This window comes from Ochotona princeps, chromosome 2 (assembly GCF_030435755.1).
Source record: "Ochotona princeps isolate mOchPri1 chromosome 2, mOchPri1.hap1, whole genome shotgun sequence".
NCBI lineage: Eukaryota > Metazoa > Chordata > Mammalia > Lagomorpha > Ochotonidae > Ochotona > Ochotona princeps.
The window spans coordinates 123064410-123186305 of record NC_080833.1 but is presented as its reverse complement, the minus strand read 5'-3'; the positions used below and the strand labels follow the sequence as shown (position 1 = coordinate 123186305).

The window sequence follows — 121896 nt, the reverse complement described above, 5'->3', positions numbered from 1 at the left end:
GATGCAGGCATCTTAGCTTCTAGGCTAAACACCTATGCCAAAGAATGCTTTTAACTTTGCAAAGGAGAAACACGCTACAGGATCCACACAGCTGCAGACCCCAGAATATTCAGAGAAATACTTCAGAAAGGGCAGCAGAGCCTTGCAAACATTTCTCCTTGAAAATAGTAAGGCTGGCCACTTTGATTTTACATGCATTTTACAGCAATTTCTCATGCTGTCTTTGTAACTATACCCAGTTAGACTTCATTTTCCTCAAGCCTGACATTATGTATTTAATTATTTTCTTGAGAAACGTACAAAGAGCTGGAGAAGTACTTCCACCTGTTGATTCACTCCCCATAATGCCCACAGGGACCTAGGGGGGTGAAGCCAGGTACCTGGCACCCAACTCATGTGTACCATGACACTGTGGCAGGAAAACATGTGTCCAGTCTGAGCTGCCTGTTACAGTCTCCGTTAGCAAGAAGCTCCAAGTGGGAAGCTGACTCAGAAATGTACGCGAGCTGTTCCCAAGTGGGATGCCAGGGCTTCACTGAAGGCCAAACACCCTGCATGAGCACCTGTCCATACACTCTTGAGTCATGACATTTCTTATTGAGAATAATTCACATGCCATGAAATAGACTTTTTAAAGATTTATTTCCCCAAAGCCTATGAAACTGTCATATAATGCTAAATATTAATTAAAAATAAAAAAAATCAGCTAAAAAAAAAAAAAAGATTTATTTCATTTTTATTGGAAAGCCGGATATACAGAGAGGAGGAGAGACAGAGAGGAAGATCTTCCATCCACTGATTCAATCTCCTCCAAGTGGCTGCAATAGCCGGAGCTAAGCTGATACAAAAGCAAGAGTCCAGAGCCTCTTCCCGGTCTCCCACGCGGGTGCAGGGTCCCAAGGCTTTGGGGCCGTCCTTAACTGCCTTTCTAGGCCACAAGCAGGGCACTGGATGGGAAGCGGGGCCGCCGGGAGCGGCACCCATATGGGATCCTGGTGCGTGCAAGGCAAGGACTTTAGCCACTAGGCTACAGTGCCAGGCCCAAAAGTAGATTTTTAAAGATTTATTTATTGAAAGAGTAACAGAGAAAGAGGGGAGGAACCGGGAGACAGAAAAAGTGAGAGAGAGAAAATATCTTCCATCTGCTGCTTCAACAGCCAGCAGCCAGGAGCCAGGAGCTTCTTCCGGGTCTCCCACATATGTGACGGGACCCTAGGCATCTGGTCCATCTTCTGTTGTTTTTCCTGGGCCATTAGCTGAGAGCTGGATTGGAAGTGGAGTAGCCAGAACTCTGACCAGTGCCCACGTTGGATGCTGGCATCACAGGCAGCGGTTTTATCCACTAAGCCACCACACAGGTCCCAATTCATGACTTCAAGTGCCCATTTCACTGGGTGTTGGCATATTCTTTAGGCTGCACAACCATGACCGGTAATTCCTGAATTCTTGTACCAACTCCAAAAGTAACGCCACAGCCATTCGCAGTCATTCCTCATTCCTTTCTATTTCCAACCCCTAGGACACCTCCTTAACATGTGGATCTTCCTATTCTGGATGCAAATGCAATTGTGTAATGAGCGGCCCTTTATTTTTGTCCTGTTTCATTGAGCATGTTTTCATAGCTCATTTATGTTGTAGTACATATGTAGACGTCATTACTTTCTATGGCTAAAAAACATCTTGTTGTATGGAGAGGGCACAGCCTTTGCTTTCATTCATCAATCCAGCCATAGTTGTCAAAATGAAGACAAATGAAGACCGGCTCACCTTCCCACAGCGCGCATCCCACTGCGCGGGCAGCCGAGGAGACATCGCCGCGTGCTCGCCACCAGGGGGAGCAGACGAGCTTCAGCGAACTGAGCTGCTCTGGCACCTGATCCAGGCGCACCACAGTCCAGCCTTTGTTCTCATGGCCTTACAGCGTTCCCTTCCGTGTGATTTTTTTTTTTTAAATATTTATTCATCTTTATTGGAAAGTCAGATTTACAGAGTGGAGAGAGAGAAAGCTCTTTCGCCTGCTTCACTCTCCAAGTGGCTGTAACCACCAGAACTGAGCCAATCTGAAGCCAGGAGCTTCTTCCAGGTCTCCCATGCGACTGCAGGATCCCAAGGCTTTGGGCCGTCCTCCACTGCTTTCCCAGGCCACAAGCAGGGAGCTGGGTGGGCATGGAGCAGCCAGGACATGAACCAGCATCCATACGGGATGCCAGCACTTACAGGCAGAGGATTAGCCACTTGAGTCGTCATGCCGTTCCCGGTCTTTGTGATTTTCTTGATTATTTACTTATTTTTTAAAAAAGATTTATTTATTTTTATTGGAAAAACGGAGAGACAGAGAGGAGGAGAGACAGAGAGGAAGATCTTCCATTTGATGGTTCACTCCCCAAGCGGCCGCAACGGCTGGAGCTGAGCCAATCCGAAGGCAGGAGCCAGGAACCAGGAGCCTCTTCTGGGTCTCCCACGTGGGTGCAGGGTCCCAAGGCCTTGGACCATCCTCGACTGCTTTTCCAGGCCACAAGCAGGGAGCTGGATGGGAAGCGGGGCCACCGGGATTAGAACCGGTGACCATATGGGATCCCGGCGCGTGCAAGGTGAGGACTTTAACCATTACACTATCGCACCAGGCCCTGTTTATTTATTTTTAATGTTTACTGGCCAAGAAGCAGATTCTTCACTGCGGATGTTTCACAATCCTCTTTTCACACAGCGCTATTGACTAATCTAGCTCTTTCTCAATTAGAACTTGGGTTGGAGCAGGCATTGTGGCATAGCGGGTTAATGCACCACTTGGGATAACTGCTTCAGTCCCAGACATGGTGCACTTAGGACCCAGCTGCCTGCTAATCTGTCTGCAAGGCAGCAGATGATGGTCCAGCCACTTGGGGTCTAGCCACACATGTAAGAGGATGAGGACAGAACAAATCAATCAACTACCCCAGCCAAGTATCAGCAGTGAATACCTGGGCAAACAGAGACTCTAAGGAGGGCTGTCAACCTGTGGATTCTGGAGAGATTTCACCATGCTTGGAATGGTGAGATCAGCAGTACTTTGAAAATGTTGAACTACCAAAACCTCATGAGCAGGACCCTCAGAGCATGCCCCACATTGGGGACTCTGGGATAATGTCAGGTGGCTGTTCTCCATCCCAGGGTACAGAGGAGTTTGGGATTCTTTGTGTGGCTTTTCTCCTTGTCTCCGCCCCTTCTCCCAGATGCAGGAATGAAAACAAGAGGATGTGGAAATGGTCTCACCCACCTTCCTGTAACCCTTGACCCCAATCACCCTAATCAACCATGTGAAAATCATCAAAAATAAAAATTAATAATAATTTAAAAGAAAGTGAATCTTCCATCTGTTGGTCCATTCCATAGACAGCTAGAAATACTACAGTGAAGGGAGAGAGAGAGAGAGAGAGATGCCTTTTTCAACAAGCCAGTGTTCTCGCTAGTACAGAGATGCTAACAAATAAATAAATCTGTGCATTTGTGAGAACCGTTCAGAAGAAAAAGCAGGTAGAATCAAGGACAGAAAAAGCACCAGAAACCGTGCTGGTTTGAATAGTGAGGTTTGAGAACTGCCTCTGTTAAACTGGGTTCTAATGGAATTTTCAAAAATTAATCATGATTTTCACACCAATATAAAAGCAATACATTATTTAATGAGAAAACTGAAAAGATACTAAAACTAGTTCAAAGAGCATTTAAGGAGATATAAATTTATAAGGTAATTCAAGAGCCCTAAACATTGCGATTATCTTTTTTTTTTAAGATTTATTTATTTTTTATTACAAAGTCAGATATACTGAGAGGAGGAGAGACAGAGAGGAAGATCTTCCGTGCGATGATTCACTCCCCAAGTGAGCGCAACGGCCGGTGCTGCACCAATTCAAAGCCGGGAACCAGGAACGTCTTCCAGGTCTCCCACGCAGGGGTGCAGGGTCCCAAAGCATTGGGCTGTCCTCGACTGCTTTCCCAGGCCACAGGCAGGGAGCTGGATGGGAAGTGGAGCTGCTGGGATTAGAACTGGTGCCCATATGGGATCCCAGGGCGTTCAAGACGAGGACTTGAGCCGCTAGGCCACACTGCCGGGCCCTATCGTTTTTTTTTTTTTTTTTTTTACTGGATAGAATTATGTTCATCCCTTTCGGATGAATTAAGTACATGTAAATCTGTGACTTCAATAAATATGGGACTTTAATCAAGAGTCTAAACAGGGCACAGCTGTTCAGGGACTTGAGTGACAGAAGCAGCAAATAAATGAGCTGAGGTATAATGAGGAGGGATTACTCAGCATGTCAAGCCTCTGCTTCTCTCTCCAATAATCAAGTATAAAATATTCTCTCGTTAGCATTGGGGAGAATGGGTATATCTTGAGGACGCCCAAAGAAGTGCAGAGTTCTGACCGCTAGGCTCCTCCCAGGAGCTCAGCCATATCTGCACAGTAGATTTTGGACCAAGCAAAGGGATGCTGCAAGAACTCAGAACTGAGTTAGCATGCTGCGTAGACTGCAGGCCAGGTGGGTGACAAGGTTGACTGTGGAAACTTTCAAGCTCTCATCTCTACTCCTTTTGTGAAGGGAAGAAAAAAAAAAACTATAAATGCTCCAGGAATAAAATCGGAAATGCATCGAGAGACTTTGCCTGCTTGCGTCCTTCAGCTTGACCCCTCAGCACTTCTGCTTGTTGTCTCAGGGTGCTGGCAGAGCTGCCACTGCCCTGGCTCCCACCCATCCATTTCCTTTACCATGTAGGCAAATAGTTTCCCTAATGTGCTTGCTACCTGTTCTCTCCCAGCGTCTCCATGACTTCTGCTGTGTCTCACTGGCCAAGATTAGGACCCACCAGCTGAAAAGCAGGCTCAGAAAGTGGTCATTTTGGGCCCGGCGGCGTGGCCTAGCGGCTAAAGTCCTCGCCTTGAATGCGCCCCAGGATCCCATATGGGCGCTGGTTCTAATCCTGGCAGCTCCACTTCCCATCCAGCTCCCTGCTTGTGGCCTGGGAAAGCAGTCGAGGACGGCCCAATGCTTTGGAACCCTGCAGCCGCGTGGGAGACCTGGAAGAGGTTCCTGGTTCCCGGCTTCGGATTGGCGCAGCCCCGGCCCGTTGCGGCTCACTTGGGGAGTGAAATCATTGGACGGAAGATCTTCCTCTCTGTATATCTGACTTTGTAATAAAAATAAAATATATCTTTTAAAAAAGAAAGAAAGTGGTTATTTTGCTGCCTTCACCTCCATAATGAAGGTAAAAAGGGAGGTAGGGGGAGAAGGGCGAGGGTGGTGCGTTAGCTCTACAGTGCCTGTGTGGCTGCTCTTATCGTAATTCTGATCCCTGATGGCGGGCACAAACTCTAGCCCTGCCCTAAGGCGACTCCAGGGGGCTTGCCCAGGGAAGTTCACATTGCCTGTTTTACACATCTTCTTCCCCCTTGCTTTCTTCTTCCTCCTCCTCTAAGAAGCTCCTCGCTGCTGGCTTTTGGTTGGCTCAGCTCTGGCCATTGTGGTCACTTGGGGAGTGAACTAGCAGACAGAAGATCTTTCTCTCTGTCTCTGCTTCTCTCTGTGAATCTGACTTTCCAATAAAAATAAATAAATCTTTAAAAAAAAATTGACAGATTAAATGCAATAGCACTCAAGATACTCGGGATATTCTTCTCAGATATAGAAAGAACGCTGCTAAAATTCATACGGGAACACAAAAGCCCCAGAAAAGCTAAAATAATCTTCAACAACAAAACCAAAACTGGAGGTATCATAATAGCCGACTTCAAGATGTACTATAGGGAAGTTGTAATCAAAAGAGCTTGGCACAAAAACAGACATGCAAACCATTGGGACAGAACAGAAATCTCAGGAAGAAACCCACACGTCTACAGCCAACTAATTTTTTGACAAGTGAAGCAAAACCAATCTGTAGAGAAAGGACATTCTTTTAAACAAGTGGTTCTGGGAAAATTGGATATATGCTTGCCGAAGGAAGAAACAAGGCCCCTAGCTTTCACTTTATACAGAAGTTACTTGAGGGAAATGTTAGGGAACTCTGCAAGACATAAGCATAACCTTTGTGGAAGACTCCGGAAGCACAGGAACCACAGCTAAACTAAACAGATGGGATTATATCAAGCTAAGAAGCTTCCGCACTGCAAAAGAAACCATCAGCAGAGTGAAGTGGCAGCCAACAAAATGGGAGAACACATTTGCAAAATGTACAACCGATAGAGGGCTAATATCCAGGATCTATAAAGAACTCAAGAAACTCAACAATAGCCAAAAACAGTCCAGTTGAGAAATGAGCAAAGGAGATGAAGAAGCACTTTTTATATTTTCTTTTTAGTATTGTTCACATAGTTTGAGAGGGACACACCCTGTGTGGGCCTCAGACTAGGGTGGGAAGGGTGAAGGTTTGGAGGAAGGTGGGTAGAATGAATGTTTCTTATTTTTTCCTCTGGTATTGCAGGGGTGAGGGGGTTGCTCCATGTTGTCAAACTACCCAGACCCAATATGTACACTCCAAGTTTGGACTACATAGCCTGTGATTTTCCCTGTGGCCAGGATTTGAGTCCAACAGTCTAGTTAGGGAGGCCCCAAAGAAACCTTGCCTAGGGTGACCTCAGACCAGACTCATGTGTGCACCAGCCAGTGCAAGGCCAGATTCAGTCCATCAGCTGTACCAGCCAGTGCACATATTGGTAGGTACAGCTGCCTGGTCAGTTTCTGCCCCCAACCCCGACTCTCATGTGCACCACAGGTGCTGCGGCCTAGGACAGCCTAAGCTATCAAAGGACCAGTCCTCACACATACCAGTCAATGCTGTGGTCTAGTTGGGATGATCACCAATAACCTCTCCCAGGTCTGTCTCCACTCCAGTTTTGGCATGTGCTGGCATATACTGGCATGTGCTGCAGACTAGCCGAGCCCATCCCACATCCCACCTGGCTCTTGTACATACCTTATGGGGGCCGTGGCTTAACTAAGCCTGCCATACCTCCAGACCTGACCCACATGTATGCTGACAGGTGCTGCCTTGTCCAGCATGGCCTGTCCCCAGCCCTGGCTTTCATGCTCACCAGTGGGAAATGCAGCCTATAGGGGAGAGTACATAAATCCTCTACCAGGCCTGCTCCCAGCCCTAGATCTTGCACTAGCCAAGGGGTGCGGAGGTCTATCCTACGTGACTTGCACCTAGTCATGGTTCTTGCCAGCAAATGTTATGGTGAAGCCTGGGTAGCCTGCACTCACTCTGGCTCTTGCCTACTCCAGGAGGTACAGCAGCCTAGCCCAACCTGGCCTTTCCCCAGATCCATTCCACAACACAAGCTGATGGGTGTTGCATCGCTACCTGGACTGGTCTGTCCCCAGTCCAGGATCTGATGCTCACCAGTGGAAGCAGTGACCTGGTAAAAGGGTATATAAAACTCTCCTATCAGGCTCATTCCCATCCCTGGGTCTTGTGCATGCTGGTGGGTCTTGTGGCTCAGTCTGACATGGCCTGCCCCATCTTGGCATTGACCAGTAGGTGATGAAGCCCAGCTCTGCTTGGTCTACCCTCAGTGCCAACTTACACTGTCAGGTGCCATAGCCTTGCCCAGCTTGGCCAGGTCCCACCCCCAGTCCTCATGTGAACTGGTAGGTGTTGGGCAACACGCAGCTCAACCTGGCCTGGACTGTACCCCATCCTGGCTCTTGTACACGAAAGTGGGTTCTGCAGACTGGCTCAGACTGACCCACCTCCAAACCCAGCCCACACGTATACCAAGGGGTACTGTAGCCCAGCCTGGGTTGCCCCCATCCCTGGCTCTTGTGCTCACCAGCAGGAGCTGCAGCCCAACAGGGGAGTTCCATTATCCCTTATCAGGCCAGCTCCTAGCTATGGATCTTGTGCACACCAGTGGATGTTTGGCCCAGTCTGACATGGCCTGCTCCTGACCCATCACTAGTGGGCACTGTGGCCCTGCCCAACTAGCGTGCACACATTCTGGCTCTCATTGGCAGGTGCAACACCTCAGTCCCACCTGGCCCACCCCCAGACCTAACTCTCATATGGACCAGCTAGTGCTGCAGCCTAGCGCCACTCATACCGCACCCACTGTGGCTCTTGCAAGCAGAAGCAGGTGCTGAGATTAACCCAGTCTGGCCCACCCCTGGACCTAGCCCACACAAATGCTGAGTGGTACAACAGCCTTGCTCAGTTCAGTGTTTCCTCTCACCTTCCACCTTGACTCTCACACTCACTAGCAGGCGCTGCAGCCTAGCAGAGGAGTTCCCATAGTTCTCCCTGTAGACTCACTCCCAGCCCTGGATCTTACCTTATACCTGCAGATGCTCTGACCTAGCCTGGCATAGGCCATCCCCAGTCCCAAGTCATGCTGGTGGGTCCTGTAGCCTAGCCCAGTCCGACTTGCCCCAAGCTCTAGCTCTCATATGAACTGGGGGTGCAGTTGCCTAACCTGGCAGGGTCTACACCTTGTGCTGGCTCTCCCATGAGCCTGTGGGTGCTATGGCCTGTCCAGCATGGCCTTCCCAAAGACCCAATCCATAGACATGCTCACTAGTGCTGCAGCCTTGCCTGGCCTGGCCCATCCCCAGTCCGGGTTCTGGAGCTTACCAGTGGGAAATGTGCCCTGGTACGGGAGCTCCACAGGTTCTCCTACCATACCCACTCTCAGTCCTGGATCTCACATCTACCAGTGAGTGCTAGATCTCTGCTGGACATAGCTGGCCCCAAGTCCCAGGCTTTGCATGTGATAGTGGGTACTGCGTCCCAGTCTAGCCTGCCCCTGGCCTGGTGCGCCGGCATGTGCTGCAGCCTGGCCCAGCCTAGTCTGTTCCCAATCCAGCGCCCGTGAATGTCCCAATTCCATGGTCATGCCTGGCTTGGCTTATTACCACCTGTAGCTCTTTTGCAAACTGAAGGATACTGCAATCCTACAGGGAGCCCATGAGTCCCCTACAGAATCTGTCCCCAGACCTAGTTTTTCAGCCCCACAAGGCCCTCCCCATGCTCTGACACTTGCTAGTGAGTACTGTGGTTTTACCTTGGTAGGCAGGCACAGCAGTGATAGCTTCTTATGTGTCCGCAGGTGGAGGGTGATGACATCTAGTCCAGCCCGCATCTCCCATGTGGGCAGGTGCCTTGACCTGACCCAAACATACTCTTTGGTGTCCTCTCTCTAAACCACCAGTCTCAGCTCCTTTGTTGATCTGAAGTGCAGTAGCTTGGTCTGTGGAAGCCCTCCCCACCCCCACCTGCCCTATGGTAATTCCTCACCTTGAAGTTCCCCAAAAGACATTCCACACTGTCAAACACTCTCTCAGTGGCTCTCACTCTAACACATCCCCAAACTCTCTTCTCCAGGCAATCTGCAGGAGCCCACTGTGTGCAGGCCCTGGTATTGGCTTCCAGCTGGGTGGTCAGGTGGTATGGGGGCTATCTGGGGCTAAGAAGCCTGTTTCAAAAGATGCAAGTTCAAATGACTAACAGGTACACAAAAAGTGCTTAGGTTCTTTAGCCATCAGGGAAATGTAAATAAAACTACATTGAGTTTTTACAGCACTCCAGTTAGAAGAGCCGTCATATAGAAATGAGAAAACAATAAATGCTGGTGAGTATGTGAGAAAAAAAGGTACTCTAATCCACTAGAACAAGCACTATGGAAGGCAATATGGAGATTCCTTAGCTATCTGAAAATACATTGCCCAAATGACTCAGCCATGCCACTACTGGAAATTTTATTTATTTATTTATTTATTTATTTATTTATTATTGGTTACATTGCATTATATGACACAGTTTTATAGGCACTGGGATTCCCCCTACCTATCGCCAAACCCTCCCCCCCCATATTGGATTCCTCCACATTGCTGCAGTAGCACAGATCATAACCAGTCATGATTCCTTCATTGCGAGCATCTACCAAGCATAAAGTCCAGCATCTTATTGTCCAGATAAGTTCAACCAGTTTCTTGGGGAGACCATCTCTGGTCTGAAGGTAGAGCCAGCACAGCAGAGTATCATCCCAATCAATTAAAAGCCCCAACATAACATCAGTAACAATTTATAATGTTATGGAATTAATTGACATGGTATTGAGTAATCAATATGTTAAAAAAAAAAGAATGCAAGTTCTGAACCACATCCTGTGACTTCTACATTGACATTTCAATTATCGGTTTATATACAACTGGGTTCTATACACCTTAAAATAGCTATAGATTACCATTCAGCTGTCTCATGTCTATTTTCATTTTAGTATTTAGTAGTTTATAGTGTTGAAGCATGATTTTGCTGAACCTGGCTGTTTTTTGGGTAATTTGACTCTATGACTCTAACAAGACATGTGTCAACAGTTTAGGTGAACAGTTTTAGGAGGGGTGTGCAGAGAAATCTTCAATACCCCAGTGAGGAGTAACTAATCCTTATGTCCCACCTAGTGAGGTATAAGTGCATCCACGCTGACCATTTCCTGTCTGATTCTAAGCTTTCCTTGTTGTTCTCTGTCTATTCTAGATTCCAAATGAAATCAAATCAGCTTTTGAGAGAATCATCTGTAGCTCTGTTTATAGCAATGCAATTCACAATAAGCCAAGATAAGGCATCAACCCAGATGCCCAGCGACTGATGACTGGACAAAGAAAATGTAGCATGGATATAGCATGGAATATTACTCAGCCATAGAAAGAATAAAACGTTGTCTTTTGCAGTTAAATGGATCCTGCTGGATATGATTATGCTTAGTGAATTAAGCCAGTCCCCCAAATACACAGAGCACCAAATATAATATAATTCTTATACTTGAGATTAAGGAAAATTAGCAGAAAGAAAAAGTTATCAAGCAAGAAGGCCTGAGCTGCAGGCAGCCACACTGCCACTGAGAAGAGGGCCCTGCAACATCTCTGCAGGGTCCAGGCGCTGGAGGGGAGCCGAGTGAAGGCGATTGTATCTCCATAAGGTAGACAGCTGCAGGAGGCAGGAACAGGAGCAGAACCAGCTACACTTTAGGGGAAAGAAAGCTATAGCAGCATCCTAAGGCAGCAGAGAGGTGTAGGAGTTCACTGTGATTCGGCAGTGCTGCGAGCAAATGGTGAGTTTCTATGGGAAAGCAGAAAATTGTGTGTGTGTGTGTGTGTGTGTGTGTGTGTGTGTGTAAAGGTGCTTGTTTTCTTTGAAAAAGAGGAAAATCGTATCACCAAGTTAAGAAAGCAAACAGGATGGCCAGGGAGAGGATTCCATGCATGGGGACTTTGCACACCTGATGACGTGGGTGGGGCAGAGTGCAGGAGTGAGAGGCACGCAAGCCTGATGACAGGAGCCGGGTCCCCTTGTATCCAGACAGGCCACAGAACATCAGCAACAGCAACTGATGTCGACTGGGACTCCAACATGTGGTTGGTAACCTCTTGGCGCTCCGTACCTTGGCTGACCCTCCCAAACCCCATGAGGCGGGAGAAACATCAATTCTGAGCAAAGTGAATGCAGCCGGGTACAGCCCATACGTGAGCAGCAAAGCGGGGGACAAGACTCTGTTCTCTGAAGCCCAGGTTGGCACTGGCCAATCAAAGAGCCACAGACAACCTCAAAGAACCCATTTTTTTTTTCTGTAATGACTGTACCTTCTCTCTTTTCTTAGCACAATGCACAATATGCAAATAAAAAGTGTACAAAGCTGTGTTTTCAACTTCTGTGGAACAAGCAGCCTGTAACACAAGGTTGCAGTCCCATGACATACAAAGTGCTTACTTACAGTTGAGAGAGCCGGCTAACCGTCCTTACACCAACATGAATGTCTGGGGTGGCTTTTCAATGTCCTCTGCACAGACAGTGCAACGGTCTGTGAGGCCTGAAGGGGTTGTAAATACGCCCTTGCAGCAGCTTGACATTCCAAGTATCAGGCATGCTCACACTGGAGGTAGTCAGCTGGTGTCACATTCCAGAGATGGGGCCACAGAGAGACTGGTGGATGACACCACACGTCTTGATAACTATCCTGGGGAGTGCCAGGCCTGGAATTTTTACTGACAAAGGGACAGTTTTACCAATGATGTCTTTTAAAAATTCAGAAGAATTGGCCGAAGTAGCTTTACAACATGCTCTCCACTCCTGAATGAATACTGTGATGATGTTTATTCATGACGGTAAGAAATCCAGCACTCCTGCTTGTTCTCAAGTCCCCAGTGCAGGATGGTGGTCAGACTGCCTAGAACCGCAGTCTGCAAGCCAACAGTCTCCAGCTAAGTGTGCTAACAGCATGAAAATATGACTGAACCAAACTGTAGAAACAAAATTAGATTTTTAAGAGAGTATGAGTAAACGAACATTGTATTATATAATGTGTGTTTTTATGCAATGATGCTCTTGCTATATTAAAATAGGATACCAAAATTCACTTTATTCTTTGCACTGCTTTTAATGTAGCCTTTAGACAGACCTAAAATCATATTAGTGGCTTGGGTTCCATTTCTGCAGGAGACTACAGACCTAGTAGAGAGGACTCAGACTTCATCCCAGTTGTAGGATGGATGAAATTAACTGCACACGCCTGCCTCTTAAAAAACATTTAGTACATCGTGGGCCTGACACTGAAGAACCTATGTGTTTTCTGCCTTTTGCGATTCTGCCTTAATGGCTTGGCTGTGAACTCCAGGCCTGATAGTCTACGTGACACCTGGCAGGACACCTGGCAGGTCACGTAGGCAGACCACTCCTCAGGAAGGAGGTATCTGGTGTTTGATAAGACCCAATGCCCTATAGCTCATGAATTTGTACTTTTTAAAAGTTGCTTGCTTCAAACCCACCAATAGAAGCCTGCTAAATCATGATTGTATAATTAATAGCCTAAAATGTATAAGAATGCTGGGTTGTTCATCTGGGGTGCTTGCTCGCTCGCTCGCTCGCTCACTCTCTCGCTCACTCTCCTTCTCTTCTGCCTCAGCTGCGGCTGCCCCTCCCCGCCCAGCCATGCTGGGAGACCTAGGTTAACCGGAATAAACCACCTTTATGCCTTAGCACCGACTTCAGACTTGATGATTTTCTGAGGGCTTCAAAATCCAGCACAACAACACGATAGCTTAGTGGCTAACTCCTCACCTTTTGTGAGCTGGGATCTCATATGGTCACCGGTTCTAATCCCGGAGGCCCCACTTCCCATCCAGCTCCCTGCTTGTGGCCTGGGAAAGCAGTAGAGGATGGCCCAATGTTTTGGGACCCTGCACCCATGTGGGTGACCAGTGTTAGTTGTTTTAAAAAGTTCGAGTTCTAGTTCATAGGTAGGCCTGCGAGGATTGGGAGGGATTGAGGGCAGGCCCCAGGGGTGCCTGCAGGTGAATGCCTACCAATGAATGGTGAGTGGGCGGGGTTGGGGAAGGGGCTGGTGGGATTCTCAGGCGGAAAGCCAGGTTACATCTGATTGGTGGATGGCTAGACCAGTGAGCTGTGAGGAAGAAGGAATGACGCCTGGTACGGTGGGATATTCAAACTACCCCTTACAACCAGGGTCTCCTGTGTCCTGGCTTTGGATGGGCTCACCTCTGGCTGTTGAGGCCATTTGGGGAGTGACTCAGCAGACAGATCTTTCTCTCTGTTTCTCCTTTTCCCTGTAGGTCTGCCTTTCTAGGAAAAAAATAATAATAATTAAAAATATAAATATATGCATATATTTACATAATATGTAATAAATGCAATATTAAAATAATATATATTTTATCCTTATAAGATATATAACATTATATATATGATACACTATATTGTCTAAGGAGGGGCAACATTTAGTCTGACATTTGTTCTCCTTTAACCTGAAGACGAATTTGGATCCCAAATCCATTTTAAACCCTGTAGGCTACTCTATCAGAAAGCACCTACAAGGTTACAATGTGATCAAACGCTTCAGCTGTCCACTGTGTGGGGGTGCAGAATGCACAAGGCAGAGGTGATGACGGGAGCCTTGTTCGCTCAGTCCCACGGATCGCCCACAGCAGCACGCACAGTCTCGCACCACCGGCTGAGGACAGGAACCGAGACCCCGGGCACCTCGCCGGCCGCTAGCCCCGGCCTCGCTCAGTCCGGCCCACGCGGCGCAGCCAATCAAGGCCGCGGAGGCGGAAGCCGTCAGGCTCTCCAACCAGGCCTCGCCAAAGCCCACCCTCTAGCCTTCCACGGAGGCCACGGGCGGCCATGTTTGATGAGGGCGGAAGTGAAATTAAACCTCGCATACTAGAAGCCCAAATGGTAAAAAGTCAACACTGACTTGCACTTTCCACTTGTTAGGTTTACAGAAAACACACTGTAGAGCAACGAGGCTGCTGGAAAGCGTGAGGTAAACGCCAGGTCGCCACCGCCGCCCACATTCAAGATGGCACCTTTGAGCGTCACCTGCGCGGCCGCTCTAGCTCGGTTCCGGGTGTGTTCGCCTCACTGGTGGCGTCGGCCGGGTCAGGTTGATCTTCTGTCCTATTTCCGGGCTCGTCTCTATGGTGGCGGAGCGACCCGACCCTAGAAGATTGAGGGTGTCGTCGTTACGGTCTCACGGGGGAGGCTAAGGGCGGCCGGCGTCCCGTGGGGCAGCCTCGGCCTCCGCCCTGCCGCCCTCCTGCAGGTAACCGGGAGCCCCGCTGTCCTCCGGAGGCGACAGGCCGCGGGGCAGGGGGCCGGGGCCTGCGGGGCGAGCGGGGGCGCGCTCGGGGGGTTGCTCGGGGACGCGCTCGGATGCTGGGGGGTGCTCGGGGAACGACCAGGGGCGCGCTTGGGGGCGAGCGGGGGCGAGCGGGGGCGCGCTCGGGGGGTGCTCGGGGGCGAGCGGGGGCGCGCTCGGTGCGGTGCCCACTGCCGGTTGAGCGCTTAGCAGCCTCCTCTCCCCAGCTTGCTGCCGAGCGCCCTTCCGTGCCGGGGTTCGCTGGACACCGGAGCTCCCGAGAGGTCGTGGGCATCGGCCTCGCGGGGCAAGTTGTGGGAGGTGCGGGGCTGGCGCAGCTGGAGCGCCTCCCCGGCCCCTCGGCTGCCGGCCGGGGTCGCGGCGGGACGGGTCAGTGCCGCGGCCGTGTCCCTGCAGCGCCGGGGAGCCCGGGTCGCGGCCGCCCGTGGGAAGGCGGCCTCGGATGCTTTCCCCGACCGGTGCCGGTGTCCCCGGTGTCCCCGGTGTCCCCGGGCCCAGGCGGCCCCTGCCTTTGCGTGGCGCTTTGCATTTAGAATAAACATTTCACGGAAGGCTGTACACAGGAAACCACTTGAAGTAATTTACAGACGATCTGAAAGTTTGGGATTACGATGATTGCTGTTTTATTAAAGGAAACCTGTGCGTACACAGTAATATCGCTTAACTGAAATAGTTTTTTGTTTGTTTGTTTTTTATCCGTAAAGGCTGTATTGTGTTGCTGGATACAGTCTAGGGAATACAGACCTGAGCCACGTCGAAGGGCCGGAGTGATGCTCTCATTAGATAGTGCAATTTTGTAGTTGTCAACACAGTGCGTCCTTCTAACTCATATGGACTCTTTACCTTTGGCACTTCCAAGCCGGGGAGCTAGGACTGAGAACGTCCGATTCGTTTCTGGGTGCAGCCGAGAGTTTTCACGGACGCAGGTCTCTTGGTGGAGTTCCCTCTGTTGCCTGAAGATCCGGACAAGGACTTTTGGGATCCACAGGTGTTCCAGACACTTGCTGAGCAGACAGAAGGGAGGAGGGAGAGAGGTGAATGGATTTTGGTCTGAAAGACTGGCATGCCTGTGATGTCAGACACTGGGCACCCCGTGGTTTAAAGACTGGCATGCTGTGATGTCAGACACTGGGCACCCCGTGGTTTTCTTGTGTTGTGTTCAATCTCCATGTTGTGATGGCAGGGCCTGGCAGGGCCGCTTCTCCCTGGTCAGGACTTTCTGATTTCAAAGCTAACAAGCAGGATTTTGTGTTTGCCTCTTCACTCCTTAAAACAGCATTTTGGAAGTCTGAGTGTTACTGTTTAACTCAAACTTCAGCAGATTCATTGTAACAGCGTTACTCCTCAAGCCTGCCTTGCTGCTTTAGGTCCAGATGTGGGAAGTACGTAGCAGTTACTGATGAAGGCATTCTCAAATTGGGACCAGCAGTGCCTCCCTCATCTTCCCCAGTCACACTGATGCCGTCAATAGATTTCTTTTCTTTCTTTTTAGATTTATTTATTTTTATTGGAAAGGCGGATATACAGAGAGGAGGAGAAACAAGAAGATCTTCCGTCTGATGGTTCACTCCCCAAGTGACCACAACGGCTGGTGCTGCACCAGTCCGAAGCCAGGAGCCTCTTCTGGGTCTCCCACGCGGGTGCAGGATCCCAAGTCTTTGGGCCATCCTTGACTGCTTTCCCAGGCCACAAGCAGGGAGCTGGATGGAAAGCAGGGTCGCTGGGATTAGATCCAGTGCCCATATGGGATCCCGGTGCGCGCAAGGCAAGGACTTTAACCACTACGCTATTGCGCCGGGCCCCATCAGTAGATTTCTGTGGACAGCAGCCATGCTCTCCCAACAATATATTGTGAGATCCTTTTCCTCCAGTTCTTTGAGGAACCTGAGTGATCCCTTTTTCATTTTTCTAAAAGTGAATATGTTCTTTCTTTGAAAGTCACAGAGAAAGAGAGAGACACCAGAAAGCAATCACTCCTCTGCTAGGTCATTCCCCAAATGTCTACACTGCCCGAGGCTAGCTAGATCAGTCGGACACCAGGAACTCCACCCTGGTCAGCAGGTGGGAGGCAGGAGCCTGCTGCCGGCACTGGCTGCTTTCCAGAGTACAGAGGGGGCCGGCATGGAGATGGACGCGCTGGGCAAGAAGCCTGGACTCCAGTGTGGCACGTAGGAGCCTTTGCCCCCTTTCTCTTTATTTTTTAGAGTTACTTATTTTGATTGGAAAGTCAGATTTACAGAGAGGAGATACACAGAGAAAGAACTTCTGCCCACTGGTTAGCTCCCAAAGCGGGCTGGGCAGCCAGTGCTGAGCTGATCCAAAGCTGGGAGCTTCTACCAGGTCTCCCACGCGGGTGCAGGGGCCCAAGACCCTGGGCCGTCCTCGATTGCTTTCCAAGGCCACAAGCGGGGGGCTGGATGGGAAGTGAAGCTGCCGGGACTAGAACCGGCGCCCATATGGGATCCCGGGGCTTTCAAGGCGAGGTCTTGAGCCATTGGGGGTGGGGGACTTTGAGTCTTCAGTGCCAGTTCTTTTTTAGTGTTTAAAATGCCTTCATAACCCCGTTGTTGTCTGGCAGTGAAATTCATACTACTGGATCAGTGGTTAATAGATGCGATAAAGCCCGGTATTCCCAGTGAAGTAGTTTGCTGTTTAGAAGTAACTCAGCGAGAGACACAGCGGTTCCCCAGAACACGCCCTGGAGTCCTGACTGCGCCCTCCGTGTGTGGAGTCAGTTAAAACTTCACTGCGTGGTTTTCTGCCAAGAATATACTCATTTACTTGTGTTTCCCTATTCCCTCCACCTGTTGATCTTGAAAAGCTGTATTTTGTGGTTAATAGAGAGGCCAGCTAGGCTCACTTCAGGTAAGCACTTCAAGGTAACGCTTTGAGGAACTCATTGCTCTAGATGAACTGGTTCTTCAGGCAGGAGGAGCAGGAGGGGTTACTGTTCAGGAAATGGCAGGTGGTCTCCCCTAAGCTACTTCAGGAAAGGGGTGCTGAGTGAGAGTGTGTGGGCGCCGCAGTGAGGAAAGTGGCTTTGAAACCCCACTTCCGGTAAGCTTTGAGATGCAGGGTGGTAAGGTGCTCCTGTTGATGTGACTGAACCACTGTTTGTTTTTGCTTACTCTCCAGCGACCAGCTTTTTCCGTGCTTTCCCAGCTTCCTGCTGGTTTTGTTGTTGTTGTTGTTTGGTTGGTTGGTTTTGAAGATTTACTGTACTTGAAGTTACAGAGTGGGGAGGGATGGAGCTTTCCACCCAAATGGCCGCAACAGCCAGAGCTGCATCAGATAAATGCGGGAGCTTCGTCCTGCTCTCCCGTGGGGTGCAGGAACCCAGGGCCTTGAGCCATCCTCCACTGCCCTCCCAGGATTGTAACCAGCACCCACAGGAGATGCACACAGCTGCACTTGCTGTGCCACAACAATGGCCGCAGCCTCCCGCCGTCCCGTGGCTTCTGCTTGCCAGTCCCAGCTCTGCATCATGGTAATTTTTTTGCCTTCAGCTGGGCTGGCAACAGGTTCCTAGGGAAGAAAGTGATGACTCGGGTTTTCTCTCTTCATTCAGGCTGTGATTGATCTTTGACCCAAGGTGGGCACTTGCCTGAATGCCCTGGAAGAGGGTGTTTACTTCTGTGTGCTCAGCCTGACCCTCCCTGCCCAGCAGGGGGCAGCATAATCCTGATAGGGTTTATCACATCCCTGGGATAGGCCATGACCATAGTTGTGTTTCTTCCTAATGCTGTATAAATTATTTGTAATCCCAGTGGGAAGGTGAATACCCTGTACAGTTTTTTTTTTCTTGAAGCTTATTTTTAACTTCTCTGTCATTCTTGGGAAGGTGATCTGCTAGGTAGATAGGGAGTCTGCATTTGTTACAAAGTAGACATAATTCTTCCCAGTGGTACAGGTGGATGTGTAGGCACTTGGGATTCCATTTTAAGCACCTGCTTTGAGCAGCAGTCCCTAGTCAGGTTGCAACAAAATGCATGGAACTTGCTGAGTGTGAGGTTGGAAGATCTGTGTGTAATGATGGTTGGGTTTTTCCTTGTCCAAAGAATACAGATTTTAAACTGTTGCAAGGCTCACGTGGGATTTTGTGGTTGTGTTCTTTAGAAGGTAACAGTTTGCTTATCACATTGCCAGTTGGTAAGAACTCTTTGTAAATTTTTGTGTTATGGTAAAGCTAGAACCCAAAGCTGACTACCACACAACTTTCAGGTATATTGTTTGGTCTGTACAGTTTGGACTTTTTTGAGGCGATCTTGAGTAATTTGAATACTTTCACATCATATTACAGGCTGATTGTTTTTCATGATAAAATGAATTGTCTGACAGTCCTGGACTTCTGTCCCAGATGGAACTTTCTAACAGTTCTCCCATTGCTGGGAATTACCTCTTGTAAACATGAGTTTATATCTCTGTTGTAATGTATATATTTATTTCATATTAGAAGATTTGGGAGTATATATGTGTGTTTGTGTATAAATTACCTATAATCTTACCCCTGACAACAAGCCCCTCCTTAATTTCCCCCTTTCTATATGTATGTATATTCATGTATTTCTTTTTAAATATAATTGAAGTACATTGATATGGAAGAAAATCAATATATAGGGCCTGATGCAATGATTCGTTTGGCTGATCCTCCCACTTCAGGTGTTGGGATCCCATATGGGTACTGGTGTTTGTCCTGTGTCCGGGCTGTTCCATTTCCATTCCAGCTCCCTGTTTGTGGCCTGGGAAAGCACTAGAGGATGACCCAAAGCCTTGGGATCATGCGCCCACATGGAAGACCAGGAAGAGGCTCCTGGCTCCTGGCTTTGAACCAACCCAGCTGCAGCCTTCACAGCCACTTGGGGAACGAACCAGCAAATGGAAGATCTTCCTCTGTCTCTCTTGACAGTGTAGTGTATCTATTCCTCCCACAGTTTCCCAGTATCCCTTTGTAATCCTGCTCTCATAATACTAACTATACTCCCTCCATGGGTGGTAACTGTTGTTTACTGACATAGAGTAGTTTGCATTGTCTGGATTTTTATCTGTGGGGTTTTGGGGTTTTGTTTTGTTCTAGCATGTGTGATTATTCAGTTTTGCAATTTCCTTTTTTTGAAAATTTATTTTTATTTGAAAGGCAGCTGTACAGAGAGAGAGGAGAGACGCAAAGATTTTTCATCTGCCGGTTTACTCCCCCATAGCCATAATGGCTGGAGCTGGGCCAGTCTGAAGCTGGGAGCCAGGAGCTTCCTCGCAGTCTGTCATCTGGGGGCAAGGGCCCAAGGCCTTTCTTGGGCTATCTTCCACTGCTTTCCCAGGCATGTCAGCAGGGAGCTGGATTGGAAATGGAGCAGCTGGGAATCAAACCGGTGCTCATATGGGATGCAGGCACTATAGGTGGAAGCTTAAGCCACGATGCCACAGTGCCCGCCCGGTGCAGTTTCCCTTTCTTATGTAACATAACTTGAAGCATTCATGAGATTCAGCTTTTTCTGGTTTAGTATCGATCGCATTTCTTTTTTCCCCATTATTCTACTGGCCTTCCAGGGTTTACTTGGGTTATATGAGCTCTCCTTTTGTTAGCATGTTTTTCATTAATGTTACAAGTATTTCCCAATTTGTAGTATTTTTTAAAATTTCAGTTATTTTAGACATTCAGCAGTTTTGTTCAGAATAATACAGCTTTGCAGTACTTTCCTTGGTGAGGCAGGAATGTCAGTGGGCTAGGGAGTTGAAATGACCTTACGCTGTTTTTGCTTTTCGTCTTTGAAGCTGTGTGCTGGGCGGGAAAGGGTGCAGCAGCTGCCTGTGGGTATTATGAGGAGTTACTTTCATTTTTCTTTTGCTGTAACGGGAAGCTGGCTTAAGGAGCCAGAGCTAGGAATTGACCCAGGCACTCTGATGTGGATCGTGAGCTTTTTAATTTATTTTCATTGGAAAGGCAGATTGACAAAGAAAAGGAGACCAAGAGAAAGCTCTTCCACGTGCTATTTCACTCCCCCAATGGCTGCAGCAGGAGAAGCTGAAGTGAGCTGAAGCCAGGAGCTTCCCCCTGGTCTCCCACTGGGTGCAGGTTCCCAAGGACTTAGGCCGCCCTCTTCTGTTCTCACAGACCATAAGCAGAGAGATGGGTGGGAAGTGGAGCAGCTGGGACACTAACCAGTGCCCATCTGGGATCCCAGTGCTCGGAAGGGGAGGAGTAGCCAGTTGAGCCACCATGCCAGGCCCATGGAGTTATTGTTAATCACAAGGATATCTGATAACTTGCTGAACATTTACCGTTTTTACTGTCATGTCCCAAATCAGAGGATTGTGGGAACCAACAGTCTTGGGTGACTGGATGTCTTCTTGAATGTCTCTTGCTCATGTTTGAAGTGTTTTTCTCTTTTCTTGCAGGTGTCTTGGTTTCGAGGAGGAGCTGCAGTACTGCCTCAGTGCGTAAGGGATGGGATCGGAGAACAGCGCTTTAAAGAGCTATACGCTGAAAGAGCCTCCGTTCACCTTGCCCTCTGGACTTGCCGTTTATCCTGCTGAACTGCAAGATGGGAAATTTGCTTCTGTGTTTGTGTATAAGAGGGAAAATGAAGACACGGTTAATAAAGCTGCCAAGGTACCATACTAGGGGACGACCGAATAGTTAGTACCTTTTACTATCTTGTCTTCTTCTGTTTCAAAAGTATGAAATGAAATCATGTCAAGGGAGGTGAGGCCACACACAGTAGTGGTTTGTTCGTCAATCGTCTGAACAGGTTAGGAGGACAATTTTATGTGGCTAATAGAAACGGAAATTTCATTTCGTTTAGCAAAATTGTTGGTAAATATTGATGTAACTTTGATTTCTGATAAACTTGGGAATAAAATATTTTAGGAAGCACGTGATTTTTTTTCTCCTTCTGAAAAATTGTGATGCCCCAACAAGAATGTGGACCTGGAATGTTGCGGGGGCAGCACAGGCTGTTGGCCCTGCTCTGGCTCTTGCTGACGGGTGTTCCCTAGACTGGTGGCTGCTCCTTCCTCCTAAGGAAAAGGACCATCGCAGGATGTACTTTGTCACCAGGGCACCAGTGAGGGGTCCCGTCGCTTTAGCGTGCTGTCTGATGATCTGTCAAGGGACCTGGTCTCTTATTAGAAAAAGTGATTTTTCTCCTGTAGGGTAACGCAGAGAAACAGTGCCAGGTGTATCCATTCTTGAGTGTTGACAAGGGCAGGCATGCTGTTTTCACATTGGATTTGATAGCTTGGTGTCCCTGTTGCCTCCATTGCCCTTGGGAAGGCAACAGGTGGGGCACGCGGATCGCTGTTTCAGAGGGCTGCTTAAGTGCTTTATGCTTCCTGAAACGATTGTAAAGGATTAGATTAGCCATAGAAAGCTGATTTTTTTTTCATTGGTCACTTGAGATACCTATTTGATGTTGCATCTTTAATCATGTCAAAATGATCAGTTAGAAAAGGATCCCTAAGGGAAAAAAAAAAAATGTACCAGTCCACTCAGGTTGCATTTTCTAGTAGTTTTTTTGGTAAAAAGTATAGTTGATTGTTTAATTGCAAGGTAGTCTTGATTTTTGATAAAACCACATTTCAGTCTATTTTTCAATCAGCTATTGGTATTGTTCATTTGTATTGTGATTTTGCAAAGCCTAAAATACTTTGCTTCACTCTTATATGTGCTTAATGTCTGATACGTCTTTTATGATTGAATAAAATTGCTCTTTTTTTGGTAACTACTTGTCAGTAAGGTACTAGAGGTTTACATCCTTTCTAAATCATTTTTATTATTAAGCTTGTATTACTCTTTATGGCATATGCACTAATAAAGGTGAATAATGCAGGACATGGAATTTTTAAAGAGAAAACCCCTTTTTTAAGCTTGAAGCAAAAAGAAAGAATAAAAAGAGCGCTCTGCTTCACTCCCCACTTACTTAGTGACTGGAACTGAACTAAGGCCAAAGTTCAGAACCAGGAATTTCATGCAGGTCTGCCCCTGGAGACGGCCCAGACACCTGCGCCCCACCTGCTTCTCCTCAGGGCGCTGGACAGAGCTCTCCCCTGACGTCGCATGACAGGTGCCTCAGGAATTGTAATACTTGAGCGGCAGGATGTTCCACCCATAGTATCTGTAGATCCCCTGTTAAGACATGACTCAGTCTTTGCAAATAGTACTTCAGTGCTGCTGGGAGGGCAGGCTAGTACAACCATTATAGAAATCAGTATGGGGGCTCGGCAGTGTGGCCTAGTGGCTAAGGCCCTCGCCTTGATCCCATATGGCCGCTGGTTCTAATCCCGGCAGCTCCACTTCCTCTCTCTCTCTCCTCCTTTCAGTATATCTGACTTTGTAATAAAAATAAAATAAATCTAAAAAAAAAAAAAAAAAATCAGTATGGAGAGTTCTTAGAGAATTGCAAATAAACCTGCTTTCCTTTCCTTTCTATTCCCAATTCTTCTGAGAGAGGGAGAAGGCCTTTATCTGCTTGGTTATTCCACTAGTGGCCACAGTGACTAAGGCTGAGCCAGTTCGAAGCCGAGAGCTAAGACCCAGAAACTTCTTCCAGGTCTCCCTTGTGGGTGCAGGGTCCCAAGAACTTGGGTCATCTTCCGCTGCTTTCTCAAGCCTTTAGCAGGAAGCTGGATCCGAACTCAGACTGGGATCCATATGGACAGACAGTGGCTTAACCCACTATGTCACAAAGCTGGTCCCTGTTACTCATTTCTAACAAATTGCCTTTATGGCATGAGAAATTCTCCATGAGAAGTTAATTGCTATAGTCACCATAATTTTCTTAGTTAAGGCTTCCTGGTAAGTGCAGACTTTAAAAAATTTTTTTGCGAAGTGTCTTTATCCCCAGGAATCTTACAGGACTCCAGGAATAAGTATATAGAAACTGCACCAGAACTGTTTAAGTTGGCCTGAGAAATTTCCGTGTGAGGATTGGCTGAGAAACACGTTGCCCGTGGCCGACAGAGAAGTGGAAGAGATGGTGGTTGTGTTCAAGGAGGGTTTGGAATATTGCCATTTCCTTCTCTTTCCTCTTTGGGCATTTTTATAACTCTTTGCAACACTTCTTGCACTGTCATCCCACTTAGTGCATTGTGACTTGGTTGACAAGTTCTTTCCCCGCATAGTCACAGCCTGGTGCTCTTAAAAGGCCTCTGAACATTATTCACTTAAAAGAACTTTATAAAGTATTTCCCTGTTCCTGAGGGCTGTAGACCTATCAGATCGGACAGGCCATTTCCCAGCAACACAGCACACTTCACACTTTATGTTTTGTTCTTTCAAAACTCAAATTCTGCCCAAATCATTTGTCTGAGCTTTGGATACATGTTCTCACCTGCCTATTGAGTATCTCAACCCAGTTGTTCCATTATTACCTCCAATTCAAGCTCTCCAAAAACAGCCTTTCAAGAAAGAAGGAATTCTGTTTCTCTACAAAAAAAAAAAAAAAAAATACTTGTCTCTGTTTTAGACATCTTGGTTATTTGTTGTATCTATCCAATGGTATGACATTTGGCTTTTTCCCCATCAAAAATTAGTGGGTGGATCTGAGCTATAAATAACCCTGAGCTCCATACACATTCTAAATGAAGTAACAAATGAGAAGCAGAACAAGTAAAGAGTCTCCAAGGCTTGAGTTAATTCTCTAAGTAGCTGTATTATAACTAATTTCTGCAAATGGAATCATTTGAACTTCGGGGCTGCACTCTCAGACTTAAGATCTCTGTGTGAAAATTTGTACAGGTAGTATTAATATTGTAAAATTACATGGAATTAGTCATATTTAGCTCTGAAAGTTCTTATTCAGAATACTGTTTGAAAAAGATTAGCTTCTCATGCCACGAATGGGGTTGTGATAAGATACGTATCTTCAGGCACAGTCCCTATTTCATAATTTCCCCTGAAACTCAGGTCACAGACAGTGCTCATTCTAGGAACGTAGAGCAGTATGAAGAGACAGGCGTGCGGGGTGCCCTGCCAGTGCTGGTGCTGAGAGGGCTCCGTAAGGAGCTCAGAGCACCTCCCTGGAGGCTGGCGAGCTGGCGACCTGTGAATGTTTCCAGTCTCTTCCTTCATGTCTCGCTCCGTTCATCTCTTCATCTGTGTTCCTCGTGGTGTCCTGTATAAGAGGCCGGTAAATGGAAGGGAGTGTTTGTTTCCTTAAATTCTATGAGCCACTCAGTGAGCAAATTGATTGAACCCAAGGGGTGGTTTTTAGCAATCTAAGCGGCGCTGGTTAGTCAAGCCTATTACTTGGGGCATACCAACTGGCATTGGTTTTGGAAGGGTGTGGATAAGCTCTCTTGGAGACAGAGACTTTATAGGGCACGATGCCATCTGTCTACAGGTGGATAGCGTCAGAATGAAATTGAATTAGAGGATACTCAGCTTGTTTGCCAGTGGAAAGAAGTCGCCACACATTTTGGGGTCACGGATGTTTTTTGGGTAGATTGTTGTGCTGTGAGAGCAAGAAAAAACAAGATGTTAACAGGTGTGAAGTGGCTCTGGGGCAGTTACCTGCAAGTCAGTCTCACGCAGCAGCAGGGCACCCCTCTCCGCCAGGACCAGAGCCTTGCCTGTGTTCAGGCTGCGCACTGAGAAAATGTTGTGGTTCCCTGTGCTGAGTCCCTCGCTCGCTGCCCCTGTTCCGTGGAGCTTGAAGAAGCAGTGTCCATGTGGTTCCTCACTGCTCGCCTTTCCTGTGAGTCTGTGTGCGTCATTTCTGTATCCTGTTGAGCGAGCTGAAAGGAGGAGCCAGCAAGGTCCTTAACTAAGTTAACTGTCTTGTGTAGAACCATGCAACCAACATTTTTTCTTTTATTGAGCAAGCAGATACTCACCTTTTATGAAAAATTTAGCTGGGCATGTAAGGTCAAAAAAAAAAAAGCAAAATGTATGATTTCCTTTATTCATTTGATGAATGTTTATTGACTGTCCCTCTAGCACTGCATCAGGAACAGTCCGCCGACTTAAAAGTTTTCCCTGGGTACCAGGAAAATCAAAAAAGGTGTTTAAAATCAGAGCAAAATTGTGTGAGTCCTAAAACATAAAAGCTGAAGAAAGAATTTTTCCTAAATAGACACAACAAGCCACTCTTTGGCTTGTTGAAGATTCTTCATGTGCAACTAGGAAGGCGGGTGCATATTTTACATAGGCTGTGTACCTCAGAACACACTTATAATAAGAAATTCTTCCCAGTTGGTCACACATTAAACCAAGAGCTTTTTGGCTTATCTGAATCTTTGCTGTGTTTAATTGCATAAATTGTTTTAAATTAAATTAATGGAAGCAACATAATAAAGTATTTTACATGCATTTTTTATATGAAATTTATCTTCAGCATTTTAGAATATTTTTATTTGGCATGATCTCTATGGAAAAATAATAGCTTCTTTCTCAAGAACAAGCCAGAAACTTTATTAGAGTCATATCCAGAGTTTGTGAAATTTGGAATTATAAAGAAAAAGAAATTAGACGGCTAAGCACTTGATATAATGGTTCAAACACTGCTTAGGAACACCTGTGCCCCATATAGAGTGCCTGTATTCAAATGCAGACTGCTTGTGAGTCCAGTTTTGTTTAATGTTCACATATAAAAAGGAAACAAATATTAAAGATTTATTTATTTTACTTGAAAGTCATAGGTACAGAGAGAGGGAGAGACAGAGATCTTATACCTCGAATTCATTCCACAAATGGCTGCAGCGGCCACAGCTGGGCCTGTCCGAGGCTGGGAGCTAGGAGTTTCTTCTGGATCTCCCACATGCTGCAGGCTCCAGGCCTTGGGCCATCCTCTGTGGCTTTCCCAGGCCACTGGCAGGGAGCTGGATCTCAACCAGACTGGTGTCCACCTTCCAGCTCTTCTGCAGACCCTGGCTGCAGCAGGTAGGTGGGTTCTTGCGGCTCTTGGAGGAGAGCAGCCCTGGATTGAAGGCCTTGTTCTTGGCTTCGGCCAGGCTCAGCCCTGGCTGTTGCAAGCATGTGAAGAATGAACCAGCAGGTGGAAGATCTCTCTCTCTCTCTCTCGTCTCTCTCTCTCTCTCTCTTGTCTCTCTCTCTGCCTCTCTTTCATATAAATAAAATTGAAGAAAAGAAAAACCATTCAGAAATTCTTTCCAATCACTGAAGAGAAGTTAAGTTTGAGACACTAATAGAAAAATTGTCAGTGCTGTCTGCTTACTCTCGCTCTCTAGATTCTTCTAAGAAGGTATTTTGGAATGTTGTGTGCTAATTCCTGTGGAAATGGAACCTACTATTAAATCGGAGGCTGCTGTCCACTTGACATCTGTCATCTGTCTCCTCTGATTCTGATGGTTTATGAGGCTTCTCCAGTTCCTAGTGAATTGCACAGAGTAGACCCTAAAGCTTTCAAGCTTTCTCATTTCCTTTGGAAAAAACTGGGCACTTTGAAAAACCACCTTTTTGACAGCTTATGTTTTGCTGTAAATGTATGTTAAAATTATTATCTGGTGTGGGAGTTTTGGACTAAAAAAATTCAGAATCAGTGCTGATTGGGACCCACCAGAGGAAGGCAGAAGTACCACGCATTTAACCTCGTGTGCTCACGCACAAATCCTCTTCAGCTTTTCTATTTGGGCACCAAGAAACTGGGTGGGGGAGGGAGAATATTTTATATTATATCCAGGGGATTTCCTTATTCTTCGAAGTTTTGGAAAATATTTAAATTTATTTTTGGTTTCCTGTTTCGTAGTCTTAGGTTATATTTTATATATATACATATACAGTATATATAATCATTCTTGTTATGCATACATGTGTCATGAGAGTACTTCAAAAAGCTTGTGGAAAATAGGATTAGAAATGAAGTTGATTTTGGTGCAAAGGGTCGTTTTAATCCTTGCCTGACGTTTCATAGCTTGTTTTCCGTGATTGGTTGATGACTCCTCATCTATCAGGCATTTTTACTACTGAGGTGTGGGAACAGAGGGTTTGATTTTTTTTCTGGAAATATGAAGGTGAAAGTTTAAAAGATGTGTAAATAGTTTAAGGAATTTGGAATTTGGTAATAAGGTAAAAAGTAAGAGAACAAGATGGAAATGTTTTATGAAAGTGACTAGTTGACATTTGTTGGTGACCTCCGACAGGGTCAGATACTGCATGAAATCCAGGGTAAACTAAATGTAATCTCAATCCACAATTTGAAGAAGGGCTGTTAAGAAAAAAAAAAATCCTAAATGTTGGTATTTGGCCAAATAGAAGTTTTCAGCTGTTTTCTTTTTTCCCCGCCTCTGATCGTGTCTTGGGGACTTCAGTCACTTGCACGGGACCTTTTGTTGTGAAGACCAATGTTCCTTTTGCCCCTGAGATTACTTACCCACCTCCTTAGGGCGATGCTGTTTCTACATCAAAATGCCATCTGTTTACATTTTCAGTTTTTAATATTTATTGCTAGAGTTGCTGCCTAGTTAGCTCTTTGCCGTAGCTTCCATTTCTCTGCTGAGAACTCCTGCTCTCGTCTCTTCTCTCTCATAGCTGTTTTGCTTTATCTATAGGGGAATGATTAGAACAGCGACTCTTTAAATTCTTCCTGATATTTGTGATATCCAGTTGGTATTTTGAGGTTGATTTTTTAAATTTTTCCATCATCCTTGCGTTGTTTTTGGATTGCATCAGAGGCTCTGAAGGTCATGTTACACAGACTTGCTCTGTGCCGTCTTCTGGAAAGCAGTGAGAGTTTCTGTTTAGCAGGCGGTGAATCCGCTCAGACTCAGGCGTCGCGTGTTTGGAACCGGTTTCCCCTCTGCTCCCTGTTGATAGCACGGAAGCCTCAGTTGCTCAGAGTTTCGCTGTATTAATTTGGATCTATCCTGTGCGTAACTGGCATAGGGGAAGGTGAGAACTTGTGGTGTGTAGATTTTTGGTTTTCCTCCTCATGAGCTCCTTTCTCTGAGGCAGTCGCCTTACACTGACCCACCTAGCTTCCTCTCTGTGATTCTTGTCCGGAAAGAAGGTGAGGTTTTTAATGAAGTTGAAGGGCTTTCCTGCAGAGCACTGCAACTCAGGTCTGTCTGCAGGGTCCACCTGTTGAAATGCTCGTAGTTATTTCTGATTAGAGTAGGTAAGTGTTAGATCTGGGCTCCTGGGGGCTTACATTGTCATAATAAAACAAAGTCTTTGTAACATTTAACGTGGTGGTAAGTTGTATGAAGTCCGAACAAGGTGTAGGCCCTTCTTAGGCTCACCAGACATTTGGCAGAAGGTAATGAGCTTGGAAGGACCTTGAATGCAAGTACACCCTCTGCTTTTTGCCAATGACGCATGTAAAGGTCTGCTTAATTTAATGCTGTACCATTAACTTGATCGCCTCTTCTGCTCTATTTCTAAAGCACTTGAAGACACTCCGTCACCCTTGCTTGCTAAGATTTTTATCTTGTACTGTGGAAGCAGATGGCATTCATCTTGTCACCGAGCGAGTGCAGCCCCTGGAAGTGGTTTTGCACACACTGTCTTCTGCAGAGATCTGTGCCGGGATTTACGACATACTGCTGGCTCTTATCTTCCTCCATGACCGAGTAAGTGGCCTGCGGAGTAGGGTACACGGCGCGATGGTAGCCTGCAGAGCGCGCCTCTCAGGCTGTGGTGTAGACCGAGGGTCGTTGGGGGTGAGCTGTGGTGTAGACCGAGGGTCGTTGGGGGTGAGCTGTGGTGTAGACCGAGGGTCGTTGGGGGTGAGCTGTGGTGTAGACCGAGGGTCGTTGGGGGTGAGCTGCGGTGTAGACCGAGGGTCGTTGGGGGTGAGCTGCTGTGTGCCAATGCTTGCGAATTCTGGTGTGTGTAGAAACGTGTGACGGCAGCAGTATTATTATCATTAGAAAACTTCCCGAGAGGAAGACATAGAAACTTGTAAGCCGGGCAACTAGTTCTTTGTTCCTGAGGCAGTTAATTGTAGAAAACTTTGGTCACTGATGCTTGCCATTAGCTATTTGTTAGTAAGACAAAGGAAAAAGGTTTAACATGAGTGTGACTGTAGACCAAGGTTGCTATTTGTTTTCAGAATTTTTGTCTCAGTTAAATTTGAGAGGCAGAGAAAGAGACACAGCTCCTACCCACGGGTTCATGCCCCAGATGCCCGTATCGGTTCGGAGAAGGCCATGCTGAAGCCACAAGCCCTTAACTCGGTCCAGGTGTAGCAGAAACCCAGCTGCTTACGCCCCTACCTGCTCTTCCCCAGGGGCTGCATTTGCAGAAAGCTGGAATCCGCAGCCAGCTTTGATGAGCTTTCCCTGTCTCTCCTCCTCTCTCTGTATCCGACTTTGTAAAAAAAAAAAAAAAAAAAAAAGATTTGCTTATTTGTATTGGAAAGGCAGATTTACAGAGAGAAGGAGACACCGAGGGGGAAGATCTTCCATCCACTCCCCAAATGGCCACAGTGGCTGGAGCTGAGCTGATCCAAGCCAGCAGTTTCTTCCCAGTATCTCACGGGCGCAGCATCCCAAGACCTTGGGCCATCCTCTGCTGCCACAAGCAGGGAGCTGGATGGCAAATGGAGCAGTTGGGACATGAACCGGTGCCCATATGGGATCCCGGCACAGGCAAGATGAGGATTTAGCCACTAGGCTACTGTGCCAGGCCCCATTTATTGTTATTTTAATTCTTAGTTCCACTTACTACTCTGTAGTAGGAAGGCTTAGCATAATCTTCTTGGTGATTACTGGTTTTTTTTTTTTTTTTTTCTTTCAGGGACACCTCACCCACAACAATGTCTGCTTATCATCTGTGTTTGTGAGTGACGACGGGCACTGGAAGCTGGGCGGAATGGAGACCGTTTGCACAGTTTCCCAGGCCACGCCAGAGGTGAGCCCTGCGGCAGGGCCCTGTCCAGGTTTAGGATCGGGTAGCCTCGTGGTATCTGGTGCTTTTCTTGCCAGGGCTCGCTGTTTCTGTCTTCACGTGCCCTTAGATTTGGACACCCACATTTACCGTGAGTGGTGGATCTCATTTTTAGAAGAGTCATCAGGGGTCATAGATTCCTTTCTCCTTATCTTGTACATGGAAAATATGGACCCAGAGAGGGAAGATAGTTCTGTCAGATAGCGTAGTCAAATGGTCTTACTGCTTAATGTTGAAATGTCGTTTCTGTGCTTTTCTCTCTGTGTTGAACTTCTTGGAGGTGTGATATTTATGTTGATATTTGTACCTAGACGGGTGCTTGGCATGTGTTGGCTTTGTTCTTTGAGCAGTCATCCAAGTTGCTGAAAGTCACAGGATGTCCTTGTGACTGTAATGAAGCCCTGTGTGTCTTAACTCCTACTGGATTATGTTGGTACCCATGCTTGTGCCCATAGTTTTGTGTGCCAGATCTGCTCATTTCCCTCCTAGGTGAACAAACCTTCCTGTTACCTGGCCTTTTTTCTTTGATTGTTTCTGCCGCTGTTGATCACTTTCTATGAACCTGCCATGTATCTGATGAGTGTAACAGTGTGTGACCCTGTGTGTTGGCTGGTGTAACAGCGTGTGACCCTGTGTGTTGGCTGGTGTAACAGCGTGTGACTCTGTGTGTTGGCTGGTGTAACAGCGTGTGACCCTGTGTGTTGGCTGGTGTAACAGCGTGTGACCCTGTGTGTTGGCTGGTGTAACAGCGTGTGACCCTGTGTGTTGGCTGGTGTAACAGCCTGTGACCCTGTGTGTTGGCTGGTGTAACAGCGTGTGACCCTGTGTGTTGGCTGGTGTAACAGCCTGTGACCCTGTGTGTTGGCTGGTGTAACAGCGTGTGACCCTGTGTGTTGGCTGGTGTAACAGCGTGTGACCCTGTGTGTTGGCTGGTGTAACAGCCTGTGACCCTGTGTGTTGGCTGGTGTAAGCAGTGTGTGACCCTGTGTGTTGGCTGGTGTAACAGCGTGTGACCCTGTGTGTTGGCTGGTGTAAGCAGCGTGTGACCCTGTGTGTTGGCTGGTGTAAGCAGTGTGTGACCCTGTGTGTTGGCTGGTGTAACAGCCTGTGACCCTGTGTGTTGGCTGGTGTAACAGCGTGTGACCCTGTGTGTTGGCTGGTGTAACAGCGTGTGACCCTGTGCATGGAATGGTGTAACAGCGCATGACCCTGTGTGTGGCCTGGTGTAATCACACGTGACCCCTTGCGTGGCTTGGCATGACAGTGCGTGACCCCGTGTGTGGGCTGATGTAACAGTGTGTGACCCCATGTGTGGACTGGTGTAACAGCGTGTAACCCCCTGCATGACCTGGTATAACAACGCAGGACCCTGGTGCGTGGGCTGGTGTAAAGCGTGTCATCGTGTGTGTGGGCTCTGCAGTCCTTTCGCTCCCTACCTTTAGCTCATTTGCCCTCACAGTTGCTGGGCTGCACCCTGGCGACACCCCGCAGCCTCTGGCAGGTTCCCAGTGTGCTCTGATCCCTCACTTGCCTGCGGGTGATTCTGTCGGTCGAATGCATCTCCTCCCGTGGCGTTGTGCCATGTCATCTCTTGCCTCGATGTCTGTGATAGCAGAGCTGTTCACAGCTAACCCGCGGCTCCGTGAGCATGTGCTTGCGCCGTGGCTGCTGCTTTTGTCTCTGGCTCCTCAAGTCCTTAACTGTGTATCATGTGGCAGGAAGAGTTTAGAAATACTTGATTTAGTAAGAAGATTAATGATAAGCTCGCTCGGGGCTGGAAAAGCGTTTTTATTGCTAGTGTCTATGATGGGAGAGAGAAGTGGTCGTGCTTTCCATGTAAGGTAATCAGATGTGTGGCTGCTTCCAAAAAGGCTGTCCCTCAAACTGGAATTTGCTACTGAGCCTTAAACTGTGTCAGCCACTATTTTACATTTTTTTTTTCATGAGGAAAATATAAAATTCACCCATTTAACATGACATTGAAGGTTTCGTTGTCACAGTTTCTGTTGGGCATTGCTTTTGTAACTTGAAATTAGAAGTTGGTTCAGCAAACATCTGTATGATTTTCCTTCATTTATTTCTCTAGTTTCTGAAGACTATTCATTCAGTAAGAGACCCAACATCTATCCCTCCTGAAGAGATGGTAAGATGCTGTCAGATACCTTTAAGACTCTTAAACAAAGCTTTCTTCTGCATTGCCTTGCTCTGGGAGTTGGAGGCACCTTCCAGTTCCTGTCGCTATGAAGGCGTCTAAGATGTTATCCTTACATGACGGTGCCAGTTTACCCTGGCTAGGCACTTCTGATACTTCTTAACGGTAGACGGGGCTCAGTGTGCGGAGGGTATCAGAGCAGTTCATGGTAGGTCCTTGGAAGTAGCTGAGAATCATGGTAATTAGGAAAGCTTCACTGGTCATTGCTAGTTCTTCAATCAAGCTGTTCATCTGCCTGGCTTGCCAAGATGAAGAGTGGGCGTCTGGCCTAGTAGTTGCCAAAATGGGATGGCCTACAATCCTATATCTGTGCCAGCTCCTAATGTTCACTTCCTTCGAATGCAGACCCTGGGGGCAGCGGTGATAGGTCAGGTAACAGGACTGCATTCCTCTCCGAAGGACTGTAATGCTGAAGCTGGGTCAGGCTGAAGCCAGGAGCCAGAAGCTCCGTCTAGAGTAGCTGGGACTCAAAATGGCACACTGATACGGGATGCTGGCATTCCAAACAGGGGCTTAGCCTGCCACACAACACTATGAGCCCCAAATCAGGAGTTTTTATGTAACTAAGTGTATTTCCTTTTTTTAAGATTTATTTTTTATTGGAAAGTCAGATGTACAGAGAGTAGGAGAGACAGAGAGGTAGATCTTTTCATCTGCTTATTCACTCCCCAAGTGGCTGCAGTGGCCAGAGCTGAGCCGATCTGAAGCCAGGAGCCAGGAGAATCCTCCGGGTCATCTGCACAGGTGCAGGGGCCCAAGGTTTTGGGCCATCCTTAACTGCTTTTCCAGGCCACAGGCAGGGAGCTGGGTGGGAAGTGGGTCTGCTGGGACACAGCCTGACATCCATATGGGATCCTAGTGCATGCAAGGCGAGGACTTTAGCCACTGGGCTACCACGCTGGTCCGTAACTGAGTGTATTTCAAACTGGCAGTTGGTAGATCTTAACTAATTTAAGGGTCCAGACCAGGATTTTGAAAAACAAAGAAACAAAGGGAGTAGTAAAAGATAAAATTTGGCATCTTAGTTTGTAAGGTTTGGTATTGTTTTATGACACTTGTTTCCATTTTGTGTGGTTTTATATATGCATGTATACTGGCTTATGATGAAAGGTAAATTGTTACCTCTGAGTTGTACTTAGAGATATTTCATTGTGACTTTTAAAATCTATAATGAATACTTTAAAATCTTTGATCAATTCATTCACTGATTAGCTTTTGATTTTTGAGCTATGTTATCTCAGTTGGCACAAACGAGTGTGCCAGTTTGTATGTATTTATCAGGTATGGTGCACTAATAGCTTTAATAGCCTTTAACTTAGTATGTGGCATTGTGAACAAATGCAACCGCAGGGGAAAATTGTTTCAGAACCAAAATGGCTTTGGCTGGTAAAGCAGATCCCCTTGTTTTACTGGTCTTTATTATTTTAGTGTCCAGAATTCACAACTCTTCCGGAGTCTCATGGACATGCACGGGATGCCTATTCATTTGGAATATTGGTGGAAAGTTTGCTGACAATCTTAAATGAACAGGGTGAGTTGGAGTTAACGTTAACTGCATTCCATAGAATAAGTAGGAAAACCGTCCACGGTGTGTGTTGTGTGGAACTCAAAGGACTGTAGTCTGTGGTCACTGTAAAGAACCAGTTAACACCAGACACTAACATCAGTGAGAAAAGAAGCTTTGGGTTTCAGTAGCTTGCACAGTGAAAAGGGTTGTAGGAAGCACTTTGAACTGTCACTGTCAATATCACCTTGATTAGCTTTCTAACTTAAAATAGCATGGTCTAAAGACTATATTCTTTGTCAAGCCTGCCAGTAAGTAAACAGATGTCAGCTTTCCATTGTTACAATTGAAGTATTTGAGAGGAGCCACTTAGAAAGGAAGGCTGGTGTGGGCTTGTGATTTTAGAGGTTCACAGTAGTGGCCCCAGTAGTCTGGTGTCTGATTAGGTGCTGGATGGTGGAGCACACTGAAGGGGGGATCAAATAACGAGCAAGAAGCAGAGAGACAGGGAGCAGCTTTGCCTTCACACCTGTGTCTCCTCGTATCCAGTTTCATCATAAGGGCTCCACCCTAATGTAATGTCATCATTTCCAAAGCCCTCAGCTTTAGGTACCATAATTCAAATAAGTTTTATTCTTAATCTGTTAACAGAACTCTGAAGATCAAGGGCTTAAAGGTCTTTGGGGAACACTCAAATTGTTTTCTAAATGTTCCAACACCTTTGGTAATACTTTTATATAATCTGAATAATAGATTGCGGTTCAACATTTTTCATTAATATCTAAATGAACACGTATACATACAAAGATTTATTTTTTTATTGGAAAGGCAGATAAACAGAGAAAAGGAGAGACAGAGAGGAAGATCTTCCGTCTGCTGATTTCACTCCCCAAGTGGCCGCAATGACTAGAGCTGCACCGATCCGAAGCCAGGAGCTCTTCCGGGTCTACCAAGCGGGTGCAGAGTCCTAAGGCTTTGGGTCATCCTCTAATGTTTTCCTAGGCCACAAGCAGGGAGCTGGATGGGAAATGGAGCAGACAGGATATGAACCGGTGCCCATATGGGATCCTGGTGGATGCACGGCAAAGATTGAGCCACCAGGTCCCTCTAATTGGATCTTGATGCTTGTTTTTTCAAAGACTCAATTTTTTACTCTCTTGCTGTAATTTACCCATTTTTTTCCTTTTATCACTTTTTAAAACCTAGACTAGGAAATACCTTGCGTTCTCTAGTGTCCAGTAATTGTTTGCTTAGCAGCCTGCTTCACTGTCCTTGGACCCCTCTAGGCCTTTAATTCACCTGTGATGTTTATTGAAGCGCATATCCTACTAGACCCCTTATTGGCTTATGTCTCCCCTTACGAAGCTTTGTGCTGTTCCAATACAGTTTCTCCTACCAAGCTTGGAGCATCTGATATTAGACATACTGTTGAGCTAGAAGCTGTAAATTTTCCCAACCTAAGTACAAACACTTAGACCCTAAGGCAGATTGGTATGGTCCTGTACTGACTGCTGCTATGCTTCTGCAGTGGTCCTACAGTGTCTACCATACTTGAAAGAATTTTTAGTAGCCAGTGAAGTCTTCTGTGGGTGAGAAAGCTGGCTTGAGAAAAACCGGTATATATGCCACACACACTGCACCTCTTTTTGGCCTGAGCTGGGATCAACAGTCAGAAAACGGGGACATGGAAGGGGGGTGGCAGCCGGGGCGAGGTGGGACTTGCTGGAAGGACAACCTTCCACAGCTGGCAGGGCGTCTGATTTCAGGCAAGCGTGAAGCTGTTCCGCAACAGCCAGGGCTCTGTTTGTTTGGGCTTTTACAGGTGGTTTTTTGCTCTCATCAGTCTCCAGCTATAAAGGTCCTGAAAAGAGGCAGAAGGCATTGGAAACTAACTGTAGCTCTGGATTTCAGTTTCAGCGGATGTTCTCTCCAGCTTCCAACAGACCTTACACTCAGCTTTGCTGAATCCCATCCCAAAGTGCCGGCCAGCCCTCTGCACCTTACTGTCCCATGACTTCTTCAGGTGAGGGCGGTGTGTGCTCCGCTGGCTGCTTCCCACCAGGTCTGCTCTCATGCACAATGCCATTGTGTTTTCAGTGTGAATGTATTACTGTTGGATTTTTTTTTTTCTTGTTGGGAGGGGAGGAGGGAATGCTTCTCTTTTCCCTCAGGCAAAAAAAACTGTTTTGTCTTCATTTAGTAATACATGATGGAAAAGCAAAGTTGGTTTAGAGGGAGAGGCACAATATAACTTGATACTTTCTGGGAATCAGAGATGTTTGTGAACCTCTGTGCAAGGTTAACTTTAATTATGTGTTCTCATTTTTATTTCCATGACTGCAGAACTTATGCACAGGTTAGTTCCATGTTCGGTTTTTGCTAGCAAAGCCAACCTTATGCTAGGGTCTTTTTTTTTTTTTTTGAAGATTTATTCATTTTTACTGCAAAGTCAGATTTACAGAAAGAGAGACATAGAGAAAGATCTTCCATCTGCTGGTTCACTCCCCAAGTGGCCACAAAGGCTGGAGCTGAGCTGATCCAAAGTCAGGAACCAGTAACTTCTTCTGGGTCTCCCCTGTGGATGCAGGGTTCCAAAACTTTGGACCATCCTTAACCACTTTCCCAGGCCAGGGAACTGGAAGGGAAGTGGAGCAGCTGGAATACGACCAGCACCCATACGGGATTCAGGCACTTGCAAGAGAGGATTTTTACCTCTAGTCTACCATGTGGGGCTCCTTTTATTAGTTTTGTGACTAAATATTCTTATATGGTTGTAGTTGGAAAAACCAGAGCCAGTAGTCAACATCATTCATGAAAGGGGGAAACTTAAAGATAACATGGTGCATTGGTGAATTATTAATATTAAGTAAGTCAGATATATAAATGCTAGACTTAATTTTGACATGTGTCAAAGAAATTGTTCAAATCCTTTTCCCTTAAAAGTTTTAAACATTATTTTAATTGACAAAAGCTGTATGCTCACTGTCTTCTAACCAAGATATTTTCTTGTGCTTTTTGGATGATGATTTTTTTTTTCCTCTGGATTTACCTTCATGGTAACTATTTGTAGATTTTCTTGTCACTATGACTCGTATGAGTCCTTTATCAAGAGTTGCATTTTTGGTCCGGCACGGTGGCCTAGCGGCTGAAGTCCTCACCTTGAATGCACCAGGATTCCATATGGGTGCTGGTTCTAATCCCGGCGGCCTTGCTTCCCATCCAGTTCCCAGCTTTTGGCCTGGGAAAGCAGTTGAGGATGGCGCAAATCCTTGGGACCCTGCAGCCACATGGAAGACTCAGAAGAAACTCTTGGGTCTTGGCTTTGGATCTGTACAGCTCCAGCCATTGTGGCTCACTTGGGGAGTGAACCATTGGACAGAAGATCTTTCTCTCTGTCTCCTCTTCTCTCTTTCTCTCTCTCTTTCTCTCTCTCCCTCCCTCTCTCTCTCTCTCTCTCTATATATATATATGACTTTGCACTAAAAATAAATAAGTCTTTGAAAAAAATGAAGAGTTGCATTTTAAGAACAGCAAGAAGAAAGCTAAAAGCCTGCCAACCCTGTTTTCCTCAACTTCCGTTTTAAAATGTTGAGGTAAAAATGTCCCCCAGAGAAAACAGGTGTCAGGGCCTCCGTGTCCCCTATGGAGGCTGCTCGTGCCTTTTGATTAAATGTAAGTTAAAGCATCTGTGTGGTTTCACCACTACTGAGCCGGAGAGGAAGGAGGAGGTCGAGGCTGGAGACCGGACTGTGCACTGAAGAGCAGTGCTCCCATGGGGACGGGGGGAGCAGCGCTCCTATGGGGACGGGGGTGGGGAGCAGTGCTCCTATGGGGACGGGGGGGGGGGGTAGCAGTGCTCCTATGGGGACGGGGGAGCAGCGCTCCTATGGGGACGGGGGGGGGGGGGAGCAGTGCTCCTATGGGGATGGGGGAGCAGCGCTCTCACGGGGACGGGGGGAGCAGCGCTGTCACGGGGACGGGGGAGCAGTGCTCCCATGGGGATGGGGGGAGCAGCGCTCCCATGGAGCACAGCAGGCCACCCCCTCCCCGCGGAACTCTGCTCTCAGATCACTCCTCCCAGGCTGCAGGGGAATGGCCAGGTAACTTACAGCAGCTCAAAGAGACTCCTGTGACTTTGTATACAGGAAATCATTTCCCACCCCCTTTAATAGTTTTTACATCAGCAAAGGAGAAGCAATAATCATTGTGTCATAGAAATGTCATTCTCTCATGATGTTTTATTTGATAGCACAATTGCAGAACAAGCAAAAATCTGGAAGATATACCAACTATTAAAACTGTAAAGCATGTTAGAGTGTGTGTAAGTTTAACTGATATTTATTCTTCATAGAAATTTTTTATATTCTTACACAATCAGATTCCCTGTAGGCTTGTTGGGTAGTATTTGTCTCTCAAACATCTTAATTATATTGGATTTTTAAAATAGATGTTAGATTTCCTCAAATATTTATTCTCTCTGAAAATATTTATGCACTTTTTTAACTTGACAGAGATATTTTCCATCTGCCAGTTCACTTTTAAATGTGTACAATACAGGGCTGGGACAGGCTGGAGCCAGGAGCTTCCTGTAAGCCTCTGCCATGGCTGGCAGGGGCCCAAGCACCTGGGCCCTCCTCTGCTGCCTTCCCAAATGCCTCAGCAGGGAGAAGCCAGACTGAACTGGCATCTGTATGGATGCCAGTGCCCCCCGTGTCAACCTGCCAGGCTGCAGCACCAGCCCCTGTATTCGAGTGTTTTCAGTGGCACAGAAGAACGCTTTGTTGAAGATTGTAAAGATATGGTCTGTGAGTATGGCCTCAGTGTTTGCCATACTTAATCTGTTATCCTGGCTTTTTTCTTTTTGACATTTAGAAATGATTTTCTAGAAGTTGTGAATTTCTTGAAAAGTCTAACATTGAAGAGTGAAGAGGAGAAAACTGAATTCTTCAAGTAAGTTCAGAAAGTTAGGACCTTACATCTAGAGACACGAATTAACCCCATGTAATAACTGGCTGTTGCTGAGACACTTGGTTTCTGTCACCACATTTGAACGGTCCCTGCGTGGCAGGCTTTCTGCGGGCCCCGGATTAGACAGTACTGGTTGGGGATAAAGACCTACGTAGGAGGGTGATTCTGGCAGCAGGCCTTTCAAAGGCATTCCTGGGAACTGCAGCTGGTGAGGAAATAGTTATGGAAAAAAGATTTGCAGAGGGGTAAAATGAAAAAAAAAAAAAACGTGCAAAAGCAAACGCAGTGTGACTTTGGTGGGGAGTACTGAAGAGTCAGGCCATGCTGAGAGTGCGTCCCAGGACAAGCCCGGCGGGGGTGGCCCATGTGTGTGGCAGTGAGGGGCACTGACACTGGGTAAGCACCGTGCTTCAGACAGTGTAGCTGCTGCGAGTGGTGAGGGCACATCTCCCTTTAGATGAATCACCCGGTTGCCTGTGGGGAAGACAGGATTAAATGATACAGACTCTTAGCTTTGTTAGTAGAATGTGCTAATCCAGCAGTAGCGTGAGACCATACCTGGGACGGTGATGGTAGCACGGAAGGAGACGTTGAAGCCAAAGATAATGGTCACAGCCTTACTGGATGGATGTACCTAACGTGTGGGGGAAGCATGGATCTCATCAATGTCAGCTGTGTTAGTTTGAAGCATCCATGGACCATGGGATTTTAGACAGCTTTGAACAAGGGCAGTTGGCCAGACAGCCTTAAAGATTAGGAGAGAGGTTTTAGGCTGATGAGCTAGAAGCAAATCTTAAGGTGTTATCAACTTACACTTGGAGATGTTTTCTTAGGAAATGTGGGTAGCATGAAGAAAACCATCCAAATTCAAATCTTGTAAGTGGTTAAGCGGGAACAAGTAGTTGACAAATGAGACAAAACAGCTCTGGCTAGAATTTCAGAGAGACACAGACGGGAAGGCTGTGATATTCCCAGAGAAGCAGGGAATTTCAGCAAGCTTGGAGAGTCACTGAACGCCTGTTCTTTCAGCCCTCAAGGAGGCGCTGCTGAGCTGGTCTCTGCTGGAGCTGTTTTGGCAAAGAGACTACAGTAGGTTGAGCACTGCATGAAGTGCACGAAAAAGTAGGCATGAAGCGGAAGCTATCCTTAAAAAATTGGAGATGAAAACATTGCTAAGGAAGGAGAGTGCGCGCCTCGGCAGCACATGTACTGCAGAAGGGAGTCCAGGAGGAACGTGTCAAGGCTGGAGGAGAAGCAGGCACGGTTATAGACTAGGTGAAGGTGTCAGAGGAAGCCTGGCGGAAGCAGCTGAAGCTGCAGTCATGGGGCAGGGGACTGTGGGCAGGGCTTCCGAGAGAAGAGAGAGAGTCTTGGGGCGGTGGCCTTAAATGAATGGAGACCTTGGTCATTAGAAAGGAGACGAGAAGGAGTAGGCCGTAGACTCCTGTGTCACGAGTGGTGCACGCCTGTGAAGGTGATACAGTAAAGTGTAAGAGGCAAGTTGTTGCCAAGGACCACTAGAAGCAGTACCCCAGTGAATACCTGTGTCTGCACTGCTCAGCACAGTCCTGGAGCGGCGCTGTTTTAATTTAGTGAGGTTACTAACAAGTTTGTGCCAGTTAAGCATCCCTCATATAAAAATCTTGAATACTTTGAAATTCAAAACGCAGAGAGCCGTTGTTAGGGCTCAGAAAGCCTTGCTTTGGGAGCATTTCAGATTGGCAGTACTCCATTGATAAAGTCTGTGCAAATATTCCCAAACTTCGAAACTCCCAAATCGAAAACACATCTGGTTCTAAGCATCTCAGATAAGGGTCACTCGTATCTTGTTGTACATGGAAACTTTACATAAGCCCTGCATCTTTTAAATTGAAGAAATCTTTTTAGGGGGAAACACTTCTGCTGTGAAGAAGAGAGAACTGGTTGAAATATTTGCTGGTTTTGATTGGCATGTTAACCAGTTGTTCTTATCCCTCATTTTCTGTAGTTTTCCTAAGTTCACAGGGATCAGCTTCCCTAGCTGTGTTTCAGAGTGCACCCTGGGGTGGAGGAAGATGAGTTGAATGTGGCTAGCATGTACTAATAGATTGCTTCACAATCACGGCAATCTCCCAGGGTTTCTTCTTTGTTCTTAGATTTCTGCTGGACAGGGTCAGCTGCTTGTCAGAGGAATTAATCGCTTCCAGATTGGTGCCTCTCCTGCTTAACCAGTTGGTGTTCGCAGAGCCAGTAGCTGTGAAAAGTTTTCTTCCTCATCTGCTCGGCCCCAAAAAAGGTGAGTTGTTTTCCAAGTATTCCTAATAATTAAGGAGTTTGAGAATTACCAAGCCATATTTGAGCAGGGTAGATTGCTAATGTTTTTTTTTTTTTAAGATTTATTTATTTTTATTACAAAGTCAGATATGCAGAGAGGAGGAGAGACAGAGAGGAAGATCTTCCATCCGATGATTCACTCCCCAAGTGACCGCAACGGCCGGTAATGCACCGATCCGAAGCCAGGAACCAGGATCCTCTTCCGGGTCTCCCACGCGGGTGCAGGGTCCCAAGGCTTTGGGCCGTCCTCAACTGCTTTCCCAGGCCACAAGCAGGGAGCTGGATGGGAAGTGGAGCTGCCGGGATTAGAACTGGCGCCCATCTGGGATCCCGGGGCGTTCAAGGCGAGGACTTTAGCCGCTAGGCCACGCCGCCAGACCCCGCTAATGTGTTTTAATGTCAGGTTTTAAAAATGGGGAATAGTTAGTGGCCACTGATATGATCACTTTCACTTAACCTTGAGCAATTTTGGATCAACCAAAGTTTGCCTTTGGTTGAAAGCTTACGTATTCAGAATGCCGCTTAGCATCTGTGAAGCTACAGGCTCAGTTTCTGTACTGCACTTAGCACTCTTTTAAGTGAGACAACAATTTACTTTTTCACGTGCAACCTTTTCTGATTTTTGGGGTAGATGATGCGCAGGGAGAAACCCCTTGCTTGCTCTCACCAGCCCTGTTCCAGTCGCGGGTGATCCCGGTGCTCCTGCAGCTCTTCGAGGTCCACGAGGAGCACGTGCGGATGGTGCTGCTCTCCCACATCGAGGCCTACGTGGAGCACTTCACCCACGAGCAGCTCAAGAAGGTCATCCTGCCACAGGTCAGGGTTGGTGGCCAGGGGACTTGAGAAGAAGGGTGGGAAGAGGGCCCGAGTGGTGCTGGCAGCTTGAGAGCTGAGTGCAAGAGAGGGCTGAGGGCATTCGGCTCATAGCTTAGAAACCTTGAGGCAGCCATTCGGCTTCACACTTCCCGGAATAAAGGGTGGATTTTGAATCTGCACTTCCATCCCTTTCTCATAGCCAAATCAATGAACATACTTGGCAGAAAGAATATTTCTGTTTGCTTTTTCTTTTTTTTTAATTTTTAAAAATTATTTATTTGAAAGATAAGAGGGAGAGAGGTTTATCCTGTCCACTAATTCACTCCCCCCAGGGCTGGGCCAGGCTGGGGCTGGGAGCCTGGCTGCCCTTGAACCTCTCGTGTGTTGGCAAGGCCCACGCACTTCAGTCCTCTGCCGCTTCCCCAGACACGTTCGTAGGGGGTTGAATTGGAAGTGGAGTGCCGGACTGAAAGCTGTGCTCCTGCGGGATACCAGCATCACATTTGGGAGCCCAGCATGCTACGTCACAGCGCTGGCATCAGTTTATGAATTCTTTTGCGGAAAAATGACCTTTTGGAAGGCTTTGTGAACGTAAACTCTAACTGGTCATATTAAATTACTGTCAGAAAATAGGTCGTCCGTCTGTGACGGACCGCCAGCAGGGAGGCAACTGCACTGTCTGGTTCACCTGTTGTGGGGCTCCAGGTCCGTGCTGGTTTCTTATGTCTGCTCTGATATTGAGGACTTTATCTTCTGTCCGTTCTGGAGGCCCCACGTCTGGATCCAAGGCGTGGGTAAGACTATGTTTCAGACCTCTGAAGGCTCCAAGGGACAGTCTGTCTCTGCAGCTTCTGGCAGGTCCCAGAAGTCCACGGCATGTCTCGGCCTGGCGCGCAGCATCGCTCCCCTTTGCCTCTGTTGTCCCATGACCTTTATTGCTGTGTCCCTCTGTGTCTTCGCATGGCCCTCTAAGGAGGAGTCTTTGAATTTAGGGCTCACTTCAATCTAGAATGACCTCTTGGAAAGATCATACCCTGTGTGGAAGTCCACTTTGTCGCGATGCTGTTCAAAACAGGTTGCAGTCACTCGGAGACTGAAATGACTTGTTTTCCTGTGAGATCGGAAAACATGCCTCCAGCTTTCAAGGAGATGTTAAATGGGAAAGAAGTTTCAGTTATCTGTTCTGTGAGCAAAAACTCACCTGAAAATTTGCTGCCCTGAAGCAGCAATCCTGCAGTTAACTGCGGGTCTCTGGCTCCTGTCCCTTCTCCTGTGGTCAGCTGAGGCCCCTGTCTCCCAGGCCCCAGAATGGCTCCATCGAGTGCAGGAGGGAATAGCTGCAAAGCTCGGCTTCGCTGACTCTGGGGAAGCCCCTGCTCTCCTGCCATGAGCAGCGGAAGCCTCAGGGCGTCCACGTGTTTCCACAGATCTCTGCGAGGAGGGAGGTGGGTTCCTTCCGTTTCTAGTCAGGGCTATCCACAGGGTGAAGGCAGCCTTCTCAAGGGATACTTAGACATTGGCAGTGGCACTTGTGGCTAAAGTGAGTCACAGACAGCCCAGGTTTCTACAAGAGGGCTGGATTTGGGAGCCTCACACACCAGACAGCTATTTTGAAACCTTTGGTTTTTTTTTTTTTTATTCTGTAAGTGAAGAAACTAAATCAGTAAAATAAAATGATTAATGGGTCTGACTATAATGAGAATTGCTCAGAGTAAAGCTGTAAGCAGTCTCCCTGATGGCCTTTGTGCCCTGTCACTTCTACAGGCAGCAGGTACCCTGGCGCCCATCTGCTGGAGGGTGCCCCAGGTGCTCGCAGGCTCTCTGCTCGTCTTCCGACATGTGCATGTGATGGTCTCAGTTAAGGTGCTTTTGGTTGCGAGTGAAGATGAGTGTAGACCGGCTAAAGCTAAAGGATGTCTTACACGGAAACCAGAGCAGCCAAAGCTCACAGCCTTATGGTTTCTTATTCCTTTTCTTTCAACTCCCTAAAAATTGGTTTTTATTGTTTTATCGTTTTCATGTACACATGGCCAAACATGCTTGCCCCTCAAGTTCACATTTACTCTCCTCGTTTTAAGCAAACCATAGAGATAGAAATTTCTTCCAGTTGCATTTTGTGTGACTGAGCAGGAGGTCTTGCCTGCCTCCCTTTGGGTCAGGTGTTTTCCAGGGCCCTGCCCTGTGGCTGTGCAAACAGAGACGGGGACGAGGGCAGCTTGGTCACGAGTGCCGTGGAGGAGTGGCTGCGTGTACCCTGAAGAGCACCAGGCTTCTGCTGTGAGGCAGGCAGCAAAGGCCAAGCCATTTCATGCCGCAATCCTATGTATCTGATGTGTTTACTTTTGCAACTTAAAAATTACAAGAGAAACACTGGCCCGTTACCATAGATGGTTTGAGAACCGCTGACCTGGGACACACACCTAAGAAAGCATAATTTATCGGGACAGTCACAGTCTGATTGCAGCCCTCTTGCTTACAGGTGAGGAAAAAAGAGGTGATACGGTTGTCTACACTTTATTACCTCATTCACTCCTAGGTGTTACTGGGCCTGCGAGACACCAGTGATTCCATCGTGGCGATTACCCTTCACAGCCTCGCCGTTCTGGTCTCTCTGCTTGGACCCGAGGTAGTTGTGGGTGGAGAAAGAACCAAGATCTTCAAACGCACCGCCCCGAGTTTTACTAAAACGATTGACCTTTGCCGAGAAGGTAAGAAAATTCTAAGTCTTACCGTGAGACTATTTTATCTCAGCAGACTTTTAATATGATGCAGGTAATGCCAGGAGAATTAGACATAGTCACTGAAGCAGAAAAGTATGGGGAAAAACATTAATTTCTTTCTCAACTCCTTTAAGTTTGGATCAGGTAACCAATTTAAATAGGCTGTTGAGAGTTCCTTCATGTCTTTTAAAGCTCACATGTATATTTGCACACACACACACATATATAGGGGTTTTTTTTTTGGTTTTTTTTTTTTGGTTTTTTTTTTTTTTTTTAGTATATGTGCTGCCAAAGTGAACACTAGGGTTTTTTTTTTGTTTGTTTTTCAATGTTTAGGGAAAGAAATATGAAAAATACACAATGTATTTTCTTAGAGCTTCATCTATTTCCATATCAATACATTAATATTCAGCTCATTCATTTTGGTAGCTGACTAGTATTTTATTGAATATATAGTTCATTCATCTCCTTATTTATGAAAGTGACATACCCATTCCTGGGTTTTTAATCACTACAAGCAGTGCTACAGTGAATAATATCTTTGTATATGCATCCTTGTAGAAGTGCTGATGTTGAACAAGTACCCAGAACCTTCACTTGCTGGTTCAGAAACCTGTTTGAAATTGTAGGAGTTACTTTCAGTTTCCAAAAGAGTGGGGAAGTTCTTACTGGTGTGAGAGGCACCACTTTAATTTGGGGTCATATAAAATTTTGCAACAGTGTTGTTGCTTCTTTGAATAATCTTGAATAGATGAATTTGTGAGCTCCGATATGGTTCTCATTGATAGGTAGTAGACAGCAGGAGATCAGTTATCAGAAAAGATTTACCAGTTAGGGTGTTGTCTAATTTCAGTATCAGGAGAATGTTTAAAGCACACTGGTTTCCTAAAGGTGTGATGGGTTCATCATTTCTTTGGCTTCAATAGTAGCAGTCAGTGTGACCGAGGAGCTAGAACGGTTCAGTGGAGAAGCTGTATCCTTTCCAGCCGTGATGAACTGGATAGGTTATAGTACCAGGTTCTGTTCTGTTCTGTTTTTTAAAAAAATTACACCAACCAGCAAGTGAAAGGTTTATGTCTTGTGCCAGACTCTTGCTGGGGCCAGGGACATGGTTTGGAGATAAGGTTGAGACACCCTGTATTGTATGCTGAATTAGCAAAAGCTCCTAAATCTGTTTTTTTGTTTTGTTTTGTTTTTTAAATTTAAAAGGAAAACACAATCTCCTTCCATACAGTGGGTTCACTTCCAAAATGCCTCTATCATCTGGGATTAGGAGGAACCTGCAGTTCTGTCCAGTGTGGGCGGCAGGGACCCCAGGAGGCACATTAGTAAGAAACTGGAATTGGAAGAGCCAGGACGGAGATGTGTGCTGTATGGGCTGAGTGCATCCCAAGCCAGGTCTTAAACCCTGTGCCAGATTCCTGGCCCTGGTTCATTGAATGAGCTACAGAGTGGCAGGTGTTCTCTGTACCTAAGATACACAAGTGCTTCCAGCCACCTGGATGACCTTGTTCCCTTAAGGAGAAATTGGAGCAGTAGAAGCAGGTTGTTTCCTTATGGTACCAGGCCTGATTAGGTTCAAGTTCATATCTACAAAAACATTTCTGAAGGAAGTGAGGGACTGGTGGGAAGAGGGCCTGTCTAAGGGAGGTGAGCCATAACTTTTTCCATCTTTTGTAATATACTTGTATGGTCAGACTTCAAAGTGAGGGCGAATACAGATATGCTTGAAAAGAGTCGGGGAACATACAGGAGCGGACAGTGAATATGAGAAAAATAATTTAGAGCAGTGGTGCGGATAAGTGAAAGAGTGGACGGTTTGTGAGCCTTTGGTTGTAAGGAGATGGAGAGAGCAGGAAGCGGCCAGATGTTACCAGAGGCCACGCCTTCACTCTCACCATAAGGCAGAGGAAATAACCAAAAACTGCTGGGATCTTTTTGAAGAATGTCCGATCTTCAGTGTAAACTTTACAATAAACTGTTGATATTTCTACAGAAAATGTCGTTTTAGTTGAGGGCTAAACATCCATAGGAAGAGTCAGGCATTTCAGCCATTTTTACAAAGTTACTGTGCCTGTACGCAGACTTTTATTCTTAACGTGGACATTTTGGCAGAATCACTTTTCAGTCTACCACAGTGTTTTTAAGGGCTGGTTGTAATTAGATGTCTTAAAGGTTACATGTACATAGAAATGCTCGTCTTTCTATGCCATCACCACAAAGTGGGATGGACAAACCCTGATGTGCTTCCCGGGGCAGGCAGCTCATTCCCCAAAAGTTGTTTGAGATGTCCTCTTTATAGCCTTTGTCTGTGTTAAATATATCCACTACCTTTACCCACCGCTCACCGGAGTGCTATGTCAGGAAGTCATTTATTAGCCTTTTCATTATTTAAAGTTTTTACTTACCTTTAAATTCTCTGAAACACTTGAGATATTGCCAGTCTTGAAAACTCTGCTTTAGCATATTCCCTAAATGTTTTTTCTGGCCACATATCCAACCAAGTGTGCATGGGGAGATCACAGCAAGGCTGTTTTACAGACGAGATACAAATGTTAAGGTCACATAGCTTTGCCATTACTTGGATGAATGTTTTCCTGAGTAGTAACAGTAGCTTTGGTCTCATCTCATTTCCCTAGACTATTGTGTTGATCCATGCCTTTTCTTCATTACTAGTCAACAGGTTGACATCTTTTTTTTTTTTTTTTTCCCACCAGAAACTTTATATTCAGCTTTTGATGAAATAGTGCAACATTTGTACAACTGTGCCAAAAATGATAGTTTTTTTTAAAGTTAACAGGGACTGACGTGGCACAGTGAGTTAAGCTGCTGTCTGCATGGCTGGCATGCCATAGGAACACTGGTCAGAGTCCCAGCTCCTGTGCTGTGATCAAACTCCCCAATAGTGTGCCTGGGAAAGCAGCAGCAGGTGGGCTCAGTGCTTAAGCCCCTGCACCCACGGGGGAGGCCCAGCAGCAGCTCCCGAGCCCGCCTTGCCGCCACTGCAGCCCCAGGTGTGGTGGCCATTTGGGAAATGAATCAGCGAATGTGGAGCGCACATTTTTACAGATACATGCAGTTAACATTTCGAGGCTATAAACACTGCCTTAGAATTTTTCTGTATTTATATACAATGAACAGTAAGTCTCCATAAATAAGTCTGGATACTATTTAGTACAAAATTTGATGCCGCAGTTGTTAGTTGGTATGTAATCCCAGTTGAAGTAATGTTTTCAAATAGCAAAGTGCCACACAGGAAATATCTGGATAACTTCCATGATATCTTTGATATTATGTTCTGCTGCTGTCTTTTTATTAGTGTGTATGAATACTAATCTCTGCTTTCCCTATAGGTGATCAGCTTTCCATGAATGGAATCTCAGATGTGAAAAATGCTCCAGGGGACAGTGACAATTGCCCATCAGATTCTAAGAAGTCTGAGGAGTGGCCTGACTGGAGTGAGCCAGAGGACCCAACTGAGGGCACACAGATGCGGCCGGGAGAAGCACACGACGGGGCAGGGTCCCGGTGTCCCGGTGTGGCTGTGGAGTCCCCCTGTGAGCCCAGCAGTGGAGAGGCGGAATCAAACCCGGGCGTTGGCATCTCTGCTCCAGGACCGGTTAGCCCAGGGGTCCAGTCGCCTGTTCCTGCTTCACTGTCACTCACTGAAGAGTCGAAGCCCCGGAAATCAAGTCTACCCCAAAAGACCAGTCTAGTTCCAAGTGGGGGTGACCCAAACCAAATGCAGCTACCCAGAGTGTTGTCACAGGAAAGGCCACTGAGGGTACCATCGGAACTTGGTTTGGGAGAGGAGTTTACCATTCAGGTGAAAAAGAAGCCAGTTCTGGACCCCGAGGTGGACTGGTTTGCTGATATGACCCCTGACATTAAGCCTTCAGCGGCTTTGCTTATTTCACCTGAACTGAGGACAGCAATGATGGTCCCTGACAAGGATGATGCCTCACCAGTAAGCCAGTTTTCCTCCAAATTTGCTGCAGCAGAAATGACTGAGGTAAGTGTGTGCCTTTAACGGGGAGGAAGCAGGGCAGAGCACATGGGGGTGCTCATATCATTTATTCACTCCCTAATGACCCACTGTCCCACACTGGCTCTGGCCAAAGCTGGCATCCAGGAACTCAGTTGCAGTTTCCCGTGTGGATGACAGCAACCCAAATGTTTGAGCCATCACATCACCACTACTGCCTGTGAGGTGGAACAGAACCTGATACTACACATAGGATGCAGGTGTCAAAACCACTGGGCTAAGCTTTTGTCATTTCTTTCTTAAATTTATTTTTAGTTTTTTAAAAGATTTATTTTTATTAGAAAGTCAGATTTACAGAGTGAAGGAGAGAGAAAGGTCCTCTATCCACTGGTTCACTCCCCAGTGAACAACGCCAGAGCTGAGCCAATCTGAAGCCAGGAACCAGGAGCTTGGAACTTCCTCAGGGTCTCCCACGTGGGTGCAGGGTCCCAACCGCTTTCCCAGGCCACGAGCAGGGAGCTGGGTGGGAAGTGGAGCTGCTGGGACTAGAACTGGAATGCCTATGGGATGCTGGCACATGGAAGGTGAAGACGTTAACCCGTAAGCTACCGCACCCGGCCCAAATTTATTTTTGTTTTAAGGTCTGATTTTACAGAGAAAGGAAAGGATAGAGAGGCCTTCCATCTGCTGGTACACTCCTCGAGTGGCAACAACGGCAGGAGCTGAGCTTATCTGAAACCAGGAGCTTCCTCGGGGCTCCCATGTAGGTGCAGGTGCCCAAGAACTGGAGTCATCCTCTGCTGCTTTCTCAGGTCATGAGCAGGGAGCTGGGTAGGAAGTAAAGCAGCAGGGACACGAACCAGTGCCCATGTGGGACCCCGGCACTTTCCAGGGGACAGTGGTGCCAGTCTCTAGCCTAGTACTTTTAAAATTAAATTCTACTATTAGTTTATGGATTTTCTTATACTATTAAAATTAAATTCTACTATTAGTTTATGGATTTTCTGTTACAAACATGGTATTTATCTGACAAAAAAATAATCAATGCACATGATTAGTTAAAATGATCATATCAGGCATAGAATTGATAGAATCCAGGTACAAGAATGGCCTCTCTTTCCCCAGAAAAATGTGGCACTCTGTGGGCTAAGTGCTTACCGGCCCCTTGGTAAAGGAATAGCCCTTCGACTTAGAAAAAGGACTGGGTTCTCTGCTGTCATTCTGTCATCCTCACGTTCACTGCTCTCAGTTACTGCCTGAGCCAGCTGTCCGTATCAACACAGCGTTGGGTCACTTCTGATGCCTGCTTTGCAGATTTCGGGTTGCTCCTGGTGTTCCTTCCTTTGTTGCAGGGGGAAGCGGAAGGCTGGGGCGAAGAAGGGGAGCTGAACTGGGAAGACAATAACTGGTGACAACGGACATGAATTAAACTCAAGGAAAAGTCAAATGAATACCTCAACAGCAGGCCACGTGCACAGTTAGACCCAGAGCAGCCCATCTGGCCCATCCCAGGGGATCTTGCTTCCAGGCGTGCCAAGTGGAGTGTGACAAGGGCTGGGTAAAAGCTCTGGACGTCCAGAGGCTCTGCTGCTCTCCGCAGGGAAAGCCTGCGTGCATTCGACACAAGGAGCTGAGCAAAGGCTGGACTGACGCTTTCTCCAGAAACTTCTGGAAGTAAAGAAAATAAATGCAAAAAATCAAGCTGTTGAGCTTAATTTTGTGCCATTTCTTTATCAGCAGAGAAGCTCTATTATGACATACAACTTGCTGAATAAATTTGTTATAAATGATATAAATGATTTTAAATTGCTAAGGTTTCCTTAGGCAGCTTATTTATTTGTTTACAGTTGTACTGTGAGGGTCTGGGCAGTAACTGTTCCACGTGTATGACGTTGTACCAAAGCTCTTAATGAGAAATACCCCCCCCACACACAACCCTGTTCTCTAAATGTCAAATAAAGACTATTTTCACTAGATACAACTTTATAGAAGCTGTTTTATGTGCTAGAAAATGCGTAGACATAATTATATCACAATCATTATTTACAGAGTAGGAGTATCCTAGAGACTGACGGCAGATCCCACCCACCCTGCTGAGGGATTTCGTGATCCAGCCTGTTCGTGTGCTGCCCTACAGCATGTGCTTGAGCTTTTCAATCCTTTCCTGGAGGGCTTCTATTTCCGTCCTGAGCCAGGAGGGCGCCGGAGCCGTCTGGAGCAGAGACTCGGTGGCCTGCAAGGCCCCTCCTGCGGCCAGCACTGCTGACCTGAACTCCGCCTCCAAGGGCAGCTCCTGGCGGGCTCTCTTTGCATGAGGCTGAAACACAAGAAAAACATTCAAAGTAACGGTATATCCTATTCATTCTGAACACAGGTGGCCTTGCTTGTAGGCTAGAATAAAACATTCCGATTCTAAAATCATGTTTGTATGCAAATTTAATCCAAGTCACTGAATCACAAAGATGGAAAGGTTCCCCCTCTACAGCTCTCCCCCCCTCCACAACCCTCCTCCCACTCCCACCGCCTCACTCTCCCCCGCTGCAAGTAAACTGAAGGCATTTTTGGTTTGTCACAGTGATTCCACTATTCAATACGATTGCTAAACTTGTAACTACTGACAGCTACAGTTCTTCACAAGCACTTGGAACCACATAAGGCAAATGTCAGCCTTGCCCATGGCGCGGCAGAGACGGGGGAGGCGGGAGGCTCTGGAGCCGAGACCTCTTTCAACATCACCGTCTTCCTAAGACACGCGTAAAGCTACACGTCCTGAAAACAAGTTATTAAATATTTTCTTTAAAGCCACAGAACTTTGTTCTTGTTTTGCATTTATATTCCAAATACATTCTAGTGGTTGAAACAAGTCTGAATATCCTCAGTGGCATTGAGTTTCTGCCTTTCAGTAGACAGGTGTGATGTTTAGACACTTCCAAGAGTGATCGGGAGGCTGGCGTGATGAATGAGGTAAGGAATCTGGGTGACCGTGTGGGAAGGTAAGTTAGTTCATTTTCTTCTGTGCTTCAGAAGCAGCTACATTGAAAACATCACTGTGCAAGCTGTAACTTCCACAGAAGGTATCACAAGTCACTGCTAATTATTACTCAGAGTATATCGGATAATGCTGTTGAAACTTGATTGCAGTATTACCTCTACATGCTGGTAACCTTCCAGGAAGGCCTACAATTCTTTATTTAGAAGAACCAGAGAATTTCACATACCTAGGTCTGTTTGACTTGAAATTCAACACCAATTCAGACCAACATCCAGCTTGTTTCTCAGTAACAAAGCAGGATTTCTTTTACAAAGTTTGACCCATATTTAAGAACAAGCTCCTACCTGGGAGGGGGGCCACTTTGTGTCCTCCACAGTCACTTTCCCAAAGTGTTTCCAGACAAGCGCTTTCTCCTGTTTCACACGTTCCGTTTTGGCAACTTCAGTTTCATCTACAAACCCAGTCTGCCAGAGACCATGAGAAACCAAGTATAAGTCAGTGTACAAGCACTATCTACTGATACCAGATGGTACAATACTCGGAAAAGAAGAGCCCTTTGGGCTGAGGAGTAAACCACAGAGCCAAAGCTGGGGTAGCTGGACTCACCCAGCAGTGCTTGCTTTTAGTACAGACTGGAAAAAGTCACTCCACAAAGCTCTTGCTTCCTACAAAAAAAGTCTCTTTTTGTAAGAAACAGCAGCATACATACGAGTACTTAAAAGCTGGCCTAGATTTATGTGAAGTGTGGATACACATGCATTTAAACACGTGTCTTATACCTGTGATGTACAAAATACACTGTAGACCAAATGATGACCATATTATAAAAAAAAAAAGCAAATGTAATTGATTCTTTTCTGGTATTGTAAATTTGTAGTTTTCAGTACTTGAGGCAATCTTAAACACTAATAACATCCAAGTTTCAAAGAACATACAAACTGGATGACTCCGAATTCTGGTTCTTACTGTAAAAACTATCCCATAGTCTTTGAAAAAGACTGAACCTCCTCCCGCAGAAAAGGCATGCCTAAACCGTACTTCAAGTGCAGTAGCACCCGCTGTGCACAGACCTACCTATATCATGAAAGTATATCTGAGTAAGATAGTAGCACCTTAAGGATCTTTGCCACTTCACTGGCCAAATTAGCAAATCTATTGTATCCTCAGAGCCAGGCAGTGATTCCAGGAGTGTCACCTGTCTACCTTATAATAAATACTTCCAGAAGTTGATGGAAGAATGAAATTAAAAGACAAGTTTATTATGGTGCAAAAACTGGGTGGGTGGACTTAAAACTTTTTTTGCATATCGTAAAGCCTATACTTTAAATCCATTCTTCCACAACTTTCTGAAGTCCCTTCATAAGGTTCTAGTCACTTAATAATGTTACCTCTCTGCTGAGCACTGGGGGAAAGCAGAGGACAGAACATGACCAGGAATAGATCACTGGCTATAGAAACCTAATAAATACCTTCTCCAGAAAGGATACAACTTTGCTCTTCGTTTCTTCAGAACTGAGACACTGTAGAACTGTGTCTTCATGATTTGTTCCCTGTTAAAAGATGGGTAAACAAGACCGATAACTTTTAGCAACTTGGAAAGACAAGGACATGAGGCTTAAGTGCTGCCTGAATGAAAAATTCACGTGCCTAGAGAGTAGTGCTACAGATGCTGAGTTCTGTGAGGCGCGCAGGAAGTAACCAGCCTGCAAGTGCGCACTGCAGCCTCTGGGCTCCCTCAGGCCGCAGCAGCCCTGGCCAGGAACCACCCTCTCTGTAAACTAAATAGCTTCAGGTTCATGTGCTAACAATCCCCGTGGGACTTCCAAAGGAAAGACTCGGGTGCAGCTAGGCTGTCTTGAAGACGGTGCCTGCTTTGAACACCTGCTCTAGCTCTGGCTATCACAGGGCCTTCTGGAGTCTGGGTTTTTCTCTGGGCCTCGTTTTGAAATCTTACAACTAAAAATAATGAAGCAGCCCAATAAATGCTTAAAAAGCTTTTGGAATATGTTGGCATATTAAAATGTTTCAGTGGTCACTGCGATAAATCAGTTTGTACAGTTACCTCAGCAAATTGAGTGAATGCCTCCAAGGTATGCTGTTCTATTAGCCAATTCCTTTCAGCTAGCAGTACGGCAAAGATACAAGACAGGTTCGGCAGAATTTTGTCCTAAAGAAAATTAAACCCTATTAGAGAATCTCAATGGAATACATCCAGTATGTATAATGTTGCCCGGCTTTTATAATCTTGTCCCTGAGAACACACTGAAAAGTGTTAGGTCATGTCACTCCTTCCCCCAGATCCTTCTGACACCCTCCGGTTTCCCTCCGAGCAAAAGCCAAAGTGCTTGGGAGCCCCAGCACCTTGGTGCAGGTGTGGCCTGGTTGGCTTGCCTGAGTCTCGCCCAATCTCCTGCCCATAGGATCTGCATGCGCTATGTCCTCTGTATGGAAGACTCCCCAGATGAGTCCCTGGCTTGTCCCCTTGCCTGTAGGTTACTTATATGTCTCCATGACGATGTCCCAGTCAAGCCATGCCACATTCACGTGTCCTCTCTTCCCTGGTCTTTCTCCAAAGCACTCACCACCATTCAATACACTACATATATTGTCACCCAGTTTTTCTTGAATCGATAAATGAACTTATCACAAGGCTTTAAATGTTTCCTATATCTTCGTGAATTTCTTTTTTTTATTTTTAAAGATTTATTTATTTTTATTACAAAGTCAGATACACAGACAGGAGGAGACAGAGAGGAAGATCTTCCGTCTGATGATTCACTCCCCAAGTGAGCCGCAACGGCTGGTGCTGCACCAATCTGAAGCCGGGAACCAGGAACCTCTTCCGGATCTCCCATGCAGGTGCAGGGTCCCAAAGCTTTGGGCCGTCCTCTCCTGCTTTCCCAGGCCACAGGCAGGGAGCTGGATGGGAAGTGGAGCTTCTGGGATTAGAACCGGCGCCCATATGGGATGTTGGCACGTTCAAGGTGAGGACTTTAGCTGCTAGGCCACACTGCCAGGCCCATCTTCGTGAATTTCTTTAGGCCCTGACCTCAAGGCCTAAAAATTACGTATAAAAATTAGGTTTTGGTTGTTTATTTCTGAAATAGTATTCGGAGACTGAGATACCCGGGTATGCAGCATGGCAGTATTTTCTATAGCACTAATCTACATTTACTGGAAAGGCAGCCTCAGAGACAAGAGTACACAGTTTCCACTGGCTAAGTCACACCCCAAATACCTGCAATCATCAGGGCCAGGCAACGCTAAGCGAGGAGCCCAGAACTGAGTCCACTGCACGGACTGCGAAAGTGGACCCTTTCAAGGGACTTGAGACGTGAACCCAGGCACTCCTGTGTAGATGTGTACATCCCAAGTGGTATTTGAACTGCTGTACCAGACACCTGCCCCAGGACACGGCAGCTTCTCATCATTACTGCACAGCCACGTACTCCACAGAGTAACAAACAATTAGCATTTTGGAATAAACTTATTTTTGGCTTAAAATAAGACCTCTGGTTCTTTTACCGAGAGACCTCATGGTAGAAAAGCGATCTATCAACACTTTACTATGTTAAATATTACTTTCCATGACACAGATGGTAGTCTTATTTGTGAATAAAGTCTTAAATAGTTTAGAAATTAATTTTTTTAGATTTAAAGTTTTTTTTTAAAGATTTGTTTATCTTTATTGAAAAGGCAGATTTAGACAGAGAAGGGGAGACAGACAGCTCTTCCATCCGCTGGTTCACTCCCCAAATGGCTACAATGGCTGAAACTGAGCCAATCTGAAGCCAGGAACCAGGAGCTTCTTCCAGGTCTCAGGTCCCAAGAATTTGGGCCATCCTCTGCTGCTATTCTAAGCCACAAACAGGGAGCTGGATGGGAAGTGGAATGACCGGGACACGAACTAGAGTCCATAAGGGATCCTGGCACTCGCATGGGAGGATTTAGCCAACTGAGCCGTGGTGCTGGACCCAGATTTAAGGATTTCAATCACATGTACAGAGATATCTTGCATCGTGTTTGGTTCTATTACATCAGAAAAATCTCACCAATGAGCTCTTTTTGTAATCTCTCCTTTAGAGATTAAAAGCAAACAAAAAATATTTGTCTAGTAAAAGTGTTGGATTTTGATTATTAATAAGGAAGGCAAAACTCCCAATTACTTCGCAGTGAGGTTTTAAAAATCAATAAACGCGGACCCGGAATGATAGAGTAGTGGTTAAAGTCCTCGCCTTGCATGTGCCGGGATCCCATATGGGCGCTGGTTCTAATCCCGGCGGCCCTGCTTCCCATCCAGCTCCCTGCCTGTGGCCTGGGAAAGCAGTCGAGGATGGCCCAAAGCCTTGGGATCCTGCACCTGCGTGGGAGACCTGGAAGAGCTCCTGGCTTCGGATTGGCTCAGCTCCAGCCATTGCGGCCGCTTGGGGAGTGAACCATTGGATGGAAGATCTTCCTCTCTGCCTCTCCTCCTCTCTGTATATACACCTTTCCAATAAAAATAAATAAATATTAAAAAAAAAAGTCAACAGATGGGACCAGCATGGTAGCCTAGTGGCTAAAGTCACCTTGCACACACTGAGCTTTGGTTCTAATTCCAGCAGCCCTGCTTCCCATCCAGCTCCCTGTTTGTGGTCTGGAAAGCAGTTGAGGACAGCCCAAAGCCTTGGGACCCTGCACCCATGTGGGAGACCCAGAAGAGGCTCCTAGCTTTGGATCGGCTCAGCTCCGGTGGCCACATCGGGAGCGAATCTTTATGGAATATCTTCCTCTCTGTCTCTCCTTCTCTTTGTAAAATCTGACTTTGTAATAAAAAGAAATAAATCTTAAAAAAAAAAAGAAAACCCACAAAAAAGTCACAATAGACCCCTATTTCTAGGCCAGGCCATTACAACACAATTTTGAAAATAAACAGCCTTCATGGGTTATATCTACTTTACAACATTTTTGGAAAAAAGGTCTTCTTACAAACCTCCTTTCATACGGAGATAAAACCAAAAGAGTAACTTCAATAAATTACCCACTTCTAGTTACATACTGTCCCCCGGAAGACATAAATATATTCTGTGTCTTCTGGAGTTTTACATGCCAAGCCAAACTGGAATAGGAATGAATGTCTCAAACAATAACTAACCGAATACATCATCAGTGTGGCAAACCACAATTTTCTAAAAGAAATGAGTTGTACTGGGAGCCACCCCCTCCTCATGAGAAAACATTTCTGGTTTCACGGTCTGTAATCTGCAGAATTTTAGAAGTTTTGAGATTAGAAATCCCTTTCTCACCGATTCTTACGGATTTTGTTTGCAATAACAAAGGAACAACAAGAATTAGGCGAGTAGTACCTGGATCGCTTGAGGTATGAAAAGTTTTCCTACAGCAGATACAAAATCCAGCATCGTCAGACGAACGTGGTCTGGAGCTCCACATTTAAGGAGTGAGGTCTGCAAGCTTAATACCTGAAGAGGTGGGGCCCAAAGAAAAGCTTATAAAAACGGAAGTTTGTATGGATACGTAATGAATGAAGAAGTGACTGGGTATGTATGTAGCAAAGCAAAACAAAACGCGCAACAGCCAAATGCTTCAGCAAGCATGGGCTTCCCAGGACAAAGCTGAGCTACACAACCAGATAACTGACGTCCATGACTGGCATTCCCCTGACCCCACCCTCATGCATCCCGGCACACACACAGATGCTCCTGAAAAACACTACCAGAACTTGCAAAAATTATTTTGCAGTTCAAATCCAATTGAAAGAATTGATCATTTAGAGCAGGTTTTGGTAATAACATGTAAAGAACCAATCGGTAAGCACTTTAGGCTTTGCAAGGCAACACACTACTGCATAGTTTTAAAAATATTACAAAACTTTAAAAATACGTAGATCATCCTTAATCTTTTAAGCTGAAAACAGGAAGGGGGAAAATTTAGCGAGAAGAGTGAAATTTGGCAATAGCTGGCCAATTCCTCACATGAACTTCACTAAAGTGTTTTTATAATGGAAAAAACAGCGGTATGAACTATTTATATACTGAGTTCCCCAAACTTTCTTTTTTAAGATTTATTTTATTTGAAGCAGTCAGAGAGAAAGAGAGACAGTGAGCTTTTCCATGTGCTTGTTCACACCCTAAATGACCACAACAGCCAGGGCTGGGCCAGGCCGAAGACAGGAGCAGCATCCAGCAGCTCCCATGCGGTAGCAGGAACCTAGGTATTTGGGCCATCTGCCAGTGCTTTCTGAGGTGGGGCAGCCAGAACTCAATCAGCCCCCACGTGGGACGCAGCAGCTGTGGGTGGTGGTTGCCATACACCACCATACCACCAGCCCCCATCTGGGTTTTTTAAAGGTAGACATATTACACAGAATTAATCTGCATTTAATCTGTATTTAGACTATGGCATTGGGCCCTAGGGTATTCAGTTAGCTGTTTCAAATTGTTTCTTTCAATAAGAATCGTTCTTTTACTGTATTCTCACTATTTATAAGTTGCTAATAATGTAAGGACTCTTCAATAGAGATTTTAAATTCCATTATGACATGACCTTTTCGGAGTGCCCTCAGATACCTGCTTAGTAAGTAGTAACTTCTTAAGGTGCTCACTATAAACATGACAGACTGAAAAGCCGAGCTCTTGGCAGTGCAGTTCGTTCTGCCCCACCAAATTAAGCACTGTCATCTCTCTCAGTCACTTCCCCTCTTCACGGCTTTTGTTTCCTAACTAACCCCAGCCTTGATTTTTGATACAGGGGATTCATTGTGTCAATATAGACTCATTCCAAATCTTCCAAACTACCTTAAAAAGGCGTTTTTAAGAATCCCTTCATTTTCTCTAGTGAATCAGAACTTCCGAAGGCAGGCATACTTGAGGTGCCAACAGGATTCTGGCCTGCTTATCTGACCCAACTACTTGTCACAGCTGTGAGAGCTAGAGGCCACAGAAAACTCAGTGTTCTCTGAAAATAATTGTATTTCTTCATGGAAATAACAGCGATCTTGGGTGTGCACTGCATATTGCATACTTCCACAGCTTAAACACCACAGGGCTGTGAATGCAGGTTTAACCAGGAACTCTTCAACTGCTAACCTCAGGGAATTTTGGGTTGGGGGGGAAGAAAGGAGGGAGTTAACAGCCACAACAAAAAAAACTCTGAGGGCTCAGCACTGGGTGACAGATAAGAACAGATGAAGAGCCAAGTATATTAACAATGTTCAGAACGAAGAAAGGAAAGTGAGGAGACATCTAGAATAAAAAGTGAATCTGACACTTAGTTCACCAAGAAAGAAGGAGTAAGCAAACTCAACAGAGGTATTTTCTAGAAAACAACTTTAAGCAATGTCAATTTAACAATCTCAACTATGAAAGGGGCCAGCAGTGCGGCAGAGAGTCACTGCCTGCAGTGCTGTCCTGCCAGCTGCTCCGCTTCTGATCCAGCTTCCTGCCAGTGTGCCTGGGAAAGCAGCAGCAGACGGCCTAAGTGCTCAGGCCCCTGAACCAACATGGGAGCACCTGAAAGACGCTCCCTGCCTCTTGGCTTTTGCCTGAGCAGGCTCAGTGCAGGCCATTGGGGCTGCTAGGGGAGCAAACCAGTGCATGGAAGACTTGGTCTTTCTCTCCCCAACCTCCCGCAACACTCAGTGACTCTGCTTTTCAAATAAATCTATCAAGATTCATTCTAATTATCTGAAAGAGCAACAGAGAGGATCCCTCGTCCACTGGTTCATTTTCTAGGTGCCCCCATCAGCCAGAGCTGTGCCAAGCTGAAACCAAGAGCCAGTAACAAGACCCAGCCAGGAACCTGGGTCCTGATAAACATCCCTGACACAGGAGCGTGTTGCCCCCCTGTTCTCACCTGACTGATCAGCTGAGGCTCTAAAGACTGAATGAAAAATCCTAACAGTGGAAGTAGAAGACCAAGCGTCTGTTGAACACAAGGCTTTCCTGTTACCTAAAATAAAGAAATAGATAAACCCTGGTGAACATCTTCAATTACATGAGAATAAAGACCTTTAATCGAACATTTATTAGATAGCATTACCTGTACTTTAATAAAACACAGCCAGAACTTGGATAAATTATTCAAGATTTCGCTGCTGAGAAGACAGCCATACTTCTTTTTTTATTATTATTTTTTAAATTTTTTTTGGAATTAGAACTGTGCCACAATGCTGGTCCCTGAGAAGTTCCTTTCTTGATTTGTTGTTCTTCCCAACTAGTAATGTGATTCTTTTTCTGATCATTAGAACTGAAAACTAGAGTTTTAAGTCTTTTGCTTTAAAAAACACATATTTATTTTTTATTGCAAATTCAGATATACAGAGAGGAAGTGAGACAAGAGAGGAAGATCTTCCGCCCACTGATTCACTCCCCAAGCGGCTGCAACAACCGGAGCTAAGTCAATATGATGCCAGAAGCCAAGAGCCTCTTCCGGGTCGCCCACAAGGGTGCAGGGTCCCAAGACACTGGGCCATCCTCAACCGCTTCCCAGGCCACAAGCAACAAGCTGGATGGGAAGCAGAGCCGCTGCGATATAAACCTGCACATGAAAGAAGAGGACTATAGCCACTAGGCTATGGTGCTGGACCTATCCTTTGTTTTTTGATAAATTGTTTTAACCATGAGCTCTGTACAGGTTTCCCATACTCCTCAGTTCAACCAGCCCATAAACAATGCTATATTGCCTTCCACACTCAGTCACAGCATTATGTTGAATGCTGGACCTTGTCATGGGTTGTGATTTGCTGCAGAATTGGCAAGGGCAGTGCTTCCAGCCCTCCAGTCTGTCTTAGGAGACTGATACTCAAAAGGGAGAAATTACTTCCCCTGGCGTGGTAGCCTAGTGGACAGCCATACTTCTTAAGGTGCTCAGATTTAACTATGAAGATGAAGATGATTTGGTCGCTTCCCCACTGAAAAGCTTCTCTTTTCCATAGCCTTTTTTCCCCCCATTTTGCCAAGTGTCCAGTACTGTGGCATAGTGAATAAAGCTGCTGCCTGCAACGCTGGCACCCCCTAGCTACTCCAGTTCTGACCCAGCTCCCTGCTGCTGGGCTGGGGAGAGCAGCGGAAGATGGTCCCAGTGTCTGGGAGCTGCCACCCTGTGGGAGACCTGGCTTTGGCCTGCCCCATTCCTGGCCACCTCAGCCATCGGTGGACTGACGGACTCTCCCTCTCACTTTCAAATAAACAAAATTCCACTTCTCTCCACAATTATTCTTTACATCATACTATTTTAAGCTATATCCTAAGAAGATATCTTCTAAAGTTTAAATTTAATTATTTATTAGGAAGGCAGAGTGATTAAGACGTGGGGATCTTGGATTCCCCAGTTCACTCCCCAAATGCCTGCTGGGTCAAGATGAAACCACGAGTCGCTACATCCATGCTAGTCTCCCACCCGGGCAGCAGGGATACAAGCACTTGGTCATCATCCAGTACCTTCCCGATGCCTTGGGCATTCCCACTGCATGAGCAGGGAGCTGGGATAGAAGCAGAGAAGCTGGGTTCCAGCCGGCACTCTGATATGGAATGAAGTGGTTGAACCCACTGCACCATAATGCTCACCCCTTCAACTAATGTTTTAAATGAATATTAACTAAATGATGATGCCTGAATATCATGAGAAAGCAACTGGTTAAGTCAATAACACGCATAGGGGAATGTGACCATAAAGAAACATTACCGGTAAAATATAATTTGCAACATCGTTTCTATTATTTGCCAGCAAGTTGTGTTCGACTTCCACAAGTTACCAGAGGCCACACATTTATTTCTACTTAGTGAAAGAAAATAAATGTTATATTTAAAATTTTAGGTGAAGACAGTTTGGTTAGCAGCTGTGTATAGTATGTAGAGGATTCTACTTTTAGCTGGATCATCAGCTGGCCTCTTGGCTTTGCTGGCAGAGAAGGAAAAAGAAAAACAAATCAGTAACATGCATTCACTGGCCCTTCCACCTCAGACCGGATCACCTGCCTCGCCCTGACTGTATACACGGTAGGATCATGACAGTCACAAAAACCCAAGAAAGCACAGCAACAGAATTATGTGTCCAATAAACCACGAACGTTGGCGCATGGATGGTGTCACCTCACTAGGTTCTTATTAATATGTATTGTTACATCTAAAGAACTGCCAGAGAAGATACAGACAGGTATTTTAAGTTTTCAACAGAGGTTCCACCAAGAAGGAAGATAAATTTGACTACGTAGGAACATTTCAATAACGTTGTTCTTAATATTATTTTATTTATTCTGCAGGGAAATAATCATTTGCTTTCCTTACCTGCTTAGTGGTTAAAAAAGCCCAAAGCTGACTCCCTGCTCCCATCATTTCATTTTGCTGTTGATCATCCAAGGCGTCCCCGGCAGAGTGACAGAGAGCCAGCAAGGCAGAGAGTGCTGTGTTCTAAGCAGCCGAGGGGGGAGAAGGCCAAGGTCAGGTATTGGACTAAAGGACCACCCGACACCCACCACCTCGAGGTTCTACAGTCACTCAGGATGGTTTACATCATTTACCGTAGCACTTCTGAGAGCCAAAATCCTCTTCTTTTCAGGTATTTTTAAAAAATAAATACAGTTAGCCTGCAGTATGCACAGGAAATTGGTTCTGACCCCCTCTGTAGGCTGTATTAAGTGTAAGAAGTAACCTAGAGGAGGGGTCCGGAACACACCTGCTGAGCAATAGTAGGACAACGTACACACACCAAGCACAGATGCAGCCTTCGTGGGGTCCATCGGCATTAGAAACCTGACTGTGTACACTATTAAAACTCATGTCCTTACAGACAGAAACACGTTTTTCTGGGAAAATATACTAACTTAAAATGGAACATATTGCTGCATTTCAATAGATTTCTTCGACACAAGAAGCTGGGAATGCCTTTAATTTATTTACTTGAACACCAGATTGCACTGTATCACAAATCTGGGAAACAAGTAAGTCTGACACCACAGTGATCTTCCAAAGTTCTGGTCAAAGCGTAAGAGTTTACCCAATGTTAGACTATTGCTGCTTTCATGTTACCCAGTTTGAAACAAAAGATTATTTTGTTTCCAAAATAAAGGCAAACAATAAATATTTACTTTTGGATATATGTAAATTTGGGAAGTTTACCTTAATAATTAAGACCAAGTACCATAACTTAATACACACTCAGGATGGAAACAAAGCTAAGGGAACCCTCAATTCCTAACCCCGAAACAGGCCTCCAGCCACTTTGAAACCTAATTCCTATCCTTGCCCGATTTTTCTCTACTTATGGCATTTACTGTCCCCACTTATAAGCTGGAATATTGTACCATGTAAGTAAATATTTTGGTTATTATTCCCTATTAAAATCCAGTTCCAAGAACAGAACTTGGCACACGAGAACACTCTTGATGTTTGTTGACCGAAAGAGTGATTTAGTGAGGAAACTGACACTGAACTGGAAGACTCGGCCATTTGTGGTATATCCAGTCAACTTCTAGGATGGGGCAATGCCACACTGCCTGTCAGACCTACAGTGTAAACCGACCCTGAATGCCATCTGAGTCTGGGGGCAGAATAAACAGTTTAAAGAGAGCAAGGCTCAAAATGCATCTCAATCTATCACTCCCCGGAAGTGCCTGGAAGGTGCATTCCACTGCGACACGGCTTAAACAGAACACCTGGCAGACTGCAGCACAGGAAGTATGGGCCTCTGCCCGGAAGTGGAGGCCCAGGACAGGTGACAGTTGTTGTTCTCCGTCTGCGGGGAGGTGGGACTAGGCATGTGACATATTCTAGGAAGATGCAAACAGGTGACCTCTAACTTCAGGCCCAGAGAAACTATGTGGGAAGAACTCATACCATGGCTAGGGTACAGAGCAGACACCTCCCTAGGCCAGCCTGTGGGTGCTGACTCAGAATGGGCAGGTGCACATGGAGTGAGGTGGGAAAAGACAGCATCTGGTCTCTGGTGCTATGAGGCACTGGACACACCAAGATCGGCGAGATGGCTTGCTTCCAGATAGAGTGGGGTGGAGAGCATCTATGAGAACTACTCCCTTAAACTGTGTGTTTAATAAACTAACTTTGATTAAGGATAAAAAAAGAAAAAAAAAATTTAAATCACTATTTTCTACTTGTGGTAGATGAGTCTCGATTGTATTCCACTATTTCAGAAGGGAACACTTTAAATAGGTTCATGAAGGTTCAGAATACATTTGCGGGCTTGGCAGCGTGGCCTAGTGGCTAAGGTCCTCGCCTTGATCCCATATGGCCGCTGGTTCTAATCCTGGCAGCTCCACTTCCTCTCTATCTCTCCTCCTCTCAGTATATCTGGCTTTGTAATAAAAATAAAATAAATCTTAAAAAAAAAAAAAATACATTTGCATTAAAATAGGACTATATTCTGTAGAACATAGGAACTGTGTCTGCCTAATTCAGAGATGTATCAGCAAAACATACTACAAATGAAGTATTCCATAATGTACTTCGTGCTGTCTCAATGTGTCTTGACAGACCCAACACCCTCAGTATAGCTCACACCCATCATGAGGATCCTTTATAATAGACAAACTGGAAATCTGGCTGGACTCCAACATAGACAGAAGGCCCAAGTGGTACCCAGCTTATTAACATAACTTCTCTCCCTCATCACTGAAATAGTGCTCAAGTAAACACCTGCTCACTGAATCCAGACCATGCGAATCATCTCACCAGAGATTCCAGTTCTCCCAAGGTGTGGCTGCTGCTCAGCCACTTCCTGCACTGAGCGATGCCCACTGCGGCGACCTCATCCGCAGTCTGCTTCCTAAGCTCTGCAGACAACGCCTGGAAGGAAAGATATTGCCACAGACGCAGATTTTCTGTTTCTTTTGGGGAAAACTTCTGGATAAACTCCACCTGCAAGAGTTGAAAGAAACAAAAGCAACGTAACGCAGCTGATGGGATATATAAGCACTAAGTACTAGCTTCCATATTAAACATCTTTAAAGGTTTTTTGGTTTTTTTTTGTTTTGTTTTGTTTCCCCAGCTAGGTTGCCTTGTACTTAGGCAAGAGTTACACTGCTGGGAGAAAAGCAGCTGGTGGGTCCTCTGGGCCTGGATAATGCCAAATAGGTGTTACCTACACCAGTGGGCAATGCTGATTCAGGACATGCCACCCCTGCCCATGGATGGGGGCGGGGAAGATGCCGATTGTGTAAGGAAGGGGATCTAGGGAACTAGAGTAGAAGTGGCTGAGGGCATGTTGGACAGGGAAGAAATTGAACTAGACCCCGGCATTCGCAGGTAGGCGAGGGAGCAGAGACACAGAGGTTTAGAGAAGAGAAACCCAAAAGGGCGTGCCTGGGTAGGGACAAGGCACCCACCACGTGCGAGACTTGGGCTGAGCTAAACAGCATCAGCAGCCACCGCTAGTACACACCGAAGCTGGGGCTGGAGGGTACGCCTTGCTAGACTAGGTGAAAGCATCCACCTGACAGGGTAAGGGTAAGCCGCAGCACCCACTAGAATGCAGGAGAACCTGATCTAGAGACAGATTCTCTTGGGGAACTGTGGGCTTGCTTCTGTGGCACTGCAGCAGCTGCCCATTTACAGAGATGATGGTGGTGAAAGGAAGAGCCAGGCTGGACCACAGAACTCACCTGACAGGAATTCATGTGACACTTGGGGAGCTAGGGTTGGGAGGAGGCTGGGCGGGCCAGGCTACAGTACCCGCCAGCACCTGCAAAAGCCAGGATTGAAGGCAGATCATGCCAAGCAGGGCTGTTGCCCCTACAGAAATGTGTGAGCTGGAGGCTGGGAGCAGGCCGGGCAGGGGAGCTTGAGGAACTCCCCTACTGGAATGCAGCTCCCTTTGGGGAGCACAACAGCTGGGGGCATGGAGAAAATGGACGGGTCAAGCCAGGCTAGGCCAGGCCTTAGCACCCAATGGCAAGCGTAAGAGCCAGGAGAGGTTATGAGCTGTGCCCAACTGGGTTGAAGCACCTACAAGCATGCTCAAGACAGAGTTGAGAACTCTGTGGACTCACCTGCTGGGCTGCAGCTCCCACTGGCCAGTGCAAGAGCTAGGGTTGTGAGGACCAAACTAGGCAAGGCAATAGTACCCACTGGTATGCATGCATGTGGGCTGAGGCTGGAGATGAGCCAGACTGGGTTAGGTCCCAGCATCCACTGGCATTCATAAGAGCCAGAATAAGACATGGGGCAGGCCAGGCTAAGGCCGCAGTATACACTGGCTCATATGAGTTCTGGGTCTGGGTTGGGCCAGGCTGGGCTAGGCTGTAGCAACCACCAGTGAGGGAGCCAGCCATGTCAGTCTGGGAAACAGCACATACATAAGATCTGTTGCTAAGGGTGGGTCTGGTAGTAGAACTTTGGGAACCCCATTGCTAGGCACAGCTTTTGCTGTTGAGTGTGAGGGCTACAGCTAGGAGAAGGTCAGATCAGGCTGGACTGCTGCACCCATTGGCATACAAGTAACCAGGACTGGATAGATCAAGCATGATCAGGCCACAGCATACATCGGCAAGAGTGAGAGCAAGGCTAGGGTGCAAGCCAGGTTGGAATGTAACACTCATCTATTCACATGAGGGCTGTGACCAGGACTGGGCCAGGCTGGGTTAGATTGCTGCACTCACCAGGGCAAGCAGGAACTGGAGCCAGGCTGGACTGAGCGAGACTACAGAACCTGCTGGTGAATGCCAAGACTGCAGGTGGGTCATCTCAGATTGGACCACAGCACCTGATGGAATGCACTAGACCCAGGACAGGAGGCAGGCCAGAAAGGGAAACTTTGGGGAGTCCCTTGCTGGAGCACTGCTTTCATGGGTGAGTAAGAGAGCCGGTACTGGGGAGAGGAGAGGCAACCAATCTGGGCCCAGCTGCCACACAGCTGGCACGAGAGCAAGCCAACATGGTGCAGGTCAGCTGGGAGAGGCCATAGCATCAGCTGGTGGGTATTAGTATTAGTTGCGAGGCATGTCAGGTTAGACCATGGTGCCCATTAGTGGGCACAAGACCCAGGACTGGGAATATGCCTAGAAGGGGAACTGTGGGCACTCCCCTGCTAGGCTATACCTACTACTGGTGAGCACAGGAGTCAGGGCTGGGGGCAAGCCAGGCTAAGCTGTAGCACACATGGATAAAGCACAGAGGAGCCCACTAGGGTGTGCACGGGTCACACCAGGCTGTAGCAGAGGCTAGCACACACAAAAACAGGGGCTGGGTACAATTCAATCAGTGCCTCCCTTTGGGCACTCATCACATACAATCTTTCTTTAGCAGGAAAGATTACATATAGAAAGAAAAGAGAAACAAACTGAGCAGGGCAAAGAAGCTAACATTTGTTAGCTTGCTTGCTTTGTCCTGTAACTGTCATAAACAATAACTCAACTGAGTTAACTCTCTTAAGGTAAAAACAGATGTTTGAATTCAGATTGTGTTTTAATTTTTTAAAACTTAAGGTCACAAATAACATAGACATAGACCTCACTTAAGTTAATTCTTTCTTAAGCTGTGTTATTATTGTTATTATTATTATTTTTTTTTACGATTTATTTAGCCAGATTTTGCCGGGTCTCCCACACAGGTTCAGGGTCCCAAGGCTTTGGGCCATCCTCTACTGCTTTCCTCGGCCACAAGCAGGAAGCGGGATGGGAGGCAGGGCCACCAGGATATGAACCAGCACCCATTTGGGATTCTGGTACATGCAAGGTGAGAACTTTAGCCACTAGGATACCAGGCTGAACCTAAGCTATATTATTCTAAACCTCAAATTTCACAGTAATTCTGGATAAATGAGGAAATTAAAGTTGGAAAGTGGCTGTCTTAAAAATCCCCTGGCTGATGCCTCTTTCCCTCTCTATCCCACTTCTGAGAGACCTGGCATAGACAAATCTGTTTTGAAAAAACAAGCAACCTTTTACATGATAGAGCTGCTGTGCTTTCTGCGCTCGATCAGGAGTTAGCTGCTGCCAGGATAACCTCTCTAGAGTAGAGGCACAGGCAACAGCCTTGACAAGAAATAACTGCTAGCATTTTTAGAAATCCCTCGGGAAATCTAGCACCACATACATATCTCAAAGACTTCACAAAATGTCTCAAACCTGTTACACTTTGTAGACAGGGTAACTTCAAGGTCAAGATAAGTCAGAATCCGAACCAGCAAGACCTTGAACTATAATCTCCTTTATTGACCCTCAACCACAAAAATTACTGAGTCTAGGTCATACCTACCTTACCCATATTTTATTAAAAAGCTCCCACAGGAGTTTGGGGCACCAGTTTAACAGTTTATACTAAACAATACAGGTTCAAGGGAGTAAAGAATCCCCTCCACACAGACCGTGTTCTTCAAAATAGCAAACAACTCAAACTCCTATGTGTACTTCTCCTCCTAAAAGTTCAACTATGGAAAAATAGGAGTTATTACTCAGGGCAGAAGTAACATGCTAGCTCTTTGAAACAAGGAAGGAAGAAAATGTAAATTTCATGTATCCTGAACAATGGAAAGTTAACATCTGAGAGGAACGGAATTGGGATATATTCTAACAGAGTAAAATTATCTAACTTTAAAGAAAGACATCAACATCTATACCCAGCTAAAAATCATAAAGAAATTAGTACATTAAGAATTTATGCTTGGAGGCTAGCATTGTGGAAAAGCAGCCTGGGCCTCCTGTGGCGCTGGCATGCCACATGAGCACCTGCTGAGGTCCTAGCTGCTCCATGTGCTGTAGAGCTCTCTGCCAGTGTGTCTGGAAGAGGAGATGGCCCGAGTCCTCGGCCCCTGAGACCTGTGGAGAAGACCCGGATGGAATTTCAGCTTCTTGGCTTCAGCCTGAACCAGGCTTGAAATCGGCCCTGACTCGGGGAGTGACCAGCAGGTGGGAGACGGAATCCACCTCTCACCCTTCCTATAAGTCTGCCTTTCAAGTAAATAAATCGTTTACTCCATTAGTAAAATATGCTCTACAGTACTGTGGGGTGAGTATGCAACCACAATACAAGCAATGATAAATAAACAGGATGGAAACTTCAAAAAGGAAAGCAGAATTTCTGCTGAGATCCTGCGACACTGAAGAGTGGATCAAGTCCTCAGCATAGGGTGCGAGACAGTGACAGCATGACAGTCTTACCTGATGGCATGGGGCCATGAAGAAAAAGAGACGCTTAAACAGTATGGATAGGTTGATGAGCTGGTAACACTCTCCAGGGCAAGATTTTATCTGGAAAAAGACAGTACAGAAAAGAGATTCATGGATTTAAATCTGGCAATTTTATAAGATAAAAATATGTCAAAATGGTAACACTGGTTCCTCCTGGAGGTAAGATTATAGGTAATTTTACTATTAATTTGAGGCTGCATTTAATTCTATTTTCAATGAACCTAGGTTATTTTTCTGAGAAAATTTTTCATATGGTATGTAACAACAGCCCTAGTCTCCATTTCTAATTGAGATGTTGATGATAACCTCCCTACCTGGATAACTTACAGACCTTTTTAGGATCACAACACAAAAGTACAGAGGTGGACATGACTGCATAAGACAGAAGCCTCATCGACAGATTTCATAGACTTAATCTGATCAATCCCATTATACTGTGCTATAATCCTGGAGTCCATTTCTATAAAAATATAGCAGAAGAGCTTTTAGTTAAAGGAGATTTAATACATAAAACACACAACAACCACTCTTTACCATTTTTGTACAGATGTGTAAAGGATTTAGCAAAATGGGTAGAAAGTGATGATGTAGGACCCTAGCCGGGGAGATCCAGAGGCCAGCTGTTCAGGTTACCATGTGCTAAATGGACTTAGTTTAGAGAATCCTTTAAACTCAGAAACAAAGGCAAAGTTACATGAACCCACAGAAGATCTTTTACCAAAGCCAAGAGTAAAAAAAAAAAACTAGCAAATTTACATAATAGACCTCATTAAAAAAATTTAAAGTCAAAACAAGCTCTCAGCACGAAAAAATGACCAATATCTGAGATGACAGATATGTCCATTTTATTCCTTCTGAAATCATCCTAATTGAAAGAAATACAACCAAACCAGGACTCGGCTGGTTTAAGTCACTCAAAAAAGAGGAAAAGAAAGAAATGAACACTTGGTCATCAGTATTTTACCTACGTCTTTCTAAACTTTACAACCAGCATTCATTTAAAATTTATTCTCACTTGGCCCCAGCCAAGCAGCTAAAGTCCTCGCCTTGCACACACCGGGATCCCATATGGGCACCGGTTCTAATCCCAGCAGCCCCACTTCCCATCCAGCTCCCTGCTTGTGGCCTGGGAAAGCAGTTGAAGACGGCCCAAAGTCTTGGCACCCTGCACTCATATGGGAGACCCATAAGAGGCTCCAGGCTTCTGGCTTTGGACTGGCTCAGCTCCAGCTCTCGTGGACACTTGGGGAGTGAATCATCGGATACAAAGTCTTCCTTTCCATCTCTCTTCTAATCCTTGTTTCTGACTTTGCAGTGAAAATAAAAAAAATCTTTAAAACAAAAGTATTCTCATTTGATCTAGTCTTTCTCAGAACAGTTAGTGGCACTGTGAAATTTGGAAAATATGAGACAGTTTCCCCAGTTTACACTGTTGTACTATTTCTTAACAGTATGAGCGTTAATATACAGCATAAAATTACCAAAATGATCTAACTACTATACACTGTTTCCCCTTTCAATATCCAAATTGTTCACCATTATCAACCCTCCAATGTAAAGTACACGGGAAGAAGGTGCTGTGGTTCTTAGTATTCTGCTCACCAGATGAGCCACTAAGGTGACATGATGCGCACACAGTTCAGCAGTCCCATAGCTGTAAGAGAAAGAGAAGGCACCATCAAGTTTATTAAAAGTTTAACTTCTGTAAAACACTAAATAGCCCAATGAAAATAAATAAAATACCATTATCTCTATTACCGAGAACTGTCAAAATACACAAGGCAACCAAAGTAATATTCATTTATTGGCTTGAATCAAAGAAAGGAAACAATTTATTTCTTAATATATAGTGTTGTGTAGGAAACAGAACCATTTGGGGACATGTGCAAAAACCGTCGAACATTTATAATGACAAAACCACTTAGTATTAGTATCATTACTAAAAACCACTCTGATAACCAGAAAACGATTTTGTACCGAGCAAGGAAGCACCAAGCATCCATCGCTAACAAAGATGCGATCATGTTTGCACTAAGCACGGCATTCATTAGAGCAGCATCCTAGTAAAAAACAGAAAAGTTCATTTATTTATATGCTAATGCTCGAGGCACATTATCATTAATATTGCACTTCTCAGAGTAAAGTAAGAACTATCAAAGTTCAAATAACTGATCCTCAGGCCTGGTACTGTGGCATAGCACATTAAGCCACAAATCATTCACACAGCCGACTGAGTCCCGGCTGCTCCACTTACGATTCAACTCCCTGCTACTGTTCCTGGGAAAGCAGCATAAGACAGTCCAAGTACCTGGGTCCCCTGCACCCAGAGAGGAGTTGCAGAAGAAATCTCCTAGCTCCTGGCTTCGGTTAGGCCACTGCAGCCATTTGGGGAGTAAACCAGTGGTCTTTCTGGAACTCCATCTTTCAAATAAATATATTTACATAGATAAATAACTGATCCTTAAGTAGGAAAGTGCTACTTGAAAGAATATACCCTATTTCCTCAGCAGTTATTCAGCCGCTCCTATAGGCTAAATATTGTGCTGGCCTATGAAGAATCAAATGTCATTTCAAACACAGCAATTCCATTACTAGGATCCACAGATTATTTATGCAGTTTCAAATCTTCAAAGCAACATAAACAACATGTATCTTTGTACTTTCATCTCAGCCTCTAATAATTCAAACAGAATGCTTAAACATGTGCTAGGTATTACCCATCGTATAGTGTCTTAAATGATACTGATCCTTATGTGGATTCTAGGAACTTTTCCCCTAGCATTTTCTGTTTTCTCTGCTCTAATCCAATTCCAGTGAGGTGGAGGAGAGAATGATCTTCATTATGTTTAAGATCTACAGGAGATGTGGCATTACATACTATTTACTTTTTCACATTATGAGACAGTGGTAGGAATTCTGCGTATTTTGCTTCTTCTCATATTTTTTCATACTTTCCCATGCAAGATGCTTTCTCAATATATTGGCTAAATATTAATTCTAAATACTATGGGAAATGAAGATTATCACTTTCTAGGAGACAAAAGAATTAAAGGCTAAGTGTGCAAGCCTGTGAAAGAATGGCATTTGAAAGAAAGATACTAATTAGTGAACTCGACCAACTTTTTTCTGCACATGAATCACAATTTCAGCTGAAACAAAAAAAAAACAAGCAAAAGTATAGGCTGAGCCCTGCAAGTAATAAACTCACCAGTTCAGGAAACAGGGACGGATGCAAGGCAGCAATGAATGCACACAGATGAACACAAACATGCTGATACAAAGTGACAGCTACCTCAGCTTGCCCCTTAGTCTTGACTCCCCTTAAATGGACGGGCAGTGAAAGTTCACCAGAACACTGCTCAAAACTGTAGAAGATGGCTTTGACTAGAGATGTTCTGAGGGAAATTGAGACCAGGGAAGCCAGTGTTAATAACACAACAATAACGCCATAAGGAGGGTTATTTGAGCAAAGTATCTCGAAAGGCATAATCCACAAGTTTTCAATGTACAGAAATGTACACAAAATAAGATACAGTCACTGTCAGAGAAATTCTTTAAAAAATAAACTTCCCAGGTTTTTTCTTCTTCACTATTTATCATGGTACTGAATTATAAAACATTCTTAAAGGAACTTGAAACTTGAATAGCTAAATTAGATATAATATGTAAAAAAGAAAATAAATATAGTTCAGATAAGGAGAGGATATTTTGAGGCTTAAACGGTTATAGAAACTTTAATGTACGATCTAAATAACAAATTCAAAACAAGCAAGAGAAAGCGCATTTAGCATAGAGGTAGCAGTGCCAGCTGATACCCACATCCCTCAACACAGTGCCCAAGTTCAAGTCTTGGCTCTTTTCTAAATTGTTAAGTGGTGGTTCAGGTGTTTCAGTCTTGGCCACCCTTGCAGGAACCCTGGGTTGACCTCTTGCCCAGCCCAGCCACTGCAGGCATCTAGGAAGTGAACCATCAGATGGCAAAACATGTTCTGTCTCCGCTGTGTATGTATGTTCTGAAGCAAATAAAAACAAGACAGATACTCCAAGCAGGACAAAGCGTGAGTACAAGGCAGCCATAAGCAAGTTGGAAAGAAACAGGGTACATGTGCTGAAAATAAATAAAAGGATTAAGAATAAAGACAGAAGACAGTAACAGAACAGTTAAGACAAATGCAAAGTTGGAGAGTTGTGACAGCATCCTTCAGTTTCTGAGGTCTCAAGAAGATGACTGAAGTTTAGAAAACTAACAAGAGGGTACAACGGAAGGGTAAAAACTTATAAAACAGCAATGATCCTGGGAGTGAAGAGCCAGAATCCAGTGTTGGCAAAGAGGATGATTATAAGATCCCCATAGCATATCTAAACTCCCACTTCTCAGAGCTCATTTTTAATGTTACTCACTACATACATATTCCATTACATTCGATGTTTATAATGTTGACCACTGCGCAAAAAATATTAAAATTAATATTCTAGTGTCTAATGTTTAGAGCTATTTTACAGTCATGTATATCAACTTTATAAAGAAGAACAATGGGTCAACACCGTAGCATATGAACTAATCCTCCGCCTGCTGTACAAGCATCCCATGTGGGCACCGGCTTGGGTTCAGCAACTCCATTTTCAACTCAACTCCCTGCTTATGGCCTGAAAAACCAGTGGACAATGAATTAACTTCTTGGCACCCTGCACCTGCGAGGGAGACCCAGAAGCTCTTGGCATCGAATTGGCTCTCATTTGAAGAGTGAACCAGCCAGTCGAAGATCTCTCTCTTTCGTCTGTAAAACTGCCTTACAAATAAATCTTTTTAAAACGTTAAGAAAAATAATGCAGCACTCCACACACCCATGATCTACAAATTAACTTGAATATCACTATTAGAAAAAACTTACTTTCCACATCACTCCAAACAATAGGCATTCTAAGCTACTGCTAAAAAGAAAGAGCACATTTGCTACCTGGTTGTGGTTTCCAAGGACTGGTTTTCTGTGCACCACAGGGTCTGCACATGCTGAGGTTGAGAGGGCAGTTTATCCAGGACAGCAACCAGAAGGAGACACTGCGGCAAGTGTAGTTCAGGTGGCAGGTCTGACAGTAATAAAAACACACTGTTACAACGAATTGATAGAAACACACCATAATTATTTCCAACAGAAACGTGACCTGATACACACAAACGTTAAAGGAATACTTAAGAGAGACACGGGGGAGGCACTGAGATACCCTAATGGATAGGGCAGGGTCAGGAATGAAGCTGGGAGTGCGACCCAAGTCTCCCAAGTAGACAGCAGACACCAATCACTAAGCCATCACTGCTACCTCCCAGAGCTGGCATCAGCAGGAAGCCGGAGGTAAGCAGTAAATACTGAGCCAAGTATTCAGATATGGAATGTAGGCATCTTTTTTTTTAAGATTTATTTATTTTTATTGGAAAGTCAGATATACAGAGAGGAGGAGAGACAGAGAGGAAGATCTTCCATCCGATGGTTCACTCCCCAAGTGAGCCACAATGGCTGGAGCTGAGCTAATCCAAAGCCAGAAGCCAGGAGCTTATTCTGAGTCTCCCACATGGGTGCAGGATTCCAAGGCTTTGGACTGTCCTCCACTGCTTTCCCAGGCCATAGGCAGGGAGCTGGATGGGAAGCAGGGCCACTGGGATTAGAACAGGCGCCCATATGGGATCCCGGAGCGTTCAAGGCAAGAACTTTAATCACTACGCCATCGTGCCAGGCCCGGAATGTAGGAATCTTACCTTCTAGGGCAAATGCCTACCCAGAGGCATGGTATTTTGCTTTTTTTTTTTCCTTCTTGCATTTGAAGGGCACTTAGAGAGAGAGGCAGGGAAAGACAGCCAAACAGATCTTCCACCCACTTGTTTATTTCCCAAAAGGCTACAATGTTCAGAGCTGGACCAGTCCGAAGCCAGGAGCCAGGCACCTCCTCAGTGTCTTCCCTGTAGGTATAGAGGCCCAAGCACATAGGCCATCCTCCACTGCCTTCTGAGGCACATTAACAAGGAGCTGAATGGGAAGTGGAACAGCTGGGTCTCGAACCAGCACCCATATGGGATGCTGGGGCCACAGGGCAGCTCTACACGCTATTCTATAGTGCTGACCTCCATACATTTTTATAAATGAGAAAAATGTGTCAATAAAGAAAGAGAAAAATATTTTAAGTGAAAAAAAAAAAGACTGCATAAGAAGAAAAAACACTATCTGTAACATGCCATAATTAACAAGAGATAAATGAACATTCAATCTGTTCTGAAGTTTACCTAAGTTACCGTCTAGAACCGTGTGCACAAAAGGTTCCAACGCGAGCAGCTGACTGATGAGCGGATCCAGTGTCACCAGGAAAGCTCCCGCTATCTCCTCTTCCTGTGCTTTCGACATCCTGTTCGCATACAGGCTTGGAGGAAACTTGCTGGAAACGGTGAAAAAAATCTCATTGGCAGTTAGCTTGCAATTTTAGGAGGAGGCTAAGTACTCTAAACTGATGTTCTAATAGTAAAATTATGTAAATATAAGTAGTTCATATTTTATAAAACAAAATTAAAAGCCCTGAATTGGTATCAGACTTGCACAAAAACTTCTGAAACAAATAACACCGCTTTAACTCTATAAAATTAGAAGTTAGGAATCTTGGAGAAATCTAAAGGATTGCTCTGATACATTTAAGAACCATTTTGACAAAAGCATCTTTAAACATACTGTAAAAATATGTGCCAAATTGGCAAATAAAAACATTGTATTCACAAGAGTCTTATTTATGCTGAATCTACTATGAATTAATGCTCAATATCTCATTTTACGACAAATAAGATTATAAAGAATTTTTCAGGCAAATGTCTCACTAATTGAGTTAAGCTAAACTTCATTCAGAACTTACATAAAATACGATATATTCACTATTTTATATGCTCTAATAGCTTAGCTGAAGCTAAGTATGTCAACACACGAGAAAACTGTCTTGCTAGAAATGACATTTAAAACAAGTCAAGCAAACACTTGAGGCTTTTTTTTTTTTTTTTTTTTTAAGATTTTATTGTTATTGGAAAGCCGGATATACACAGAGGAGAGACAGAGAGGAAGATCTTCCATCCGATGATTCACTCCCCAAGTGAGCCGCAACGGGCTGGTACGCGCCGATCCGATGCCGGGAACCAGGAACCTCTTCCGGGTCTCCCACGCGGCTGCAGGGTCCCAAAGCTTTGGGCTGTCCTCTCCTGCTTTCCCAGGCCACAAGCAGGGAGCTGGATGGGAAGTGGAGCTGCCGGGATTAGAACCGGCGCCCATATGGGATCCCGGGGTGTTCAAGGCTAGGACTTTAGCCGCAAGGCCACGCCGCCGGGCCCAAGGCTTTTTTAATATGATGGAAAAAAGCCTACCTGCCAAATACCAGTTACGTGACTTTGGTTTATTCATTTGACCTCACTGAACTCAGTCTCATCGACTGTAGCTCTGAGTCAGAACTGGAGGATTAAATTTTAGATAAGGTAAGTGCCGCACAACAAGGGGCTTCAAAACGTTCGTGGAAAATGGAATTAGACATGGCCCAAATGTTCCACCAACATTTAAAATTCCCCTTGTATATAAATAAACTCCATAGATATGCACCTTAGCTACTGAGCATCAAAGTACGCATTTTTAAATAAAATGATAGGCTTAAAAAAAAAATCAGTATTTTAACAAGATTCACTTATTTATTTGAAAGGCAGAGTTACAAGGAGGGAGAGATAAGACTCTCCAACTGCTGGTTTACTTCCCAACTGGCTGAAATGTCCAGGGCCAGGAGCCTGGAAGTTCGTCCGGGTCTCCTACACTGGTGCAGGGGCCCAAGTACCTGGCCTGTATTCAGGCTTGGAGAACTGAGTGGGAAGGACAACAACCTAGACATGAACTAGTGCACGTATGGGATATGGTACCACAGGCAGCAGCTCAACCCACTACGTCCCAGTGTCAGTCCTCACACATGTTTACACAGTGCTTACATATATACATACATATATTATACATACATAAAAAAAACGCACTGATCAAGTGGAATATGACACAATAGTAACTTAAAAAGTCAGTGGCTTTATAGAATCCAGTATTTAAAAAAAAGATGGGCCCGGCAGCGTGGCCTAGTGGCTAAAGTCCTCGCCTTGAATGCACCGGGATCCCATACGGGCACCGGTTCTAATCCCGGCAGCTCCACTTCCCATCCAGCTCCCTGCTTGTGGCCTGGGAAAGCAGTCGAGGACGGCCCAATGCATTGGGACCCTGCAGCCGCGTGGGAGACCCGGAAGAGGTTCCTGGTTCCCGGCATCGGATTGGCGCGCGTGGGCCCTTTGCGGCTCACTTGGGGAGTGAAACATCGGACGGAAGATCTTCCTCTCTGTCTCTCCTCCTCTCTGTATATCTTACTTTGTAATAAAAAAAAAAATAAATCTTTAAAAAAAAAAGATGTATTTATTTATTTGAAGGGAAGAGTTAGAGAGAGAGACAGACAGACAGAGAGATGACAGAGATGAAGAGATTTTTGCACCTGCTGGTTCTCTTCCCAAATGGCCACATTGGCTGCAGTTAGGTAGCTCCAAAGACAGGAGCCAGAAGTTTCTTCCTGGTTTCCCACATGGATGCAGTGGCTCAAGTACTTGGGCCATCCTCCACTGCTCTCCCAGGCACATCAGCAGGGAGTTGAATAGGAAGTGGAACAGTCAAGGCTCAAACTGGTACCTACATGGGATGCTGGCAATGCAGGTACCCGCAATGCTACAGTGCCGCCCCGACATTTATTTTAATGGTCTCACCGTTTCTAATTTTTTTTTTTTCCTTAAGTTGATCTGACAAAGAGGGAGAGAGAGTAAGAAACACACAGGTGTGAGTGAAGGAGAGTGAAATCTCCCCTCCAGTGGGTCACTACCCGAATGTCCACAACAGCTGGGGCTGGAGTCAGTAACTGACGCAGATCTCCTACATAGATGAGTGTGGCAGCGATTCAGTGAACTAAACTAGAACCCACTGCTCACCAAGGTGTGCCAGACTGAGAAAATGGAACTGGAAGCAGGACCAGGACTCTAGCCTGTGCACTCTGCCATGGAATACAGGCATCCCAAACACTCCAACCTGTAAAGGTGAATGCATTTACACCAGTAAGAGAATGACTACCAGGGCCACACACACACACACACACACACACACACGGAGATCAGCTGACATGTTTGAGGGAAAATATAGACATTCTCTCCCAATTGCTTTCAACCTTCTGCCACACAGAGAGCGAAGTGATTACTGACAACGAGGACTGGAGAAGAGCTGTGGGAGGCACAGGAAGTTTAAAAATGGACCAGTGTGAAAAACCTGCCTTGGACACTAAACGAACTGAGAAACTATTATAAGTGTGCTGAATAAATGAGCCAACAGATTATTCTAGTGTCAAACGGAGGACTCTTCTGAGGTAGACGTTTATTTCAGATGTCAATGACCTCCTCCTTATCTATACTGTAATACCTTTCAGTTCTTTTCTGAGACAGAAATTGTCCTACACTTGACTTAAAACTCAAAGAAGTAAAATAAAGACAAAGTATACTTGTAAAATATATACATTTCATATACATGACCCTTTTTCTCTGTTCTAAAAAGATTTATTTTTATTAGGAAGTCAGATACACAAAGAGGGAAAGACACAGAGAGGAAGATCTTCCGTATGATGAATCACTCCCCAAGTGAACGCAAAGGCTGGTGCTGTGCCAACACGAAGCCAGGAGCCTGGAACTTCCTCCGGGTCTCCCACACGGGTGCAGGGTCCCAAGGCTTTGGGCCATCCTCAACTGCCTTCCCAGGCCTCAAGCAGGGAGCTGGATGGGAAGTGGAGCTGCCGGGATTAGAACAGGCGCCCATATGGGATCCTGGCACGTGCAAGGCAAGGGCTTTAGCCGCTAGGCTACTGTGCACTGGGACCTTTGATTTTTTTTGTTTTTTAATTTATCACCATACCCATCGAAGTTAAAGACACAGAGGCAAGAGTGAATCAGCAAACGGAAAACAGCTCAGTTGCTCGTTCATTCTCTCTCCTCCTGCTCTTCCTCTTCTCTTTGTCTCTCCTCTCTATAACTCTGCCTTCCCAACAAAAAAATACGTAAATCTTTTCAAAAGCACAGGGGAAAGTGTTGTGCCATAGTGGTTGAAGCACGACCTGCAATGCAGGCAGGCATCCGGGTGAGCAGCAGTTCATGTCCCAGGCGCTCTGCTTCTGGCGTGCCTGGGAAGGCGAGAGAAGACAGCCCACGTGCTGGGACCCTGCATCCACGTGGCAGTCCCGGATGAACCCCCTGGCTTTCACCCAGCCACAGAGGCCATCTGGGGAGTGAACCAGCTAATGCAAGCTCCCTCTCCCTCCCTTCTCTGTAATTCTTTCAAATAAAATTCTTTCACAAAGTAGAAAGTACAAAGATGAGCAAAATAAGGCAACTATCCTTCAAAAGCTTTCATCTCTAACTACTTTAGTAAACAAAAATTTGCTTAAAAACATTAAGGAAATTGACCCTGATCTCTTGAACTCCCTCCTACACTGACGCTTCGGCCTTACCTGTGAATCTGAAGATAAAGTTGGTGCAAAGTACCACAGGAATCAGAGACAAAAGGAAGAAATTCCTACAATCAAAACAATCCACTTTATCATTGTATTCAATGTGACTTCATAACACATACGCTGTCCCAAAGGCATGCAAAATAGAATCCTCAACATGTCACATCAGAAAATACTTAGACTGTAATGGAGTAGGACACAATGGATCTAAAAATCTTTGCTGCTAAAACCACCACTCTCTTTTGCCTCCTACAAAATCAAGCACATACTGCAATGGAAACTACTCATCAGTGCCACTGGGTGTCCTTCCCACCACGTGTTTCTACCTGTGGAACACACCCCCTGCAAGCACTACCAAAGGCAGCTGCCCAGAAGGGCCAGTTCAGTCAGGACATCACACTAGATGGAGCCAGTGTGCCAGCCCCGTAATTCTACTGTTACCAGTTAACTGGAGATTCCTGTGATTTCTTCATAATGGAATGGACAAAACTGAAAATCGATTCAACTGGGGCAATAATTTTCAAATGCAATCACCATCATCTACTAACAATGCTTTATCCCACAGGCAGCAATAAATTAAGCATTATCTGATTGTCTCTCCAATTTGCCTTTCAAATTCCTTCTTTTTTTTTTTTTTTAAATTAAGGTCTGTTTATTTTTATTGGAAAGGCAGTTTTCCAGAGAAGTAGAAACAGAGAGAGACCTTCCATCCACTGGTTCACTTCCCAAGTGGTCCCAATGGCCAGAACTGAGCCGATCTGAAGCCAAGAGCAAAGAGCCAGGAGTACCCTGCAGGTTTTCCAAGCATGTGCAGACTCCCAAGGGTTTGGGTGGGTCTCTACTGCTTTCCCAGGCCACAAGCAGGGACCTGGAAGGGCAGTGGAGTAGCTGGGACATGAACTGGCATATATACGGGAAGGATGCCAGTGGCTGCATGTAGAGGATTAACCCACAGAGCCACAGTGACAGCCGCCTAGTCATACATCTGCAACTCCCACTATCAGTCTGATGATTCCCAAACAGGCAGATCTCCTTAAAATTTCACCAGTTTCAGAAGCCTGACCATTTTAACCTTAACACTCTGAGACACATGGCATGAATAATTTATAAATGGTATTTGAAAGCAAACAGAATTATCTTCTGAGAACTGATTTACACTAACACAAATAATTATATTTATGGAACCAATTTTTCAGAGACTTCATTAAAAACAACAACTTAAAGGATGTAGTACATGCTTAATATTTAACAATTAAGTGTTAAAACATAAAACAAATCCCAAAAAATAAAGCTGGGAAATAATTTCAATATTCTCTGGTAGGAATGTTGATCAAAGCAGGATAATTTTTTATTCATTATAAGTTTTACATATGAGTATAATAAATAGGTTTTACCTTGGTATAGTGCAAAAGAGAGTTGGCAAAGAACCGAGATAGCTTCAGTGTTTTTTGGAATAATTTGTAGTCAGCATTATCCTGTTTCAAAAAAGGAAAGAAAGCATAACAAATTTAGAAAATAAAATGAGATAAACCATTTAGCACATTTAAAAATTTTCCAAGAAAACATGATTCAATATATTAACAGCAGTGTAAACAAAAGCCAAATGACAATCTAGAAATATTTCAAACAGTTAAACTGTACACTAGTGAAAACAGTACAGTAAAACAGGTCATTATTCATTGACTTGAAAGTAAAAGAATTAAAATGACAATCTTCCTTGCTGTATGAAGATCAAACTAATAGATAGTCAAGTAGTCTTAATATCAATAAAATTGACATACATAAATGGAAAAGGTACAACACAAACTGCTAATGCTAACTCTGAAACATTTCCAAACTACAAGCTGATGACGGAGCTGAGGGAGAGGAAGGGCTGAGGGCTCTTCAGAGAATAAAAGCCATCCCCTAGCTGGAAAGATGAATCAGGCCAACAGCACTTTCAACACTGATGAAATAAGAAAATACTACTTCCTTTCATTTTTCGCTTAAAAAAAAAAAAAACAACAAAATGTTTTGTTTTTAATTTATTTTTGTTTTTATTGGAAAGTCAGATATACAGAGAAAAGGAGAAACAGAGAGGAAGATCCTCCACCCGATGATTCACTCCCCAAGCTGCCACAATGGCCGGAGCAGAGTCCATCCAAAGCCTGGAGCCAAAAGCCTCTTCTGGGTCTCCCATGCGGGTGCAGGGGCCCAAGGCTTTGGGCCATCCTCCACGGCTTTCACAGAGCTGGATGGGAAGCGGGGCCGCTGGGATTAGAACTGGCACCCATATGAGATTCACGTGTGTGCAAGGCAAGGACTTTAGCCATGAGGCTACCTTGCTAGGCCCCCTAAAAAACAAAATGTTGAAACTCTTCACTCTACCCCATTTCTGGAAATACAGCCTTATACAGACACTGGCACAGACGTGTATCGTAACATTTTTATACAGTAGAAGCTGACATTAGTTACTAGTTAGAGAACTAGGGAATGGCTAAATGTTTATGATCTGGTTATGACCCGTTAGTCCTATCCAGCTATTAAGAAGAAACAAGTAGGGCTCAGTGAGGTAGCCTAGAGGCTAAAGTCCTTGCCTTGCACACACCGGGACCCCATATGGGCATCGGTTCTAATCCTGGCAGCCATGCTTCCCATCCAACTCCCTGGGAAAGCAGTCAAGGATGGCCCAAAGCTTTGGGACCCTGCACCTACATAGGAGATCCAGAAGAGGCTCCTGGCTCCAGGCTCTGGATTGGTTCAGCTCTAGCCGTTGTGGTCACTTGGGGAGTGAGAATCATCAGACGGAAGATCTTCCTCTCTGTCTCTCTTTCTCTCTGTATATCTAATTTTGCAATAAAAATAAATAAAGCTTAAAAGAAGACGAAGAAGAAACAAGTAGGTGTACCTTCACAGCCACAGGAAGCCCTAAGACTGTTAAAGCAAAACATTCAGTGTGAGACACTATGTATAATACAATCCTATTATGGGCCTGGCTCAACAGCTCAGTTGGCTAATCTTCACGTCCCCACAGCTCTACTTCTCATCCACTGCACTGCTGTGGCCTGGGAAAGCAGCAGAGGACGGCCAAAGCCTTAGGACCCTGGAAGAAGCTCCTGGCTCCTGGCTTCAAATTGGCACAGCTCAGCTCCGGCCATTGTGGCCTTTTGGGGAGCGAAAGATGAAAGATTTCTCTGTCTCTGCTCCTTTCTGTAAATTTGCCTTGCCAGTAAAACTAGATTAATTCTTAAATATATTTCTCTTGCAGTTGAAAGTTGGATCTCAGTCTCCATTTCAGACATTGTGTAACTCAGGAGTTTTCTGATTATGTAGTACGTGCTTTGTAAGACGATGCAACAGTGAGTAATGACAACAGCTGTATGTATGCAGGGGAGGTAGAGGACTAAGAATCACACTGCCTGGATCCAAGTCATGGTGCTACAACTACTGTGTGATCTTGGGAAAATCATTAAACCTCACTGTGGCCATTTCTCAATGACGCTTAACAATTATTGTGAGATTGAAACCATGTCTGGTTTTACTTTACTAAACAGCATTATCACTAACCCAATCTAGAGAGCTCTTTGTTTGACATTTTCAAGTCATGTGAGCAACACAAACCATCATCAGTCCCATCTTTTTTTTTTTTTTAATTTATTCATTTTATTACAGCCAGATATACACAGAGGAGGAGAGACAGAGAGGAAGATCTTCCGTCCGATGATTCACTCCCCAAGTGAGCCGCGATGGGCCGATGCGCGCCGATCCGATGCTGGGAACCAGGAACCTCTTCCGGGTCTCCCACGCGGGTGCAGTGTCCCAGTGCATTGGGCCGTCCTCGACTGCTTTCCCAGACCACAAGCAGGGAGCTGGATGCATCAGTCCCATCTTGATTCACTCAACTGTTTAGCAAAGTTTGCATCCCAGTAACAAAAGAGTAGAGGTATATAAATAAGTCACTAATAAATCCCAATACAGCGGCCAATGAAGTTTCGCAGACGCCAGCTGTGGGCAACTACCTAGGTTGCCTTGCATCTAGACACGTGCTACACTGCTGGGAGAAAAGCAGCCAGTGCCTGGCGCACATTCTGGACCATTCTGGACCCTGTTAACTACATCAGCGTGCTAACATAGTTGTGTGGAAGGCAGGGACTGGGCTGGGACATTCCACCCTGGCCCATAGGTAGACTGCAGATTGCTCAGGGAAGAGGGTTTGAGATGTACTGAAGTCGAGCAGCTCAGGCCATGTTTGAAAGGGAAGGAATGACTACTGGGATCTTGCACAGACTGGACTACTTGCATTGCACCGGGATCCCACATGGGTACTGATTCATGTCCCAGCTGCTCCATTTCCCATTAAGCTCCTTGCTGTGGCCTGAGAAAGCAGTTGAGGATGACCCAAAGCCTTAGGAGCCTGCACCTGCAAGGAAGACAGAAAAAGCTCCTGTCCCCTGGCTTCAGATTGGCTCAGCTCCTTAGACTCTTCTGCAATTGCAGACTAAATTCTTGTGTGGGTTTCTCCCCTGTCTCTCTTGGCCAAGAATCTCTAATCTTTCTTTTTTTTTGAAAATATAATTATTTGCAGGGACGCTGTCAGGCTGTAATAGAGCCTCTGCTTTAGGTGCTGGCATCCCATATGGGCGCTGCACAGAGCCCCACCTGCTCCACTTCCAATCCAGTTCTCTGCTATTGCACCTGAAAAAGCAGCAGAGGATGCCCCAAATGCTTCGGGTCCCTGCACTCATATGGAAGATACAGAAGAAGCTCCAGGCTTCTGCCTTCCGACCAGTCTAGCCCTGGTCATTGAGGCCATTTGGGGAATGAAGCAGATAGAAGATCTCTCTCACTCTGCTTCTTTCTCTGTAACTCAACCTACCTTTCAATCGAAAGTAGATGAATCTTAAATATATATGTGTGTGGGTGTGTGTGAAGGTCAGTTACAGACAGAAGGATATCCACTTTCTGGTTTATTCCGTCAAATGGCCACAGCAGCCAGGGCTGGTCCAGACTGCAGCCAGAAGACAGCAGCTGCCTCTGGATCTCCAGTGTGTGTGTACCAGGGGCCACACTTGGGTCATCAGCTGCTGCTTTCCAGGAACATTCGCCGAGAACTGGATCAGAAGTGGGCAGAACTTGATGTTCTGATGCTGGCATCACACATGGCAGCTTAATTCACGACACCAGAACATCAGCCTATCTCACCACCTTCTCCAAATACCAGCTGGGGAGTCTGGTGTCAAGATAAAGAAACGGGAAAAGGAGAAAGCTGGGGTTGAAGATATGGATGCCCAGCAGCAAGGCAGTAAAGGGAACAATCTTCCTGTCACTGACACAGGGTCCTCCACTAAGTAACTCCTCTTTCCAGCTGGGTGAGGATCAGACACAGTAAAGAAGGTGTGGTGACCACAAAGACTAGTGAAAAAAGGATAAAAAGCAAACAAGCGAGAGAAAAACAAGGAGAACCTATTCTTGAAGCTTCCTCCTTCCTTTCTTCTTATTGCCTTCAGGGCTCCTTTTCAAATTTCTACGCTCTCCCTCCTTCCCCCCATAATCTGTCCTTTCAGATCATCCTGCTCCATCAACAACTACCAGCTTTAGGACTTGAACGAACCCCTATGTCAACACTCCACCCCACCCCAGCCAGCTGCTCCCCAAGAAGCTCGCACGCAAAGGGATTCCCTGAATCAGTTTCTTGGCTGACAGCAGGGGAGCTGCAGATTCAATCCCTCTTCCCATTAAATCAGGGTATCTCAACACATTCATGAAAAAGAAAGTTTTTAACTTTTAGACATACATTTTGGTAGAAAAAAAGATTAATGCATTTTTTTTCATAACAGAAATTCATACGAAATTGATTTCAAACTAAGTTCATACAATTCCGTTTTCCATGAACTTATCCCATATGGGCGCTGGTTCTAATCCCGGCAGCTCCACTTCCCATCCAGCTCCCTGCTTGTGGCCTGGGAAAGCAGTCGAGGACGGCCCAAAGCATTGGGACCCTGCACCCGCGTGGGAGACCCGGAAGAGGTTCCTGGTTCCCGGCTTCGGATCGGCGCGCACCGGCCCGTTGCGGCTCACTTGGGGAGTGAAACATCGGATGGAAGATCTTCCTCTCTGTCTCTCCTCCTCTCTGTATATCCGGCTTTCCAATAACAATAAAATCTTAAAATATATATATCACTATATAATGGTTAGATGTGAAGCACTGTTAATCCTATATTTTAGGGGTTTTTTTATGAATAAAGTCAGAAGGCTACTCTGATAGAAGGCACAATGTATAACATAAAAAACAGCCATAATTTCCAGTAATTACACTACAAATCTTTACAGCACCATCCATTTCAGAAATAAAAGGGTGACACACACACACACACACACTCTCACACCCCTTTATAAAATTCTGTTCAACAGCAGAAAAGAATGACAAGGTTGGACAATGCCTTGAGCAACCAGTTCGCATTCAGAGGAACTGTGGCACACTCCAGAGACAATGAGATTCTATGCAGTGTTTTGGAAGAAAAGCAACAAAGGGTTCTAAGTAATTCCACAGATCAAAAAGAGTGAAACAAACATACACTCTTTTAGGTCAAATGAGACTTGGACAACTACCCCGGGAAGGAAGAGCTACTGTTAGCCAGTCCTTTACCTGTGTGTCTGACTGTGTCATCTGCTCAGCTAACTGTAAACAAGAATGGAAGGAGAAAAGGACATCGTCACACAAGCTAGTAATTATATCTCTGTGTTTCAATTGGCTCTTTAAAACCGACTGGTGTTTAAGGCTCTGCCTAAATGAATAAAAAGAAAAAGAAATTACAATGAAGTCATATATATCTATCTATATTGATAGATGTAAAAATATCTATTTTATAGTACACTAAAAAAAAAACCCAAAATGCAATATAAACACGATATGTATTACAATCACGATGGGCCAAGTTTTTTTTTTCAAGATTTACTTATATTTATTGAAAGACAGCTCTAAGAACTTTGCTGTAACCTCGTCAAGATGATGCTGTTATTACTGCTGTTTTCAGCTGGGCAAAGCAAGATTTTACGAAGTTAATCAAACTGCCCAACAGCTCAGAAGGGATAATTTCAGGGGTATTCAAGCACATGTGGTATATGATTCCTTAGCCGCTGAGCTACTACTTATTGGCAACTGCAACTGTTACTGTTACCCAAGACCTGAGAGTATCCCATGACAGTTAATGTTTATGTACCTGCAGAGATTCTTCGCCACTTTCATGTCTCAACCATATCCCCCTCCAGAGTGCTACAGCATTACCCCTAGTAACCTCTCAGGACCTCCAGTTTCAGAAACCTAAAACTACTTTATAAGAGAGATTAAGCATGATCAACTCAAACATACAAAAAGTGAGAATTCACATTATTATACTTGCTGAAATTACCCAAGCCTAAAATTAGTATAGCTGGTTAAATATTAGCAGCAAGGAAATGACTGAGGAATAGTATGTCCAAGGCCCGCTAGTTTAGAAGTACTAGCTAACTAGGTAGAATTCTTTATTTTAAAGTCACCAGAATATCTGCGTTATCAGACAGCATTGTCAAGTAACATTACACAGCCACACAGAAGTCTTTAAATGCAACCTAAGAACACTTGTGAATAAGATCTAAGATACTGATAATATATATTCTAAAAACCAAAAACTTACTTAATTATAAACTTCCAAGTGTTGGCATGAAATGCATGATCCATACTAGAAATAATGGAGCAGATATCCAATAATGAATGAAGAACTACAAATAAAGAAAACAGAACTCTTAGGACATTCAAATGCTATATATACAGTGAGTTCCCTGATATTTAACATATTTGTTTTCATTGTACTTGAAAGGCAAAAAGATACAGAAATTCTGAAGCACTTGGTTCATTCTCCACATGCTGGAACAGCCAGGGCTGGAGCTAGGCCAAAGCCAAGAGCTTAAAATTTAATGTGGATCTTCCGCCTCTGCCAGAGACTTAACATTTCAACATAATGAATTAACATGGGTGATGCAATTTGAAAATGGCTGTGTCCAAACAATTATAGAAAATGTGTGCCTGGTGCAATGGTTTGAGACACTAAATCTTCACCTTGCATGTGCCAGGATCCCACAGGGGTGCAGGTTCTAATCCCGCTGCGCCACTTCCTATCCAGCTCCCTGCTTATGGCCTGGAAAAGCAGTCGAGGACGGCCCAAAGCCTTGCGACCCTGCTCCCATTTGGGAGATCCAGAAGTCACTCCTGGCTTCGGATTGGCTCACTTCCAGCCATCGCTGCTATGCGGGCAGTGAACCAGCAGACGAAAGATCTTTCTCTCTTTTGCTCTGTAAATCTGCCTTTCCAATAAAAATAAATCAATCTTAAAAAAATTATTGAAAATGTGTCATATTTTTAATTGTACTTGAAGTGGACATCTATCTTATGACCTAAATAAAGCTATTCAGTGGAATGAAAGTTGTACTCCATTATAATAAATATTCTAGAAGACTCCATTTTAATCTAAAATGAAACTAGACACTGTTAACGAAAGAGAATCTAACAGAGAATTAAAGCAAATTTACACAATATTCATGCAACAATTTTACTTTGCCTATGGATCATTTGTTTTTGTTTTCTTGGTTTTTTGGTTTTTTTTAAAGATCAGCTTTTTATTTTTTTCTTAGAAAGACAGACCTACAGAAAGATCTTCAGTCCACTGGTTCACTCCCCAAGTGGCTGCAAGTTGAGCTGATCTGAAGCCAGGATAGGTGCTTCTTCCAGGTCTCCCACGTGGGTGCAGGGTTCCCAGGCCTTGGGCCATTCCCAGGTCACAAGCTGTGAACTGAACGGGGCAGTGGAGCATCTGGGACATGAACCAGCACTCATGGGATCCTGGTGGAGGCAAGGTGAAGATGAAGCCAGTAGGCTATCACACCAGGTCCTGCAGTAGATCATCGTAAACCTGACCGTAACTGTCCTCTCTGAATTCATTACTCTTCTACACCAGGATCAGCCTCAAGACCTGCTTTGGCCAGGCGCTCCATAATAAAAGTAAGGCAGGCAATGAAGAGCGTTTGCATCAGAGAACTTGCCTCTCTCACTGTTGTTACAAACACTGGATCCACCATAAGGCGAGTCCTATGGCGATAGGACAAACGATTTTCTCAGCACTTTCGCCTCTGCCAACAGCCAGATGCAACTAAGGCTGATGACTGCAAACACAATGGTAAGCCAGCCGCATCAGGGTGTGCACAGAGAAATCAGCTACACTCACAAAATCATGAGTAACTAAAAGGTTGTTTTAAGCCCACAGATTTTTGAAGAGCAAAAGGTATTCAACACAGTGTGCAAAATCAACCTATTCTTTTACGTCTAAATTATGAAAGTAATCCTTCCCTTGTGTGTTGTTTTTCAAATTGTGGGACAAAATCAACTAGTGGATGATGAATTCAATAAAGCAAATTATAATCAGCAATTTTTAAAATGCACAAAAGTACAGGATGCACAAGTAAAATGGGTATTAACTATTAAAACCAAAATTTTGGGTATATACATACACATGTATTTATGTGAAGGATACTCAAACAGTTCAAGGAAATATATACTATGAAAAAAACTATGAATAGATTTCAATTTTTGTATAACAGAAAAATTTGGTCTTTTTTTTATTTTTAAAGATTTTTTATTTGAAGAGCAGAGTTACAGAAAGAAGGGGAGAAAGATCCTCCACCCAATAGTTCACTTCCCAAATGGCTGCAATGGCCAGAGCTGAGCTGACCCGAAGCCACGAGCCAGGAGTTTCTTACGGATCCCCCATGAGGGTGCTGGGGCCCAAGGACTCGTGCCATTCTCTGCTGCTTTCCCAGGATATAGGCAGGGAGCTGAATCAGAAGCAGAGTAGCTGAGACACAAACTGGCAAAGCAGGCAGGAGGTCTAGCCTACGAAGCCACATGTATGGTCCAAAAACTTGCCTTTAAATTTCATTTTCCCGTGAACTCTATGAAGTATCTTTGTAAACATTCCGGGAAGAAATGTGTGAAGTATCTTTGTAAACATTCCGGGAAGAAATGTAAATGGAATTTCTTGCTAAAAATATGGTTTGAAATATCTGGAAGGTTGCTATCAGAATATGGACTTTAGAAAGTAGACCTTACTTTGCTAATCAATATGAGATAAATAAATATGCTATGCACTTTAACCAAGCCTCAGTGCTCAGGGTCCTGGACTCACGGGGGAGAGCTGGCTGGAGCTCCTGGCTCTCAGCTTGGGCTTGGCCTGGCCCCAGCTATTACGGTCATTTCAGGAGTGGACCAGCAGACAATCCTTAGAATTCTCATTCTAACAACTCTTCAACTAAAATAACCTAGAAACATAAAGAAATTTTAAAAAGAGGAAAAATGTGGGGCCAGCACGGTGGCATAGTATACTAAACTTCCACCTGCACAGCACCAGCATCTCATGTGAGTGCTGGTTCAAGTCTCAGCTGCTCCATTTCCATTCCAGCTCTAGGCTCATGACTTGGGAAAGCAGAAGGAGTGGCCCAAGACATGGGGCCCCTGCACCCACACAGGAGGCCAGGGAGAATCTCCTGACTCCCAGCTTGGACACACCCAACTCCAGCCATTGTGGCCATCCGGGGAGTGAACCAGTAGGTGGAAGATACCTTGCTCTCTGTTTTCTCCTTCTACCTGGGCCTTTCTAATAGAAATCAAGCTTTTAAAAAACGGAAAATGTATCCAGTAAGATTTAAGTTGCTCTTACACATACAAGAAGATGTTAGGTATCATTAAAAACAATTTGGGTTCAGTAACTGATGAATTACGTGTAGTCACTATACATCCCATTCGAAGCAATAAGTTTTCTTCTCTCACCAATTACCATATCCAAAATGTCATCGCTCTCATCTACTGAGGGATCCACATAAACCATGTCCAGCAGTTCCATCAGCTGCTTCTGAAGAGAATAGGCCTCCTTGAAAAGAGCCTGGAGAAGGTCCGACACTAGGTGTAGATGCCCAGAATACACAGACTCACTATTCTAATCAAAAACAGACACAAATCAATGCGGAAGCAAGTCAGAAACAGCTCAGGTGCCACACATATAAAGACATCACAGGCTATAGCTTCAATGCCTTCGATCGAGTCAAATAGCCATTCGACAAGAGAATAGCCATCGTTAGTCATCATCTACAATGCTCCTCAAGAGATGCAAGATGTATAAAATATGCTTTCTGGCTTCCATGAACCTACAAATGCAGAAACGGTCAAGTACATGACATTCTAGGACTCTATCATCAGAAGACAAGTTTCAGCTAACTAGTTTGCCTGTGCCTGACAAACTCCGGGTCACACCTTTTTTAAGATTTATTTACGTGAGGGCCCGGCAGCATGGCCTAGCGGCTACAGTCCTCACCTTCAACACACCGGGATCCCATATGGGTGCCGGTTCTAATCCTGGCAGATCCACTTCCCATCCAGCTCCCTGCTTGTGGCCTGAGAAAGCAGTCAAGGACGGCCCAAAGCTTTGGGACACTGCACCCGCCTGGGAAACCCAGAGGAGGTTCCTGGTTCCTGGCTTGGGATCGGCACAGCACCAGCCGTTGCGGTTACTTGGGGAGTAAAACAGCGGATGGAAGATCTTCCTCTCTGTCTCTCCTCCTCTCTGTAGATCTTTGTAATAAAAATGAATAAATCTTTAAAAAAAAATTTATTTGCGTGAAAGAATGACAGGGAGGGGAGTGACAGAGGAGGACTCCACATACTTGACCCATCTTCTGCTGCTCCCAGGATGTGTCTTGGGAAGCAGAGCTGCGACTGGAACCAGGCATTCCTAAAGGGATATGCCCATCCCAAGGAGTGGTTTAATCAGTTGTGCCTAATTGTCTGCCCCTAGGCCAGCTTTTGTGCCTTACAATGTCCTCAAGTTTAAATGGGGTTAACTTCCCTTTATAAAGGAAGATCTCAGCACCTCGTCATTAAGGTGACGGATCATTTATCCATTAAGCATTAACAGAATGATTTCAGGATTCCTATGACTTAACTTTTATAAAGCCTTATCTCCTTTTTACAGAGCAGAAAAAGAATAAAACAAAAAACCCTCCCAAGGCCACTTTTTATGACTTCCTTACAAACGCTTTAATGGAAACAATTCTTTACAGATACACCCTTGTTCTATGAAGCCTGTTCCAATAATCTTCTGCACACTCAGCCCCATTGTTCCTGGACCCCAGGCTAGGGGAAGTACACATAGACCCATCACTCACCTTACAATGTACGAATGTACTTTTGATTACATGAAGGGCTGAGGAGGGCAGACTATGAATGTTTTCTAGAATGATGGATTCCTGTGTGGCACAAACATGCTGAACACATCCCGTAAGGGCTTCTAAGACTTGTACCATTGTCTGCAAATAAGGAAAAGGTTTTAAGATTTACTTTTTGTGTACTGGAAAGATACCAGAAATACAGAAAGGAAATGCAGTCAATCGGAGCTGCAAATATTGAAACAACTGGCCAGTCATCTGGAATCCTAACCCCCTCTTCAATGCACATAGTAGGTTTTCTACACACATGCTTTGAAATTAAATTTGACAACTTGCCTTTTTTTTAAGTGTTTAGATATTTATTCAGCTTGAAATTACATAAAACTTCAGAATTTCTGTCTCTGTATTCATCTTAGTTCTATAACTTTATTCTCAGCATTAGGCAAATACATAAAGAACACAAGGGTAATCAATGTCAGCATAAAATAACTCAAATCCAAGCTCCCCATGTCTTAACCTCTAATGCACTTGACTTACCTGTAAAACACTCCTTAGAGTGGTCTGGATTTCCAAATTTTGGCTTGATAATTCTTTGGCTTGATTAGTTAAGGCACACATCATGTCATCAAATAATTTCACAGTCTGTGAAAACAAATCATGTTGCAGACAAGAACAGAGAGGAAGACATTTCTTCAAAGGAAAAACACAGAATTAGGTAGGGGCAGGAGTTGGGCGTGATCGTCTATCAGAGCGCCTAGTGTCAACCCCAGCGCTCTTGCTTCCGATCCATCCCACTGCACACACGCATCACGGGAGCCGGTAGATGATGCGTGAAGTTACTTGAGATCCTGCTACCCATTTGGGACACACAGATGGAGTTCCAGGTTTCTGGTCCAGCTGCCGCAGAAACTGGTAAATGAACCAACAGAGGGAAGATCTCTTTCTATGCTTGTCTCTCTCTACCTTTCAAAGAAAACTAAATAAAATATTAAATAGAATGGGATATTAGCTAACTTAACAAATACACCTAATCACTTAAATAAAAAAAAAAGTATTTCTGTAATATAATACTTTTTCAAAAAGCCTCACACAGAAATTGATTTATTTCCCCTTACGTGTTTTGAATCTCTTCAATAACACCAATAGAAAAAAAAAAATGAATGTTCATTTTTAAGGTATGCAACGAATGTGAATACTCTGTATCATAACACTGACTTCCTATTGGCCAAACAACATTGCTGTGGGCATGTGCACTTCTGGCAGTGCTGATGAATCTGTCCTGAATCACCCATTCTCCACTCAATCACGATTCAATCTTAATCAGCTCCCTCCAGCTCTGGAAAAAATAAGTCATATTTAAAGATTTATTTTAGGGGCCCGGCAGCATGGCCTAGCGGCTAAAGTCCTCTCCTTGAATGCCCTGAGATCCCATGTGGGCACTAGTTCTAATCCCAGCAGCTCCGCTTCCCATCCAGCTCCCTGCTTGTGGCCTGGGAAAGCAGTCGAGGACGGCCCAATGCTTTGAGACCCAATGCTGGGAGACCTGGAAGAGGTTCCTGGTTCCCGGCTTTGGATCGGCACAGCACCAGCCATTGTGGTCACTTGGGGAGTGAAATCATCGGATGGAAGATCTTCCTCTCTGTCTCTCCTCCTCTCTGTATATCTGACTTTGTAATAAAAATAAATAATCTTTAAAAAAAAAAGATTTATTTTATTGGAAGGTCAATTTACAGAGAGGAGGAGAGACAGAGAGAAAGATCTTCCATCTGCTAGTTCACTCCGCAGGCCACAGCTGAGCTCATCCAAAGCCAGGAGCTTCCGGGTCTCCCCTGTGGATGCAGGGTCCCAAGTCTTTGAGCTGTCCTCCACTCTCTTCCCAGGCCACAAGGAGGTGGATGGGAAGCAGAGCAGCTGGGACCTGAACCTGTGCCCATATGGGATGCCAGTGCTTGCAGGGAAGAGGATCAGACATTGAGGCATCATGCTGGGACCCTTCTTTCTTTATTTGAAAGGCAAAGTTACAAATAGAGGGACAGTGAGAGAGGTCTTCCATCTACTGATTGACTCTCCAAATGACCACAATGTCCAATGCCAGCCACACTGAAGCCAGATGCCGCCCCCTAGCATCCCACGTGGGTGCAGCGGTCCAGACACTTGGGCTGTCCTCTGCTGTTTTCCCATTTGCACCAGTAGGGAGCTGGACTGGAACTAGAGCAGCCGGGACTTGTACTGGAGCCCATAAGCGATGACGCATTACAGTGCACAGCTGGTCCCCTAACCCTCATTTTTTAACAGTTCAAGATACATTTTCTGAATTAGGGATTACAACACATATCCTGACAACTAGGAACTTATTTACAGTAAATTAGCCACTCTAAGATTTTCATATTCAGATCAATCCTTCAAAAATAATTTAATATTGTAAGAATAACAATACGGTCAACATCATTATAGAAAGTGGATATTGTATCCTTTAAGTTTGTTATTGTGCAGTATCTTTTTTTCCATCTGTATGATAGCTTACTTCTCGCCATTGATCAAGAACAAATCTGAATCCCCACATGATCACACATGGTCTTCTCACCATATCTATCTTTTAGTGATCATATTTCAGGTATGTTTGACACATTAGAAAAACAGCTGCAATGAAGAATAACATCTCAAATAGGCTAGATTTTAACAATTTTATATCTATATTTATATCATATTTATATGCTACTATACCTTTGGTAACGCTTGTGAAAAGAAAGTCTGTTCCAGCATCAGATGGCTCACATGAGGTAAAAACATCTTAACAATAACTTTCAAAATCTCTATAAAGCAAAACAGTCACATAGTTTTATAAATCACATCAGCGAATAAAGGTCATTTCTCTGTTAAAGGAATGTCAAATGGGACACTATGTCCAGTTTTAATAGTCTAAAGCTTTGCAAATGTCAAAATGCCATAATGTACATGGAGAAATTACGTATATCCTTGTTTGTTATGACTATTAAGTATAGATGGTAACACAGGGCATTAGGCCTAGCACTGAAGACATCTGTTAATATGCACGCAACCCACCTCAGTGCACCTGGGTTCAACAAATAATGATTTATTTGAATAAACAGTGAATTTAGGGGGAAAAAAAAAAAAAGAGGAACTGGAAGCAACCCAAAATGGCAGCAATTGAGGACCAATAAACTAGATGTGCACACATTTACAGAACAGGATCAGCTATCATTAAAGTTATACCTTAAAACATGAAAAAAGTTCATAGTACTCGACACATAAAAGGCTTCCAAAAAAGTGAATCTTCGCTTGGATGTATAAAATATATACATACAAAGGATGGGACAGCAGGAATAAAGATGAAATCATTTTCACCTAAATCTTGCCCATTTCAGATTAGTGAATATTTATTATGTCTTTGGCACATTTCGAATTTTCTAGAATTTTTATACTCAAATTTTAAAAATAACTGTCACCTAAGAAAATGAGACCCCAACAGACAACAGATCTGAAATTAGCATTCTACAAAGCAAGAGTAAACAGAATACGCTAACTCAGAATGTGAGAGACTGTCCTCTTAACTCTTCCTCCCCCCCCAAGAGTAATCTCATCAAGAAAGATCAAGGATGAACTCAACTCTCTCCAAACGTGTCCTTCCCTACCCAATCAACTTTCTACAGCTTTCCTAAAGGACACTGAACAACTTAATAAAGGCTGAAAGTTACAAAGGACCACAAATCCTGCTCTATATAGGTCTAGAGTTGAACAACCATCACATCCATCAACAAAAAACATGTCTGATATTTATCCAAAACGGAATTCAAACGATGTAATTTAAATAAATTTGGCTATTTCAAGTAACTTTAGGTTACAGAGTTTATAACACGGAAAATGATCCCCTTTAAGGAAATACAAAACTATATGGAGAACTTTAGCCTTTGAGGATATCAAAATAAATCACAATTAAAATACTTCTACTTACGAATAGACTCAACCCAACTTTCAGACTGTTGATACATGGAGTAATATAATTAAGGAAGACGCCAATATCAAAGATGAGCATCAATTCCTGAGAATTCACATAAGATCTTTCTTGAAACAAACTTTATACTCTGTAAGATACTGAAATTTGATGCAAATGTCTGGCTTCCTTCTGCTTTTAGAAACTTTAGTGCTTAATCGGTAAGCAAGCAGCAAGGTGGCAATAAAGAGCTACTTTAAAAAGTGTTGAAGCATAAGCTTGCCTTTTCAAGCCACGCTCAGTCACGAAGCGTTCTTAACAGATGAGAAGTAGGGGGAAAAACCACCGACTGATGATTCACACTACTTTATTTATACCCATTTTTTAAAAGCATTTAATTCCCTTTCTTTCATGTGACTTGCATGAAACATTTTAACCTTAGCAGAACAAAATTCTATCGCAGGAGCCTACAAATAATTGACAAATTATCCTATGACCGCAATCACATTATACACCAGACACCTGCACACAGTTGAGATCATTGCTAGAACTATTTTACAACAGAAACGTTAAGACTTGGGCCAGTGTTGTGGTGTAGCAAGTTAAACTGCTGCCTGAGACGCCGGCATTCCAGTCGCAGCAGCATCGCTTATGGTACAGCACCCTAAGGCAGCTGGCAGGGTAGCGGAAGGTGACCCCATGGCCTAAACCCTGCCATCCAGGAAGAAGACCCACACGGAAATGCTCCCAAAACACTGAGGAAGGGGCTGTCCAAATCCATCACTCATCTCACCGCCTTCCTACCCCAGGAGCCAGCACTGGTCCTGCAGGTCGGGTCCCAGCGCTCGGCGGACGCGCTGCCCAAGGCGGACGCGCTGCCATGCACCTGTCAGTGAACCAGCACAGAAGGACCCGCAGGCACGGGAGGCCAAGCCGGCGCCATGCCGGGGCCACGCGCCCGGGGGTCCCCGCGACCCTCGCTGCCCACCCCGGTCACCCGGCCTGGCCGCCCTCCTGGCCCAGCGACAAGTAAGGATATGAGGAGCCGCGGCAGGACGGACGGCAGCTCGCGGCGGCAGAGCTCCTCCGGCCAGCCGCTGAGCTCGTCCAGGGAAGGCGCGCTGGCGGGAACCGCGCGCTCCCGGGACATGTCGGCCCCGCGTCCGCCACAGCCAGGGACCGAAACTCCCGCGCTCCCAGCAGGCCTCGGGGCGCCTGGCGGCCTCCGCACCATAGAGAGGAAGGGGAGAGAGTCCTCCTAGCCGGCCAGGAGGCGGGGCTTGCCGGGCTTCCGGAGGACTCGACTCGCTGGTGCCCGGGTCCGTGGCCCGGCCGTCCCAGCCCACGCCGCCGGACTGCAAGAGCCCTCGGGTCTGGATTGCTATGAACGGTACAGTGAGAAGGGTCGCTTCTAGGAGGTGAGGGCCGCAAGTCCACAGGTGGCCGGCAACCTTCAGTCCCGTGGGGACCTTGAGCGGGGATGATCTTAACCCTTTTGTATCTCGCGTGTGATCGCACCTGCTTCGTGGGCGGTGCAAACGGAAGCAGATGCCACCAGGTGCCTGGGGCGGTGGATAAAGCTTCCCAGATAGGTTCTGCAGTGCCTGTTTGCTGTACCTCCGCTACAGCCCAATCACTCCCGGGTTACCTTGGCCATGCTGGTTCTGCAGGTGTTTCCTAGTGACCTGAGTTGAGTGGATGTGCCTGCACCACAGCCTACCGGTGGCTGCTAACTTACCACAGTCTTGAACTCTCACTACTGACACAACAGCAGACAGAGGGCATGGGTGGGCGCAGTGAAGGACAGCTGAAAGACGACCAGATGGTGAGGCCATGTTATCTGAAAATCCTGGGCTGAATGTTGTGGTCTGTCATTTCCTGCTGCTGTCGTTGTCTGGTTTTTATCATTTCTTTTCCAGCTTCTGAACGGGTCAGGTTTGCCCCTTTGTGTTTTTAAGTATCTCTTGGTTCCACCCTCCTGCACCTGCCCACACACAGCTTTTTTTTTTTTTTAATAGAAAACGCAGCTGTGGGGTAAGGAGGAAGCTGTTCCATATTACTCTGTAGTGAAGTGTGACGTTTTTTGCTTTAACCATTGCTTATCTTCCAGATCTATACCAAAAGGGCATGAAGCACTCCAAACAATCAACTAAAAACTTCTCCAGAGTTTGGAACCGTGTATAAGCAACTGAGGAGAAATTGACCCCCAAAAGTAAAAGTAATAGTTGGAGGGTCATCGCTTCCTATCCAGAAGTTGAAGGATCTTCCCTTTCATTTAATGGTGTCTATTTAATAAGAGATGGCCTTTCAATTTAATTTCAATATAGAAAGCCATCTGGACAATGAATTAACACCCCCTGGGGAAAGAGACTTGACCTTGGAGTCCTCCAAAGAGTCACCAGCCTCAAAACGCCAACGAGAAGAAGAACAAGACAGGAAACATGTTGCGGAAGAGTTCGGCTTGGCTCCTGCTCACCCATGGGAAGGTAATTCAGTGGGGAACACGGACGCTCAGCGGCACGCCAGCAGCCTGCTCAATGCAGCTGACAGTTCAAAGCACCTGGAGCCACGGGAGAATCCATCCTGCGTGGGAGTGGCCAAAGAGCATCCTGTACCAGCTGATGTAAAGAAAGTGTTGGACAATAAAGTCATGGAGAGAGTACCAGGCCTCCGGAACATTAACCTGCCAGTGGTGAAAACTGTCCTGCTGAGAGAGAGCTTCCCTGGAGACAACATCATCTCAGAAAGCTTTTCGAGTCACTCTGATCTGATTTCAGGTGTCTACGAAGGAGGCTTAAAAATCTGGGAATGTACCTATGACCTCTTGGCCTATTTCACGAAGGCCAAAGTAACGTTTGCTGGCAAAAAGGTGTTGGATCTTGGCTGTGGAGCAGGGTTGCTGGGTATAACTGCATGGAAGAGAGGAGCCAGAGAAGTTCATTTCCAAGATTATAACGAGATGGTGATTGATGAAGTCACCTTACCTAACGTAGCCGCTAGCTGCCCTTTGCAAGATGAAGAAAACGATACAGAAGAACCAGATGTGCAAAGGTGTAGGAACTCACGGGTTGCACAGGAGCTGGGGAAATGTCGGTTCTTTTCTGGAGAGTGGTCTGAGTTCTGTAAACTTGTACTGTGTAGCGAAGAAGGTTTTGGAAAATATGACCTCATTCTCACTTCAGAAACCATTTACAATCCGGATTACTATAGGACTTTACATCAAACATTCCTTAGACTGTTGGGCAAAGATGGACGGGTGCTTTTGGCCAGCAAGGCACATTATTTTGGCGTAGGTGGAGGCGTTCATCTATTTCAGCGGTTTGTAGAAGAAAGGAATATATTTGAGACTAGAACACTTGAAATAATTGATGAAGGATTGAAGAGGTTCCTAATTGAATTGACTTTTAAGTGCCCCAATTAGTTCCTAAGTAAAATAAAGAGAAAGACAAAAAAAAAATGTTTGGCATGTTTGATTTTGATTCTGCCACTATTTTGTTGAAATGATGATGTTTATCCAAATGGACTGGCTGAGGCTGAGGAAGCTGAAGCCGGGTCTAGGCCTCGGAGGTGGCAGCAGGATGCCCGCTCCCAGATCTCCACCTGCTAGCTCTTCACACACAGAGTGTACTGGCTGTGCAAAACTGCAAAGCAGGACCTCAGTGTTGCCTAAATAACCCAGCTAGGAAGGAGTAGCTCTTTGCTTTTCTTGCCACTATACGGGTAGGGGGATTCTGGGTTATGGTCTCTGAACAGATAGCAACTTAAGTGAATGTTGCAGCTAAGGAATGATGCAAATTAATTCACAAATGTATAAATGCCATCCAAGGACCCTTCCTATCAGCCCCAGGCATGTGGATGTCCCTATATCCCCTTTCTGTGCTAACAACTAAAGGAAAACAACAACCTTTAAAGCCCAAGCCACTTTTCCTGCAGCTCAGTGTCCCACTTGGGCACTCTGTCCTGCCACATCACTGCTGTAAGGTGTATTTCTTTTGTTTTAATTTGCCAAGCAAAATTTCTGTTAATGCTTGCTTATTTCCTGTCTTTGTTTCTGTGCTAAGCTGAGGAAAGTACCCACTGAGCTTCCTTGGTAGCAGAAATATCCCTGAGTTTCTTGGAATCATTTTTTGAGATTCTCTTCTCTCTTCATTCCATTTGATCTTTCAACCAGCTGTGGCCAGGGCATTTCTTCTTAGAACATAAGCACAGTGGGGTGTGCTTGCTGATTTCTAGACTTTTCTTTGGATAAAAGAACACATTCACAGTTGCCCTTCTAACTTGGATGCAGCCTGACAGGAAAGTGCCCCGTACCTCTGAGGTTTCCTTCGTCACAGCACAGGCTGCAGCTTCTATTCAGCAGGGTGGTTGGGGGCTGCAATGACACACTGACAGCAATGAAACTGTCACACAATTCTAATTTTTGCCTTTTTAAGAGGTTAATAATGAACACAGGGACCCTGCGCGGTGGCCTAGCAGCTAAAGTCCTCGCCTTGAATGCACTGGGAACCCATATGGGCATCGGTTCTAATCCCAGTGGCCCCACTTCCCATCCAGTTCCCTGCTTGTGGCCTGGGAAAGCAGTCAAGGACAGCCCAAAGCCTTGGGACCCTGCACCCATGTGGAAGGCCCAGAAGAAGTTCAGCTCCAGCCATTGCGGTCACTTGAGGGAGTGAATGATCAGGCAGAAGTTCCTCCTCTCTGTCTCTGCTCCTCTCTGGATAGCTGATTTTGCAATAAAAATAAATAAAATTTTTAAAAAAATGAACTCGGGCCCGGCGGCGTGGCCTGGCGGCCAAAGTCCTCACCTTGAACGCCCCGGGATCCCATATGGGCGCCGGTTTTAATCCCCGCAGCTCCACTTCCCATCCAGCTCCCTGCTTGTGGCCTGGGAAAGCAGTCGAGGACGGCCCAATGCATTGGGACACTGCACCCGCATGGGAGCCCTGGAAAAAGTTCCAGGTTCCTGGCTTGGGATCAGCGCGCATCGGCCCGTTGCAGCTCACTTGGGGAGTGAATCATCGGACGGAAGATCTTCCTCTCTGTCTCTCCTCCTCTCTGTATATCTGGCTGTAATAAAATGAATAAATCTTTTAAAAAAAAATGAACTCAGATAACCCTCAAAAGGAAGTTTGTCATCTACAGGGGCAATTCTAAGGGAAATACTTTTTCAGGTTAAGGGTTATTTCTCTGTTTGGAAAGGGAAAAAAAATAATAAAAATGATATGTATATCTAAGCTAAAAGATTTGTATATCTAAACTAAAGGCTTGGTGCTGTTATGACTAAAGCAAATAGGAGATGAGGGCCTTTTACTCCTCCCAGAACAGTATAATCCAAAACCCGAGAAAGAGATGACATGATCATTCTTTTCTATGGCATTTACATTTATGCAACAGAAGAAGCAAATAAAATCTTGCTTTGGCACTCTGTGAATTTATCTCAAGTCTTTAAGATAGAATCAGAAATCCCATCCTGTTGTCTCCTCAGCCATGCCGCTGCTAGGCTGTGCAGTGCCTTTAAAGAAAAAAACAAAACAGGACAGAAGGAAACAAAATTCCTGCTCTGGGCAGAATCAGCCCGAGAAGCAAGTGCAACAAGCCCTGTTTTCAAGCTTCCTTCATCTCCTCCATGCCTTAGTTCCATGCCTTAGTCCTACACACTTCCGGGTTTCTGACTGAACATAGAGGAAAGCAGGCATTACGCAGATCAGCGTGAAGAGAACAAGGCTCTTTCTGCAGGAAAAGGGAGAGGCTGAGAAGGGCAGACTTTTCGTCCCACGACGATTTTGGTGATCACAGTGGCCTCAGTGTTAAGAGCACACTGAGGTTTTCATGATTTGCAGCAGGTTAACACAAAGCAGGTGTGTATACTGGGGGCTGGAACCACAGGACCAAGGATCCAGAGGAGTGTCCTCCTGAACACCCCTGCTGGACTCTGCAGTGATGGCATTAAGGTGAGCATCGACAGATGACCGCTGAAGCCTGTTCCTCTCACCCCACCCAACAATGTTACAATTTTTTTCCTGGCTTCACCACAGCAGCAGCAGCAGAACAATTCAGAAAGCCTTCTAGTACCTCCAGCCAGCCACCAGGATGGAACAAACTCTACCAAGTACCTACATCTCTCAGAGCTCCAACAGGTCACCAGCCCAGTCATCTCTCAGGTCTTTCTGAGGCTGCAGAGGAGAAACTGACATCAATATGTTAACAGAAAATTGTACACTGCAAAATTCAGACAATTATTTAAAGGGCCCAATGGAAAACAGCTATTGTCCTCAGTCTGCTGTGTCTGATCAAAGCTGATCCAAACTCTTCCTGTGTGCCTAAAATGTCCTGCAACACAAAACTGTCCATCTCTGCAATTCTTGGCCAAATAACTTGTGATTAATTTCTACAAATGAGAGTGTGAATTTATTTGCAATAGCATAAAGGAGCATGGGGGGGGGCATTTTCTCTGTCTCTTTTTTTACTCTTAATTTATTTGATGATTTTTTACGTAGTTAATTAGGGTGATGAGGGTCAAGGGCTACAAGAAAGTTGGTGAGACATATTTCCACATTCTCTTTTTTCCCTTCCTATATTTGGGGGAAGTGGAGAGATAAGGGGAGAAGCCACACCCAGCCTCCCAAACGCCTCTACCCTGAGATGGAGGGCAGTCATCCAGTACCACCCCAGCATCCCTGATGTGAGGCCTGCTCAAAAGATTTTGATGATTCAACAGTTCTGAATTACTGCCAATTGCTCCACTCCAAGCATGATGAAATCTCTCCAGAATCCACTGGTTGACAGAGTGCACCTTAGAGTCTCCATTTACCCAGATATTCACTGCTGATACTTGGCTAGAGTAGTTGATTGATTTGCTCTATCCGTTGTCCTCTGTTGTGGTACCAGGTGTCCTCTGCAGACTCCAATGTACTGCCATATCCTCCATGTGCACCTGGATATGCTGTCCACTGCTCCTTCTGAGCCTCTGAGGAGGCCCAACTCTGACACATGCACTCCACGGTCAGACCATGGAACCTGCAATTCTCTTCATGGCTGGGGTTCTGAGTCTGGCAGTTCAGTAAGAGGGATCCCCAAAGAAACTTCATCTGAGGTGATCCAAGATCTGATTCTTGTGTGTGCTTGCCAGCACAGCGTCCAGCACAGTCCGTCGCCCCAGTCAGCTTATACACATTCTGGTGGTTGCAGGGGGACATTTTCCTAAAGGGAGAGCTTGTGTGAAAAGATAGAATACGGTCTGGAAATGAGAAACACATGCAACCAGTGTGTTGGCACACCACACTCTCACTAACCGACCTCTGTGCCAGATTTTTTATTACCCTTGCATTTCACTCCAAGTTGTAAGAATCTTCGGGAGGGGGAGGGTCACATTTCCAATGAATTGCTTTTCTTCCCTGTGCTTCCCGCAAACTGAACTCTGTTTCCTGTTTGTCTTGCTGTCTTCAACTTTTGCAGTGTATTACCTGAGATCCAACAATTTCTGGATTGTGTGGAAGAATACCAGAGAGAACCACTTTCTAGGAAGGCTGAAACAGTTGTTCCTAATACTTTGCATTTTAGTTCCTTTATCAAAAAAGACACTCCATGCTGCATTCTAAGCTTCAGGGCAACTGTTATATTCATCACTGCTTTCCATCTTCTCAAAAGAGGGGAAAAATGTGTTAGATTCAGTGACTTCTTCCCAAAATACTTCAGAAACTCTTCTGTTTTGTCTCCTAATGTGTATTTTAAAAAAAAGATTTATTTTTATTAGAAAGGCATTGTTACAGAGAAGGAGGAAGAAAGAGATCTTTCATACCCTGGTTCACTACCCAAATGGCAATAACAGCCAGAACTGACCCAATTCAAAGTCAGTACTCTGCCGCATGTTTGGGCTCTCAACATGCTAGCACAAGGTCCCAAGTCTTTGGGCCATCTTTTACAATGTTTCCAGGCACACCATCAGGGATTTGGACCGTAAACATACTAGCTGAGATATGAACTGTCCCCCATGTGAGCTGCCAGTGTTGCAGTAAGAGGCTTAGCCAGCTGTGCTATAGTGCTGGTCCCAATTTATTTTAACATAAAGGATAATACCTTATTTAGAATCAAAATCATTAAAAGTTGTTATTTCTTTGGTAATCTTAGTTGGTTTGCTTTCATTTATTATTGCCATACAGATATTTAAATAATTGCTTAAAAATGAAGCCAGGACAGACTCAAGATGGTGAAATAGGGTAAGGACACCTTTAAACAGATGGAGAAATATTAGACAGTGTGAAGCAGAGAGGGCACATTTGAGCAAGTAGGAGAGGACAGAACAACAGCAGAGGGATACCTGGAGACTGACAGACACAGGAAAGTAGCGGACACAATAGTGTGGTGAATGATACCCCAGTGACTGATACCCCAGCAGCATTCAGCAAGAGGCAATCTAAATTGCACCTGCAGGCAGAACTCCACCAGCAACCAGGTGGGAAGGGATGTTTACCAGGAGTTCCAGAGGTGAACCCAGACAAAGAACTGCCTATCCTGCTGATCTGTTTGATTTGACCAGGAGCAGAGACAGAGTAGGAAATCCCAGAAGGGCAGTGAGGGAACAAGGTGGATTTCACAACCTAGTCCACCCACCCCCCAGCTGCATTGGGCACCATTTAGTTAAAGGAGGCAAGGGCTATTGAAAATGCTGCGTATGCACTGAGCTGGGAGTGAACTAATTTCTGGCTCAGTGAACTACAATAATGTGGCATCCTACAGGTTCCACTCAGTTTGGGTTGCCCTCAGACCTGACAGCCAGCAGGTCAAGAACTCTAGTAGTGGCACATCAGGTGCCATTTCATATGGTGTGGCAAGGACTTAGAACTGCAGGCGATAACAGTGAGCTGTGCATGCACTGAGCTTGGCGAGAATTCATTGAGCTCAGTGGATTGCACTGGTCCCACAAGAAAATAATACTGACTATGGCATCATACGGGTCAAAATAGGTCCGTGTGGCACCCAGACCTAAAAGCCAACAGGTTCTGGCAAGATCAGTGCCACCAACAACCTAGCTATATAGGACTACTGGTGTCTCTCTAATCCTGGAACCTGCTTCAACCGGAAATGTGAGAAAGGTTGTACAGACAATGGAGCAGCCTCAGCTCAGTATCACAGGAGGTGGGCAGTGAACCAGGAGCTGGGGCTACAGAAACCAAGGTGGAAATCTAACATAAGAACCCAGACCTGGAACTTGCTGGAGGAAGCGGCACGAGTGACTGCAAACACAGAGCTGTGTACCAACTAAAATAACTAAAATCCAACTGTAGACCTGTGAATGACACAGCTTAGAAACCTGCCCCAAGGAGAAAAATCTGATAACTAGAAGTACAATGACCAAGAGCAAAAGAAAACACAGGCAAAATGAATATTACTGAAGACTCCCCTGCAAAGGAGCAAAAGCTTTTGCCAACCTTAGAGTTCATTGAGAAAGACATCAAGAAAATGGGGGGTACAGAATTCAAACACTTGTTACAAAGCTTCTCTTCAACAACAAGAAGCACATAAAGCAGGAGTTCAAGGAATTGAAGGAATATGTCACACTGGAAATGAATCAAATGAAAGCTGATCTATCAAAATGAAGGCTACAGTGGAGCAAATTAAAAGTATAGTGGAGAGCCTCCAAAATAGAATGAAGCAAGCAGAAGAAAAAATCTCAAAATTAGAAGATATTTCCTGTCACCAAGGGGAAACAAACAAAAAGCTGGAAGCAGAGCTGGATCAGGCCAAAAAAGGTATTCAAGAATTGAAAGACACTATTAAAAGGCCAAATATAAGAGTTGTGGGAGTTGCAGAGGTGCAGAAAGAGAAGCTGGGTTTACAAATGTATTTAATGAAATAATAAGGGAAAATTTCCCTAATCTAGAAAAAGAACTGGGAAACAAGATCCAGGAGGGGCACAGAACTCCCAACAGACTTGACCAAAAAGAGTCTTCACCACGTCACAGGATCATCAAGCTCTTTCAACTGAACATAAGGACAAGATCCTTAAATGTGCACATGAGGACCTGGTGGCATGGCCTAGCGGCTAAAGTCCTTGCTCTGAATGCGCCGGGATCCCATATGGGTGCCGGTTCTAATCCTGGCAGCCCAGCTTCCCATCCAGCTCCCTGCCTGTGGCCTGGGAAAGCAGTCAAGGACAGCCCAAAGCCTTGGGACCCTGCACTGGTGGACCTCCTGGCTCCTGGCTTTGGATCGGCGCAGTACTGGCCGTTGCGGTCACTTGGGGGAGTGAATCATCAGACGGGATCTTTCTCTCTCTTTCTCCTTCTCTCTGTATATCTGACTTTGCGATAAAAATAAATAAATTTTTTAAAAAATCTGCACGCCAAAAAAAATCAACTGACATATAAAAGAGTACCAATTTAATTCACCGGAGACCTCTCACAGGAAACTACAGGCCAGGAGACAATGGAGCGACATAGTCCAGATTCTAAAAAGCAAAAAATTGTCAGCCCAGGATAACATACTCAGCAAAATTTTCCTTTGTCTTTGAAAATGAAGTAAAATTCTTCCACAGTGAAGAAAAGTTAAAAGAATATGCATCTCCCAAACCTGCCCTACAAATGATACTTAAAGATGGTCTCTTCACAAGAGGAATAGCACCTGCCAAAACCAAAGGCAAATGTGAAGAACATCCCAGCAAAATAACAACAGAAGACTAAAGCAAGGAACAACACATTGCTAAAATGACAGGACCAAATTACCACCCATTCGTATTAATCCTGAATGTAAATGGCATAAACTCATCCATCAAATGTCATATATTAGTAGACTGGATTTAAACACAAAACCCATCTATTTGTTGCCTACAGGAGACGCGTTGCACCAATAAAGATCAGCAGAAAGTATCTCATGAATTTTGATTATTTTTTGCTAGTTTCATTTCTTCAAAACACTTTCTTCCGATTAAATTCTTCAATGACTCATAGATCATACAATAACATCATTTTTTTCAAGAAGGTTCCTGATTTTCATTTCTTCAGTGATACATTAGTCACTCAGCAGCATGTTATTTAGCTTATGGTGATGTTAATTTTTTTCTTCCTGTTTTTGATTTTGTTTTGTGGCTTTTCATGTAAGGGGATGTATAGTAACTGTGCAATGGAGACTGTCACATCCAGAAGTGAGGATATAATCCAGTATGCATCTCTACTTCCAGACCAAAGATGGACTCCCAATGAAGCTGTTAACCCTATCTTGACAATAAGATGCTGGACCCTCTGCCATTGTCCATGCACACAATGATGGACATATGACTATGTAAGAAGAACTATTACTACAGTAATGACATAGGGAACTCAGCGGGGAGGGAACTGTGGAGGGGATAAGGGAAATATGGAACTATCATAAAATGATAACAAAATGAAATAAAACTAAAAACAAAAAACAAATATTGCAACCTGAACATAAATTGTCATCCATAATAAGAGACTTGGGTAAGGATACCTAGAGACATGCTAGATGGATCCACTCCTGGATCATATGCAAACATGCAACTAAATTTTCTACTATACAGTGCTTCAATAATGGCAAAAATTGACAATTTCTATGGGCTATCGCCTAGATACCAATTACTTTGGCTTTTTGCCATACTTGCAAATCAAACATAATTATAGTTCTCTATGTTAAGCCTAAACGGATTCTCATTCAATCAAGAATTCACTTAATATTTACTGTACATAGAGAAGACAGTTTCTAGGTTCAATGATTTCTATTAAAGCAACTAATTACTTGTAAGGAAAGTTGACACTTGTGTTGTGCCATGACTCATCATGTCTTCAATTACGCTCCATTTGACCTGGATCTTTTAGGAAAGCACAGTAGTGTACATTTGAGTCCCTAAACTGATTTGGGTTCTCTGGGCCCCTTGTATTGTGACTTGTGCATTTCATTTGTTAACCAGAATATGTCATCAGATCTAATGGATGGGGCATCAGCAATGTATTAAAGGGAACCGGAACAGTGGATAATGGATAACTGGCAGCTTTGAGCTCAGGCCTCTCCAGAAGAGAGGTGTATTGAAGCAAAACAAAGACATTGGGATTATACAGAGAGGAACGGGACAAAATGTCATCTAGAGAGACAAGCACAGAATTATATTTCTTCAAATTTGAACTGGCAGGAAGTGCTAACAAAGGTAAATTGAGTGCCAGAAAGAAGACTGGTGGGTTTGGCATGATAGCTCAATTGGCCACATCCTCGCCTTGCAAGCACCAGGATCCCACATGGGCACCAGTTTGTGTCCCAGCTGCTTTGCTTTTGATCCAGCTCCCTGCTGTAGCCTAGGAAAGCAGTGGAGGACGGCTCAAAACCTTGGGACCCTGCATCCATGTGGGAGACCAACAGGAAATTCCTGGCTCCTGGCTTTGGATCAGCACAGCTCTGGCAGTGGTGGCCACTTGGGAAGTGAAACAAAGAAGGGAAGATCTTTGTCTCTCCTTCTCTCTGTAAATCTGCCTTTCCATTAAAATAATAAAAATAATGAGGCTGTTGCATCAGGGAGTCAAGAGGTAGCCTGCAAATATCACACAATAGTTGAACATTTAAATAAGTGAAGGGGTGGGTTGGGTGGTGGAAGTTCTGATCACTTATAGCAGAGGATGCAGTAAGGGACAGGGTTCATTAAGTACAAGAAAAAGCACTCCATGACAGCCCAAGTTACTCTAGTTTCCACATAGCATTGCATCCCAGTTGGAGTTCTTCATTGCAGCCAGCATTGCCAAACTGTCCACGTAGAACAATCTTCACCCCAGTTTCCCTGAGGCAGTCCTGGATTAGGTATGTTGTCCCGATGTGTTCTCGTTTAACATCATAGTATCCTCCAAAATTTCTTGATTATGGTCAGCTTATTTAAACTGATCTGAAAACATTGTTTTAACCTTATAATTTTATGAAGTGAGTCATGATAGAAAACAGATCATTCCATATATAAATATCAACTTCCAATGACGTCAAGAGCTAAGTTTCAATATGGAAACTAAAGTGAAATAATACTTAACAGTTGAAGTAGGGACTTCTAATCTGGGATAGCAATAATGTATGTTATACACACTGGGGAGGTTTCTGAGAGCGTTGTCTCTCTGAGATGTGGAAGAGGACCATCTCTCTGCAATGGGGAGCACAGAGCCCACAGCTGGAGGGGAAGAGGATGGGTGGGTATTTTCCAGGAATAATCTCATGGTGATAACTTGGTAGACTTTCAAATGGAAATACAACTTACAAGTTTAATCAAATGCTTGGAATTCTTGCTTGCCTCTTTCTTTATCATCTTTTGACCTTTGACTTTAAGAATGAGAAGAGTCCAACCTAAATCTGCACCCAGAAACCATCAAACCTTTAAAGGAAAACATAGGAAGCACACTCCAAGATGGAGAAACAGGGAAGGACTTCTTAGAAAGGACACCAAAAGCACAGGCAGTCAAAGTCAAAATGAACAAATGGGACTACATCAAACTAAAAAGCTTCTGTACAGCAAAGGAAACAATTAACAAAGTGAAGAAACAACCAACAAAATGGGAGAAAACTTTTGCATACCACACAAGTGATAGGGGACTTTGTAAATCCAGGATTTACAAAGAGCTTCAGAAACCCAGGGATAGAAAAAAAAAAAAAAAAAACCCTGTAACAAAATGGGCAAAAGAAATGAACAGACATTTCTCAAAAGAACAGGTTTAAATGGTTAACAGACATATGAAAAGATGCTTAGGCTCCCTTGCCATAGGGAGATAAAAATGAAAACCACATTGAGGGACCACCTAACTCCAGTGAGACTGGCCTACATTCAGAACTCAACTAACAATATGTGCTGGCGTGGATGTGGGGAGAAAGGCACCCTCCTTCACTGCTGGTGGGAGCGTAGGCTAGTACAACCACTGTGGAAATCAGTATAGTAAGTGCTTGGAAAATTGCAAATAAACCTGCCATAAGACCCAGCTATCCCACTCCTAGGAATATACCCCAAAGAAGTGAAATCTACATATGAGAAGGGGATCTGTAATCCTATGTTTACAGCAGCACAATCTACAATAGTAAAGACATGGAAACAATCCAGATATGCGTCCAAAGAAGAGTGGTTAAAGAAACTGTGGTGTATCTACTCCATGGTATATTATTCAGCTATTAAGAAGAATGAAATTATTCTATTTACAACCAGGTGGTCCCAACTAGAGACCATTATACTCAATGTTCAGTGAAATGAGTCAATCACTAAAGAACAAATACCATATAATCTCTCTTATATAAAGAAACCAACGTGGAAAATGTAGCTCCAATAGTCCAATCCATACTGTTTTTTGATAGTTTGTTTGCTTTTTTGGCTGTATCCCATGTGTTTTGGTGTTTTTTTTATTTCAGTTTGGTTCATTCCTAATAATCTCTTTTCTCTAGTCCAACTCATCACGGGCTCATGGATTATACAATGGCATCATTTTTCCCAAGAGACTTCTGTGTTCCCTCTTTGTCACTCATGTGTTGGTTTCTCAGTGGCATGTTTTTTTTTTCCCCATGGTACTATAATTTGTTGTTAATGTTGTTGTTGTTGTTGTGGTGGTGGTGGTGGTGGTGGTTGTTCTAACTCATACTGGTTGTTGACCTTGTCTCATGGCTTCTCACTTATGGTAATGTATAGTGATGGAGTACTGGGATCTATCATATACAGATGTGGGGGTATAATGGAACAAGCATCCCTGCATCCAGACGAAAGATGGAATCCCAATGAAACTGTTGGACATGTGTAGACAATGGGATACTGGACTGTCTGACATTGTCTGTACCATCAATGTTGGGATACACTTAAATAAGAGACTGATAGAATTATGATTCCTTATGAAGAACTACACTATTGTAACAAAATGGGAAAAATCTGATGGGGGGGGGCGGGAGTTTGAGGGGGAATCCCAGCCTACACAAAATTGTACTTCACAATTCAAAATTCAAAATAAAAATATATTTTAAAAAAAAGAATGAGAAGAGTCCAGATGATAAATGAGCTATAGCTTCTGGAATATGGTGCAGACTATGCGCGAGCATGGGTTAAAGAACAATCTGAATCTCCTAAAAGGGATTCTAGTTGAATAATTGTTTCCCATTTCTATTCAGATTCTTTCTGCCACTGCCAACCCCAAAGTTATTTTAAGTGTTTATTAGGGGAAATGATTAGTTTCCATATCTGTATGGGGAAATGACTAATTCCCTATACATATACATATACATATACATATACATATACATATACATATACATATATATATAATTATGTATGTATAGTTTAAACAACTAAATGAACAAGAATAGTAATAATCAGAGTCTTTGATAGGAAATTCCTACAAAAGGAGGAAACTTATTTTTTTCAGTAGGAAAACTTGTCTGAAGAGATAACATTTGGCCTCAGACCTATTTGTCAGCAGATTTTCGTCAGATTATCAAAGAGTGGGGTTGGAAGTATGAAGACACAAACACTTAAAAGGCAGCCAGTTACTGAGTTGAAATATGCTAATTAATTTACACATTGAATATTTACTGAGCATCTATTATTTACCCAGGTCATTAGTAGGTGCTAGGTTGAGGTGGAGATTCTGCTTAACTGGGCCCCCAAATCATGCTGATGTTGCTGGATTATACATAGTACCATGAGCAGAAAAGTTCCAGATCATTGAGCCTACAACATCACTCATATAAGGTTAGCTCGGTGACTGATATAAAAGCTTTTAAATTCATTATTTTTTCCTTTTAATTAATTGCCATTAATCCAATTTCTCTAAGTTTCATTTTACCTATCTAAATTGCATGTTTTGTAAGCGTGTTTGTAAATAGCCACTTTTAAAAATAGTCTAACCTGATTTAGAACTTTGGTTTTATATACTATTGAGAAAGAGTGTATTGTAGTCTTTTAAAAATCTACACACACCCAAAGTTCAAGAAAAATACTGCCAGGGCTCGGCAGCGTGGCCTAGTGGCTAAGGTCCTCGCCTTGATCCCATATGGCCGCTGGTTCTAATCCCGGCAGCTCCACTTCCTCTCTATCTCTCCTCCTCTCAGTATAAAATAATAAAATAAAATAAATATAAAATAATAAAAATAAAATAAATCTTAAAAAAAAAGAAAAAAGAAAAATACTGTCATTCCTATCTGTTAGATAACAAAGTTCTGAGCTCAGATCCTTGGATTTAACCTGTTATGCATTATGATCAATCTAAGAGTTGTGTCTACTCCTAGTAAGGCAGTCACGGTGATCTGATCAAAGTGAAAGCTAAACTCCAGTGATTTTCCTTACCTTTCAAGATGGTGTGGCTGATAAGTTGAAAACTTTCAGGGAAATGGGAAATCAATGGAAATAATTTCTTGTGGGTATCTTCACCCTTGAGTGTCATGACTTCCTGTTGTTAACCACTAAGCACATCCCAGCACAGAGCAAAGACAAGTGTCCAAGCCAGAAGCAGGTGGTGCAGTGTAGGGGAAAAAACACTTAACCCAGATTCCTCAGTAACTGTGTGTGTACCTTTCTCAAGTGAAGAATCCCTCCCTAATGGTTTCCTCTTCAATGAAACATTGGCTAAGATTTGCTCTGTTTACACCAATGAGCTCTGGATTTCAAACGCAATCTTATTCATTAAAGCTTCGTACAAATTAGGCCTATTAGTTTTATTTAAAGCCACCATTCTTGATTGATGTTTCCTTTTTCTTTCTATATTTGACCAAAACAAACTTTTCTAATGCTCTTACTGCCAGTATTTAGTTAATTACTTCCTATGTTTATCTTTTGCTATGAAGATTGCTCCAATTCACTTGCCTAAGGGTAATCCATTTCCCACACACTGGATCGCAGTTCTCATAGTGCCAATTTGATCTCCTTCCTCCTTGAGTAAAATCTTTAACAGCTTCTCATTTTCAAAGACTGTTACCTACAACTTATGATGCTAACCATTTCATGGAAGCACAGAAAGAAAATACTAGAATATATACATCTATTCATCAGCCTTTAAATTTGAAATATTACAATAATACAGTATTGACTTATCCCCCATAGCATCAAATATAGTCCAGGCTTTCAACATTCTGTTAGCATAATTTTATCTTCATTTACATTGCCTCAGGGCCATAAGTGTTGTCTGTAGGGAAGAAAACACATGAAATCTTCATAAAGGAAAGGTAGGCATTGAGTCATTGTGGGAGACATCTGTGGAGGAGGCTTGGGCAGGACTGGTTCAGGTGTATATTTATGCCAAGTGCAGCCTGGCCCTGGAAGACTGCTAGAAAAAGGCCAAGTGCCTTATCAGTGTCCTAATACTTTGCATCTTTACCCTCAGGTTTTAAAGAGTTCTCTGTGATCTCAAGGATAAAGTTCAAATCTCTTTGTTTGCATTCAGGTTACTAAGTCAAAGTGACTGCTCCCATCCTGTTTTTAGAACACTGCTATGACCATCTCCACAAAACCACTTTCTATCTTTCATTTTCAAAGCTTACTCACTCCCAGGCCTCCCCGTGCTTCCCTTTCCTTGTTTTTGTTTTATCCTTTCTACTTTTCATTCAATGCCTATGAGAAGTCCTATCTCCGTGAAACCTACTCTAACAATTCACAGTGAGGACTCTTCTTTAACTTCTTGAGGATGTATGCATATAACCTCTTTTAGAACTTAAATACTAACCTTTATAGTCAGCATGACCCTAAGACTCACCATCCAAAATGGGACAATTTTGAGAGTGGAATTAACTAATTTTAATAATTTCTGTTTTCAGGGCCAGAGTAGTGGATCAGAACTACTGTGGTAAAAACCAGCATAAGTAATAGCTTGTTAATAAAAACTGTTACTTTCCCAAGGAAATTTCAAGGTGTTCAAGTCAGGACAACATCTTAGACTACTTCATAATGTTAGTGGGAAATGCAATCAAAAGGTAAGTTTATTATGTTGTAGCTTTTTCATAATATAGGTTTTCTGTGAGCTTGTTGATGACTCCTCATCTGTGTGGATTTTCTCTGGAAATTCCAAGAATAGCATGGAGTTGCCACAGTGTTACCATGAAGGTTTCTTCATGGGAGCCCAACAGCTCCAAGTAAATCAAGCAGTGAGTTCCTAGGCAACCCGCTTAGTTCATTGCCTCTTGAGTTGACTACCAAGTCTGCTTTGCACTGTCATTTCTTTGGAAATTATTTTTAAGCTGTTAACGAGGAACTCTCACCTTTTCTCCATCTTGTTCCTTTATTGTTATTTTATACTGGATCAGATTGCTATCTCCTATTGGGTACTAATTCTTTTCTGAAGGTCTATGTTGGGTCCTAACAGTTGCTTTCAGTGGCCGTCAGGGGTTCTGACAGCTCACTAAATTCCATCATCCACCAAAGAGCACAATCCAGAATGCCAAAGATCTGTGGACAGAAAATTCCTCTATTCCTTTTATGAATTGTAGTCTTTTTGTTATAATGTCAGGTGTTTAACATTTTTTTTTTTCTTCTCGGTATTAAAGCATGCACTGTCACTCATTCTGAACTCTCTCATGAGATCATTATTCATCTGGGCCAGGGTGCAAACTGACAGTAAATCACTATTCTTCAGTTTGAGTTACCTCCCCTCCACCATCAAAGGGATTAAGACAAAGCAAGACTTTTGAACCACAGAACTACCTGCAGAGTGCATAATCCGGGAGTGGGAGAGGCCTGGGAGGGAAATAGTGGGCTCCTCCCTCTTGGGTTACCACTTCCACAGGAGGGCACGAAAACTAGAACAGGGGCTGGGGTGGCTAGACAGATACCCAACAGCATCTGTGTGGGCTGCATAGTGGAGCTGGTTAGATGGAACAAAGCTTTAATACCCATTGACATGTACGAGAGCTGAATGGGATGTGGGACAGACTGGACTAGTCTGCTACACATACTGGCAAACCAGGTTGGGGGGGGGCTGGTGGGGGTTATTGTGGGTCGCTCCAACTAGGCTGCAGCTCCCACTGGTTTATGTGAGGGCTGAGTATGTGCTGGGCAGAACCAGGCTGGACTGCAACACCCATTGGTTCTGTTGTAGGGTTTTTCAATCCCGAATACTGCAGCAACCTCAATTCTTGTCTCGCAGGAAAGAAGAATTTTCATGTGGACACAGTTTAGTTTTAAAGTAAGATTTATTAGAAAAAGTTGAGAAAGTAGACTCCCATCCTAGTGATGGGAGGGGGCCTCGAGATCCTCTGCCATAGTGGCAGGAGGAAAAGCTAAAAGAGAGGAACCTAGTCCCCTGCCACAGTGGCAGGAGGAAAAGTAAGAAAAACCCGTATCAATGGTGGGGAAAGCATCTTTTAAAGGTTCCCCTCAAAGATGTTTCTCCATAAACAAAGAAAATTCCTGGTTTCCGTGGTACCTGGCCTTGGGACAAAAGACCAGAAAGGTGTCACTGGCCAACTTTCTTAGTCCCTTTCTAATGATAAAGAGGCCAGTCTGAAGCCCTGCCCCTTGGCAATGGCTGGAGACAGAATTGGGCAGAAGCTTCAGGTGGGGAATAGATATGTCACCCTTGTCTCCTGGGGAAGCATTCCTGATAAGTTAAGATATGCACTTGTCTTGGAAGAGACATGCTCTGGTGAATCCAAGAAATGGTGGGGAAAATACCCTTTTATATTTGAGAAAAAAAATGACTTGGGGACCCAGAAAACCCTAACTGCCTACTACCCAGTCTAACTCCTCTCACAGTTTCAGTGGAAGTCGGGGCTGAAAACAGAACCAACCCAGTGATCACAAGCACCAGCTGATTGTGGTGATGGACTGTGCTGGGCCCTGTGTTTGCTAGTACACGCAAGAATCTGGTCTGAGAACACCTCAGACAAAGTTTCTTTGGAGATCACCCCAATCAAAATGCTAGACTCAGAACCCTAACCAAGAAAAGACAGAGGCAGAACAGGTCAATCAACCATCTCAGCTATATGTTGGCAGCGAAATACAGGGCAAACGGAGACTCTATGATGGACTATGTCAATCAGTGGATTCTTCAAAGACCTCATCGTGCTTGGAGTGGCAAGATTGGCAGCGATTCATAACTGGTGAACTGTCAAAACCACTTGAGCAAGAACCTTGGAGCATGCCCTACATCCGGGACCTGGGGAGGGTGGGAAATTGGGTGGGCCTTCTCCTTTAATACCCCATTTTAAACATAAAGGAAACAATATGGAAATAATAGTCTTACCCACTTTCGTTCCTATAGCCCTTGAACCTTTTTTACCCTAATTAACTATGTAAAGATTGTCAAAAATATAATTCAAAAAATTTAAAAAAGATTTATTTGTTTTTGTTGGAAAGGCAGATATACGGAGAGAAGATTAGATAGAAAGATCTTCTCTCCACTGGTTCACTCCCCAAGTGGCCACAAGGGCCAGAACCAAGTAGATCCAAAGTCAGGAGTCAAGAGCTTCTTCTAGGTCTCCCGTGTGGGTGCAGGTCCCAAGGCTTTGGGCTATCCTCAACAGCTTTCCCAGGCCACAAAAGGGAGCTGGAAGGGAAGTGGAGCGGTCAGGATACGAGCCAGTGCCCACATAAGATCCCAGTGCCTGCAAGGCCAAGACTTTAGCTACTAGACTACCATGCTGGGCCCAAAGCTAGACTTTTTCTTAGGATATATTAGTTCTATATCAGGTAGAATTATTTAAAAATGTAAATATTTTATCAGACGTGTTTATATGAAAAAGGTATATGCTGTACATCTGAAATTCTGTGTGCCCTTGTATTTATATTTGCTTGCTCTGGGAAACTTCTTCTTAGCAGGTTCCTCAATCCTTCACAGAAAGTATCTTTTGATGGCTCTAGTGTGCAATGAATTGAGAGCAAGGAAGGACACCCCTCCCTTAGAATGGATAATTACAAATTTAAAAGGAGAATGGTGAACAAGATTTTGTAGTTCTACTTTGAAGTTTGATCGGCAGCAGGTGTGAAGACCCAGCGTGGGCCAAGAGGGGGATTTAAACAGAAGTGAGATTTAGCCAAAACAGGTGCATGACTGAAAGCTCAGCAGCTTATCTGCAAGGCAACCGATAGAAATCCTTACACCTAGAATAAATCCCCTCCCCACTGCTGGGGCGTGGCGTTGGATCTGTGAGTCTCCAACAGATCCTCAACTGTAATACTTGGTAGCTTTTTTGTGTTACATGTGTTTCCAGAAATAAAGGATTAGGGTTAACACACATCTATACTGACTCCCAAAATGCTAAAAGCATGATCTGATCAAGAAAGCACCTCGTAAGATATCCTTTTACTCAAATTTCCACCCATTAGTGCTTTATATATTTTGTACTTTGCTAACTTTGATCCAGATGCAAAACCAGGTTGTCTCCTGCCGGGGGTATTGTTTGGTATTTTCCTGTGCTAGAGAATCACTGTTACCTCAGTTTAGATTGTTGATGAGAATGGTATAATGTCTTCTCTCTGGTGTGGTTCTGCATATTTCTACACATCGAGTAACCCATAAACCACATTTACCACATTTCTAGATCCCAGGTCCTTGCTGATAAAAGAGTGCAAAACACATCATTCCTGACATTGAAGGCCTTTCTGGGTGAGCAATACATATTTTTTTTTAAAAGATTTATTCATTTTATTACAGCCAGATATACAGAGAGGAGAGACAGAGAGGAAGATCTTCTGTCCGATGATTCACTCCCCAAGTGAGCTGCAACGGGCCGATGCACACCGATCTGAAGCCGGGAACCAGGAACCTCTTCTGGGTCTCCCACGCGGGTGCAGAGTCCCAAAGCTTTGGGCCATCCTCGACTGCTTTCCCAGGCCACAAGCAGGGAGCTGGATGGGAAGTGGAGCTGCTGGGATTAGAACCGGTGCCCATATAGGATCCCGGGGCGCTCAAGGCGAGGACTTTAGCTGCTAGGCCACACCGCAGGGCCCAAAATCCTGTCTTTTGCAATAGAATGGATACAACTGGAAATCATTATTCTTAGTGAAATAAGTCAGTGCTAGGAAGACAGCTACGATAGAGACTAGTATAGAGAGTGCAAAAGAATGTAATCTACATGAGTGAAATTGACATTTTGCAACTCAATTATTCCTTGCATCCCTTATCTATGCTCTTGCAGAAAAATGGTTTCTCTGCTTCCTTTTTGTTTAATTCTTTACCTCATGGAGGTTTAAGTCTGTGATTGTGAAGTGACCTGAAAGTATGTCAATGTAAAAATGTAAAAAAAAAAAAAAATAAGATCAGGCACGAGGGGGCATGGGCTGGAGGGAGGATGAAGGAAGGGGTAGGTATCACCATGTTCCTAAATCAATGTGAAATATGTGAAATATGTTCAGTTTATGAATAAAACAACAACAATAAGAAGAAAATGGCAGTCTAAACCAAACCATAATGTCTCTTGGGCTAAGAAATTGTGCCTTTATCATTGAGACAATTGAAAGACATTTAATTTTTAGCAGCCAAGTGGTGACATGAAACTCACATTTCAGATAAACTGAGGATGCCATTAAGGCAGACTAATATTTTGAAGAGGGGCTGAAATAAAAACTGTGTAATATTCATTGCATGACTGTGCCACAATATGCCAGTTCAATCAATATATTTTAAATAGTTGATTCCAATTTTTAGTCATGCCATAATACGCATTCATGTGTCTCTGACTTTTATAATCTCTTTATACGCTGTTCAAACACTTCTGATATATATTTTGAAATTGCCATCCAGAAAACTTTAATCCATACATGCTCAACACTGGTATTTGAAGATATTTAGTGTTGTACCCACAGATATTCGCAAATTAGCTGTCTTACATATTTTTGCTTATTTCTGTAAAAATAGCTACTTTCTGATTCAGTGTCCTTATTCAGTGTGAAGATGATGAGGCTGAACATTGTCATATAGACATATAGACAATTTCAATTGTCTATTCAATTTCAATTTCAATTTCAGCAGTTAATTTTTCCATGCACCAGTATTCCTTCTTTTCTTACTATTTTACAAAGGCTCTTTTAATATGTGTATATAGTCAAGAATATTTGTCATATAAGTCCTCCAAATATTTTTTAAAAGGTTTATTTATCTTTTAAAAAATTTTAAAAGATTCACTTATTGTTATTGCACAGGCAGATCTGATTTACAGAGAGAGGGAAAGACCTTCTGTTTGCTGGCTCACACCCCCGAGTGGAGGCAATGGCTGCAGTTGAGCCAATCCTAAACCAGAACAAGAACTTCTTCCGGGTCTCCCTTGTGCGTGCAGGGTCCCAAGGCTTTGGGCCATCTTGTACTGCTTTCCTAAACCACAAGTGTTAGGTCCAAAAGATCCCCGAACTACGGACAGACAAGTTCCACAAGCAACAATGCCACAGCAAAGAAATTTCATTGCTAGCTCAAGCTAGGGTCTGAGTCTCATCAGTGCAGTGCAATCTTGACAAGGATCCCGCTTGTCTCTTGCGAACCGTTTTTATCCCCTCTTAGTCAACACGTCTCCAGCAAGCTGTGCGGTCCTTATCTTGGTCATGGAGAACTCGTAGTGGTGTAGGCTGTACAACCCATACCAGTGCAGACCACATTCCACCTGCGGATGTGCGGATGCTCCTGATTGGCCCATCTCCAAGGTCGTTTCCCCCTGCCCGCTCCATCATTCTGAGGAAAACGAAACTTTGAAGTGAAGTGAAACTTAGCCCTACTTCCCCACTTTAGGCCTATCATGGCGTGGGTCCTGTTGTCTATGCAGCAAAGCCAAGCAATGATTACGGAAGCCAAATATAGCGGTTATGCTAACAGATAACTCCCTTATCACTACTTAGCACTCATGTATTCTTATGACTATTATTTGCTTGACTTATCTTACCTCTAAACGCTACTTTACTATTTATCTTTGATAACCTTTCAGCACTACTGTTGCTAAGAATAAGTCCCCGACGCTCAGCGCCCATCCCAACCCCTCACTACACAAGCAGAGAGATGGAAGGTAAGTGGAGCAATCAGGATGTGAACCGATGCCTATATGGGATCTTGGTGTATGCTAGGCGAGGAAATAGCCACTGAGTCATCACTCTGGGCCTCATTTATTTTTATTTGAAAGGCAGAATTACAGAGAGAAACAGAGAGAATATCTTTCATTCACGGGGTCACTCCCTAGACGACCACAATGTCTGGATCTGAGCCCATTCAAAACCAGGAACCAGGAGTTTCTTCCAGGTCTTCCATGTGGGTGCAGTGGCCCAGGGACTTTGATCATCTTCTGCTTTCCCCATAAGCATGGAACTAGATTGGGAGTGGAGCAGCCAGGACACAAACTGCCCGTATGGGATGGCACTGACCGAAAATAAATATGTACTGTTTACTACCTGGTTTTAAACTTTGTTAATGGAAATTCTTCATATAAATTAGTTTGTAAAATCAGTATTTAAAATTTTTTTATTTCTGGCAACACGGTAATAAATCTAAAATCTCATCAAACTCTTTTTTTGAAGTAGGAACCTGGTTTTCCTTGTCCTTTCCAACAGTTAACTTGCTGTCTTATTGCTACGTAAGCCTGTCCTTTCTCTGTTGATTTGAAGTTTGGCATGCTTATTGTGTTTTAAATTTATCAGACTTGAGTATAGTTCTTGTCTATCTGGTTCAATGCTTTGATCTCATTCACTACACTCATATTAATTTTCTATAAATTAAAAAAAAATCATTGGATTTATTTTTGTTATGTTTACTGGGGGGAGAGTGGGAGGCAGGCAAAGCTCCCATCTGCTGATTTACTTGGGAAGTGTCCCCAGTGGCCTTTCAAGCCATCATAACCTCCTCTCAGGATGCACATGAGCAGGAAATGAGTTTGGAGTGCAACCAGAACTTGAATCCAGGCTCTCCGACACAGGGTGCAGCATTGCGGTGCTCTAAGTAGAGGCTTACCTCTATTCAGCGAACACTGCTGAATTGCTTTCATTCATGTTTCTTTATGACGCGGTTTTGTGTCCAACAAGCAATACTTTATTTTCTTTTCTTTCCAAATCTTCCTTTGAGAGGATGGAGGGTTGATACATGCTAAGATAACTGCTTATTTTTCTCAGGTCTGTTTTATAGTTATCTTGATCATTTTTTGGTATTTTTGACAGCAGCATATTATATATATATATAAATAAATTTTATTTTAGAATATTAAATACTCTAATCTGATACTACAGTATATCTCTCCATTCATTCATTTTGTCTTTAACAGCTTTGTTAATGTTTTCCAATTTCTTCACATGTATGTCCTAAACATTTTTTTAAGTTGCTTTTAAATTTCTTCTAGTGCTAAAGCTAATATATTTTTCCCAAAATGCTTTGTTGTTGTTGTTGTTTAAAGATTTATTTATTTTTATTGGAAAGTCAGATATACAGAGAGGAGGAGAGATAGAGAGGAAGATCTTCCGTCGATGATTCACTCCCCAAGTGACCACAATGGCCAGTGCTGTGCCGATCGGAAACCAGGAGCCAAGAACCTCCCCAAGGCTTTGGACTGTCCTTAACTGCTTTCCCAGGCCACAAGCAGGGAGCTGGATGGGAAGTGGAGCTGCCGGGATTAGAACCGGTGCCCGTATGGGATCCTGGCCCGTTCAAGGCAAGGACTTTAGCTGCTAGGCCACGCTGCCAGGCCCCCAAAATGTTTTTAAACCACTAGTTTGTAGCAATTAGGAGCACTATTCTGGACATAACCCTTTCCTTGTAAGTTTTCCTTCCCTAGTCTTTATGACCTTTCTTTTTCTTACAATATTCCGGTTCTCACCAGCATAAAGAAGCAGAAAAATCTTCAGGTTTTAGCTATATTGTGACTCTTGGTTCTGTACCTTAGCGCTTTGCATAATCCGAAGTCAGTTAGTTAACTGTTTCTGAACAGTAGATTCTTAATCTGTAAAGTAGGGATCACAGGACCACCCTTATGAGTCTGAAGTTTGGATTAAATGAAATCACAAGTTTTAATCCCTAGCACTATGCACATTGTAGACATTCTTAAGTATTGTCAACAGAGAAACACGGTCTCCTAAAATTCAGCTGTGAGCCAGTTTTTACTTTGGACCTAAAATCTTATGTCCC

At 44.5% G+C, this 121896-nt stretch overlaps 3 protein-coding genes across 10 annotated transcripts; 2 read left to right on the top strand and 1 right to left on the bottom strand.

Annotated features, from left to right (window-relative positions):
• The first annotated feature begins 14376 nt into the window (after window positions 1-14376).
• On the top strand, window positions 14377-50701 carry LOC101524764 (protein-associating with the carboxyl-terminal domain of ezrin). Of its 3 annotated transcripts, XM_058660619.1 has the most exons (13): window positions 14377-14584; window positions 21035-21248; window positions 28979-29164; window positions 30333-30446; window positions 32569-32625; window positions 34123-34225; window positions 36110-36221; window positions 39071-39148; window positions 41302-41441; window positions 42111-42295; window positions 44832-45003; window positions 48369-49027; window positions 50353-50701. In XM_058660619.1, exons 2-13 carry the CDS (start codon window positions 21084-21086, stop codon window positions 50410-50412), a joined length of 2031 nt encoding a protein of 676 aa, XP_058516602.1. In that variant the 5' UTR covers window positions 14377-14584; window positions 21035-21083; the 3' UTR covers window positions 50413-50701. The 3 variants fall into 3 exon arrangements, with proteins under 3 accessions (XP_058516602.1, XP_058516603.1, XP_058516604.1); XM_058660620.1 differs by lacking the exon at window positions 14377-14584 and having other exon boundaries at window positions 20819-21248; window positions 42150-42295; XM_058660621.1 differs by lacking the exon at window positions 14377-14584 and having other exon boundaries at window positions 21135-21274.
• Window positions 50702-51078: 377 nt separating this feature from the next.
• On the bottom strand, window positions 51079-97084 carry FIRRM (FIGNL1 interacting regulator of recombination and mitosis). Of its 6 annotated transcripts, XM_058660617.1 has the most exons (24): window positions 96918-97084; window positions 95900-95939; window positions 94651-94739; window positions 92464-92568; window positions 91927-92067; window positions 90536-90701; window positions 87354-87438; window positions 86327-86465; window positions 81096-81176; window positions 79702-79766; window positions 75404-75552; window positions 74088-74217; window positions 72338-72524; window positions 71107-71189; window positions 70732-70783; window positions 69100-69189; window positions 64676-64861; window positions 62276-62398; window positions 59844-59939; window positions 57338-57451; window positions 54055-54159; window positions 53462-53542; window positions 52337-52456; window positions 51079-51317 (listed from the first exon to the last, which is right to left on the bottom strand). In XM_058660617.1, exons 1-24 carry the CDS (start codon window positions 97026-97028, stop codon window positions 51132-51134), a joined length of 2724 nt encoding a protein of 907 aa, XP_058516600.1. In that variant the 5' UTR covers window positions 97029-97084; the 3' UTR covers window positions 51079-51131. The 6 variants fall into 6 exon arrangements, with proteins under 6 accessions (XP_058516600.1, XP_058516596.1, XP_058516597.1 ...); XM_058660613.1 differs by lacking the exon at window positions 96918-97084 and having other exon boundaries at window positions 95900-95965; XM_058660614.1 differs by lacking the exons at window positions 91927-92067; window positions 92464-92568; window positions 94651-94739; window positions 95900-95939; window positions 96918-97084 and having other exon boundaries at window positions 90543-90625.
• A 951-nt stretch (window positions 97085-98035) lies between these two features.
• On the top strand, window positions 98036-99323 carry METTL18 (methyltransferase 18, RPL3 N3(tau)-histidine). The gene has a single exon (XM_004599172.3). The coding sequence runs from the start codon at window positions 98178-98180 to the stop codon at window positions 99297-99299; it is 1122 nt and encodes a 373-aa protein (XP_004599229.2). The 5' UTR covers window positions 98036-98177; the 3' UTR covers window positions 99300-99323.
• Window positions 99324-121896: the final 22573 nt, after the last annotated feature.

Excerpts from the sequence above, each read along its gene's own strand:
- LOC101524764 (XM_058660619.1), top strand. The coding sequence starts at position 21,084 with ATGGGATCGGAGAACAGCGCTTTAAAGAGCTATACGCTGAAAGAGCCT. Across the intron at positions 34,226-36,109 it reads GACAATCTTAAATGAACAGG|TTTCAGCGGATGTTCTCTCC; the intron begins GTGAGTTGGAGT and ends TCTGGATTTCAG. Across the intron at positions 42,296-44,831 it reads AGAAGGTCATCCTGCCACAG|GTGTTACTGGGCCTGCGAGA; the intron begins GTCAGGGTTGGT and ends ATTCACTCCTAG.
- FIRRM (XM_058660617.1), bottom strand. The coding sequence starts at position 97,028 with ATGTCCCGGGAGCGCGCGGTTCCCGCCAGCGCGCCTTCCCTGGACGAG. Across the intron at positions 87,439-90,535 it reads CATTTTGGATATGGTAATTG|TTCTTCATTCATTATTGGAT; the intron begins GTGAGAGAAGAA and ends CTTTATTTGTAG. Across the intron at positions 74,218-75,403 it reads GGTTCTAGACGGTAACTTAG|ACCTGCCACCTGAACTACAC; the intron begins GTAAACTTCAGA and ends TATTACTGTCAG.
- METTL18 (XM_004599172.3), top strand. The coding sequence starts at position 98,178 with ATGGCCTTTCAATTTAATTTCAATATAGAAAGCCATCTGGACAATGAA.